This window comes from Heteronotia binoei, chromosome 5 (genome assembly GCF_032191835.1).
Source record: "Heteronotia binoei isolate CCM8104 ecotype False Entrance Well chromosome 5, APGP_CSIRO_Hbin_v1, whole genome shotgun sequence".
Classification (NCBI taxonomy): Eukaryota; Metazoa; Chordata; class Lepidosauria; order Squamata; family Gekkonidae; genus Heteronotia; species Heteronotia binoei.
This window is the reverse complement of record NC_083227.1, coordinates 91,135,970-91,280,148: the sequence shown is the minus strand read 5'-3', so window position 1 is coordinate 91,280,148 and position 144,179 is coordinate 91,135,970. Positions and strand designations below refer to the sequence as shown.

The following is a 144,179-nucleotide window of genomic DNA, read 5'->3' as shown; positions in this document are numbered from 1 at the left end:
GCAAGATATATCTTGTCTATCCATGGCTCCAATCTTCAGATCTAAATATCCATAGATGGGGGTCACACAGAGAATTAGATATTGATAGGTTTCTAGGTTAAACACATTTGTTCTGCAGTTCACTCACCGGCTTTCCATTCAGTTCAAATTTAGAGTCATGAAGGAAGGGCAACTGTAGAGCTCATTTGTGCCTTTGTCTAGCAAGCAGACTTCTTGGTGCCTGATACTCTGAAGAATGACAATTTCATTTGCAATGATAACAAAAGTCTTTATTTCTTTTTAGACTTGCTTTTAATTTTTTTATCTCACTGTTACAGATTAATGTAGTAGAAATGAAAGGTGGTCAGTTCTCATAAGAAACATCACAAGAAGTCTATCAAATTTTTAATTGCTGCTGTATTAGCTAGCCTACAGTGTCACATTAATGACCTAAGATTCTGCCAACCATTTCAAACACTGTTCAATACTGTGCCATTTTTATTATTATTTATTTATTTTATTAGATTTATATCCTGCCCTCCCTGTAACGGGCTCCAAATAAATGACTGAAATATTGAACATCCAGAGGAACTCATATTTATAAGCCATTCATAGATAGCAACACAAATTTTTCAAGTATGTTATACAGATTGTACATTTTCTGGAACTTTGGGTGTAGTGGCCAAATCTGAAGATGATACCAAATTATTCAGGATGGCAAAAACCAAAGCCAGTCGTGAAGCACTCCAGGAAGCTCTCTTCACATGTTAATGATCCTGAGAGGGAAATTAGTCACTTCATGTTCCCTTCCTTCTGCTGTTTTTGAAGGAAGATATAAGAAAATTCCATTTGATCAGAGACTTTGTCAGTGTGAGTTGCAAGAAATAGAAACAATCGAACACGTGCTTCTTAGATGACCTTGGTATAGTTTAGCCCGTGCTAAATACATTTTCTCTTGGGTTAAGGCTAAGCCAGGGCTAACAGAGTCTGCTCAGGTAGTCTATCTCCTCTCAGATGCCAATCAGAATATCACAAAATAGGTAGCTAAGTTTTGTAATGCTTGTCTTTGTATTAAATGCATATATATTGATATTGATATATATTTATTTTATTGATACTTTTATTAATTTTACTATTCTATTTTAAACATGGATAATTTTGCCATTTAGTGTGTAAATTTGTTTAATGGTTTTATGGTTCGCTTGGTGCTTTACAAATAAACTGAAACACTACGTGTTCCTCTAATCCAGTGGTACTCTCTCCTTGTCTCAAGGAGAGACATATTTAAGGCTAAGCCAGGGCTAACAGAGTCTGCTCTGAGAGACATATTTACAATTTTGATTCACCAGAAGAGCCACATGTCTACTGTATTCCTTGGGCACCACTGCAGCAAACACACACATACAATAATAGAAGTTATAACTACTACTAATAAATATATAATGATAACTTCTTTAATTTTCATAGTATCACTGTTGTCAAACCTTAGCTGGCCTTTGTGCATCTTGGGTGAGGGGAAGGGCTTTCCTCTCTGCCTCTACAGTGTTTCTCAAAGTGGGCGATATTGCCCCCTGGGGGGTGCTGGAACGATCCAGGGGGGCGGTAATAGCCTTGGGTGCAATTGGCAATGTTTGCCCTGCGAAGAAAAGCAGCGGCGTGGCAGCACTGCCTGGGACTCTTGGTTTTCCTGCTGGCTGGCGCAGTTGTGCCACAAGGGAAGGGGGAGTAATGGGGTGCCCAGCTGTGCCCCCTGGCAGGGTGGCACCCTAGGCGGTCACCTACCCACCTACTCCCATGCGCTGTCCCTACAGAAGACACTCTGACCGATTTCCCACTCATCTTACGCTGCTCTCAGGCTCCTCTTCTCTGTGGGGCTTCCCTCCGATTTCACAGTATCTGCCCTGGGGCTGCAGCTAGCATCTGCTTTTTTGCACCACAAACAGAAACTGGGTTTTAGAGGTTTCTCTTTGCAGCGCGAAAAAGCCAAAGTTAGCTGCAGCCCCAGGGCAGATACTGTGTAATCTTCCATAGACCATTTCAATAACAGTTTATAAATTCTTGATATCAATTTATCATTATAACCAAACAACATTCTTTCCAATTCTGTTTGTTCTTGTCTTATGCCTTCGTTTTTGTTGCATTTGAAACCAATTGTATTTATATTCAAATTCTTCTACCGATTTTAATTCAACCTTCCCACCATGCATCTTTAACAATTGTTTATATGATAACCACTTCACTTTGGAGGTATCTGAATATAATTTTATTACTTCCGTTGGCACAATCCAAAGCGGTTTTGTCTCATCCCCATATCTTTTGTATTTTGGCCATATGCTCAGCAAATTTCTTCTTATATAGTGATGTGAAAAAAAACCGTCCATCTTATTTTTTCCATAATACATATAAACATGCCAACCAAAAATATTTCCATGACCTTCTAGTGTCAGTAGTTTTCTATTTAATAGTGCCATCCATTCTTTGATCGACACCAAACATACTGCATCGTGTTACAACTTTAAATCAGGCAATTGGAAACCTCCCCTTTCTTTTGCATCAGTCAAAATTTTCATTTTAATTCTTGTTTATTTCCCAGCCCACACAAATTCTGAAATCTTTCTTTTCCATTTACTGAATTGTTTGTAATCCTTCACAATTGGGATTGTTTGAAACAAAAACATAATTCTTGGTAGAACATTCATTTTGATTGCAGAAATTCTACCCAGCGAAGACGTTCAATTTATTCCATTTTAACAAATCTCCATCAATCTTGCGCCAAAGCTTCTCATAGTTATTTTTATATAGATCTATATTTTTCATAGTGATTGCCACACCCAGATATTTTACTTTTGAAACAACTTCACAATCTGTTGCATTTTGTAATTCTTCCTGTTGATTCTTTGTCATATTTTTACATAAAATTTTTGATTTTTCTTGATTTATATAAAAACCTGCCAATTCTCCATACTCTTGTATCTTGCGAAGCAGCAATGGTGTTACATATACAGGATTTTTATTAATAAACATTACATCATCAGCAAACGCTCTATATTTATAGGAAAAACCTTTCAGTTTCAATCCCTCTATCTCCTTATCTTCTTGTATTTGCATAAGCAAAATCTCTAAAGTCATTATGAATATCAATGGAGATAGAGGGCAACCTTGTCTCGTACCTTTGCTGATTATCATTTTTTCCGTCAAATCTGCATTTATACAGAGTCTTGCTTGTTGTTCAGTATATATTGCCTTAACCATTCTTATAAAATTTTCTCCTAATCCTAATTTCTCCATCACTGCAAACATAAAGTCCCAATTCACATTATCAAAGGCCTTCTCTGCATCGGCAAAGAATAATGCCACTTCTTTTTCAGGGTGCTTCTCATAATATTCAACCACATCTATGACAGTTCTAATATTGTCTCTAATTTGTCTCCTGGGAAGAAAACCTGCTTGCTTGTCTTTAATAAAATTGTTTTTTTTTTTTTTTTTGTATGGCCTTAGGGCTTTTTTTTTTTTTGCCATAATAATTTTTATTTTCTTTGTATCAATGTCAATGGCATTAATACACCCACTTCATCAACTTACTGTCACATAATATATACACGTTATTTACATAAGTAGAGTTGAATAAACTTCCTTGAGGAGAATGTCCGCGGCATCTATCTTAACTTAAATACAAACAGTGTTTAACTTTAGATCGTTACATTACAATTACACGATTTTTTATCTGCTTTATAGAATTCAGAACAAATTATAAATACAACAAATCATTTTTAGATAATTTTTAGATAATAATTATTTTTAAGTTTTTTCGGTTTTATCAGTGATAAAAATATTTTCTTTTTTCTCGTACCATTCATAAAACTTGCCCCAGTTTCTAACAGCGTCATCTTTAGATTCTCCTCTTAACATATTTGAAAGTACATCCATTTCGGCGGCATCCAAGACTTTTTCGATAACTTCACTCAGGTTCGGACCCCTCTCCTGACGCCAGTACTTAGCGTACACTATCCTTGCCGCAGTTATAATATAAATCACCATGTATTCTTCTGCTTGTGGAACTGTATTCTTAATAAATGATAATAGCATCACTTCTGGTTCAAAGACAAAATCTCTAGCTAATATTTCCTTTATCATACAGTGTATCTTTTTCCAGAAAGTTTTGGCCACTTTACAGTTCCACCACATATGATAAAATGAACCAATATCTACTTTGCACTTCCAACATACAGGTGACATTGCACGGTTAAATTTAGCTATCTGTACCGGGGTAAGATACCATCTGTGAAATAGTTTAAATAAAATTGTTCAAATGCTGTTTGAGTCTTTCTGCTAGTATCCTAGCATATATTTTGTAATCATTATTAAGTAATGAAATTGGTCTATAATTTTTTACATTTGTAGTGTCTCTATCTTCTTTCAGTATCAACAAAATTACTGCCTCCTTCCATGTATTTGGCACTTTCCCATCAGTTCTTATTATATTCATCAATTTTTGAAGTTTTGGTACTGATGACTCTGCGAGGACTTTGTAAAATGTTGCTGTAAAGCCATCTGGACCCGGTGCTTTTCCCAATTTCATTGAATTTATTACTGCTTCAACTTCTATTTTTCCAATTGGTTCATTTAAGACCTTTTGCATATTTTCTGTTAAGAGATTTACTTGTATTTTCTGTAGATAAACATTTATTTTACTCTTCTCCACCTTTTTGACAGCTTGGGATAATATTTATAAAATTCCCTTTTAATTCTTGCTTGGTCCACAATATCCTTACCACCTGATATAATTTTGTTAATATATTTATCCTCCCTTTTTTTTTTTCACTTGCCAAGCCAGGTATTTTCCAGGTTTATTTGCTCCTTCAAAGGATTTCTGTTGCAATCTTTTAAGATTCCATTCTATTTCTTTATTTAACAAATGTCTCAGTTGATTCTGTAATATTGTAATCTCCCTTATAATTTTCTTTTTCCCCAGTCGCTTTCTGAGTTCTTTTTCCTTATTAGCAATCTCTTTTTGAATATCCAACATTTGTTTCTCTTTTGCTCTTTTGTCTTTATTGTTCAATGTAATTAAAATACCTCTTATAACAACTTTATACACATCCCACACCATTTGAAATTGAATGTCCTCTTTTTCTTTTATTTGGAAGAAAACTTTAGTTTCTTTTTCTAGAGACACCACTATGTCTATTTTTTGTAGTAAATCTTCATTTATCCTCCACCTCCTAGTCTTTTTGGCATACTTTACCGACCACATTAATGGACTGTGATCTGCCCCCACTTTAGGAAGAATCTCTATTTTTTTCATCAAAAGTCCGATCTTTTGTAGCCCATATCATATCAATTCTTGAGAAAGAATTATGTCTTGCTGAAAAGAAGGTATAGTCATGCACCTTAGGATTAAATTTCCTCCAAAGATCTTCCAAGATTTCTTGATTCACTAAGTCAAAGAAGGACTTTGGTAATTTCCTTCATTGTTTCTTTTTCCAGATCTGTCCAAAATATTTTAACTGTTCCATTAAAGAATCCCATCACCATTATTTGTTCATATAGCACTTGGTCTAATTGCTGTACAATTTCTTTTAAAAAAGAGTTTTTTGCCCCATTTGGGGCATACAATCCCACTAACAATGTATTTTTGTCATTTAATGACACTTCCACTGCTACATATCTTCCATCATCATCTTTAAAAAACAATTTCGGGTTAAGTTCTTGTTTTATATAAAAAAATTACACCCCTTTTTTTTCTTTAGCCAATGAAAAAAATTCCATACCCAATTGCTTATTCCATAAAAATTTATAATCCATTTGTTTAATATGCATTTCTTGTAAACAAATTATACTACATTTTTGCTTCCTGTTCCAATGAAATGTAGCCTTTTTTTTTGCGGTGAATTTAGTCCATTTACATTCCAAGATATTAATTTGTAATCCATAATGATTCTTCAGTTATTCTGTATCCCCAAAGACACTATGTTTCTCAAAAAATTTCCTCTGGTCTTAAACACTGTTAATTGTAATCCTTTTTCCTTTAAATTCAAAACTTAGACCTTCTGGTAATATCCATCTATATCTCAGTCCTTTATCCCGTAGTTTGTCAGTTAATTTCTTGTACAGTCTTCTGTCATTTATGACCTTTCTTGGCAATTCTTTCATAATTCTTACTCTGCTTCCCTCCACTTCCATTGCTTTTTCAAATTGTTTACTTAAAAGTCTTCCAACCATGTCTCTTGATACAAATCTTACTACCACATCTCTTGGTAGCTTATTTTTTTTTGGCATACATTGAATTGACCCTATATATGTAGTCATAGGAGTAACTATATTGTTCAGGGTTCATCTCCAAAAACTCAGCAATGATTCCTATTATGTATGTCTTCAAATCAGATTCTTCAATCTCAGGAACTCCTCTCAGACGTACCTTGTTCTCCATTAACTTACAGTCTTGTAGAACTACTTTCTCCTGAAGTTTAGTAATCATGGAATCTAGGTCTTTTACTTTATTTTCAACCACATGCACTTTATTCAATGTTGCTTGTGAGTCTTTTCGGAGATCCTCAATTTCTTTTTAAATTTCTGTCTTCACCGCTTCTGCACTCGATTTAATATCTTTTCTTAATTCTTTAATATTTTCAGTTATTAATTCTTTCATCACTTTGACCAACCTCGCCTCCATGGCTTCAAATTGTTAATTTACTTTGGCCATCTTTATCTCTTCCAAAGACCCGGCCCTCGGACAAAGCTTCGGTCCCCACTTATGTTCAGACATTACTGTCCTTCCATTGTAAATATAGGCTCCAAAGCTGGTCTCTACAATTCAAAATTAAAACACAGATTCTAATAGATTGGAGCACGCCCTTTACAATAAGCCCAAAATCTCCGTTCTCAGAGCTTCCTAGCTCCAGATATTAATCTTTAAAGTTTTCAATTCATTCAAAATGGTGTCTGCGGTTTTTCTGGCTCCTTTTAAAAACTTTTTTCCTTTTTCTCTTTGGGCTCACCAAAATTAATTCTAATTATATAGTCCAATGTATTTCATCTTTTTATGACAGCCTCTGCCGGCTCCACCAAATTTTAAAGTCTCATTCTTTAAAAAAAAAAAAAAAAAATTTTGACCTTCCTTTAATGGCCGCTGAAGTTTTTCTATGGTTAATTAGTCCTAGAGGAGTCCAGGAAGTAAGAAACTTCCTTCTTTCAATGGCTCCTTCCTGCTTTTCTTGCCATGAAGTCCCGTTCTCTATGACCAGGTATTCTCGTGATTTTATTTATTACGCCACTTCCTGTGATGTCTTCCAGTGCAGAAACTCTGTGAGGATGGGGGTTCTTACAGAAACCACAGGTATTCCAAACATAGTTTTTTACTTTTAACTTGACTTCGTAAATTCCAATAGTCCCAGAATTACCCCCTTCCCTTCTTCTTAACTTTAGAAAGTTGTAGTTAATTCCAGATTTTAGTCCTTAATTCCCAAATAGCTTATTTTAGTCCTGGAGTGATAGATAACAATCTTCTTACCTTGGGATCCAATATATCCTCTTTAACACCGTCCTTACTGAAGATAAATGAATAGATATTAAGATAGTCCAAAGAAGGCTTGAATCATGATGAGTTTAAGTCAATTTAATGACCATGGAAACCTCTGTAGATACTGGAATGCAATCCTTCCTGAGGATCCTTCAAAGCCTCAGAGGAGCCCCACTGGAACTCCTCATCAGCCAAAGTAAATCTCCTCAGAATTTCCAAAGCATGTCTTGGCCTTTTCCCTGTCTGAGAAAAGTAGGCAGCAGGCGTTGAAGTCACCTTCTCTGCCCAAAACAAAGGCTCCGGTCCGCTCCTCTTTTGGAGAAGCATCCTAACTCTCCATGCTCCAACCCCGGAAGTCCAATAGTCTGCATTTCTCATTGACACTAATAGGATTTTATAGGATATAAAACAATGCAATCGGACAACATAAAACAGTGCAATTGGACAGCATAAAACAACCAATGAACAGTACAATTTGACCAGGACTACAGAATTAGAGAACAATGCAAGTAATAAATTATCTAAGACTAGGTATTCTACAAACAGTACAGAAAATAAATTACAAAGTATACAAAAATGCAGTAAAAGCAGATGATACCTACAGTAATCATTGCAGTGGACTACAATCCTATTCCATTATTAGGGTTGCCAGCTCCGAGTTGGGAAATACCTGGAGATTTTGGGGGCGGGGGGCAGCCTGAGGAGGATGGGGCTTGGGGAGAGGAGGAACTAATGGGATATGCCAGCCTTCCATAGTGGCCATTTTCCAAAGTGGCCATTTTCTCCAGCTGAAATTATAACTGCCATCTGGAGATCAGTTGTAATAATGGGTGATATTCAGCAGCCACCACCTGGAAGTTAATACAAGCAAGGGTTTCAGCAAACAAGTGAAATGAACACACTACTGCAAAAATGGGAACCCAGAAAGGTCCTTATAACATGCAAATCTTATACACGTCTAGAATTTTCCAATAATAGATTTAATATAGCATCAATAGATAAAGGTCCCTGTTGGCATCCACTCTATCAGAGCTTCAGTGATGCAATGCTTTGTTGCTCCCATGGCTCAATACTCCTTAACAGCGGAATGGTCCCACAGGTACCAGTAACTTTCATTCAATAGGTAAAGTCACTTCTACATGTACATATGAAGACAGAATAAACAGAGAAACGGAAAAAATGGACATGCCCTCCAGTTATATAGGCAGTTTCGATGTTACTTCTTCAACGTTTTACATTATACAGAACCCTTATTCAGAGCCACAGGAATAAATTATACATGGATCAGTGTTTATTCTTCTTTATGTTTCTCTGTTTATTATAGAACTGTGGGAGCAACAAAGCATTGCATCACTGTCATTCACCTTTATTTCAGTTTCTCCAGGAGGAGGAAGAGGTTGGGACCATGTATGTATGGGACTGTTTTCCATTACCTTTTATATATTGATGCTATATTAAATATATTATTGGGAAATTCTAGAGTGTATAAGATTTGCATGTAGTAGGGACCTGCTTGGGTTCTCATTTTTTCAGCAGTTTGTTTGTTTGCACCACCTGGAAGTTGGCAACCCTATCCGTTATAAAGATGATTTCCTGGACTGTTCCATTCTGCTACAGTTCTAATATTTCTTTTTTTTAAAAAAATGCCCTCTTGAACATTACTATTTTGCATATTGTGTGAAATGATATGAGTGTGTGAACCTTCCTGATCTCTTCAGGCAGGCTCTTCCACATGGTGGGAGCCACTACTGAGGTGGCAGCTGCCTATATTACCTACTTGCCTCTAGAAGGTTTTACTTCAGTGAGTGAAGCTGTTGCAGTGCAGCATAGCTGGAAAGGCAAATCCTGCAGGTATGTAGGCCCAAGGCAGAAGGGGTGTGACACTCATATTTTGCATGGGGCCTGATAGTAACCAGGCAGTGATGTTGTGCACCAAATAGAGTTTCCAAGTTGTCTTCAAGAGCAGACCCTTGTAAAGCACCTTATAGTAGTTTAATTTTGAGGTTACCATAGCATGTACTCACCAATGTTCACTCTAAGCTTTACAGTGTTGTGAGCAGAAATTCTACCTCATGAGTGAAAAAAGCTGGTAGCATTAAAGTTGTGAGCAAGTCTACATTTGACTATCACATAAATTAATTTTTAGTAACAGGAGCTTGGATTGGTGTTTAGGGTTAAAATTCAGTATTTAATATTTTATTTTATTGATTTATTTCTTAGGGGCTCTCATATCTTGGGTTCTTTGTGCAACCACTTGCATGTGCGTTTTTCCACTTTTTTCCTTGTTTAATTTTATTTAGGTTTTTTGCTATTTTTTTTTTTGTTTGGATTTTTGTAAACGTTTGGTGCTTCTAGTTGTAACTCTGTTCTAGGGAGGTGATAGTTATTTGGGGGGGGGGTGTCTCTGTTTCTGTTGTTTGTGTTGGGTTGTTTGCTGGTAGAATTTTGGGGGTCCTCTTGTGAAAAGAACTGAAGGTTGCTTTGATAGACTAGATCAAAGGTTTAAGCATGATGTTTTCCTCCTAATCAACAGTGGAGTTCACTTTGGCTGAAGACATAAAAACACTCCTCATTGTTCAATCCCCTTCAAAGTGGGGTGGGATCTTTAGGAGAGAGGATGTCTTTGTTCTTAGCAAATTTGGTGGCATTTGCTCTAAAAACACCCACTACAGACTTCCAGAAAGATTCTCTATTTCCCAGAGGAAACAATGGACCCACAAATCCAGAACTTTTTTTTTGAGGGGGGGGGGGGGACTCAAGCCATATAGGATACCCCAACATTTGAGATTATGGTATTGATGTCCATCCCAATTCTGAATCTGAATTTTTCCACTGGGTTTTTCTTTTTCTTTTCAAAATGCACACCCCAGTACAGGCCCTTCCCCCCCCCTTTTTTTTTGCAACTGCATTTTTGCTTCTTCTATAATAGAAGACCCCCAGTGCTGGCCCTAGACTATCTGGCATTCTAAGCAAGGCTAACTCCTGCCCCACCCCACGCTGTTTAAATTTTAATTTTTTTAAAAAAACCCTCACTGCCTCTGATGCTGGGCACTGCAGCAGCAGAAGCTGCCTCATTCATCCATTCCAACCAGGGATCTTGGAAAGAGCAAACATTGCCTGCAGTGGAGGCCAAATCCTGCCATTCCTGCTGCAGAACAACTGGTTGCTCGTCTCCCTGGCACTAATGATCCATGCTTCCTGCAGTTGCAGCCCTTTTCCTGCTGCTTCCTGAGGAGACAGAAAGGCCTTCACCTCCGCAGGCGTTGGTGGACTGGCAGGGGGAGGGGATGATGGGAGGCTGCACAGCTTGGTGACTGGCAGCAGTCCAACAGAGCCCTGGGAGCTCTTTGAGCCACCTCTTCCGCCCAGAGCAGTGGAGCCTCCTTCAGGAGAGACCCTGAGGTTGGTGGCAGCTGAGCCCCGCCGCTCCTCTCCCCTTGAAATGGTGCTGAGGGCAACATCTGGGCCAGAGAGGGGGCAGCCCTAATTAGCTGAGCAAGACCCTGCTGTGGCCCCCCTCCCCTCCCTGCCTCTGTCCACCCAGCAGCCTGGCCAGCCACCTTCAAATTTGGTGACGGGGCCTGCACAAAGGTGGAGATGGACTGTGCAGGTGCAAGATTGCTTCTCCTTCACCAAGCACCGGAACACTAGCTGCGCCAGAAGGGTTGCTGTCACCAGATGAGACACTGCTGTGCCAGCTGGCCAGGGAGCAGGGAACCAGCTGCCCTGGAAGGAGGCCATGGAGGAAAGCTATGAGTGCCATGGGAGCCAAGGCAGGACAGGTTTTCTGGGGCAGGTGAGCTGCCTTCTGGCCAGGCCGTGGCAGGCTGGGTTGAGTGGGCTCTGTGCCCCCTCAGCTTCAAGGCAGGTTGGCTGGACCAGGCAAGCCACCTGTGCCTAATACAGTAAGTCATGTGGGGGGTATCCAATTTAGTGCCCCTCTGGAGGCCCGCACCCTAGGCAAATGCCTAATTTGCCTAGTGGCAGGGCCAGCCCTAATAACCCCTGGCTCTTAACTGAGTCAGCAAGCATCAGCTGGAACCTGTCAAGGGCCAAGAGCACAGTGTTCCTCAAGACTTAGATTTTCCTAACCAGCATTACCTCCATTTTGTCAGAATTCACTTTCAACTTGTTCACTCTTAACCATTTAAACACAATAGTAAAAGCATTGGTTAGGAGCTCTATAGCAACATCAAGTGACTTGGATAATGAAATATAGAGCTGGATATCATCAGCATATTGATAGCCTATTCCGAATCCATAAATGATTTCTCCTAAGGGCTCTACATAGAGATTGAATAGCATGGGGGACAATATTGAGCCATAAAGAATCCCACAAGATGAGGCCCACATTGATCAGATGGTCTCCAACAGCAATCCTGTGATACTTCCTCATAAGGAAACATCTAAACCAGTTCAAGACAGAACACCTAATCCTTATTTCTTCCTCAACAACATGGCATGGTCCACAACATCAAACATTGTTGAAAGATGCAGGAAGAGTAACAGAGAGGTATCTTGAAAAAAATATACTGAAGATTGTAAAACAAAGATTATGCCTTTTTCATTAACATTTCATAGCATTCTTAACAGTTTCCAATCGTTAAATTCTATCCTAAAATCTAATAAAAGGGCACTTTTTACACCAAAGAAATTATATTACTTCTGCCTACTCACAGCCATCTACTGAGCTGCATGCCAAGACCTTTTTCTTTATTATCTTCATCTTGAGCAAATTTCTTCCACCCAATTTTTGTTACATTGCTACCATTGACTAACTTGCTACCACATCCTCCTTTTCTTTAAGGGGCACATTTTAAATTGAGGGGGGGGAGGGTGATTTTTGAGTACAACTTTATTTCTAGTAATCCTGTGTGTACCTTTTGGATCTGCTTATGTACCTGGATAACACTGCAATCAGTTCTCAAAAAGCCTCTGCAGATTGTACAGATGCATGAAAGGACAGGAGCAAAACTTCAAGCATTTTATCCTATATAAGTCATTTAAAGAATGCATCTGACTGCACAGGCACAGGACAGGCTGAAGATAAGCAACTCAATGCTTTATTGAAGATGTGATTATGCAAACAGCCATGATCTCAGAGGAGGGGGCTCTACTGCTTCTTTTCCAGAAAATGAGAGGGTTTCAGTTCTTCACCTGTGTAACATCCCCTTTTAGCTGTGGGTTCCAGGCTAGGCTTGCCAATCCCCAGTTGGGGCAGGGGATCCCCTGGTTTGGAGGTCCTCATCACACTTTAGGGTTATCAGAAAGTGTGGGGGGGTTGAATGTCCCCTGGGCACTCCATTATACCCTATGGAGACCGGTCCCCATAAGGTATAATGGAGAATCAAATCACAGGTGTCTGGGGCTCGAGGGGGGGGGCTGTTTTTTTGAGATAGAGGCAACAAATTTTCAGCATAGCATCTGGTGTCTCTCAAAAAAACCTCCTAAGTTTCAAAAAGATTGGACCAGGGGTTCCAATTCTATAAGCCTCAAAAGAAGGTGCCTCCATCCTGCATTATTTCCAATGCAGGGAAGGCATTTAAAAGGAGCACAATCCTTTTAAATGTGATGGCCAGAACTCCCTTCAGAGTTCAACCGTACTTGTCACAACCTTGCTCCTGGCTCCACCTCCAAAGTCTCCTGGCTCCACCCCCAAATCCCCAGATATTTCCTAAGTCAGACCTGGCAACCCTAAATCTTAGGTTACTCACTCAGGCTCCCATTTTCAGGTACATTCAGCAGAGACAAGCTGGTTCAAAACATCAGCCATTTATTTGCAAGAAGACAAACAACCTTCAGCTTACATACAACAACCTTCAGCTAACATACAAAAACTGGAAAGTAAACAACAGCTCCATCCAATAGAACCAAACTAAATCACACAGATATTAGTGGGATGAGCAGACTGTTCCATTACATACATACGTATATACGAACAATAAATATACCACAACCTGAACAGAAGCAAATATAAAATTACAACAATCAGCTGGCTGCTGTACAAGTGTACAGCTGGCCAGCAGGGTACTGTGCTTCAGACAAACTTTGCTGTAGAAAGCTGAGGTTATCCTATAAGCAGCTTGCTTTGCACGACATTGTGAACGTTGGGGCAAGGTTATAGGCACCTTGCAATCACGTCCTCTGCAAAGTTCTTAGCATGTCTTCATTTGACAGCTCTTTGATTTCTGTAGCATCAGATTTATAGTACAATTGCACTTGCATTTTAGTTTGAGCACTGGAGCCTTTGTTACCCTCTCAATAGCCTTGCAGTTTTTACATCTACCAAAATCAGTGGTAAAATGCACACTTAACAATTATGTGGCGGGGGTCAATGCCTAGGTTTCAGTTCTCATTTCCGAACATGCATACTCACCCAATACTTTGTGTCTCACTTGTGATTTTCTGTGCTGATAAAAGCAGGACAGTCTTACTGGTGCTTGCATTCCCATGTTCATGCTGGGAATTATGTAAACGTCACACAATGTGCATGCTGTGGGAAGTAAATAAAAGTGGTCAGCTACACTGAAGAAGGCTACAATATTGGTTCTGGCTGAGCTTTATGACTGTGTTTCTGTCAAAGAGCAGATGTGCTTCTTTTTCATCTGAATGTGAAAATTACTTTATGTATCAGTTAAGTTTAGCAGCCTGAATATGATATATGGGTTGGCAGGGGTGTTTGCCTTCTCTCACTGAGAAGGCTTAATTCTCCTTTCTGGTACAATAAGCCCTTTTTCATGGTTCATATGAAAATACACTTATTGATGCCTCTAAAAACAAACAGACATGTGATATGCTGCTTGGCAAAAAAAAAAAAAAAAAAGGAGGGGAAATTATGAAACCATTGTTTTGAAATTGCAATGGCCTAGAATGCAGTCCTCAGCAAATTTACACCCTTCCAAATCTGTTGAAGTCAATAATAGCTTTGAAGAGTGTTACTCTGTTTAGGTTTGCACTGCCAGTGACCTCTGAAGCTACCCCTATGAAAATTTGCTTTCCCATTTTTGTTCATGGTTTATTAACCTTACAGGCACAAACACATTTGTAAGCAACAGAGGAGTCTGTTTTCCTCAGCTAACAAAGCACACACACAAAAGTTGTGACAAAAACATGTGCATGCAGACCACAACAGCATTGTTCACTCTCTGCAGATAACACAGCTGTCGAACAGGCTACAAAGGATTATGAAGTAGTTAGCACATTGGAGACAAAATTCATGGAACAATAGAGTAGCCCAAACAATGATAAGCTCAAACACAGGCAGCTAGAAAGATACAATGCACAAGCATGATCCTATTGCCATAAAAAGAGAACAATGAACTAGAGGATATGTAATTCTTTACCTCCCCCTACTTGCCCTCAAAGGAACTCTCACACAAGAGACTCCAAGAACCTCCATGTTAAGAGGCAGTCAACCTCTGAATACCAGTGCCAGGAGGCAATATCAGGGGAAAGTCTGAGTCTCTATGCCTTGTTGGCTCTCCAGAGGAACTGATTGGCCACTCTGTGAGATGGACCACTGGTCTGATCCAGTAGGACTCTTCTTATGTTCTTATGAAGCTGCATGGTGAAATGTAGTACAGGTTATCACCTTTAATGTGGAACGGTATCACCTGATTAGCATCATGGTAGCCCCCTGTTTTTTAAAAAATCCAGTCTATACTTCTAAAAATGAAGAGGAGGAATAAGATGCTGTCAAAACATTTCAAAACTCAGGGATCTTTACAGCTATTTTCTAATGCATTACCAGGAACTTCACTCAATAAAAAACATTGAAGTCCCAGTACAAGAACTTAAGGACTTGTTTCAATTTCTGGTCTTAGAAATTAGTGATAAATTAGGCTTATCCAATTTGCATCATTTATTTATGTTTTACCAAAGAAATTTGGGGGGGGGGGTTGATTAAACAACTGGAATTTTTCTTTTCTTTTTAAAATTTTAATATTTTAATATTTCCGTTTTAATTCCTCTAAAGATGAATCTCTGAATTTGCATTTCTAGGCCAGTATAAGGGAATCTCATGCTTTCAAAGAGAACTCTGTTTTCTGTACATTTTATTATATTTTTCAACTTATTGAGCTTCACTGCCTTAAAGCACTCATGGAATGCAGGGCTGTCTGTGCTGACCTCTTTTTTCCCCTAAGATGACAAATAGATACACCGACTCCTTGTTTCACTACCACCACAGTTTCTTGATCACAGAAGCTTTGTCAAAGTGTTATCAGGTGATCGCTCTAACAAAGCTGTTATTGTGCTTTTTGGTGTAATACATCTGAGGCCAGTGGACAATAGACCCAATGGTAGCCTTGTGTGATGCCTCTAGGTCCTCATCTTCTACCTCAAAGCTGGGTAGTAGAGCTTTGCTTTGTAACTAGATCTTTGTAGGTAAAATTCCCTGTGAATAAAAAAGTATCACATCTGGAAGAATAATTCTAGCCTATCCCATTGCATGTTATACTAGCTTTCCAGTTACAAGACATCATTGTGTGGAAAAATTGGCAACCCTCACCTTTAATGTGATGTAGTATAGTCCATTCAGCCATCTCAGCACTAGGGGTATGCATTCGGTTTGGCTGAACCGAATAGACCACCAAATAACCCCTGATTCGGAAGTATACAGCATCATATACTTCTGAATCCAATTTGCAGGCATTATACAGGAGCCGCCCCTATGCTTCTGAATCAATATTCAAAAGTATTTGGGAGTCAATGGAAAAGGTGGGAAATGAGCTTCTGCAGCCTCAGGGAAGCTGCTTGCCTCCTTTCCCGCCTTTGGAAGCCTTTTCCCGCCACTCCCATAGCCTCCCTGGGATCAGGGAGGGAGGGGTAGGGGAGAGGAGAGGAGCCCCAGCAGCCAATTCAAAGCATGGATTTGCAAAATGCATTGCGAATGCATGCTTTGCAAGGCTGTTGTGTAGCTGATGGCTGGACTAATCCCCCAGCCATCAGCAACATTGTTGTTCTTTTGTTTACTTGGGTATCCAAGAAAACACTGTTCTCTGGCCAATCACAGAGCAGTGGTATTTTTTGAAACTGCTCTGTGTAGGGCCAGAAAAGCTTTTTAAGAAGCCTGCCTGGCTGGGGTCCATTCCATTGCTGCTGTGTTGCTGTGAGAGACAGATTGTGCTGCGCTGGCCCTCAGCTGCTGCTGATCTCTCTCAGCCTTGACTGACCTGCCTGGAGAAGAGAAGACATCTAAGGTAAGACAGTCTTGGGGTTCTTATTTTTAATTTAGTTAGGATAAAAGTAAAAGGACTTTTCAAGACTCAGAGTCCCTTTACTTATCCAGATTTGGGTGGGTGGGTAGATTATGTGGGGTTAGGGGGTTCTGCTGGGGGTGGGGGCCTGGAGTGGTGGGTTGCCAATTTTCCTATATCTTATTTTAGTGAGAGGACTTTTAAAAGTGTTTTTACTTTTCCTGATTTGGGTGGCTTGAATTTCTTGGGGTTAGGGTGAAGGTTTTTTGGGGGGGAGGGGTTGATAAACTTCCTGTATTGTTAAAAGTCAAGTTTTTTACTGTTTTAAAAGGATTCTGTGTTTGATTTGTTGCTGCTGTGTTGTGCTGCTGTTGTTCCTTTTCTCTTCTGGTTCTGGTTCTTGCAGGGGATGCTGTTTGGCCTAATTTTTATTGTTAAAAAGGTCAATTTTTAACAGTTGAGTTTGTTGGCCTTTTCTCAGTGATTTGTTTGGATCTGTTGTTGTTGGTTTTGCATCCTGTCTTGTTGTCCCTTTTCCTGGTTCTGGTTTTGGGCGTGGGGGTGGGGTTTGGCCTGAGGTTTTTTATTGTTTAAAAGGTCAGTTTCTTAATCCCTTTTCGTGGTTCTGTGTTTTTTTTTGGGGGGGGGGTTAAAAGTTAAGTTTCTTTCTGTCATATTTTGGGTTTTTTTAATTACCTCTTGTTGGTGTGAGGGGGTTGGTGTGTGGGCTGTGTGGGGTGGGTCACCGTCATGTTTTTATAGTGTTATTTTTGGAGTCTGAGGGTGCCTTCGGTTTGGCTAGGGTGCCCCACTAATAAGGGTGTTTTTAGGGATTGTGTTTTTTGAAATTTAAAAAAAAAATCCAGTTTAAGGCTTTATCTTCTTTCAAAATTCAACTAGGCCAAATAGGGGCAATTTAAAAAGATTTTAAGTTTCTCATAAAAGGCAGCGTGACTACTAGGCCACATCAGGCTCCCTTTTAAAGAAACTAGGGTTGCAATGCATCTTGCTTTCAGCCACTGAAAGTCGGTGCATCCTTAGATTTCCATAGGATAAACCACAGCTTCTCTCTAGTTATAGGGGACACCTGATTTCTAGTTTGCAAGGAAATCCTGTTTGCCCCAGGATCTAGTTAGGAGAAGTTTAACTAGGAGGATATAACAAGAATTGCCTTCTTCTCAAGGTAGCCTTTTAAAAACTGTAGCCAGGTAGAGGTAGGATCATCTAGTCTCCTAAACTTTACCAGACTACTACTACCCCCAAAGAAGGACAGGTTAGGGACCAAAAAAACAAACAAACAAGTATTGGTGGGAGGGTTTTTAAAAAGAAGTCAGGGCACCTGTTGGTTCAGGGTACAGTGTAGTGAGTTAGGTTTGTAAAAAAACCCACTCTCAGTTCAGGTTCTGTGAGACTGGCCAAGGGTGACATGAGTGACAGGCAGCAGAAGAGGGGGGTACAGAGTGTTGTGCAAGAGCTGGAGGAGAAGCTGGTTGTGGAGGACCAGCCCCCTTCTTTGGTTACTTCGGGCACCAGCAGTCCTTCAGGGGATGGCCAGGAGCAGAGGCTGCATGGGGTAGAGGAGGAAGAAATGGAGACACACGAGGTGCCTCCATCTCCGCCGACTTCTCCCCAGCAGCCAGCCCCTCCTGCCACCCTGAGACACGATGTGGCTCCAGACACCCAAGCTGCTGGTCAGGTTGGGCATCCATATGCCTCCGAAGTCTGGACGCATTTTCGACTTACGGAGGATCCACGCTTTGCGCAATTCTAGCTGTGCAGGGCCCAGATTGGTCGTGGACGGAACCCTCCCCACCTGACTCCAGAGGGGATGCAGAACCACCTGTGGAAGCACCACCAGACGGTGCTTCTTAAGGGGGAGAAGCAGGCTGGTGCTGGGGGTGTCCAAGCGGCCAACACCACCCAGCCAGGAGGTCCATCCCACCTCGACTACCTCCAGAGCTCTCCAGGAGAGTTCCGCGACAGGGCAGAAATGCCAGCCATCTCTGTCCGAGATGTTTGGTGGGGGTGGCATCTGTGTGCCAAGAGGGGGAATCAGGTATGGCAGGAGGGTGATTGCCTGGAACCTTGCCAGGTAGGTCGCCCATGGGCTTCCATTTTCAGTGGTCGAGATCCTGGGGTGCTAGGGTTGCTCAAGTACCTGGCACCCTGGTACAAAGTTCCTGCTAGAACCACCATTAGCAGGACCATTGTGCCATCTGTTTTCAGGGCGACCAGATCTGTGGTGAAGGAGCATTTGTCCCATGCTGCCGGGGGGGGCTGTTCATTTCACCTCAGATATCTGGCGCTCCCAACATGCATTTGAGGGATATCTCTCCCTTACTGAGCATTGGTGGCAACCCAGTGAGCTGCAGGGTGGGGGTGGCAGTAGTAGCAGGCAGGGTCAGGGCCGCCAGGCCGGTTATCTTTGGGCCTTGCTGCATGCCGAAGCAGTCAATGCGCCACACACAGCGGACACTCTCGGAGCCATCCTCTCAAGGCAGTTAGAGGGCTGGATAGGCAGCAGGGACGTTGCCACAGGCTTTGTGGTGACTAACAGTAGCTCCAACATCAAGGCGGCTGTCCAGCGTCAGGGCCTAAAATGCCTTCCTTATATGGCCCACCTTTTCTACATTGTGGTTAAGGACACATTGGGCCAGACAAAAAGCCAGGATCATTGGTGTCTAGATGCGACCCATGAATACCAACTTCTGCTCCAGAAGTGTCGGCATGTCATGGGTCATTTCTCACACAACAATACGGACAAGTATCTGCTGCATGAGAAACAGACACTGACAGGCATGCCAGGGCACCCCCTGATCGGTGACGTCAGCACACTCTGGAACTCCACCTGTGCCATGTTGGAGCACATGGTGGAGCAGAGAGCAGCCCTGGATGCCTTTGTCTCTGAGACGAGGGTCTTTCAGGATGAGAACCGTCTCACCCAAGAGGATTGGGTGGTCATTTCTCAGAATGTGGAAGTTCTTGGGCTCTTCAAGACCCACACAGAAATGCTCTCATCTGATATGGCGAGCATCTCACTGGTCGTCCCCATGGTCCACATGGCCCGTGAGGACCTGACCTTGTTTCTAGTGCCAGCTCAAGGCCGTGCAGACATTCATCCAGCAGTGCGTGCCCTGGTTAGGCTGCAGGAAGGGCTTGAGGCCTGCTTTCAGACTTTCACCCAGGATAAGGTCTACATGATGGCAACCATGTTAGACCCGTGCTTTAAGGGCATGATCGCCAAGTGGGCCAACGAGCTCCATCACTGGTGAGACAAGCTCTCCCAGAAGGTCAAGCGCTGCAGAGTCAGAGCAGGCCCAGTGCCAGTAGCTGCGGAGGAGAGGGGTGGAAGCAGCTCATCTGCCACTTTCACTGCTGTTCATTCCCAACCTCCCCGGCTAGGCAGTGTTTCCCACCAGACTCACACCAAGAAGAGTGCCGAGATGACACTCATCGGGCGGCTCGTTGGCCCCTCTGGGAGTGGTAGGCCCCTGAGAGCAGAGACGGGTGCTGCGATGGTGAGGGACTATCTTTTGGAGCCCAACGAGTCACAGGAAACATCTCCTTTGGACTACTGGGTCACGAAGGAGGGGATCTGGCCAACCCTCTCCTCCATGGCCAAGGTGTTCCTCTCATGCCCACCGACAAGCATGCAGAGTGAGCGTGTCTTTTCGCATATGGGCGACATTGTCTGCCCACATCACAATCGCCTGCAACCCTGGACAGTTGAGCAGTTGGTCTTCCTGAAGGTCAACTTGCCTCTATTCAACTCCCCAAATGTAGACTTTGAGAGTGAATGAAGTGAGCATCTACTTGTGCCTGCATCCTCTCTTGGTCCACACTTGGAAGGTGGTTGTAAAACGCTCTCCCACTAAACATAGACTAAAGTCTAAAGACAGCCCAAAAACTCACTAACAAATTGATTGGCAGTGCACCCCCCCCCATCCATCCCCAAACCAAAAGTTAATGCTGATTTAAAATCTGCAAAACAATCCAAATTTCCCCAGTCCCCACCAACATATGCCTAATAATTCTGAAAGGGCCATTGCAGCCCCCAACTGTAACCGACAGCACCCACAGGTCCAGCCAGGATAACCCAGGGTTTTTTTTCAGGGGCAGGAGGAAGAAAGAGGGAGGTGCCAGTGATGATGACAGCCAGCCAGCAGCCATACCATTGCTGAGGTCCCTCTAATGGGACAGTGATAGCTGGTGTGTTGCTGCTGAGCTGAAAGAGAAGGAATGGTTCCCTTCCTCTCACACAATCTGAGGCCCTCCCAGTGATCTTCCTAATTTGGGGTGCAACTCTGGCTCGCCTCCTCGTGGTGCACCCTGGGTAATGCAAAAGAGCCTGGACCAGCCAACCATCCATCACTCAAGGTAAGTCTAAATGCTTCTTGCTTTGTGTCAGATACAGAATGATGTGGAGCTAGGTGTGGTCCACCGCTTCTCTTGTTTGAGAGTTGTGTTGATTGGGGCAGGCCTGGAGAGCTGGCATCTGTAGTTTGTATGTTCTGTGGCAGGGAAGCTGGCACCTGGGTGAGAGACCCAAAACCAGCATGCTTGTGCTTGGCCAGCTCTCCCTGCATTGTTTGGGACAGGGCTGGAGAGCTGGCATCTGTAGATTGCGCATTAGGTGGCAGGGAAGCTGGCAGCTGGGTGAGAGACCCAGAACCAACATGCCTGTTGTGCTTGGCCAGCTCTCCCCGTGTTGTTTGGGGCAGGACTGGAGAGCTGGCATCTGTAGATTGCGCGTTCTGTGGCAGGGAAGCTGGAATCTGGGTGAGAGACCCAGAACCAGCATGCCTGTTGTGCTTGGCCAGCTCTACCCGCATTGTTCGGGGAAGGGCTGGAGAGCTGGCATCTGGGTTTGCTGCAGCCAGGTCTGCAGAGCAGACCTTGAGCAGATTGTGTTTTGTGTGGCAGTGATGTTGGCAACTGGGTTTATACTGGTTCCAGGCCAGCAAGGTTCATAGAGTAGATAGATGAATGTAGTGCATTTGGGTCCTATAGAGATTCTCTGATGTGAAGTTAGGCTTGGCTTTGGGTGCCCCAGGAATTGGACCCCCTGGTCCAATTTTTTTTTTGGCCTTGCGGGTTTTGTGTGAGACAGTGCCCTGAAGCTGCACAGCAGTTTGGGGGGGCTCTCCTCAAAACCCCCTGCTCCCCAGAGCCACTTTTCCCACAATAATTACAGTGGGGGAAGTGGCTCTAATTGTTTTTTTCTCACCATTGAGAACAGTGTTCCTTTTGGGGTGCCCACAGATGGGTGCAGTCTTTTTGGGCCAGAGGGGTGGCATGCGGGGGAGTCCCCTGAAGCTGCCCTGCAGTTTTGGGGTCTCTCCCTCAAACCCCGCTCTGGCCAGAGCCACTTTCCCCACAGCAATTATAGTGGAGGAAGCGGCTAATTGGACTCTCCCCAGCATTGGTGACAATGGGCTTTCTGAGGAGCCCAAAGGCAGGGACCCCCTGGCCCAATATTTTTGGCACTTGGGAGTTTTGTAGGGGAGAGTCCCCTGCAGGTTCCCTGCAGTTTTGGGGGTTCTCCCTCAAACCCCCTGCCCCCCAGTAGACTCTGATTATGCCCTATGTTGCCATTGAGTTCAATGGCCCATAGGGTATAATGGTGGAATAGCGGCACCCTCTTTGGGTGCCCCTGGAATAGGAACCCCTGGCCCAATCTTTTTGAGACCTGGGAGGTTCGCAGGGGAGAGTCCCCTGCAGGTCCCTTGCAAATTTGGGGTCTCTCTCTCAAACCCCCTCCCCTCCAAGCAGCTTCCAATATACCCTATTTTGCCATTGATTTCAATGGCCCATAGGGTGTAATGGGGCTGTATATTCAGAAATAACCATATATCTCCAGTATATACGGCTATTCCGAATACCAGTATTTGGAAAGATATTGTATTCCGAATGTTTTGGCTCCGTATATTTCCAAATCTGATTAATTCCAATTTTATTTTATTTTTTTTGCACACCCCTACTCAGCACGCTATCACCCTGTTGATAGTTCCTGGTCTGATTCTAAACACAGTCTGAGAGAATCCTTGGCAAGTGGCAATACCTCTGAGACTGCTCTGCCACAGTTCTTGCATTGCATGTGCCTAAGAGGCAAGATTGTACAGTGCTTCACTGATGCGTTGAACATGTTGGCATTTGGTTGCTTGTGCAGCCCCTGCTTGAAATATCCTTCTCCTACAGTTTGCACCATTCTGTCTTTAGGTGGTTCCTGTCTCCTGATTAAGCCTGATTTAACCTACTTTGGGGCAGGTATTTATTTCTTAAAGGTTTTTATAATGTAAACTGTAAAAACTGGTCTGAAACACCTAATTAAATTACCCATACCAATCACCTTTATCAGCTGATCTTAAATCCTATCAAAAATGTTAAGTACGCCAGAGGAACATAGCATATTCTCAGATCTGCTACTTAACTTCCCAGTGGTTGAGTTCTTGTGCCTGTTCAAGTTTTGTGTTAATCTCTTCTTTATTATACTTTTAATCAATTTCACAAGTGGAGACAAAACAGGTGATTTTTGGTAAGCAGGGATTTTTAAAACTCAGACACAGGATGCTTAATGGAGCCAATGGGTTTACGAGGGTGCAGCTGCTTAGAACTGCACCATGCTTTACCAACCACACTATTTCTTAGTTTGTTTCTGGGTCCAGTTCAAAGTGCTAGACCCCCAAATGGCTTGGGTCGAAGGGCCAAATTGCACGTTACTCTTTTTAAAGAGTCAGGTTCCCCTTGAGCTATACAGCAGCTGTGGGGAATGGCTTCTTGAAAAAGAGGAAAAAAGGAGAGCCCAAAGTGGTTTGGAACAGTGCTGTTGTGGGGGGGAGAGGAAGGGCTCCTGCTTCTCCCCCAGCCACTTTCCTATGCAAAAACCATGGGGGGGGGGGAGTTATTTCTCTGATACTGGTGTTACATGTGCACAGATGCTTAACATGAATCAGCAAAGTCAGGGAAATAATTTCCCAAACACAGGGCAGGACCTCCCACTAGGCAAATTAGGCCATCACATAGGCCGCCAGCAGCCCAGGGGCACAGAATTGGACCGTGGTGGTGTGGGCCAGTGAGGCTTTCTTCCTGTTTTTGCATCCCAGAGTGCAAAAGCAGGAAAGAAATCTCTCCCCCCCCCCCTGTACCATTTGGAGGAAAGTAATCCCCCCCCCAATGCTTCTTGGAGACTCTGAGAGGTGCAGGCTGGTGGGGCAAACCCTTCTAGTCTATCAGCCCTTTGGGTAGAATGGAGAGATTGGGCTGCTGCTGTGGCACAACCCCAGAGGTCTCTAGTGTCCCTATCAGCCCATAGGATAGAATGGAAAGATCAGGCCGCCACTGCAGTGCAAGAGAAGGAGTTTAAAGTTTAAAACCCACTAGCAGTGGTGGCTACTGCAGCATGACGCCAGAGAAGGGGTTTAAAGTTTAAAACCCCTTATCTTGTGTTGTGCCAGAGTGGTGGCCTGATCTCTTCATTCCATCCTATGGGTCCATAGGATAGAATGGAGAGTTTGGGCCTCTGTTGCAATGTGACCCCAGAGAAAGGATTTTAAACTTTAAACCCCATCTCTGGTGTCACGCCACAGCGATGTCCCTATCTCTCCATTATATCATATGGGCCCATAGGTTATAAGTGGGGGGGGGGGGCGCAAGTAGTTAGCTTTGCCTAGGGTGCCAAACAGTCTAGGTCCAGCCCTGCCTGTTTAATTTTTGCATCCGAAATTCAGCTTAGAATGGATGCAGGAGCCTTTCCTCCTCCCATCACAGCAACATTTTGAGCACTTTTAGATGGGAAGGAAAGTTGGAAGCAGGAAAAGGGGAGGGGCTATAGAAGCTTTCAGGGAAGGGAAAGAGTAAATAGTTTGGGAAAGTTAAACAAGATGTTCCATACAAGTCCTTATGGGTCTCCCACATGCTTATCTATTGATCGTAAAAAACTTTATTGTTTAAGAAAAGTTTGTTATATATTCTGAGTACCAAGGCACATAAAGGAAGGCCAATACTGCAAATACATCTGTATTATAGATGTGTGTGCGTACACACACATACAGTATAATGTACTCGATCAATACATAAGGAGCTATCTTTTCATATAATCATAGATGTGCAAAAAAAAAAAAATCTAGGTCCAGATTAATAACATTGGAATCACTGATATGACTACATACTTGTAATGTCACTTCACATACAGATCAGTCCCAAATAATATCCTCATTTGTTCACTTTCTTTGGGATTACATTCAAGCAGCATTATGTGTTCTGGAGTAAACTACTCTAAAACAAGCATAATCCTGTACTGGCATTGCATTGCACTCACATTGTGTAGATTATTGAAGCTGCTGGGGTTGCTGTAAATTTTATCATCTCCCTGAACTAATCCTGCCAAAAGTGCAGTCAAGTCTCTTGTATTTGACAGGAGCTGGAAAGAAGCATTGGCACCATCATGTGAAAGACTGTGCAGGAAGTCCATCAATGCTTGTGAAGTTTTAATATAGCTCCAGGATCCCATGCTCATTAGTAGATAATAGCAACTAGATGTGCTAGAGGGCGCTATGTTCTTTACGCTAGACTGGCAGAAGACCTTTACAAAAAGGTGCTGTTAAAACAGAGTATACTCAAATGGCACATTAATTTCACATTCTAGGGGACTAATTCCAGAGTCTCAGGAATAACAAAATTTCCACAAAGACACGGGTTAATATTGAGTGTAACTATCTGGCAATAAAATTGGCACAGTCCTAGCAAAGAGTTTGAAAAAGGATAGTTCTAGACTTCTGGACTTGATTCTTCAAAAGTCTTGAAGCCCATAATGTCTGAAAAATTTAGTGATTATTGTATAGACTGATCAATGCATAATACTAGTTAAGATTCTCAACTTTGTGTTTAACTCTAATTTGTCTTAAAGAAATCTAAACCAAACCCCTGACTATGGAGGAGCAGTCATGCAGCTATAAAGAAAGCTATATTGAAACCCAATGTGGTACAGTGGATAGAGATGAAGACTAGAGACATCTGGGTTCTAATCCCCACACAGTCATAAAACTTGCTGGGTAGCCTTGGACCAGTCACTATCTCTTAGCCTAACCTACTGTCCTCTAGGGTTGCCAATTGCCAGTTGGGGGCAGGGGAGCTCCCAGTTTGGAGGCCTTCCCCCCACTTCAGGGTTATCAGAAATCAGGGAGAGGGAATGCTGGGCACTCCATTATACCCCATGGAGACCAATTTCCAGAGGGTATAATGGAGAATTGATCTGTGGGTATCTGGGGGCTGTTTTTTGGAGGTAGGAGCCCCATATTTTCAACATAGCATCTGGTGACTCTCCTTAAAATACCCCCCAAGTTTCAAAAAGATCAGACCAGGGGGTCCAATTCTATGAGCCCCAAAAGAAGGTACCACTATCCTTAATTATTTCCAAATGGAGGGAAGGCATTTAAAAGGCATGCAGTCCCTTTGAATGTGATGGCCAGAACTCCCCTCAAAGCTGAATCATGGTTGTCACACCCTTGCTCCTGGCTCCACTCCCAAAATCCCCTGATATACTTTGAATTGGACCTGGCAACCCTACTGTCTTCTGAAGACTCTTGTAAGACTACAATAAAGAGATGGAGTGCTATTTTTTTGGCTGGCTGTGATTCTTGGACAAAAGATGAAACAAAAATGTAATAGATAAATCTTAACCAGATATCCTACATGTAAAGAATGCCTTAAACACACCAAACCAGCCTTTCCTTATAAACTCTCTTATGTAGCAGGATCTTATAGCTTAGACAACCCTCCATTTCAGTGGGAGAACATACAGATGGTTGGACTTCTAATGATTAGCATCAATTTATTTTTTTTAGTTTAAATTGAATGCTTCTTATCCTATCATTTGTGGATGTGGAGAACAATTGTTCCTCTTTCTGAAAAAAAAAGGTTTTCTTTCTCTGTTCTTAATGCATGCTATATGCACTGTCTGCTGTAAAAATTTATTTGCTTCCATTGTGCTCTGCTTGTAAACAGACACATTAAAAAGACACAATATGTTTCTAGTGCTCTCTCTCATCCAAAGGAAACTAATGATGCAATCCCCTTGCAAAGTTATTCCAGTTTAAACTCAGTGGGCCTAGACTGGAGTAGCTCTGCATAAAATTTCACTGTGAATCTTGTAGATCTTTTTCACACAGCCTAAGTATTCCGGTATGGCAGCTGCTCAGTTACTGAACAGTAACGGGTTTCTGTTGGCATTTCAGACAGACCCGATTCAGTAACTGGCTGCTACCGGAATACTCTCACCTTTTCACACACTCCCGCGGCTGTCCTGGGAGTGAGGCGTGCCTGAGTCGTTAGAAACGAAGAGCAGCTTCTTCCACTTTTCAACCCCTCCTTCCGGGTTGAATTCGCTATGGGGTGCTGTGTGAAATGTCCAGCATCTAACCCGGGAGCAGTTTTCGCGCCATTTTTCGCCCGCCGGCGCGCGATCTTGGGCTGTGGTGTTTTTTTTTTGGAACGTCAGTTTAGATCGATATAGCGGTATATCGCTATATCGACCTGTCAAAACAGCACCACCATAGAGATGGCTAGGCTCCGTTGAGATGCCAGAGATCGTCGTAGCTGAAACTTGGTAACAGGTGTCCCATTGGATACACAGTTCGAGCGGGAGATCAGGGCACCAGGCATTGGTCTGTCACCTGTTGCTATCACTTCCATGCCCACACAGGAGTCACAGTGATTGGTGAAACATATGTTGCTAACCCAGCCTGATGTGCACCCATCCATGCCCACAGGCTATTGGCTGGAAAGTGACTTGTGCCAAGCTGCAGCAGGTATAAATGTCAGGGGGGGGGGGGAAGCCACAGATTTCTGTGGGTTATAGTTGGTGAGTGGATTGTCTGGTGTAATAGGTTGGTGAGTGGTTTATCAGGAATTGTGAGAAGGATGAGTGGGTCAAGAGGTGTAGCTTGGAGTGAACAGGAGGTTCTGGATCTCCTAGAAATATGGGGAGATGATGAAATCCAAGCAGCTCTGCAGACTTCCCATAGAAATTATACCTGCTTTCTGAAAGTCTCAGCAGAGATGGTGAAACGTGGCCATGACAGGACAGCAGAGGAATGCAGGAGCAAAACGAAAAGTCTGCGAGCAGAATATAGGCGGGTCATAGCTCACAATTCCAATCCTGGAAATAAAACAGTTACATGCCCCTTTTATAAGGAGCTTGACAGAATTCTGAAGGGGGAAGGAAGTGTGAAGTCCAGAAGGCTGTCTGCCATAACCTTTGTGGGTGATCAGCCATCAGACTATGGCAGAACTGCCGTGGTCGCTAATGAACTGTTGTGCCCTGAGACGCCAACAATCAACACGGAAGACATACGTGAAAATGTTAATGGTAAGTGATGCATTATAAGAGTAGGGGGGGGTGTGTGTGGAGTAAGTGCACTTGGAAATATGGTTCATGAATTAATGTGGTATGCCTGTTGATGCCTGCAACGCCCTGCACAATGGAGAGAAATCAGAAATACCTCCATCCCCACCCAGTGGCAGTGAACCCTGCTGCAAGTGTAGAAGATGTTAAAAAAAATAAGTATCCCAGTTCAAAAGGGCCTGGAGAAAACCAGCTGCCTGATCTATCTTTGAATCTTTTCAGTGCTTCAGGTCACTTCAAGAGCAGCTTTCCAGTAGAACAAGTGTCCTCGTCACTGTCTTGGTTGCTTTGCAAGACTTTAGAAATGAGGGCTTCTGAAAAGCAACCATCCTAAGAGTCCTGGTTTATGGGCACTGACTAGCTTGCAGGATTTTGTCATTAAAGTTAAAACCTGCAATGATAGGTATTGCTTGGTTCACTGCATGTCTGCAACACCAAATAAATCTACTGCTTTGTTTGATGGGAAGCAGGGCAGTGAGTGAGAATCCAGACAGGCATCTTGTCATAAGGCAGAAGTGTAGGCCAATGGTACCTTTAAGTGCACAGAAATTTCTGCATAGGCATAAGTTTTGTTGATCTTACCGGTTCCAATGAAGTCATACAGCTGCCCATCAAATCCATCGTAGCAATATGTATGTATTGAAATGCCTCATCATTGCCTCACCAATAGTTGTCGCTATTACTGTATGCAGGCAATAAGAAGAACTGTATGGTGTTGTTCATGTTATGTGTATATAGGAAAATATCTGTGGTAGATAAATGATGTGTTCAGAGGCAACCCTGGTGGTCTAACTATTTGCATTTTGTTACCTGCATAGATGAAAGAGTTGTAGAAGAGACTCAGGACCAAGATGAAACACTGGTGGAGGAATTTATTGGTGAGTGCAGCTTTTGTCTTGTTTTCCTCTTACCTGTCAGCAAGAAATTTGTACTCCCAATTGCAATCCCTACCAGTATAAGCTGAGCATGTAATGATTTATAATGGCAACCTCCAAAAGAGGGAGCATGTACGTCCTTGGTATTTTGCTGCAGAATGCTGAGGTGTTTCTCAGTCAATCAGGGGGATAATTACAAGGTGGGCAGCAAGGGATGCATCATGCAGCAATGTTTCTCCAGGCCAGTTTTGGCAGGGGTTCTGGAGGTTCTTGCAATCTTCCGGGCAAAGACCAGGGGTCATTGGGGATGTGTGTGTGTGGTGGAAGGTATTAGTGACTTTCCTGCACTGTGAAGGGGGTTGGACTAGATGACCCTGGAGGTCCCTTTCTTTATGTCTAGGATTTCTAACAGTGATGTTATATTTTTTAATTTCCCATTAGAAGAAGAGGAGGCAGGACCTTCTTCACGGAGGAACCAGGATCAGGAGGAGCAGCATGTTATTGCTCCAGGTCCTGGTCAGCTTACCGCAGCCAGGAGGAGACGTGCTTACGGGCTCTACAGTGTGGTTGAAAAAATAATGGAGCAATCGGACACCCAGCATGCCGATCATATGGCGGCAAAGAGGCAGGAGCTGGAGTTCTACAGCGAGGAGATGGAGTTGCGCGGGCAAGAAGTGAGGGAGACCAGATGGGACAGGGAGATGCTCCATGAAGCTCTACGGCACCATAATGAAGTAATGGAGAAATGTGGTAACGCTCTGACACTGCTGACGAACCTGTTAGAGAGGGAGCTGCAGAACCCTCCTCCTGTTACTCAGCAGGAATGCCACCCTGCCACCTCTGTGCCCAGAAGCCATGGAAAGCAAAAAGAGAAGAGACAAAATGCTGGGTGTCCTAGAGACAGACTGTCACCTTGAACTGATCCCCCCCACACCCCCTGCACCTTACGCTTCCTAAACTCTTGTATCCGTCCTTCCCTTTTAGGGTAAGCAGTGTTATAAATAAGGTTTTATAAAGTTTGTGCTTTGGAACCCTGTGTGCCAGTTATTTTAATACTGTAGTAAACACCAGTGGTGATACCACAGCATAATGATACCATGCATCACTTTTCAGTGTCTTCATAGGAAACATGCAGAGTTCCACCAGTCAACATCTACTGATATAAGTAGCCTTTGACTGCAGGAAATGTTCTTAGGAATTCACTGAACAGGTGCCAGTGCTGCAATTGCACAGTGGAGCCGCACACATCTCAAGGAACGGTAAGCAGTCCAGTGGCACCTTTAACACTGACAATTGTTATGGCAGCATGAGCTTTTGAGAAACACAGCTGTCTTCCTCAGATGCCTCTAAGGAATAGAGCTTTGATCCTCAAAAGTCTATGCTACAATGACAGCTGGCCGTGTTAAATATGCCACCGGACTCTTTCCTATTTGGCATCTGCAGAATAACACAATTAACCACTCTGGGTCTATCTAAAGGAATGTTACTGTAATAATGCTCTTGAAGCAATGCTTTTCTGAAATTTCTGCATTAAAGAACATTTCAAAGCAATACATATAAACAATTTAACATGAAAACTATTTACATAAATAACACATAACTATATACAAATCATTGGTCACCCCCGTCCCTCTGCAGCCGTTCCACTTTTTCTTCAAGGGCCATAATACGCCTCTCCAAAGCTTCATCTGTTAGGGAAACAGAACATAGGTAAGGTGGATGTTATAGTACTCCACTTACTGTACCCCATAAAAAGAATAAATGAAGGTTTAACTTACTGGACCTCTGGAGTTCAGCCATGTTATCCTCCATCAGTTTGATAACCTCTGGTATCCCTGGGGGCCTTTCATCTCCTGAAAAATAAACAAAGGTAATAATTAGCAACCTTAAAACAGGATGTTTCTTTGGTGCATCTGATTCACTGTCCTCTTAGAGAAAGAGGGTTCTCCTGGTGCACAGATTGGGGTTTTGCAGCATCACTCAACACCTAATCCTGTCACCTTAGCATATAAAAAATGGATTGCTGAACTTTCAGCATGCAGTGCATAGGCTTTCCTAGCCTGCCATGTCTCCTCCCTCACAATATATGTTCTGCACAGAGATGCTTACTAGGTGGTGGACCAGCCTGTGGCTCCTACTCCTGCTCCCGGTCCTGCTCCTGCTGGTGCCCTGCAGTCTGGGCTTCCTCCTGTGCACCTGCATAGTAGAGCAGTTCTGATCAGCGATTGGGTGCTGGTTATTGGTCAATATTATTTTTCCTAGGTGTCCCATCCACAAACAAGCAGCAGTGGCACTGACCATCACCTGCACCACCTCCATAATAAGTCTCAATATTGTTGTGATGGAAACCATGACTATTAGAACAATAGAACTAATAGAACAATACCCTTACACCAGACAATCCACTCACCAACTACAACCCACAGAAATCTTTGGCTTCCCCCCCTGACATTTATACCTGCTGCAGCTTGGCACAAGTCACTTTCCAGCCAATAGCCTGTGGGCATGGATGGGTGCACATCAGGCTGGGTTAGCAACATCTGTTTCACCAATCACTGTTGGTGTGCTCTCCCGCCAAAACCTGCTGCCCTATGGGCAACCCCTCTCCAGGTGGCAACAGCCCCCCCCCCATGAATGTGCCTCAGACTCACCTACAAACCAATCCCATTCCTGTGACTCCTGTGTGGGCATGAAGTGATAGCAACAAGTGACAGACCAATGCCTGGTGCCCTGATCTCCCACTCGAACTGTGTATCCAATGGGACACCTGTTACCAAGTTTTAGCGGCGGCGATCTCTGGCATCTCAACGGAGCCTAGCCATCCCTATAGTGGTGCTGTTCTGACAGGTCGATATAGCGATATACCGCTATATCGATCTAAACTGACATTCCAAAAAAAAAAAACCAGCCCGAGATCGCGCACGCCGGTGGGCGAAAAAGGGCGTGAAAACGGCTGGCACGGGTGACAGCGAGATAAGAGCGGGACAGTGTGAAATGGCTCGCTTCAATCACGGAACCCTACGGGGGGGGGGGGGAAACCTGTGTCTGAAAACTCCCGTCCCTGTCTCGGATTACTGCAAGCGGCACAATACCGACTCCCTTCCAGTTTCCACCGGTAAGTGTGAAAAGTGTGGTAGTGTTGTTCTTGAGTCTCACTGTTCAGGGAAATTGGGAGTTATTATCCATTTCTAACAATTAGTGCCAAAATTCTGTGCCATTCTGCCCACAGTCTGTCTCAACTCTTCTCAGCACTAAGAGATGGAATCCAGAGCAGGACAGCTATGGGATTACTGTAATGTGTGACATGATTTGAACAAGGTCTCTATAAACTGATTTTATTCTACCTTAGTAAAGTTTGTGTGTGTGTTTGTTATTAACTCACATGTAAGTAAATCTGCCATACATGCCTATGAGGCAAAGGACTGCATTTTAGACTGTGTTGCAGTGGGGTTGAGATCTACCTACCATGTTTGCCACCATTAACAGAGGAGGTGCAAACATCTCTGGTTTTAGCATATTCATTGTTCTTGTAGGACAACCCACAATATATGGTGCTTTTCTTGACATAATGCTGCTGGGCATTTAATTGGCTGCTGATTTGAAGCAGAAGATGTTAAGTGAAAATGTGTCCTTTCCTGGATTCTATCCCCACTGCTTTCTGACATTTTTTTCTGGCATTTTTTTTCTTCCCTCCCTTTGTCATATTTTGTTGGCATGAAGTGGCTGTTGGCAAGATTTTGAAAGGCCTTTTTGTTGAAACTAATGAAGACTTGGAAGAGCATACTCTCCCTCTGCTTTCAAAGAGAGGCTATGTTTCTGCTGACAATTTTGTTCCAAAACCTTGCCTCCCTGTGTTACAGTGGTGGAGCATCCTTAGTATTGTCGAGTGACTTCTTTTGCAAGCATTTCTTCACCTAGAAAAATAAAATGCAATCAAAAGCCTAGTGTGGAAGGATGGCTATTTTTATAGATGCTCTATCTACACAATGACCCTGACAGAAACATGTTACTGATTAAAGGAGAGCAAGCCCAGGGGAAGCAGAGAGTGGTGAGGCAAGCACTAATGTTTGCAAAGATGCAAGTTCACACAAGGACAATTTTCCTGGGGTAATGGCTGCTTCCCTCCCCGCCCCCCTCTGAGAACGCACTGCATTACAGTGTCTTGTTAAATAAATCAAAAAGAGAAGGTTGCAAAAATTGAATCTCTTTATCCACCAGCTTCATCATGCACTTCTCAGGCTGCAATCCAAAGAACACTATCCTGGGAGTAAGCCCCATTGAATTAAATGGAATTTTCTTCTGAGTAGACTTGTTTATGATTGTACTCTCAGTGTAGGGGAATTCTATAGATGGATTATATACCTTGCTAAGAAAACACATGACATTTGTTTTCTTTCTTCATAATTGCTATAGCTGGCATTCAGTCAAAGCCAGCTGAAAGTTTAATTGCTCTGTGTGTTGATGGAAAGGGAATCGGGGCGGGGGGGGGGAATAAAAGATTCTCCAGTTCTCTTTCAGCTGGAGATGGCCTTCTTGGAACATGAGCCCTGCTACATCAGACCAATAGTCCACCTAGTGCAGCATCCTGTCTCACACAGCAGCCAATCAGTTCCTCTGGACAGCCAACAACAAAGAAGATGAAGAGACTGAATTTATACGCGCCCTTCATTACCCAAAGGCACTTCAGAGTGTCTTACAATCTCCTTTCCCTTCCCCTTCTCACACCCTGTGAGGTAGGTGGAGCTGAGAGAGCTCTCCTCGGAACTGCTCTTGAGCAGAACAGCTCTGAGAGAGTTATGACTGACCCAGAGTCACATCAGCAGGTGCATGTGGAGGAATGCAAAATCAAACCCAGTTTTCTCAGATAAGAGTCCATGCACTTAACCACTACACCAAAACACTCTCAGTTTTGAAAGGCATAAAAGCATGTCCAGCACGTGAGAGTAGGCTTAAAGGTGAAAGCAGCGAGTGGGGCATCAGTCACCTTCCCACAAGGGAAGGCGGGCTTGGATGAGAACGGAAGATTGGAAGCACTTACCATGAAGCTTTCTTCTTGATGGTTCTGGAGTGGGACAATCCAGGACTTCTGGGAGCAGGCTCCTTCTCCGGAAACAGGGTTGGTTCATCAAATGATCCAGGCAGGGAGAGTGGACTCTCCCTTGGAACTCCTCAGTCCTTCAAAAGCCATGTCTCCCCCATTCCTAAAAGGCAACACTCTGAATCCAGTGAACAAATCATTTAGAGCCATGAGCGATGAACAAAAGTTTAATACTAACTTCATATACCTCCAAACCACACTGTACTAAAAAACAGGTACCTAGTGCATAACAAACATGAATACCAATAGGACTACTACCCAGCCCTCTAGAACTTCTCTCCCTGTGCTAGTCCAGAAGCCGCTAACATTACTGGGTGGGGTGGACCGTCCCTCTCCAGAACCGCCAAGAAGGAAGCTTCATGGTAAGTGCTTATAATCTTCCATTCTCCAGTGGTTTCTTGGAGTGGGACAGTCCAGGACTTCTGAGAATAAAAAAGCAATATGCTCCCAGGGAGGGCTCGGCTTCCTTTAACAGATAGCTTGCTGTTACCCTGTATGACCAAACGCCACATCAGCTGAAACCCAGTTATCCACTTTATAGTGTCTAGTGAATGAATGGACAGAACTCCAAGTGGCAGCCTTTCGTACATTTTCCAGTGACATGAAAGATCTATGCTCCACCAAAGTTGCCACACCTCTCAGGGAGTGTGCCATGATCCCCTCAAGAGGCTCTAACCCTTGCGCCACATATGCCCCTGCAATGCACTGCCACCGCCACCTACTCAAGGTGGATGGAATAACTGGCTTCCCCAAAGAGGAAGAATTAAAGGACACAAAAAGGGAATCTGACTTTCTAAAAGATTTGTTTCTGTCTATATAAAAATTCAAAGCATGTTTTACGTCCAGTGCCACTCCTTTTCCTTCTTGTGTTGGGGATTAGAACAAAAGGAAGACAAGATCTTGACCCGTGCCAGTCTGGGTTCCGACCGGGCCATGGGACGGAGACAGTGCTGGTCGCCTTGGTGGATGACCTCCAGCGGCATCTGGATCGGGGCGGCGCTGCGGTACTGATGTTATTAGACCTGTCGGCGGCATTTGACACAGTCGACCACCAGTTGCTAAAGCGCCGCCTCGCCGACATAGGGGTCGGGGGGTTGGCCTTACAATGGCTTTGATCGGGGACAAAGGGTGGCCATTGGGGGTGAGCGATCCCAGAGGCGCACACTTGATTGTGGGGTGCCTCAGGGAGCAGTTCTCTCCCCAATGTTGTTCAACATTTATATGCGCCCCCTTGCCCAGATTGTCCGGAGGTTTGGGCTGGGTTGCCATCAATATGCAGATGACATCCAGCTCTATCTACTAATGGATGGCCGGCCTGGCTCCGCCCCAGGGAACCTGGATCGGGCCTTACAGGCTGTGGCGACGTGGCTCAGATTGAGTGGGTTGAAGTTGAATCCAGCGAAGACAGAGGTCCTTTGTGTGGGTCGCGGCGCTCTGAGAGGGGAAATAGCTCTCCCAACTTTCGACGGCGCACCATTGGAACCAGCACGCCAGGTAAAAAGTCTGGGTGTTTTACTGGAGCCTTCATTATCAATGGAGGCCCAGATAGCAGCCACTGCCAAGTCAGCATTCTTCCATCTAAAGCGGACAAGGCAGTTGGCCCCCTTCCTGGAACGCCGCGACCTCGCAACAGTGATCCATGCAACGGTCACCTCAAGATTGGACTACTGTAATGCCCTCTACTTGGGGCTACCTCTGTGCCGGACCCAGAAGTTACAGCTGGTGCAGAACGCGTCAGCCAGGCTACTATTGGGACTCTCGAAATGGGAGCACATACGGCCGGGGCTGCGCGGACTGCATTGGCTACCAATTATCTACCGAGTCCAGTACAAAGTGTTCGTTATCACCTTTAAAGCCCTATATGGCCGAGGACTAGCCTACCTAAGGGACCGTCTCTCCCCATATGAACCCCAGCGGGCACTAAGGTCAGTGGGTAAAAACAAAATGACCATCCCTGGGCCGAGAGAGGTCAAACTCCAAAACACCAGAGTACGGGCCTTTTCAGTTGCGGCACCTGCACTGTGGAACCAGCTTCCGGAGGAAGTGCGGGCCCTGTGGAACCTCGACCAGTTCCGCAGGGCCTGCAAGACCGCCCTTTTTAGACAAGCCTATAATGACACTGACTGCTGAGTTGCCTGGTACAAAGAACCGCCATCTATAAGATTATCTAAACTGGCAGAACCAGCGCCATAACAGTTTTATTGCTGCCAGATATATTTATATATATATAGTGTAACGTGAATTATGTATTTTAACTTAACTGACTGGTTTTTATATGTTTAATTTTAATTGTTAAATTTAAAGTTTTATTATTTATGCTAATGTGTAAGTTGTTGTTAGCCGCCCTGAGCCGCCTAGGCGGGGAGGGCGGGATAGAAATAAAAGTTATTATTATTATTATTATTATAAGATCAGTTCCTGAGCCCTGTGAAAAACTGCATTTACTTTCAGAACAAAAGTAGGGTCCAGTCTAAAGACTACCCTATCCACATGAAAAATGCACAACTTTTTAACTACTGAAAGGTAACTCTGACACCCTCCATGCCAAGGTGATCCCCACCAAATATAACATTTTGTAAGCTGAATTTAAACTGCAGGTAGCCATGTATTCAAAAGGAGGATGATACAATGCCTTAAGCACTGTGTTCAGCCTCCATGTTGGAAATCTATGAACAGTCAGGAATTCAACAAGGAAGTCCCTCTCAAAAATCATTTAACATGTGGGTGTAGCATCAAAGAACCCCCCTTTCTTGCCCCCAAACAGCCCAAATTGCCACCACCTGTCTATGTAATGTATTAGTGAACAGCCCCTTATCCAGCCCATCCTGTAGAAAGAAGAGCAGCTTCCGAACTGGTACCTTCAAGGGATCCCAACCACTTTCTGAACACCAAGTGGAAAAAACCCACCAAGTGTTATTATAAACCCTGTTGGTGGATCCCTTCCTGGAAGCTAACATGGTGTCTATAACAGCCTTATCAAAGCCCAACTTTTCTAACTGAGCCCATTCAACCTCCAGGCACTTAATTATAACATGTACGGTTGAGGATGACACACAGTCCCCTGTCGCAACAGAGTTTCTGTCACCAGCAGATGCCAAGGCATCTCCTTTGATAGTCTCATGAGATCCTGAAACCAACCCCATCTCAGTCAATATGGAGCAATCAGCACCAGTTCTGCTTTCTGTTCCAATGATTTTTGAATTAGTCTGGGAATTAGCTGGAGTGGGGAAATGCATATAACAGTCCCCTTGGCCAATCGCAGCTGAGGGCGCTAGTTCCTTCTGCCTGATCTTCCTTTTTCTTAGCAAAGAACCTCTGTACTTGGCAGTTTGTTGATGTTGCAAATAAGTCCACTGTCATCCTACCATACTTTCATTGGAGGTTCTGGAAAACCGTCCTGTCCAGCATCCACTCCATCTGGTCTAGAGTTCTCCTGCTGAGAGTCAGCTAAAATGTTGTCCTTCCCAGCCACATGTATCGCTTTCAGAGAGGTAACATTCACTTCTGCCCACTCGAACAGACTGTTGACCTCTTGGCATAGTGTCTTTACTCTGGTTCCGCCTTGTCAACTTATATATGCCTTTGCCTTTACATTGTCCATTTTTATTAACACGTGACAGCCCTGTAATGATATCTGGAAGTGCAGTAGCCCCAGGTGGATTGCTCAAAGCTCCAATAGATTGATGCTTTGTCTGGCTTCCAGTGTGGACCACTGACCTTGAGACATCACCCCCTGTGTATGTGCCCCGCAGCCATAAAGACTGGTGTATCTCGTCATGACTATTCTCTATGGTTCCTTCATCAAAATTCGCTCCAGAAGATGCGCAGGTTCCAGCCACCACTGCAGTTGTCTCTGCAATTCTGCCAGTAGCTGCACTCTCTTGGTCATCTTGTTGACTATAAAATGTTGAAAAGGGACTAGAAACTGTTGTAATGGTTGTACATGGAAGCGGGCCCATGACAGGATATCCTGATAAGACACCAAAAGTCCTAATAGTTTTGCTAGCATCATCACCTGCACCTGGGATGAAGACAGAACTTCCTCCATCAGAGGACCTGAGTTTCAACTGTCTCTCAGTGGTCAGAAAAACTTTGTGTAACTGCATATCTATCAACATTCCTAGATGCACTAATTTCTGGGTCGGAATTAAATTGCTCTTTGCCATATTGACCACAAAACCATGGTCCTGCAATATTTTTATAGTCAGCTTGGTGGTTGCCATGCTCTGTTGATAAGACTGTGCCCTGACTAGAATATCATCTAGATACGGGTGCAGAGCCACCCCCTGAAGACGCAGATGGGCCACCAGAGCTATCAAAATTTTGGTGAACACCCTCGGGGAAGACTTTAGCCCGAAGGGGAGAGCTTGATAGTGCCTGCCATTGTATGTAAATCTGAGAAACTTTCTGTGACATTGTCGGATGAGAATGTGTAAATGCGCCTCTGATAGATTTATGGAGGTTAAGTACTCCTGTTCCTGGACTGTCAGAAGACTGGAACGTAGCATCTCCATTTGAAACTGTTTGATTCTCACAAAGTTGCTCAGTCATTTTAGATCTAATATCACCCGCACATTGCTATTCTTTTTTGGTACCAGAAACAGAATCGAGTATTCCCCATGACCTCTCTGAATAAGAGATACAGTTTCTATAGCCTGTATGTCTAGCAAGTGTTGAATGGCAGACAACATCATTTAGTGTATGTGTGGCTCTCGCTTCTTTGGAACTGGACAAAACCTCCAAGGCGGGTAAGAGTCCAATTCCAGAGCATAGCCCTTGGTCACTGTATTGATTACCCAGTGGTTGGTCACAGTTTTCACTGACTTGCAAAGAACTGCAGTCGGCCCCTGATTGGTATCGAGTCTGGGCTTCTAACATAGTCACTGCGATCCTCCCTTTTTGGAGTCACTTTTGTTTTGCTTATCTCTTCTTCCGGCAAATGGTTTGGAGTCTTGACTACAAGACTGCCGTTTCCCTTTGAAGGATTTAAAACTGGATGATCGGGAAAATTTCTTACAGTCATGAAAGGATTGGAACTGTTTTCTGTGCTTAAATTATTTTCTTTTGGATGGTAACACCTTCTTATTATCTTTCCTTTCTATCAGGAAATGCTCCAAACTGTTTCCAAACAGATTTATGCCTTTGAAGGGTACAGCTGTCACTTTGGCCTGGGCTGCCGCATCAGCTTCCCAACTCCTAAGCCACACATTCCTGTGAACTGCTACACTGCAAGCCATAGCCCTTACGGATAACTGCATATTGTCCAAGGTAGCATCCACAATGAAAGCAGTGGCTAAGGCAATTTTCTTAATTTTCTTAATCTTTAAATTTTCTTCATCTTTAAATTCTTTTGGCACACCACTGTCTACTGATGCCAAATTGGATGCCCAGCAATACACTGTCTGAGCAAGTAACAATCCAGCAGTAGAAGCCTGGACTGACCAGGCCAAGGCTTCGAAATCTTTATGTAGCACTTGTTACATTACATTACTTGTTAAAGGCATCTTTTGGCAACGCATCGGTATCCATCAGAAGCACTGAGCTAGAAAGTAAACTGTTCATAGGGTCATCAACAACTGGCAACTTTAATCATTTAATCACCTCTGGGATTAGACCATAGAGCTTGACAAACAACTGTGGATCGGATTTTGGCTTTGCCGGATGCTCCCATTCAGCTTTTACAATATTAAAAAAGGGGGCTGGAAGGGGAACTCCTGTTTGGGAGACCCCCACTTTGGGCATCATCTTCCCAGACCCTGAAGTCAGATCTGAGTCCAATTCTGCTTTTTCTTTAAGTGTAGCAGCAAAATCAAGTTCTCTAAGCACCTTAGGTAGAAGTTTAGAATAATATTCCAGGGGAAACATTCTAGATTGTACTGTGGGCATGACTTCCTTTTCCTCAGACAATTCTCCTTCCTCCTTGTCTGAGGATTCATTAGAGGAATTTACTAGAATAGTTGCACCTCTGCTTGGGCACCCTGAACTGATACTCAGTGATACAGAGATATAAGATGTTAAAGAATTGTAAGTTCATACAGATACATTAGGGTCAGATGTGCATATTAAAGAGGATCTGTATTCTACAGTGGAACCAGTTCTGGAGCTGTTGGGTTTTCCAAACTGTGCGATCATTCCATGGAATTCTGGGCAATAAGTCAGTCTTGTAAAATTGCAAGGACAAGTTACAGAAGGGATAAATGTGAGGACCAATTTGAAGAGTCAAAATGAGAGAAAAATGGTCACTAATAATAAAATCCCCCAATGTAAAATCTTTGACATAAGGTTTCAATAAAGGAGAGATTAAAATGTAATCAATTACGCTACAGCCCCTCGGGGAGACAAAGGTGAATTCTCCTGAATTTGGGTAGCCAATCAAACAGTTTAACCAAATTCTGTTGTATTGCATACAGAATTTGGTAAGACAGATGCCTGCTGAATTTAGAAGGCTATCCTTGGAGTATCTTGGATAGGAGAAAATGGGTGGAAAGGTGTCGTCTTGGTTAAAATCAAGAGCTTTAAAAATATGCTACAGTCCTTCCCTACCCTAGCATTAAAGTAACCCACTAGAATTATTTCTATAGTTGGAAATTTCCTCTCTAATTCCTCCATGAGTGTGGCCAAGTGTTCCCAATATTGCAAAAGAGTTAGCTTATCTAGAGAGGGTGGTACATATACATTCACAATAATTAAGGAGAATTTTTTGAGGAGAAGCTTGACGACCTGCACCATAGAGATGTTTGCCTGTAGAGTGATGTGTTCCAAGGCAAAGTGTGAGGAGACAAGTATAGACAATCCTGCTTGAAAAGACCCCTTGTATTACTCCTGAAGGCTGGGAGGGAATAGGACTTGTACCCTTCTAGTTGGATCTGGTGTGGAGTCCAGGTTTCTTGTAGTAGTATAACATCAAACCCCTTAAGATATCTTATAAACTCAGCATCCTGGGCCTTATTCTGCCAGCCGGCCACATTCCAGGAGACTATCTTAATATCCAGAATGGTGAAGGGTTTGGATGGCGAGAGTATGAAAGGGGTGGTGAGTCAGTCTTCTCTAGTTAGTTGTTCAAAGGTGCCATTGGTATCATGAAACACAGATCCATTACCTAAGCTGCTCAAGATGTTCTTAATTAGTTGACTTGTATTTGGCCACACGATCTCACTATTGCTGCTCAGAAGGGGGTTCTCAGCCATTACTGGAGACATATGAACTTCAGCTTGTGTTGATGACTCAAAGTTCTCCTTGAGATCCAATTTGCCTTCCAGGTGGAAATTAAATCAGTCTTCTCTTCAGGATTCACTTGTTGGAAGGGTGAGTGGTTTACTCCTGTTTTCCTTTGGTCTACCTCCATAGAAATGAGAGGAGTTAGAAGGACTGATAAAGCTGAACCATTCTCAAGAGTGTTGGTCATCATGAGCAGGTTAGATACTTGTTGCGTGTGATTACTTTTTGTTTTCAAAAGTTTGTCGCTTAACACTTTGAGTTTAGTTGTGATTGCAAGTTGTTCCGTAGATGGGAGGGCTGAGAAAGAGTTAATTAGATCCTGTTCTATGGAGTTCTCAAGAAGGAGATGCTCTGAAGCTGGGTTCAGGTAGAAAGATGAATCAGGACCCTGAGCCAAGTCACTCTGGTCTCCAGCTTTCATTATTCCTGCCTGGAAATTGATATCCTCTGTCAAAGGGCCCTCTTTTTGTCAGTGGGGTAGCAGGGGGTTTATAAGAGAACTGACAAAGACCCTAGCTGGAAAAATCCCCTTGGTAAGGAAGTCTTTCTGGGACTGCAGCAGACTGGGGATCCTGAAACTACTGAAAGTGAGCAAAATTCTTTGAGCCTGATTTGGGCTGGTAAAAGGTTGCACCATAATTAAGTCAATTGATGGTAATTTCACCCTTAGAAGGGCTTTTAGATGGTAAGTAGCCCATCAAATTGAGTTCCATAAGAACTTCTGTCCTTTGTAAGGGCAGACAGTTAAACACACTTTGGAAGGTTGCAGCTTTAATTTTAATTGAGCTCCCTCCTCACACTGCTGCTGTACCAAGTTCTTCTTTGGGCTCTTCAACTCTTCACTTGCTAATTTCCCAGGGTTTGTTTTAATTTTGGTATTTAGCAAGAATTTCTAAGTGGTCAATTTTATTTTCAATTTGTCTAAGTCTCTCAAAAATAGATTCTAGCAGTTAGCTGTATATGATCACTTGTAGCAAGTTCAAAGTCTTTGTCAACTGTTTGCATCAGGAGAGATTTATCTTCCCTCCAGTCAGTGGAGTTGGTATCTTCTATGAGATTTATGAGGGGTGTAAAGTGGTTGGAAGTTGGTATATCGCACGTTGGTGGGAGTAGACGAAGAATAGAAATTATTAATTTTAGTTTGTTTACGTGCTGGCTGAGAGAAAGAGTCATCTAGGTCACAAGTTCTTTTGCTGATGCCCATAATGAAGAACTTGGATTCAGACCTAGGTTCAGAAGGGGAGAGAAAAAAAACTCTAAAAGCCGCAAAGCCAGACACAAGGTACTGAGATTCTTTTTAAAAAAGAAAAGAAAAGCCTAGCCCATAGTTCAACTTTTTTCAGTAAAGGCTTTCCTTCTGCTGAGGTATAAATCTCAAGGCTAAAATCTCCAGCAGTCAGAGACCAAATGTTACGCAGTCAAAAAGTCCGTGGGGAGTGACTTCCAGAGTTGGAATATGGTGAGCTGACCTGTTTCTCCTTAGAGGAGCAGACCGAGACCTTTGTTTGGGGCATAAAAGGCATCTTAATGCCTGCTGCCTACATTTTCCAGTAAAGGAATCTGTCTAAGACGTGCATAAATTTTTCGAGGGGACTTACTTTGGCTGACGAGAGATCCCGGGAGGGTTTTTTTTCCGGCTTTGAAGAATCCCCGATGCGAATTTGCACTCCATTGTCTACAAAGAATCTCTGGAGTCATTCAATTGACATAAACTCGTCAAGATTCCAGCTTTCTATGGACTATAATAACACCTGAAGACAGAGTGGACGGTATAATTGATGATAAACATTGTTAAGGTAAAAGATCCTTATCTTTCACTTCAGGACTAAATTAAGACTGTTAAAAAATAAAGATTTAACATCCAGGATTATATGTTACAGCATGATATTAAAGAGAAGTGGAAGGGGGTGAAAGTGGAATTTTTGAAACTAAGAGAAAGCAGAAAAGTGCAGAAAAATACTTGCTGTTGAAAATTCCTGAGGTTTCTGAAAAAAAAACCCAGTCATAACAAAAACTGCAGTCTCCTATTACAAAGCAGGAAGTGACACGTGTTTCAACTTTCGTGAGATCTACAATCAGTGAGTACGATACTTCATTGCCAGAGAGAAAGAGGAACTTCCATACATCCGGGTATTTTCAAGAACCAGAAACCATAGAGAAACACTGGAGGCCATTATAGAAAGGTCAAAATTTTTTAATAAAATAAACTGAAATTGGACTGTAATAACACTCAAGACTAACATAAATCCTCCCCAAAAGGTGAAACAATTTGGACTGTATGTTTGAAAATGAATAATAAGCCCTAGGGAAAAAAGGAAAAGTTTTTAAAAAGAAAGGCTTGGAAATATCATGGCCGCCATCTTGGATTTTTAAAAATTTTAAAAATTAATTTATTGACCTAGGGAGCTGTGAGGATGGCGATTTTAGGCTTGCTGGAAAGGGCATGATCCAATCTATCAAATGCAACCATCAGATTGTGGACTGGTGAGACCAACTTGAGACCCATTATTTGCAATGGGCAGTCAGTAATGTCTGATCAGAAGCTGGGAGCAAGAGTTACACGGTTAAGAGCCTCTTCGTTGGGAGAGGGAAAGATGTCTAAACAAGTGGAAGATCGACTGGATGCTATGGAAGCAAGACTGTTAAAAGCAATGAAGGAATTAATAACAGGAACTGAAAAGAAACTCACCAAAGAAATAACTAAAGAAATAAATTCTAGTACTGAAGAAGTAAAGAAGGATATTAAAAAAGAGATTGATGAACTAAAAAAAGAATCTCAAGCAATAGCTAAAAAGACTGAGGAGATTGAAGTAAAACTAAAAAATCACGATGCTACCATTAAGACGATGCAGGATAAAGCAATACTACAAGACTGTAAGCTGATGGAGAACATTATTCGTCTAAGGGGAGTACCTGAGACTGACCAAGAGGATTTAAAGAACTATATTGTTACAATAATGGCTGACTTTATGGAAGATGATCCTGTGGAGATGGGACGTTTGTGTGATTATGTCTATAGGGTCAATTCAGACTTTGCCAGAAAGCATAAGCTACCTAGGGACGTGGTTGTGAAGTTTACCCCAAGGGACATGGTGGGAAGGATTTTAAGTAAGCAATTTGAAAGCCCACTAGTGGTGGAGGAAAGCAGAGTGCGAATGATGAAGGAGCTGCCGAGGAAAGTCAACACGGACAGAAAACAATTCGAGAAGCTGACAGACAAGTTAAGAGACAAAGGCATAAGATACAGATGGATTTTACCTGAAGGTCTTAGCTTTAAATACAAAAGTCTGAGAAAAACAATAGTAGACCCGCAAGGCATGAATGAATTTTTGGCGGACAATAAAGAATTTGAGGATTCAAAATAATTGAAAAATCACTATGGATTACAAATTAATTTCTTGGAGTGTAAATGGACTCAATTCACCCCAAAAAAGAAAAGCAATTTTTCATTGGATTAAAAAGCAGAAATGTAATATAGTATGTCTACAAGAAGTACACATTAAGCAATTGGATTACAAATTTTTGTGGAATAAGGCTTTGGGGGAAGAATTTTTTTCATTAGCTAAAGAAAAAAAAAGGGGGAGTGGTTTTTTATATCAAAAAAGAATTGGAGCCAAAATTGGTTTTTAAAGACAACGAAGGCAGATACATTGCTGTAGAGATGTTTATGAACAAAAAAAAGTCGCTGTTGTTGGGGCTATATGCTCCTAATGGGGCAAAAGATGCTTTTTAAAGAGACATTTTGCAACAACTGGATCCATTGACATGAGCAGGTAATGTTAATGGGAGACTTTAATGGAACAATTAAGAACTCTTTGCATAGATTGGGGAATAAAAAGAAAAAAGATGGTAAGCTGACATAGTCTTTTTTTTAAATAATAAAGCAAGAAAGTTTGGAAGACATATGGAGAAAATATAGTGAATAATTTTTAGTGGTGATTCCATGATTATGAACTTTAGGGTTAATGTTTAATAAGTATTAATTGAACTTTTAAAGTGGAAAGAAGAATGGATTATGGTTATTTGATTAAATATGCAACACTGTTGAACAAGAGTTAAGAATTAAGTTAAGAAATAGTATTAGTAGTTATACTGGAGTTAAATAATAATAAATAATAAATAAACTTTTTATTTATACCCCGCCCTCCCCGCCTAGGCAGGCTCAGGGTGGCTAACAAGACATGGTAAAACCATGATACAAATAAAACAATATATAATATAATTAATAATTTAAACAGTAAAACCAATAAAACAGTATGACAATTATAGTACAATCAAATTATGTGTAAGATGGCTCGGTGTTATTGATATTATCAAGAGTTCCGTCTTAAAATGCTAGCTGGAAGAGGGCAGTTTTGCAGGCCCTACTGAACTGGTTAAGATCCCATTAAGATAAATTTAAGTGAATGATAAATTTTAGTTAAGATTCTATATATGTGAATTTTTACTTTTAAAAGGTTTTTAATTTGTTTTCTATACGGGCGGAGGTCATAAATTGGAGGGTGGGAAGGGTGGGAAATTATGTAATGTATCGAAGAATTATATTTAAATTTTGATAGTAAAATATCTCTCAATATATTGCAAAATAAAAAAAAATTGTACAAAAAAAAGGTCCGTGGGGAGTGAGGAGCAGCAGTCTCATTACTGTTTGCTCATTAAAAGCTCTCACTCCTCCCCCACCATTATAAAAGGCTGCAGATAAGATTACTATAGGATTATAATGGAGTATAAAGGCTAAAACTGAAATAAAACCAAACAACAGTACTCCCCTTCGACAGAGCTCAGTCAGCAGCCGTCTGCTCCTTCAAAGCCAAAACCCCACTAGAGCAATGGGTTTATCCCCAGAACTATTGTCCATGCTGTCCTTCACCACTGCAGTCCAACAAATTAAAAACAGGTTGCTAGATACTGAGCACCAAGACCTATACAGTCTGGCTAAGAAAACTTGTTCCCTACTGAGTTTTGAGATCTCTCCTAGTACTGGGAAAATGGCCTCATATCTATCCGTCTTGCAGGTGCCATAGCAGCGTAGAGCTTTTTCCCTTGCCAGATGCATTCTTTATGGCAGATTAACAAGGCAGCCTTCTCAGTCAGATACTGTCTCTGTAAGCAAAAATGTGTGGAGTCTTCTCATATTCTTCTTTATTGTAATTTGTATACAGATCTTCGTCACAAGTATTTACATCCTCTTTTAGTTAGCATGGTTGATTGTTCTGATGCACTTAAGGTCTATAATCTTTTGAGCGATACTTCATCTAGTGTCACTGAGAAAGTGGCTAAGTTTCTTTATTCTGTTTTAAAGGCACGCCAGAGGATCTCATAGAAATAGTTTATGTTTATGCTTTTCCTGATGTATATGTATGCAATTGTTCCATTTTATCTTTTTTTTTTAACCAATTTGCTCATATATATATGTCTATATATCTTATGCCAATAAAGGCTAACTTGACTTGACTTGACTAGAGGAATTTGAGTCTTCCTCCTCATGAGGACTAACATCGGGAGAGTCCAGGTTAAAACCCAGTCTGGCCTGCTTTGGATCTGTAGGTGCCAAGGAAAAATCTGAGTCAGCTTTCCTCTTCCTTGCTTGTGAATGAAAGGAAGGAGTTGTGCTTTGGGAAGCTGCTAATTCCTTCGGCAGCTCTCTTTTTAACCAGTACAACAAATTATGCTTTGCATCTTCCCCAGCCAGGTCCGGAACAGTCTGTTGACTCCTGCTCTGGGTTGGGCCCTGAGAACCTGGGAAGTGCATAATCACTAGCTGAGCTTGCTTTGCTACTGGAGTGCCCCAACCCGTCAGCCATCTTGAAGGTGTCAGGGGCTGCAACAAAAATGAAAGTAAAAGAGCTAACAATAAGGAGTAAGGAATACACTTTCCCTACAGCCACCCAGCTAGCTAGACTACACCAGATTGCCAGTGCTGTGCCTTATATCATTCTCCAGACCCTTAACCGGGGAACTCCCTCCCAGATCTGCCAGAGAAAGGGAAGGGACGCTATGACTCCAAGCCCTCGGCTGCAGCCATGCAGGTCTAAAGGGGAACTATATGCAGTAGCAATGTGAGAAGGCCTCCCCCTCCCCAGAGGGGACCATCCTGATGGAGAAGGTCTGCAAACACACCTTCAACACACCAGTGCTTACCTGCATCTCCTGGACATTCTGGATCCCTGGTCTCTGCTATATGCTTCCTTGACGCTGTGTGGGACCATGGCTGGACTCAACCACTGTTCCCACCAAAACCAGGACAGAAGAAGAGGCCCTCCATCCGACCGGACTTTCTGTGGGAGTCAGAGGCCACACTGCTGTTGTTGGGGCCAACCCCTATAGCAGTGGGCTGTGGTCGTGTACTCTGCCCCCCGCCACTGCAACTCAGAAGAAATTTTTTTGCAGAGCACTCTCTTTCTCTCCTGTCTTGTAAGGTGGTTTCCTGGATTGCTGTGCTCCCAGTGTGCCAAACACATCCTGCTTTAGCAACAGGGCCGGCAAGACTGAGGAGTTCCAAGGGAGAGGCTGCTCACCCTGCCGGGATCGTTTGATGAACCAACCCTATTTCTAGAGGAGGAGCCTACTCCAAGAAGTCCTGGACCACCCCACTCTCAAAAACCACCAGAGAATGTGCCCTGCCTGGCTGCTCTTGCCTTGAAGGTGAAAGCAGCGGGGCATCAGCATGGTTTCTCCAAGCCTGCCTTCCCTTGCAAAGGAAGGGCAGTCTCAGAGTGTCTCTAAGAGTGCACTGTGCAGGTGCAGCTTGCTCAGAGCCCACTCAGCCCTCCCTTGCCACATCACCATGTCTGCCCTCCCCATGGGTGGAGGTGTGGTGGCAGGGCAGGAGCAGGTGAGGGGGCGGGGCAGGCACCAGCCCAAGGTGCCTGAGGCCCAAGCTTTGGCCTTGTATAGAGGCCAAGACCTTCCCCTGATGTTTTTTCTTAGCTCTGGGATTCAGAAGCTTAGTACTTCTGAATGTGGAGTTTCCCCTCAGTCACCTTGGCTAGTAGCCATTGACAGACATCCGCCATGAATCTATCTAATCCTCATTTAAAGCTGTTTATTCTTGTAGCCACCAATACTCTTGTATTCTTGTAGCCACTCTGGCAGTGAATTCCACATTTAATCACCCTGTGGAAAGAGGGGTCTTCTGTGTTTGTTCTTTTGATGCTATTAACAAGTTACATCTGGGTGTTGCGCGAATGGAGGGGAGGTCGATCCTTTGTATATGATCTCTGTTTTATTGGTAATGCTCTCTAGTTGACAATTATAACAGAAATAGTTGCATAATTTTAAATATTTGGAAAAACACCAGCATAACTAGTGCTCTTCCTCACAGAAATATCCTACTATTTCATGGCAACTGCAGAAGCCAGGATCATCCTTAAAAAGACACCACTGTTACTTTGAACTCTGAGGACAAGGTGACAAATATGAATGTCATTTGTAACATTCACTACCGTATAGGCAACTTTTTGATCCAGCTAAGGGATACCCAAAGGTATGCACTGCTAACCCTTTGGCTCTTAGCTGGTGTCTTCAAACAAACTGGCCATTGAGCCCAACAACTGGGCTGTTAAGACTGTGTGATGAAGAAATGGGTGTAGTCATTCTCCTTCACACAAATGACAAAGATTGTATGAGCATTCCTTCACTTATGATGGTGGTGTTGAGTGAAGGAGCATGAGGAGCATCTCACCAACTGCTTAACATCTTTGCTGGGATTCACCTTTTCCTTCCAGTTTCAGATATTTTATAATCTGGGATACCCTTTGGCTCTTACCTGGTATCTTCAAACAAACCAGCCAATGAGCCCCACAACTATATCTTGGGCAAGTCATGTTTATTTGCTTGTCTACTGGTTTATTTATATAGTTTTATTCTGTTGCAAACCACTTTGGGTTCATCCAAGGAGAAAAGTAGCATATGTACAAATAAATGAGTCTAATAAATGTTATTATAGTCTCTTATTTATTATTGTGACAGTCACTCTACAAACCTTATCCTCTCTATAATAAAAACCCTGTTTGGTGGCCAAATCCAGGCCTCCCATTGGCTGTGGAGTGCATTCCATGTGCTCCATAAACCATTGGTCCATCATGGCTCAGTCAGAGTCTCTGGCCTCCCATTGGCTGACTCCCCTGCTGCTGCATACTGCAGGCCTGGGAATGTCTTACCTCAGAGACAGTCTTACCTCAGAGACAGACACATCTCTGATACTTCTCTGTGTCCTCTGTCAACCAGTCTCAGAAAAGGCTGCCATTCTACTGCAACCTCATGAAAGGTGTCATGGCTACCACCAGCATCAGACCTCTGCTGCCCCATCAACAGCCCACACAGTTAGCCTCCCAGCACATGCAGCCTCCAAAATAGCTAGGGAGCCACTGCTACTGTAATGCAACTAGGCGGCAAGGCCTGGCTGTGCCAGGAGCATTTCCTCAGAGGCCACTGTGGCCACCTCTTTCCTGTTACTTCCTCTCTCCCTCCTCCCCTCAATTTTGCCCCTGGACAGATGAGGATTGGGTCACTGGGAAAACTGTTAGCCTGAGGCTGTTACTAGGCAGCCAAGGTTGCTTCTGTTAGTAAAGAGAGAGGCGTCAGCTAAACAGAATGCCATAGAGCCCACCCTTCAAAGCAGTTATTTTCTCCAGAGGGAGAGAGATATGTTGTCTGGAGTTCAGTTGTAATCACAAAAGATCTCCAGGCTCCCCCTGGAGATTGGCTACCCAATGCATGGCTGCTTGCTACTGCTGCTGGGAAGGAGATAGGGTTGGCAATGCCAGGTTAGAGAGGTGGAGATTAGAGGGGTGGAGCCTGGAGACGGTGGGGTTTTAGGGGGTGGGACCTTAGACAGGTACAATGCCATAGTCTCCATCCTCCAAATTAGCATTTCCTCCTGGGGAACCATTGTTGCCAAACTCAAGGTGAGGGCTGGATCACTCAGAATTACAACTGGTCTAGATGACAGAGATCACTTCCCCTGGAAGAAACAGCTGCCTTGCAGGGTGGACTCTGTGTCATTATACCCTCCTGAGGTTGCTTCCCTCTTGCTTTGGTCCCCACTGTGAAGAAATACTGTACTTTTCCTAGGTAGAGGCTGTGAGGGGGGGGGGAGGAGATGGAAAGCTGAAGTCAAATCAGTTTCCCTACAGAAAATAGCCACCTCGAGGTGCATATTCGATGGTAAACAATAACACAAACCAAGCCAGGCAACCCCCCCCCCCAGATCATGCCACAAGCTCATGCTGATGCTAAACACTGCAAGTTTGAATATGACAGGAAAAGCTGGCAAAAATGCACTGCAAACAAAAGGAATGCTGAGCTTCAGTGTCTGTGTGACTGTTGTCATGCACCCCCCCATGTTTATTCTTCCTTAGAATCATTTGGGCCCTCTTTCAGTGCTTTGAGCTACCACAGACCCTGGGACATGTGCACACACATGCAGCAGGAGCCAGCATGTTTCAGCTGCAGGGTGGGTGGGAAGACAACAAAGGGTGTGTGTGTGTGTGAATGAACACCAAGGGTTGGAGGTAGGTGGGAGGACATGGTAGGTGAGTGAATGACATGGATGGAGGGAGTAGTGGCATGCCAAGGGTGTGCTGGTAGTTGAGGGGAAGAGGTGTTTGGGGGTGGGTGGTTAGTTGGAGGGGGGTGGGGTGGGAAGTTGAGGGTGGGTGGGAAGACACCAAGTATGTGGGGGGGGAGGAATACCTTCACTTGGGTGGGTGGGAAGACAGCAAAGGTGGGGGGTACTCACCCAGAGCCTCTTTCTAGAGCCTGCTTTATTTTCCCTCACAACAGGCCTTATTCCTAGTGATGCTATAATTATGTCAGTATTGAATAAGATTCTATGGACTATGAGCACATAGCACTTGCAGAATAGGAAAATTTTCCACTTCCCCTTTGCCCTGGAGCCTGTTTGTGCTTGCTAAAATAAAGTTCTTGAGGATAGGTGGACCCATAGGCCTACTGTTTGGCATCATCAGAGAGTCTACACTGGAACGAAGAATTGATAGACACTCTCACTTGTATGAGTAGAAAAGAGTATAGTATATAACACTTTGTCATTTTGTTCAAACTAGATATTACAGGAAGCAGCAAACAAAACAAACATATCCACTATCCCTACCTATAATGTAAGGCCAAAGAACTACTAGCCTTAGCTGCTAAGATGTTCAACTAAAGACAGCTCATATATCTCAGTGTTTCAGTTTTGGTCATCAACCAGAAATCCAATAAATTCAATGAGCAAAGCACTCAAGCATTTGCTTAAACTATAAGAACAGAAGAAGTGCCATGCCATATCAGACCAATTGTTCATCTAATTCAGCATCCTGTTTCATACTGTGGACAACCAGTTACTCTGGAGGGAAAACAGGGCATTGGGGCTAAGGCCTCCTCTTGCTGCTGTCTCTCAGTACTAGTATTCAGAGGTTTGCTGCCTTTGGATATGAAGGTCCCCTTCAGTCACCATACCTAGTAACCACTGATGGACCCCTCTTCCATGAAACTATGTATGTTTGTGTTTATCATGCCCTCTCTGAAGGGAATTCCAAGGTTTAATGTCTCATTAAGTAAAGAAGTATTTCCATTTGTCTGTCCCAAAACTATTTTCCAACAATTTTATTATAGTACTGTGGGCAGAAAGCTCCCTCTATCCATCCCGTGTATAATTGTATAAACCTCTATCATGATACCCTGCCAAGTCAGGCCCATAGTGTAAGCCAAAATGCCCTCAAAATGAGGTTGGGGAATTAGTTTGATGGACACCCGGCTTTAATAGGAATCTTTTTACCAATGTATACCAGGCTCAACCATTCAGCGAGTGAATGCTCAATTAACTGGACTCTAATTTAATAAAATCAATTGTAAATTATTTGAAATAATAGTTCTTTCATACAAGATAAAAATACAAAACAATCACACATTCACACAGGTCTAAAGAAATATAGATAGATCGATAGGGGTACATATAAGGATAAACATACAGGGTGATATTACCTCTCGCAGACTCCAAGGAAGACTCCAAAGGCGACGAATGAGGGAATGGGGGAGGACCCGAAACTGATCAGGAATCGGGGATGTATCTATACAGCGGGATATGGGGGTTGCTGAATAGAGAGCACACCTGTGGGTAGCTAGTCCACAGGTTATAAAGAGTCACTTCAGTCCCGAGGGGATGGGAGGTGACTGGGAGGGGAGATGGGAGGTTCTGCTGATGACCAAGAAGGCTGGACATCGGCTGGACCAATGGTGAGTCTTTGGTGACACCTGATTGGGTGCATGCTTTAGCCAATGAACTTCACCTTCATCCTGGGCATCCTGGAAACTTCCAAGTTGCGACAGGGCCTGGGGCGGCTCCAGTGATATCAGTATGGAAATGGCCGGGTGCTTGGGATGAGATGGGATTATCTGGGAATGTGACAATAGGGAATCAGATATGGACCTAGGTATCCCCGGTGTAGACAAAAGGCTTGGATGTGACAGGAGAGATCCTTCCTCTTTTCTCATCGTCTCTTAGACCAGAGCTACTGTTCAGGATATTACTGAGCAATTAGGATCAACCGTTGAGCTATTAATCCATTCATAAAACGGATGGGTCGGTAAAGAGGGGTCATTTCCTCACAATAGCTACGAGGGGGCCTGTGGGGGAACAGCCCCTCGACTTCTGGGCGAGGCCCCCTGACTGGAAGCCCCAAGCAGCCTCTGGGGCCTCTGTCATGGTTCTGGGGGCTGCCGCTGGCCCCGTGAGCATTTGGCAGGTGAGGGCAGAAGCAGTTCCAGCCTCCCGCTGGAGTTAAAGGGCCCCCAATCAGCTGTTTCGCAGGCCCTTTAACTAGCACAGGGGCTGGGGCTGTTTCTGCCTCCAGCCCTGCGCACTATTAAAATTTCTTCAATAAAGATTTCTTCAAATATATTAGAAGCAGGAAACCAGCCAGGGAGGCAGTGGGGCCCTTGGATGACCATGGGGTAAAAGGATTACTGAAGGAGGATAGGAAAATGGCTGAGAAGCTGAATGCATTTTTTGCCTCCGTCTTCACTGTGGAAGATGAGAATTTTTTGCCCGCCCCAGAACCACTAATTTTGGAAGGGGTGTTGAAAGACCTGAGTCAGATTGAAATGACAAGAGAGGAGGTCCTACAACTGATAGACAAATTAAAAACTAATAAGTCACCGGGTCCGGATGGCATACATCCGAGAGTTCTGAAAGAACTCAAAGTTGAACTTGTGGATCTTCTAACAAAAATCTGTAACCTTTCATTGAAATCTGCCTCCGTTCCTGAGGACTGGAAGGTAGCAAATGTCACCCCCATCTTCAAAAGGGTTTCAGAGGAGATCCAGGAAATTACAGGCCAGTCAGTCTGCCTTCAATACCGGGAAAGTTGGTAGAAAGCATTATCAAGGACAGAATGAGTAGGCACATTGATGAACACGGGTTATTGAGGAAGACTCAGCATGGGTTCTGTAAGGGAAGATCTTGCCTCACTAACCTGTTACATTTCTTTGAGGGGGTGAACAAACATGTGGACAAAGGAGACCCAATAGATATTGTTTACCTTGTTTGGAGTACTGTGTGCAGTTCTGGTCGCCGCACCTCAAAAAGGATATTATAGCATTGGAGAAAGTCCAGAGAAGGGCAACTAGAATGATTAAAGGGCTGAAACACTTTCCCTATGAAGAAAGGTTGAAACGCTTGGGACTCTTTAGCTTGGAGAAACATCGACTGCGGGGTGACATGATAGAGGTTTACAAGATAATGCATGGGATGGAGAAAGTAGAGAAAGAAGTACTTTTCTCCCTTTCTCACAATACAAGAACTCGTGGGCATTCGATGAAATTACTGAGCAGACAGGTTAAAACGGATAAAAGGAAGTACTTCTTCACCCAAAGGGTGATTAACATGTGGAATTCACTGCCACAGGAGGTGGTGGTGGCCACAAGCATAGCCACCTTCAAGAGGGGTTTAGATAAAAATATGGAGCAGAGGTCCATCAGTGGCTATTAGCCACAGTGTGTGTGTGTGTGTGTGTGTGTATATATATACATATAATTTTTTTTTTGGCCACTGTGTGACACAGAGTGTTGGACTGGATGGGCCATTGGCCTGATCTAACATGGCTTCTCTTATGTTCTTATTTTAATGGTGGGGAAGAGAGGGACAGTGGTGGCCAGGAAAGCAGCAGGGAGAGGAAAGGAGGGAAGGGAAGCTCTTCCTTGCCTGCCCCTCGCCACTGCCCTCCCTTCCCCGCCATTAAAATAGCACTGCGGGGCTGGAGGCAGAAGCAGCCCCAGCCCTCGTGCTAGTTAAAGGGCCCGTGAAACAGCTGATTATCAGGTCCTTTAACTGGCGGGGAGGTGAGGGGCAGTTTCTGCCTGGATCGCCAGCTTCTCCTGGCCTCTTTCCCAGTTTCCCTCTCTCCCTTTCAAGCCCCAAACGCCACCTTCTCCCGGCCTCCTTCTCTTCCCTCCCAGTCCCAGCCCCAGCACCAATCGCCAGCTTCTCCTGGCCTCTTTCCCTCCCTCCCTTCCAAGCCCTGATTACAGCCTTCTTCCATTTATTTATTTATTATTTATTTATTACGTTAAGCTTATATCCCGCCCTCTCCACAAGTGGACTCAGGGCGGCTCACAACATCACATCACTTCCATTAAAAACCAATAAAACATATAAAACATAATTACATATTTAAATTATTTAAAACATTTCATGGTGCTGTATTAATACAGTACAGTATAGCGGTTCTGAAAGTTCGATGGTGACCATCAGTACTCTGCATGGTGCTCTATATGATGTTCAGTGGCAGCTCTCTCTCGGTTAAATGTCGAAGGCCTGTTGGAACAATTCGGTCTTACAGGCCCTGCGGAATGTAGACAAATCCTGCAGGGCCCTTATGGCCTCCGGGAGAGCGTTCCGGAGTTCTGGTGCTGCCACCAAGAAGGCCCTGGCTCGTGTCATACGCAACCTGGCTTCTTTTGGTCCAGGGATAGACAATAGATTTTTCATCCCTGAACACAGTGCTCTCTGGGGAATATGCGGAGAAAGGCGGTCCCACAGATAGACAGGTCCCTGACCATAAAGGGCTTTAAAAGTCAACACCACCACCTTGAAACAAACTCGGAACACAACAGGAAGCCAGTGCAGCTCTTTCAGCACTGGCTGAATGTGCTCCCATCGAGGGAGTCTCATTAACAGCCGTGCCGCAGCGTTCTGCACTAGCTGTAATCTCCAGGTTAGCGTCAAGGGTAGCCCCATGTAGAGAGCATTACAGTGATCTATTCTTGAGGTGACCATAGCATGGATCACCATTGCTAAGTCGCTGTGCTCCAGGAATGGGGCCAGCTGCTATGCCCGCCGAAGGTGAAAAAAGGCGGATCTAACTGTGGCCGCTACCTGGGCCTCCATTGTAAGGGAGGACTCAAGGAGCATGCCCAAGCTCCTGACTTTAGGGGCTGGTATTAATGACACCCCGTCAAGAGCCGGCAGATGAACCCCTCCCCCCGGACGACCCTGGCTTAGCTAGAGAACCTCTGTCTTCGTCGGATTCAATTTCAGTTGGCTCAACCTGAGCCATGAAGACACGGCTTGAAGGGCCAGGTCTAGATTTTCTGGGGTACATTCGGACTGGCCGCCCATCAATAGATAGAGCTGGGTGCCACCTGCATATTGATGACAACCCAGTCCATACCTCCTGACAATCTGGGCAAGGGGGCGCATATAGATATTAAATAGCATCGGGGATAGGACTGCTCCCTGTGGCATCCCACAAATGAGAGAGTGCCTCTGGGATGCTTCCTCCCCTATCACCACCCTTTGTCCCCGATCTTGGAGAAAGGAGGTCAACCACTGTAAGGCGGACCCCTGAATCCCCACATCAGCAAGGCGGCTAGTCAGTAGCTGATGGTCAACCGTATCAAAAGCAGCTGACAGATCTAATAACAACAGCACCGCTGAGCCGCCCCGATCCAGATGTCACATGAGGTCATCTATGAGAGTGACCAGAACCATCTCCATCCCGTGACCTGGTCAAAAGCCAGACTGGAATGGATCCAGTGCGGAAGTGTCCTCCAGGAATCCCTGTAGCTGAGTTGCCACCGCCCGCTCTATAACCTTACCCAAAAAGGGAAGTTTTGATACTGGCCGATAATTTTCCAATATGGCCGGATCTGCAGATGGTTTTTTTAAGAGGGGACAGACCACTGCCTCTTTAAGAGTTCTGGGAAAGATCCCTTCTACCAGGGATCTGTTGACAATACCTTGTAGTGGGTCACGTAGCCATGTCTGGCTAGCTTTTATAAGCCAGGATGGGCATGGATCCAACCTACAAGTCGTAGGCCGTACAGCCAAAAGGATCCTGTCAACTTCTTCCAGGCTGAGTGGGCTGAAAGAATCCAAAATTGGACCAAAAGACGCGCTCGGTGCCCCAAGTTCTTTTACTGTATCAACTATGGCGGGAAGGTCACGTTGGAGCGATGAGACCTTATCTGCGAAAAAACTCGCAAAAGCCTCACAGCCTATTTCCAATTCTCTAATATTTTGTTTACCCTGTGATAGAGTTGTTAGTGACCGAATTATACTAAACAATTGTGCTGGGCGCGAGGTTGCAGATGCAATTTTGGATGCAAAATAGGTCTTTTTTGCAGCCTGAACTGCCATCTCATAGGTTCGCATAAATGACCTATAGGATGTTCTCGTAGCTTCATCGCGAGTATGCTGCCATCGTCTCTCTAGTCGTCTTAATCGCTGTTTCATTGATCACAACTCCATGGTATACCATGGAGCAGAACGTGACCGAGGATGAAGAGGATGTCGGGGAGCGATCTCGTTGATGGCCGTGGAGAGTTGGTTATTCCAAATCTCCAATAGCTCATCTAGCGAGTCACCAGAGGGTGAGGGATCCCGCATGGCCATTTGAAGCCGCAAAGGGTCCATCTGGCTACGCCAGCGAGCTAAAACTTGCTCACCGCCTAAACGGGAAAGGGGTGGTATGTCCACATGAGCCTTCAAGGCCTGGTGGTCAGACCATGGCACTGCCTTGGCAGAAATCTGATCCACTACAACTCCCGCCGCAAAGATCAGGTCTAGTGTGTGCCCAGCCCGGTGCATGGGCGCTGTTATATATTGGGAGAGTCCTAGTGCTGCCATGGAAAGCACTAGGTCCGTCACTCGAGTGGAAGCTGCATCCTCGGCATGGACATTGAAGTCACCCAGGACTATAAGTCGAGGATGCTCCAATGCCCAGCCTGCTACAGCCTCCATCAGGGAAGGTAAGGCACTGGCCAGCGTGTTAGGTGGACGGTACACCAGACAGATTGCCAAACTCTCCCCAATGTCCCACACCAGGCCCACACACTCCACACCCTTGATCTTTGGCGGCGGAAGCACCCTGAAGGAGCAATCCTCTCGTATGAAAAAGGCCACCCCTCCCCCTGCCCACTAGTCCGAGCCTGGTGAAGGACAGAGAACCCAGGCGGAGCCACTTGGGAGAGAGCAACTGTCTCCCCGTCCCGCACCCAGGTCTCCGTCATGCAAGCCAGGTCCATATCCTGCCTGATAAAGAAATCCTGCAGGACTGAGGTTTTATTGTTTATGGACCTGGCATTGCACAATACCAGGGACAGAGGCGAGTGTTTCCACTTGGCCCTCCTACCTGCTATCCTTGAGATGGGACACAGGCTGGAAGGAGAGCGAGCCCTCTTGTGTCTCAGTCTCCTTCCGTTCCAACTTTGCCTGCTCCCACCGCTATACTTTCCCCTCCCCAGGAGCACTGGAATCCCCTGACATCAGCTACCAACGATCTTACAGAGTACCAGGTCACCTATCTCAATCAACAACAACATATACAATCACGTATTCTGTTCCTCCCACCCACTCAACCTAATACTCTAATTACTGATTACTAATCCGTCTTGTGACCTAGCTAAAAACTTATTCTAACCACTACTAACTATCCCAGTAAATTAAAAAAAAAATTCTTATTAAACCAACCCCCTCCCCCCACCTTCAATTAATTGGCCAAATTTATATCTCAACTCAAGTTAGTGGGTAAACAGTCAATTAGGTCCAAATATAATCAATCAATTTACAATCAGTATTAAACCTCAAATAATAATAATAAGTGGGTGGGATCCTCAGTTTTTAGCGCTGTAATCCACAGCTGCAGATAATTTATTAGTTGGAGAGCAGATTTTAAAGTGCTAGCGCGCTCAAAGTTCTTAAAGTGCTAGACAGAGTTAGCATGCAGGATATTCTCAATCTCTTTAAAGCGCCAGTGCAGAGCAGAAAGTGCAGAGGTGTTGCAGAGGTAGCAGAATGTAAAATCACAGTCCATCAAAGTGCTTCAAAATGCTGGTGTGCAGTGTTAAAAGAGTTCTTAAGGCACCACAATGATCGTCTTTTATAAGGTGCCAATGCAAATACTAAGATGTAATTTCTTAGATATTACGTTTCTGTCCGTGTCACACTCGCCACAGGGTTAGGCCAGCCCCGTCCCCCTCCAGGGCCAGGGCGCCCCAACCCCCTGGTTCTTGCATGGACTTTCCTAACATTGAGTTCTTCACCAGCTCATCGTTCTGAAGCGCCAGTCTTCGCTCCTCTGCACCCCCCTCACTCCCGGTCACTTTGTTCTTGTAACTCGCCACTCCCACCTCTCTCGCGACTTGGGCTCCGATTACAATGGCAGCCTCTCGCACGGCTTCTCACTCGCTCACTCCCTTGGCTCTTCGTCCTCACTACCCGGCCAAACCGCTCACCCTGGGCCGCAACCACAGCCTCCGGCAGCCTCTAGCAGCCTCACGTCTTAGTCGCAGAGCAGCGTCCTTCGCCAGCATCCTTCGCCGCACGCTCTGCTCGGTTCAGCTGGTTCCATCCTCAGCCGATTTCTGGGGCCCCTCTCCAGCTGTTTCCTTCACCCCGTCGCACCTCCAGGCAAGCTCTCTACTTTCCTCTCCCCCAGCTAACAAGCAAGTTCAAACCAACAGACTTTACGCTTTTGTTTTATGTTGTTATGTTGTTGTTTTATGTTGCTTCCTCAGAGCCTCAGCATCTAGGCTCTTACACGTGCCGCCATCAGCCTCCTTCCCCTCCCTCCCAGCCCTGATCGGTGCCCATTCTCCTGCCGGTCACTCTCATCGCCACCCTCCCTTCCTTGGGGGGGAGGAAGGGGGAGGGGAGGGTGTCAGAGAGGGAGAACAACTAGAGGGAAGGTCATGTGGGGTGCTGGGGGGCATCAGTGCCCCCCAAAAAATGTAAATGCCCCCGGATCTTCCAAATCCTGGCTACGGCCCTACGCCAAGTGTTCCCTCTAAGCTGAATTAGTGTGAGCTAGCTCACATATTTTTAGCCCCCAGCTTACACATTTTTATCTTATTTCAGGAAAATTGACCCCAGAGCATAATAATTTATGCAGTCGCTCACAACTTTAATACCTTTAATACCTCACAAAGTAGAATTTTTGCTCACAAGACTCTGCAGCTTAGAGGGAACATTGCCACCCCTGTAGTAAACTTTTCTCTAAACTGGAACACTGAGCTTTTTTGATCCATTTTTTTTTTTTGCTCCAGCCTGGCTTTTTAACTGCATCTTTTCCTCTTCCCTTAATCATTTGCCTCAAAGGTAGTTTCCTGGAGAGCAACTATCTATTGGGTTATATGTAAATATATATATAATTGCCTTAGAAGCACAGAAGCTTTATGCTTTATGCAGTATCCCTGATCCTCCACATTTCCCAGTTAAGAGGAAAATGCTGTTCAAACAAATTACAAAGATAATATGACTCCAACGGTATGAGAAGGAAATTTTAGTGACAAAAATAGAAGCATGTTTTACATGACATATTCATTTAGGTACATTTACCTTATTGTGAACAGATTTACTTAAAAAAGGTTAACTTGCTACAGCTCCAAGCCCAGCTGAGCAACAGGAAGCAGAAAGTAGGAGTTCAAATGGCTCAGAGCCATTTAACCTCCCTGCTTTCTGCTCTTCCTGAGCTACCAAAAACTGCCTTAAAATTCATGGAAGTTCATGGTGGATCTTCCATTCACATACTTTGGTTCACAAACCATTAAATGGCCAAAATTCATCATGAACTTACATACATGAGTTGGTTCATCCCTGTCCCTAGAGCCAACTGCCAAGTGTACCTGAGTGAGAGAATTCACTTAACCCTTTCCCACTCAGATCCTCTTGCATGCAGAGTTACAATATCCAACACCACCATACTCTGTATATAGGAGGAGGAAAGAAAATGTAGTTAAGACGCCAAGCTGGAACAGAGAAACCTGGTGTGGGAAAGCCATTAAGTAGCGTTTTGCTGCTTACTGTGACCACTGTTGCAACTTCCATATTTTGTTTAGCAGGTAGCTGCAGTATGCCCTTGTTTACACAGGATGTTAACTTCATCTTCTAAGAAAATCTCATCATACATGGATGGGGGCAGGACTTTCAGACTTACAGAAGGGTGTATTAATCAACAACAGAAAACCATATCAGCAAAAAAAAAAAAATTAAAAGGAAAGAAAAGTGTGTTAAGCAAGACAGCTTGTCCTTTGCCGAAAAGTGTGCTGGAGCAGTGTTTCCCAACCTGTGATGGTGTTTTTATAGAAATTAATAGCTTTAATAAGTAAGGAAAGGAGGTCAAAGCCCTGAAAAAACAGCACCTATTACTGACACCAAGCATTTGGTTTATCACCTTTGTTCCCATGTGAATCAGTACGCTTCTCTGCTTTCTCTGTGTATCTTTTCCCTTCCTTCTCTTTTGCATGAATGGAGGACATCCATTTTTTCTAGTGAGAGACAGAATGCTGTAGCACATTGAGTTTGTCTAAACTAAAGTAATGTGTGCACTTGCTTGGAACTGCCAGCTTGCATAACATGCTTTTGTAATAGCCACCTATGCCATCTTTCAACAACACCCTTTTTATTTTGGGACTCTCACTTCCAGCCACACATAATGCTGCTTTTATTTATTATTAAAAATCAATTACTAGATAAAAAGAAATATGTGACTTAGATAATTAAAGCATTTATTTTGCACAGTGCAGAAATTATTTTTAATCCCGTCCCACTAAGCTCTTTCATAATTATTGTTCATTTAATTGAGGGCTTTTTTCCTATCCCCAACCAGTTTTTGTCATAATACAGGACAATAAGATGCATTACAAAATAACTGCTAGCACAAGTTTTACTATTCTGAATCCATACAAAACATATGAAAAATAAGCACAAATCATCATCTGTGATGATCACGCATGCACCTTCTTCATATATGGCACCTTTTTTTATTCAGTTACTGGTTTTGAATTGCCAATTCTTGCTTCTCACACTATCAAATAAAAAAAAAAGACCATGTGCAATCTCCACATGCAATGATCATGTTTGGCCTACATGGAGGTGCTTTGCAAGCAGGAAAACTGTAATGTGTGAAGCAGCTTATTAGCCAATCTGTTACCACAAGAAAGACCAGACTCCAAACATCTGTACATATGCTCCCAAGGTTCTATGCACTTCATTTAGACTTACATCATTTCCTCTTCCAACAATAAGTCCTGGTGCTGAGTCATGTGGTACTCTGCCCACTAAAGACAGCTTTGTGGACAGCACAGGAAAAGGAGTTTTGAAAACTCCCATGCAGAAAGTGTCCAGACAGCCCTGTAGCATTTTAACACTGTTTATGGCATAAGTAGCCTAGTTCATCAGATGCATTAAATGAATTAGAACAACAATGTATTTGTACAGTAGGAACAAAACCACACTTACAAGTGCTAGTGCTGATTACATTTAAATCACGTACTGTTTTCTTGCCTCAAGATGTGTTCAAGATGTTTCTGTTTATTCTTAGCAAGCCTACTTACCTTGGTTTTCTTTCTCTTTACATCAGCCTATATACAACTATACCTGCCTCAGCTCCAGACCACTTACCGAATATCAAAAAGCATGTAAACAAAAGAAAACAGTGTGCAACTAGTCAGCAGCCCTAAAATGGTTTATCTATTCTTTACCACAACATCCTTTTACTCTCTCACACTTGGATTAGTGACAATGCTGGCCTCACTTACGGAAACTAAATAATATGTGATAAGCTTACACACAGTTCTCATTATGTTATCAAGACTATACCTTTTCCCTAAGCAAAGCAATGTATAATAATATATTCCTTATCACTTCATTGCAGCTTTTCCCAATGAACTGTGTCACTATTTCCATCCTTGACTGTTCCAACAAGTGGTTTGTACATATTTTATTACACAGAATACAGGGGCCCTTCATTATTCCTAGATATTAAGTATCAAATGATAGGAATCATTTTACTTACTCAAAGTTACTTTAAGACATTCTTGACTGGGTAAAGAGGTACATTGTAAAGAATGATCCAAAATGCTAATATCGTGGGAATGCACTTTGCCTCATGTTATGCTGAACTACTAAATAACCCATTCTCTCTTTATATTTTATATTCAAGCACTCATACCTCAGTATAAAATTCATGTAAGAATGCAGGGGATATGCATATAGAATTCTTTTGTCTAAAATATTTATAGCCACCTCCAGTTCAGACTAGGACCACAGTACAGAAGGGGGGGGGGGTTAAAATGCATCTAACTCTACATGTACACATCCTCAGCACTTTATTATGCACTACAAATATTTTACGCTAGTCCCTACCAATGTTCCCTCTAAGCTGCAGTCTTGTGAGCAAAAATTCCACATTGTGAGCTACTGGCATTAAAGTTGTGAGCTACTGCGTAAATTAGTGTGCTCTGGGGTCATCCTTCCTGAGCTAAGACAAAAATGTGTGAGCTGGAGGCTAAATATCTGTGAGCTAGCTCATGCTAACTCAGCTTAGAAGGAACACTGGTCCCTACTCGTACTTGATTATAAAAATTAAGTGAAAATTGGTCCTCTAATTATTTGGAATAATAGCTCCCTGAGCCCTTAAAAAAAAAAAGCCACTGGACCAAAGCTGCAGACTTGTTTCATATACGAGTACAAAATCCCTGGTTGCCTAAGAAAACTCCAAAATAAAATAGAAGTCAAGTGGCACCTTAAAAAGACATTTGACTTATGTTTTGTTTATCTGTAACAAACAAACTTTGCTACTCTTCTGGAAATATTATCATGGAAGGAAAGTTCCAGTGAACTACAAGATACAAGTTCTGCTCCTGAATTCCCTTCCCTTCTCAATATAAGGACCCACAGCTGGCCTTACTAATGCCATTAGAGTTATCATTCCTAGTGTTGCCAACTCAGATTGGGAAGTTCCTGGAGGTTTGCAGGTGGAGCCTGGGGGGAGCTCAGCAAAGTATAATCCATAGCAGCCATTTCCTCTAGGAAAATTCATCTCTGTCATCTGGAGTGATCATTTGTAATACTGTGAGCCAGACTCCACTTGGAGGCTGGCAACCCTAATTTCCACAGACCTTAAAGTGAGCAGCAACATCCCAAGACCAGTTCAACGGCATAACTGACATATCTTGCCACCCTCGTGTTGAAGCTGGGCTTTACTGATTTTAATGTTCACTTCTAAGTCAAATGGGAAGTTGCCAGATAAAACAAGTAGGTCCCTCACCCAGGGAACGCTGCCAGCAAGACAGCATTCCTGCCTTACTTTCTGGATCCCTGCATGGGGCTGAGTGAACAGCCACTGAAGAAAAAGCTGCCCCCCCCCCACGGCCTCACTTCTAATCACCCTAAATGCAACTCCTTCTGAGACCAAGTCTGCTCTCTGCTGGCTGAGAACCTCCACTGAGCAGCAGACCTTTCCTCTTGCCTGGCTTTTGCCTTAGCATGCTGTAGATTAAGCAGGGGAGGAGAAGCTAACCCACCTGGGCCCCCAAGGCTGACTTCCCACTTACAGGGGTTGTTCTGGCCTGCCTAGTGATGAAGATGTCCTGAGGCTCAAGCTGTCTAATCAATCTCGGATGAATTGAAAAACAATACAACATTACAGCTCATTTCTCCTAGAGCAGCAGTTCCCAAACTTTTCAGTATGACAATGCATATCCAAATTTACTTGGTATGGTGACCCATCCAAGGCTGGCCCAAGGTTCTTTGGTACCCTTGGCAAACTATGATCTTGGCACTCTATTTTCTGCAGTGGCTAACCATTTGTTTTTAAGAAACGAACAGTGCAGCTGCCTCTATGAACCCCAAGCAAGTGGCATTCTGATATGCACAGCCTTTGCATACAGTGGTCGCATTCCAGCCTTTGACCACCCTCTTTTTCTCTGCTACTCCTTCTAATCCCCACTAACAGTCTACAAAACATATTGTAGTTACCATCAGGATGTGTTTTACTAGAGCAACATGTTTGCACCAACTAATGTATGATAACACAAGTGTGTAAAATGCCATCAAGTCACAGCTTATGTTGCCAGAAAGGGACCTCAAGGCAAGTGAGAAGCAAAGGTGGTTTGCCATTGCATTCATCTGCAGAGTCTTCTGTGGGGGTCTTCTTACCAAGTACATATCCTGCTTAGCTTCCAAGATCTGGTGAGATTGGGCTATCATCCCATGCTGCCTTCCCTCCCAATGTATGAGAGGAAGAGCTGGCTGAAACTTAATCCAACAAAGATGGAGGTGAGGTCCTGTACCTGAGTTGGGGGAGAGTTGAGTCGGAAATCAGGCTGCTTATCTTGGATGGTGCATTGCTTGTGCCAGCCCAGCAGGTGAGGAGTATGGGGGTGTTCCTGGGTGCCTCACTTTTCATGGAGGCCCAGGTCACCACAGCTGCCAGTTTCATGGAGGCCCAGGTCACCACCTATTGCACTTTACTGATTGTTGAAGTTGATTTTATTATTTTATTGTGATCTTAATTTAAACTGTTGCACTCCGCTCTGAGCCCCCCAAAAGGGGGAAGGGGCAGAATAGAAATAAACTAATAAATAATAATCAAAAGGTCTGCCTTTTATCATCTTCAGCAGGACAGGCAACTAGCCCCATACCTCTTCCCCCAGGACTTGGCTACAGTGACCCATGCAGTGGTCGCTTCCAGGCTTGATTACTGTAACTCACTCTACATGGGCTTGCCCTTGCAGTTGATCTAGAAACTCCAGCTATCCCAATCCACAGCATGGGAAACATTGTCCTAGAGTAGCCTAAAGAATCACACGGCACTCCCACCCAGTCACCAGTTCTTGTAGAGAAAGAGTTAGGAAAGCTAATGCTCAGTATGAGCTTAGGCTAGCAAGGTGTTAAAAACAACAAAAAAAGATTATTTCCTTATGTTCAGAGTAAAAAAAAAATACCAAGGGCATGGTAGGTCCATTGCGAGGGCAGGAAAGTGAAATTGTAATAGGCAATGAAGAGAGGGCAGAAGTGTTCAATTCCTACTTTTCCTCAGTCTTCTCTTCTGAGGGAAACAGTGCTCAACATGGCAAAAACAGAACATATAATGAGGGTACGGCGTTCCAACCTAGGATTAGCATAGGGGTAGTACATAAACACCTAGTTTCTTTAAATGAAACTAAGTCCTCAGGGTCAGATGAACTACACCCAAGAGTACTAAATGAGCTTGCAGCCTCTGGCCATTATTTCTGAGCCTCTGGCCATTATTTTTGAGAATTCTTGGAGAACAGGTGAGGTGCCAGAAGATTGGGGGTGGGCAAATGTCCTCATCTTCAAGAAGGGGAAAAAGCAGGATCCGGGTAACTACTGACATGTCAGTTTGACGTCTATACCTGGACAAGTTTTAGAACAAATCATCAAACAGTCAGTCCTGGAACATTTAGAAAGGATGGCTTTGATTACTAAGAGCCAACATGGGTTTCTCAAGAATAAGTCATGTCAGACTAACCTGATCTCTTTTTTTGAGAAAGCGACTACCTTGCTGGATCAGGGGAATGCTGTAGATAATATCTTGATTTCAGTAAGGCTTTTGATAAGGTTTCATATACTATCCTTGTTAACAAGTTGGTGAAAAGTGGTTTGGATCCTGTTACCATTAGGTGGATCTGTAACTGGTTGACAGATCACACCCATAGAGTACTTGTGAATGGTTCCCCACCTTCTAGGAAAGGAGTGACAAGTGGAGTGCCTTAAGGATCTGTCCTGGGGCCTGTTTTGTTCAACATCTTTATAAATGATTTGTGTGAAGGAATAGAGGGAATGCTTTTAAATTTGCAAATGATACTAAATTGGGAGGGGTTGCAAATACAGTAGAAGACAGAAACAGGATACAGTAGGGGTGGCCAGTGGTAGCTCTCCAGATGTTTTTTGCTTACAACTCCCATCAGCCCCAGCCATTGGCCATGCTGGCTGGGGCTGATGGGACTTGTAGGCAAAGAACATCTGGAGAGCTTACGTTGGCCACCCCTGGGATACAAGATGATCTTGACAGGCTGGAAAACGGGGCTGAAACCAATAAAATGAATGTTAACAGTGATAAATGTAAAGCTCTGAATTTAGGTAAGAAAAATCCCATGCATGCTTACAGGATAGGGGAGACTTGTCTTAGCAGCAGTATGTGCAAAAAGGATCTCGGGGATCTTAGTGGACCATGCTACAGTGACCTCTGCAATTTTGCATGCATGACCCTGCAGAGAGGTCTATTCTACATGATTATTACCTTTAAAGCCCTATATGGCCGAGGACCTGCCTACCTAAGGGACCGCCTCTCCCCATATGTTCCCCGGAGAGCACTGAGATCTAGCTCGCAAAATCTCCTAATAATCCCTGGGCCAAGAGAGGCTCGATTAAAGGCAACCAGGGAGCAAGCCTTCTCCGCAATGGCCCCTCGATGGTGGAATCATCTACCAGAGATGGTGCGAGCCCTGCGGGACTTGAATCAATTCCGCAGGGCTTGTAAAACATTTCTTTTTCAGCTGGCTTTCGAAACAGAACCTGGCTAAACTGATGAAATTGATGTGTAGCCATCCAGCCATCTTGTGGATATTATGACCCATAGTAATGTAGCACCTTTTATCTATTTTAACTAACTTATTTATTATGTTATTGATTTAAAATTGCTGTTGTATTGTATTGTTTTATTGAACCATGGATTTCCATGCTTGTGAGCCGCCCTGAGCCCGCCTTTGGCGGGGGAGGGCGAGATATAAGAATAAATTTATTATTATTATTATTATTATTATGATACACTCATGAGAATATTTATGTTTGGCATTTACTCAATTATATTTACCTTGCACCCTCAAGTAACTTCAAGACTAGGCCACTGTAACACACTCTACATAGTTCTCTCCTTGAGGTCATTTAAAATTTGAAGAGAGCGCCACAGCTTGGCTATGATTGGGTGTTAGGTGTAGCATTCATATTAAAATAAATAAATAAATGGAGTGGTACATTAGTTAATTTTAAAAAAAAAAAATTAAAAATTTAAAAAAAATTAAAAAATTTCAAGGTTGTTACCATTTAACCTGAGCTTAATTATTCTCTGTCAAAGCACCCTGGTAATACAGTACTCAGATTAACTTTATTTGAAACAGTAACTAGTTATAACAAAAACAAGCTGATTGTGCAGAACAGAAAAACAAACAAAAAATGTGTACAGCTCCCCTTATATAGCAGCTTATACTAGACTTTGTTATTCAGGCAACACTGTCTGCTTTCTGTGCTCAATCAACCAACCTGTTATCTCCTCATGAACTCCACTAGTCCCCTCGCCATATCAGTTATATCCTTCATATAAACTAATCCATTAATCCATTACCAAGCCTAAGGGAATTCCATAACCACCTCAGCCAAGAGGAATATTCAGGTGTTTCTCCTCCCTCCCCCCAAATGTCATTCCATCCACACAGTTTTACTCAAATAAAAACTCTTTGACATTGACCCATATACAGTGCCATGCCTTCCTAAATACACTTTTATGATAGTAAACCCCATTGAGTAGACATCAACAGGATTCTGAGTAGACCTGCATAGTAAAATTGCACTGATAATAACTAAACAATTAAATACAATTAATGTATAGGAAAACAAGCAGTAACAAATTACAGCTTATTTTGTTGCAGCATGGGCCTCTAGCCACACACACATAACATTTCAGGATGGGAAAGGTGCTTGCCAGTCAGGGAAAAGACTTTATCATCCTCCTTTTGGCACAGCCAGAGATTCTTAGGAGCAAAAGTGCTCAAGAGGCACCAGGCAAAAAGAAATCTGCAGAATACATGTCTCACATTTGAGTGGGAATAAGAGATGACCTTTTATTTGCTACTAGGAAAGAAGAGGAACCTTGCAACGTGAGTGTAGCAATAGAAGAAGTGGAGAAAACCAGGAAAATGATAGAAAAGACTGGACATTTGTTTTCTTCCCTTGTTATATTGTATTTCTGTCTGGCCACTAATAAAGTAACTAGATTGCTGGAGACTGGAAATTTCCAAATGAGGGCAGGGCATAGTCCACCTCATCTTCATTTGAAGGCTTTACTACACACATCAGCAAAGTAATGAAGCATCAAGAAGTGGAAAATATAGTTCTTCCAAAAGTAGGAAGGTTGGGAATATATTTAGCCCACATTTACGAGTATGTATGTCTCTGAGTAACCTGAGAACTTAGTGTATGTCAAGATCCTAACATTATAAGGCATTTTATTATTATTAGTTCATGGCAGGGTTTTACATTTTATTCTCACAACAACCCTGTAAGATTGGGTAGGCTGAGAGATTGTGACTTACACAGCAAATTTCATCTTGAGTAGGAGTTCATGCCTTGGCCCTACTTCACAATAACTTTCCTAAACATGCTTACTGAAATAATTGCATCAGACTGCAATTTTTCCCCAAGTAATCTTATAATAAACCAGGTAGTAAATATATATATAGGTGCAAGCCTCCCAATCTAAGCAGACTGCTTAACCCTTTTGTTTCCTGCTGCCTGCATGCCCCAAATTACTCCAAACTGCTGTGGGTTAGAAAGCAGCTGAAGGAGACTGGGGCAGCTTCAAGTGAACTAAAGCAGCACTGGTGAGAAAAGTGGGGTGAAATCAATCAGTCATTGCCTTCCATAGTATTATTTGATCTCTCAATTAAAATAAAAAGTTGGGGGATCATGAAAGTATATGAGGAGCTGGTTTTACACCCTGCTCTTCACTACCTGAAGGAGTCTCAGAGTGGCTTCACCTTCCCTTCCCCTGCTAGGAAGGTAGGGCTGAAACTTTCCTGAAAGAGCTCTTTTTAGAACTGTGACTGGCCCAAGGTCACCAGCTGGCTGCATGGGGGAGAGGAGCAGATAATCAAACCCAGTTCTCCAGATTAGAGTCTGCCACTTTTAACCACTACACTAAAGCTGGCTCTTTAACCACTATACCACTGCTGGGTGTACAGTTTGGTCCTAAATGGAAATTCTTAGAAAAGGATGAGCAGAGCTTAACGCTATGTTCTGGTCAAGAAATATCAATCTCTTCCTATTTAAAGAACACACAGTCTGAGGACAGCTGGCATGGTGTGGCAGTTAGTGTCAGACTGGAATCTGGGCAAATCACCTTTAAATCCACATTCTGGCATGGAAGTTCTCTGGGGAGACCTTTGGATAGTCACTTTGTCAGCCTAACCTATCAATATGGCCAGCTGGATCCAGTAGCACCCATAGAAACTAACAAGACTTTCAAGGCATAAGCCTTCAAGAGTCAAAGTTCCCCTGGTCAGATAAACTTTGACTCTGGAAAACTGCCCACACATACTGTTGGTCTCCAAGGTGCTCCTGGACTACAGTCTGTCTGTTCTACTGTAGACCAACCTGGCTACCCCCTGAAACTACCAATATGGTGGTTGTTTTGAGGATAAAACGGATGAGTGAAGAATGATGTAGGCTGCTTTGAGTCCTCATCACGGAAAAAAAATCATAATATAATTATGAAAAGGGTTCTGTATAATCCCAAAATTTGCACAGGGCGTTGTGCACTCTGCTTGGTCATAAAAGGGTGTACAGGGTTTGCACTGGGGAAAATACAGATCTAGCCGTCGCTTTCCACTCCCTGCCCCCGGTCCTACTGGAGCAAGCCTCCTTCGCAGTGCCTGCTTCAAGGCTTCGCCAACATTAGCAGACGAAAGGCGCAGACGTTTGATGTGGGATAATCGCCACCTCCCGAAAAAGGTGTCCCGCCCCCTAGAGTCACCGGCGGCGATGCTTTCCGCGTGGCGGGATCCGGACGACCCAGGATCCCCAAACTCAAGACAGGTCCGCCGTCAGCTAAAACGCCGCAGCAGCTCACTTCGAGGCGCGTCGGAGTTTCCCCAGCTAAGCGTGTGCTTGGTGCCGCCGCCCTTGCGTGTTTTGCTGAGGGGCTGGGAGGGAAAACTCACGCGCATTTCTCTCGCCCTTCCCTCCCTCCCTCCCTCCCACTTCCCAAACAGCCGCCAGCGCCAGGGAGAGGCGGCCTCCCGGACAGCCCCCGCCAAAGTCATAGCGGATCTGGTGTAGTCTGTGTGTCGTCGCCGCCGCTCTCTCGCCGGGCAGCCAAGAGTGGACCCCTGCTGCAGCGCCATGGATTCCGGCGAAGAAACCCACGAGATGAACGGACTGGCGAGAGGGAACGGCGGCAGCGACAACACGCCTCCCGCGGAGGAAGGAAAGGTGGGTATTTGCTGCCCGGCAGCCTCATCTCTTCTGGCCATTCCGTGAGAAGCCGTGTCGTTTGCTGCCCAAGAAGTCCGGGGCTAGTAGGGATTCAGCGCGCTTGCCGCGGGGCGGGTAGGAGGAGGAGCCTCCGCGCGCCCAGGGCCTAGTCTCTCCGGCAGCAGCGCAGCCGGGCACGGGCGGAGGTCGCTTTCACTGCTGCATGGGGCAGGCCAGAGGGGCTCCCGGTGGCGGACGGGACCATTCCTTTTTGCCTTCTGAAGTGCCTAGAAAGGCGGCGCAGCTTCCTGGCAGCCGGGGAGGGGATTTCCAGAAAATCTCGGCTTCTCTTTCGCGTCCCTCCAGTGCTGGCCGGACGGTAAACAGTAAAGGCGATTATCTCAGTGGAAAAGGGCTCCTCTAACGCCGCGCCAGGTTGGGATGGAGTTACCAAACGATGGAACTTGGTAACGAGATTTGACAACAGTGCGGTACCTTGGGTGGGAACCCAGCAAAAAAAGTGCTCTATATACAGCAATGCAGTTGGCTTACAAATGCCTTATTGTCATTCGAAAAACAAACGAGGATCATAGTGTAAAACTTAATAACCAAGCAATTGCTATAATTTCTGGCTACTGTGTTTTATAGTTCATAAAAATACAAATAATGACATTACTATGCTGACAATTTTATTTCTAGTTCCTTTCCTAATGATTCCCTAGGATGGAATTTTTTTTAAAATCAGTGCTATGCACTGACCTGACATTTTCAGTAAACTACCCACCTCAAATTCTTGTTTTTATTTTCTTTTGGTTAGTCATTGCCAGCTTCAACTCTATCAGCATATATGTGAAATTAGAATTTTTTGCCTTGATTTGCCAACTGTGTCACAAGCATAGAGTAAGAGGTAGCAGTGCATAACTGAGAACAGGTGAGCCAGGCTGCAGGCCAAACAGCGCCTCTATGGCAGAGGAATCAAAGCCCCTACATAATAAAGAACCAGGTGGAATAGCCATGTTGGTCTGAAGCAGCAGCACAAAGGTTGAGTCCAGTGGCATCTTTAAGACCAACAAAGTTTTATTCTTGGTATAAGCTTTCATGTGCGCACTTTTTTTTTTGTTTTAAAGGTGCCACTGGACTCAAACTTTATAATAAAAAACGTTCCATCTTCTGCAGAGATGCTGGCAGCACCCCATTCTGTCACTCATACATGCCTTTACTGACACAGACATCCTACTGTCATGGATACCACAGGTGTCCTATCCCATGTATATTCAGGATTAGAACAGAAGAGATTGTAGGGGATCTAATTATGGATCTCTCAGCGTTTCTCTTTTAGTCGAAAGCATCTGCATATGAGTTACAAATTGAAGTATGATAAAATGCTGGAAGATCTATGGATTAGATTAGATTAGATAATTTTATTTGTATCCCGCCCTCCCCGCCGGAACAGGCTCAGGGCGGCTAACAGCATTATATAAAAACAAAGTTATATCCAGCATTCAAAATTCTGACAAGTTTAAAATCATGGCATTTTGATTGCAAAGGAGCCATAGAGAAGGGCTCCATTTGGATTGGGGGAGTTGTGGAGTGTGGAGAGGTGCTGCTCCCTTACGGTCTGAAAAGCTGCTTTGTGTTTTGTTCAGAAAAACATAAGACAGCACACAGGAAACCTTATTCTTTATTTGTCCCAACAGGGCCTTGGGTCAGCCATAGTTCTGGCAGAGGTTGTCCTTGAAACGGCAGCTTCTGTGAGAGCCCTCTCAGCCCCACCCACCTCACAGAGTGTCTGTTGTGGGGGGAGAAGATATGGGAGATTGTAAGCCGCTCTGAGTCTCTGATTCAGAGAGAAGGGCGGGGTATAAATCTGCAATTCTTCTTCAAATAGCAACTCTAAGGAGGGGGACATCTGAGGTCTGGAAAGGTTGCAAGGGGAAGGTGTCCCTTCATGTCATGCCTCAATCTAAATTGCCTCTCCCAGGCTGCTGTTCAGTGATGTGTTTACAGATTTTCCAGAGTTCTGTCTAGTTTGTCTCAGACTTTAAAGTGTCTGCTGTAGGGCTGTAAGTCAATAGCTGAAATTGCCTGGTGAAATCTCTATTAATGGATCTTTCAACATCTTATCAAGTTTGACCCTGAGGGCCAAAGACTCATACTTGGCATCCCTTTGCCCCTATTGTACAACCTTAATGAGAAGCCTTTTTCTCATGATATGTGGGAGTGGCGGTATTTTCCTCTGGTGCTGAACTAGTTTGGATTAACACCAATGCAATGAATATTGTTAAAATATGAACTGGGAGGGCAGGAGTCACTATTAGCCTTGTAAGCCATTGACCAAGTGACACACTGAATGCAGGATGAACAGGAGATGATTCAGAAAAGGATCACCAAGTAGAGATCACTTGCCCAAATCAGGACTCCACATACCCACTATCAACCTTTGGCCATATTTCCTGTTAGCTGATATCCATTCCTGATGCTGACATGTTGCTAGACTGGGAGCCAACATCACATAATCATCACACTTATATGTCCTTCCTAGCTGAAGAAGCTCAATTGGGATAAATTGAGATTAGGCTTAATTTTGTGGTTGGATATGATGTTTTCTTTCACTCTTAGGGCTCAACAGTAATTGAGCCAATGTACATATTACATGTCTAACAAACAAAATTGAACTAATAGATTTCATATTGATGCTTAAATCAAAAATAGATTTTACTACCAATTTATATCCAAGTAAAAATAAAGGTTTATGCAAAACGAGTAAACCAGTATTATTATTATTGCATTTATAATTAATTTTCTGCAAACGTCCCCCATAGTTCAAAAGACAAAGGTTGTGGATCCAAATCAGCATCAGTGAAACCAGGCTTACTGAGGAGGCATCTCTGCCTCTTGCTGAAGCCCACTGAACCCTTCCACTTGAAATTCTGCTCATGGAGAGCCACTGGAATATTGTTAGGCATCTGGATACTTGCAGTGTTAATGTGAAAAGAAAATTAGATGCAGCTTGATCCAGAAAGTCTTGCATAAACATACCTGCAAAGAGCTATGATGAAACATACTTTCCACAGACCCAAGGAAGGGTGGAGAAACACCTTCACTGCAGAGGTGAAACTGATAAACGGTTTTCTGTTTTCTCCTAGTGCTTCAGAGGTAAAGGGAAAACATTTCACTTTTGCTCTTTGCATTTGTGCAAATTTCTGTGCTTAAGGAAGATACTGCATATTATGTAGTCCTGCAAAGTTTGCAGAGAGTGGAGAAATGTGAAGGTCTGCTAATTAGCCTTTCAAACACTTTGCAAGGCTAAAATATTTTTAAAAATCAGGAGTCATAGTATTGATTGTATGACTCAAATTCTTGTTTGTCCAACAAATAAGGACAGTAGTCCTGGCTCAGTGCTAGACCATCTGCTTTGCATGCATCTGCTCCTAGCATTGGAAGGATCAGGTAACAGAAAATGTGAAAGACTTCCATCTGAGGTCCTGGAGAGCTGCTGCCAGTCAGACAAGATCGTTGTTATTAAACCAAGGGTTTAACTCAATCTAAGCTTCATGTGTTCAGATATAGTTTAACGTATAGCCAGGAATATGTTTACAATTTAATAAATTGTTGAAATCTTTACAATGAAATACAAAGCAGAAGATCACAGTGAAACAAGTCAAAATCAATGAAAATAAACTGATCACAAAGCACTAACAAAGTACAATAGCATTTACTTGTAAATAACAGATAAAGCAGTCTTGGGTCGAGGTCAGACGTACATAAACTGACGAGATGGGCATGGATGAAAGCCAGATGCATGCCGGATTTTATGTGATTGTCCAAACATCAGCATCTGGCAATGGTCATTGGCTCATTCGTGTCCCGAACTGCCACGACTGAGACGCAGACTTTTTTGATAGTACATTAAATCCGGAATAAAAATGCTTCCAAAGATGACTGCACGTACTTTCTATGTTTGAACGCTCCATTGTAGCCTACTCGCTTCCCTGCGAGAGCCCACTCCAAATGATATCATTGCACCAGCAATTGTTGACTCAGCCTTACAACCTTCCAAGGTTGGTAAAATATGTACCCAGCTTGCTGGGGGGGGGGGGGGCGGGGGGAGTGCAATGACCGGGGAAGGCAATGGCAAACCATTGAATGAATGAATGTTATGCTTTTAAATACTGAAACAGGTTTAGGGTTGACAAGAAACTAATTCATACAGGTTTAGGGTTGACAAGAAACTAATTCATACATACATTTAAGTTTTCACTGAAGTTTAAAGGGGGGAACCCCTTCCCCCATCATGGCTTCAGTATTTCCAGAAATGTGACACCTCTACTGCTGATGGCATGGAAGCAGGTGGAAGAATAATCAGATAGCAGTATATATTCGCATTGGTGTGAACAGTTCACTGCATGCTATCATTGCTAGTTTCTGCTTTGTAATGAAGGTAACATCTATAGACCTTCAAGCTAGGGTTGGTATGATTTCAAAGCTGCTAGTTCTGTCACACATGTAATTCCAAAGGTTCTGCTGATATCCTTTTATGGGAAACTTATGAACTTAGAACACCATATCATGAAGTAATGCCTCTCTGATGCTAATTCCTAAAAGCCGGGGTGGCCAACGGTAGCTCTCCAGATGGTTTTTGCCTACAACTCCCATCAGCCCCAGCAAGCATGGCCAATGGCTGGGGCTGATGGGAGTTGTAGGCAAAAAAACATCTGGAGAGCTACCTTTGGCCACCCCTTCTAAAAGGATTATCGCAGAAGTATGTAAAATATCTAAATGTCACAAGGACATTAAAAGATTTCTACTCTAGGAAGCAGTTTGTTGGAGTAATTGACTTATATTTAGTCCTTATATTTAGATTATTGGTTTGCATTATATTTGCTTTGGGGGTTTGAAATGAAGGACTCATATCATTGTCTAATTGCCTTCTTGGCCTTGTTCACTTCAGCAAAAGGACACTTTGGCATATAAACCTCTGAACAGGCAAAAAGACACTGCTGCTAATATTTAGTAGGGTGTTATACAAAGATCTTGTGTGTGCATTTGCTTCAGTTTCAGCCTAAGCTTCTTTGATAGATAGCCAGTGTTCCACAGTGTTTATTTAGTAACACGCAAGCCTCTTCATTTTAAGGAGTGATGTCATTAATTCATATCCAAACAGCATAGACCTGCCTTTGAGTAACCAAAGTCTAGGGAAAAGCTCATGATGCTCGTTAGTGACAGTAATAAAAGATGTACTCGTGACTTGCTAAATGAACAAGTGTGGTGGAGCTGTATGGGTTCCACCTTATGAGGAACATAAAATATAACAAGTTCCTAACCACTTGCATTATCTATATTTCAAGAATTTTCCTGGCATAAATATTGAGAAAAAAGATGGATGGAATTTTGGAAACTCCAGGAAGTAGTGGAATTTGGGAGAAGAGTAAGAAGAAATTCCCCCACACAAAATCCTATACACATCCTCCAGTCCAGAGCCAGTTGTTTAGATGTTTATTTTTAAATGATTATTAAAAGCAGGAAAGTAACTCAGCAAAAAAAGTTATCGAGAATATCAACAATCCTTGTTCAGATTTGCACTAATTCCTGTTAGTAATGCCAATAAATCCATTAGGACACTACTTTAGATTATTTTAATTCTGTTCTTATAGAAAACATATCTGATGAGAAGAGAACATGAAAGCAATACCCTCTTGAAATGTGACAAAATTGAAAGGCAGTGTATTAACATAATCCCATAGCCATTTCTTTTCACGAGTAGAGCTGCTCTTGTGGGGAGATATGCTCAGAGGGCAGGGCTGCCAGGCAGCACCTGGCTACGGGTGGCAGAGTTGGATGGCAGAGTAGGGAAGAGAAGGCTCATCTTAACATGAGGTACTGACTTTGTGCAAGCAAACAAACATAAAAGAATGTTAAATGCTGGAGACAGATTATTTTTTTCTCCAGATATTTGAGAGAGGTACAGAAAAGGCACTGTTGTATGCAGTCTGCACATTCACTTCAAAATCTTCTTTTTTTCTCTGGTTTTACACCTTTTTTATAATAGTGGAAGCATGCAAAATTGACTAGAGATGGTCTATATGGGGTAAGAGATAATTTGCAACATTTCGGTATCTCTTGGTTCTCAAATTATCATCATCTGGTAGGGGAAGAAATGGGAACATGCTGCTAGCTGGCTGCATAAGACCAGCTGAGTTTGTTCTACTCTGATCACAGGTTGTCAAGGCCTATGTGTAGCCAAAGAGCAACATCCAATATAGGGCTCTTGTCCTTCCACTCTCCACCTAGAGCTGGGTAAGAACTCTGGAAGAGATCACTCAGGAGTCTTACTTCCTTCTCTTGTTTTTGTTAAAAAAAATTTTTTTAAAAAAATATGGTAAACTGCTTAAGTTCTCATTGGGTAGAAAAGTGAGTTGTAGATATTTATATAAAATAGACTTTTCTTAAAGTAACAGTTACTTCAAAACTGTAGACAGCATGAAGCAACAAAAGAAAGCAAACAAGCAAATAGCAGTTAAAAGCTATTGCACAGAACTCTAAAACTGTTAGTTTACATCTAAGTTCCCATTCTTTGAGGTGGTGTGGAGGAGCCTTTATGTCTGGCTCAATATCTCCTCTTGGCTGCAGGCAAGCCAGTTGCTAGTATGCTAAGGGGACAGGCTACTTGGGTTCATAAATCAAGTCCAGCAAGGTGATACTCCTCCATCCTATAATACTGTACAGTATTTCCAGAAAGAACCTCAAGAAGAAATATTAAAAGGAAGACATGATAGAAATACATCCCTGAGAACTGAAACCTTTCAACTTCTCAGTATTCAGAACAGAATAATGTGGTTCAGTCTGTAGGGTGTGGCAACTGCCATCTTGTAAAATTGGAATATGAACGTAGGCAACATTTCTGTTACTTCTGAGTTCTCAGAACTTAGCCTTCATACTATGTGATGGGCATCTCCCTCCTACATAAGAAGTCTTTGGTCTCTGATTGCAAATAAAAGTATTTTCTACTATGTGAGCTCTTGTATTTATTCAGAATTCAACAAAAGTAATAGTGCTTCCCCTCAGAAACTTTTGAGCCTTTTTATAATTATGTTGCAAGACTTATTTTCAGGTTTTATACACATGTTCCAAAATTAATGGCATTTCTCCTTTTGCATCATTAATGCATGAGACACAGACTGACTGTTTTGTAACAGATTGAACAACATCTTTCTGTGAAAAGGGAAGTTTCTGTGAACTGAACAGTGTGTGTCATGGTGTATCAACTCAGTAACTCCTTACCTGCTACCAGAGTACTGTCACACTACTAAAATTGCATGTTTTTCATGCTTTCATTGGTTCAGAGTTGCAAATAAGTGTGAAAAGAAAGAAGGAGAACATATTAACTGAGTGAGCTTGTGGAGATGAAAGAAAATGAGTCCAGCAAAATTAATCCCTAAAATTTGGTAAAAGTTTTTTACTTACCATGATTATTCCAATCAACAGTCATCCAGATAAATGCATCCATGTATAACAAAATGATTTCATGGCACTGTTTTGGAAACTCGGTGTAGGTTTCAGAGTTTTTCTTTTTTGGTATGTATATTTCAAATGAATATTTAAGTTCTGTTAAATGGTTATACAGGAGTTTGTGGGTTAGGAAAGAACTGATATACAAAGGGTTAAGTACAACCACATAGGAGACCCCTTTTAGAATTTTTGGGGAGACAGTGACATAAAGAAATGAGAGAGGATGCTTCTAAATGGTGCAAAAACATGTCTCACTGTGGCAGCAGTAGCAAGCAGCAGAGGATGCATTGGAATAGTGTCCATAACAAAGACATCCATTCTTAAGCCATTTACTGCTGCTGCCACCTCTCACCCCACTCACATCAATACATGAGGCTGCCAACTGCCCCTGTAAGTACAACCTCTCCATTCATTAACTAACTCATGGAGAGGTAAAGTGGGCATGAGGACCCCACAGAGGCAGTGTCCATACATACTGACCAATTTCACACTAGGCTTGTTCTGGGCAGAGAGCCCTTTTGCTCCTGGTGCTTCTCTTAGTTTTCACACAAGCTGCCCTGGAGCTGCGAGTTGGCATGCCGCTTTTCCGCAGCAAGCGAGATCCTCTTACAAGCGGTTTGTACTTGCTACGGAAAAGCGGCACACCAACTCGCAGCTCCGAGGCAGCTTGTGTGAAAACCGAGAGAAGCTCCGGGAGCAAAAGGGCTCTCCACCGGGAACAAGCCCTAGTGCGAAATCAGTGACTGTCTCCTTGTGATGCTCTATCACTAAGCCACAGGCCCTCCCATGGCCCAACCCCTCATTTCCCTCACTAACCCCCACATAGCTGTGTTGTGGTAGTACAGAACAGCAAAGCAAAAAAAAAAGTAAATTCCTTTTAAAATGTTAAAAGGGAGATGAATGGTTCATGGTCAATATTCAAAAAGCACCATTAGTTCTGCCCCTCCATGTAGTGGCTACAGTGTCCACCCAGACACTTGGGGGACCAAATTTGGATTAAGAACATGATTCACAAGGAGAAACTGATTAAGCCTCCTTGCACCATTTCTCTATCCAAAACAATTCAAATGGGGTTAATTAGCCCTCTTCCAGACTCCATTTGTAGCAGTGGGCTACACATAGTTGTTCCCAATGGGACATATGGCATCCTTGGGGCCATTTCAGATGGGGAAATGGCAGAAGACCTAAGCACTCTTTCCCGTATGCAAATTGTGCCTCATCTGGGAACTGACTTTCTTGATGGAAACTTGCAGCACAAATCTGATAGAAAGTCCTTATGGTAGACTAGGGTTGCCAAATTCAAGAAATATCTGGGGACTTTGGAGGTGGAGCCAGGAGCAAGGTTGTGACAAGCATGATTGAACTCCAAAGGGAGCATGCACCTTTTAAATGCTTTCCCTCCATTGAAAATAATGAAAGAATGATCACCTTTGGGGGCTGACAGAATTGGACCCCGGTCCAATCTTTTTGAAACTTGGAGGGTTTTTGAGGAGAGGCACCAGATGCAATGCTGAAAGTCTGGTGCCTCTACCTCAAAAAACAGTCCCCTCAGAGCCCCAGAAACCCACAGATCAATTCTCCATTATACCCTATGGGGAATTGGTCTCCACAGGGAATACTGGAGTACCCAGCAGATTTTTCACCCCCTGCTTTCTGATTATCCTGAAGTGGGGAAAGGGCCTCCAAACCGGGGGATTCCCTGACCCTCCTGGGGATTGGCAACCCTATGGTAGACCCAGGCTTGATGTGAATTCTGTGTAACATGGTATTTGTAACTTGTGACCCTTTAAGACAAGTCAGTCACATGACCCGTTCCCCATGAGCATCTGATTACCTCCAGCTGGGTGGTCTAATGCAATAGCATCTGGTGCTCATGAGACCCAAAATCCCTTTCAAAGAAGTTGTCATGTACCAGTACTTTCTCTAAGAAACATAGATAAATTAAGTTTTCCTCCTCCCTCCAATTAATTAAAGAAGCTTTAAAAACGGATCCCAAGCTCTAAAACAACATGATGCCTACAGTGGAGAACAATGTAGTGCCTAAATTGGGGGAGTACTGGAAGCGAGGAAGTGACGGGACGAGTGGTGGCCCTCTGGTGAGCGAGGCCGAAGGTGTATAGGCCTGAAGAGCTCCACGGCGGGCCTCCAGTGTAACTGTGGGAAGGGTGGGGCGAAGTACCAGGGTAGCTGGGCTACCAGTGGGATGACGCCCCCCCCCCTCCCCTGACGACTGGAGACCAGAGGCAGGAGAACAAGAGCTGGGAGCAGGCTGAGACCGCCGCCGAGGCGAGGTGTGAGTGGAGGTTGTTTGGTGGAGAGGGTGAGACTGATTACAAATCCAACTTGCAGTTCTGGGTCCCTGGGGCGGTGGCTGCGAGGCGGCAGAGACACGGTGGGGGGGGCTAGTACCTCCCTGGGCCCCTGGTGCTGAGCGGAAGCTGTCTCGGGTTCTCAGACTGCATGATCCCCTTCCCTTGCTACCCCACCACCACCCTCCAACAATAAGAGCTATGCTTTCACACTGCTTAAGAATAAGAACTGAACTCTCTGCTTTTTGCTTGCCTTGCACCTTCTGGACATGACCGCACTTTAACAACATAAGAGAAGAACTCTGTATTTCATTGCACCGTCACTTTGTAAATAACTGCACTTTTGCCCTTTAATTCTATTGTTCTTAACTACCAATTTTGTAAAACTAGATAATTAATTATTTATTGGTCTTTTAACTAGTTTTTTGATTAGCTACGTTGTTATATTGCTGGCAAATTAATAAGAGATGAGGATTAGGGGTAGAGGTTTTAATTAAGGAGCCAAGGGATTTATTGGTTTATTAATCTTAGCTAAGGAGTTAGTGGGGGTTGATTGAAGGACTTAAATTTGAGAATTAATGGATTGGTAGTTGGCATTATTGATTGATCAGAACATAAGAACTAAAAGAGGTCAGAGGTATTTTTACTACCAGCTGCTGAGCTGGTGCCCACCAGGAATTGATGACTGGCCTGGGGATTCCGGTACTCCTGGGAAGGGGAAGGTATGACGGTGGGAACAGGCAGATTTATAGGCGAAGGGGGCCGAGACGTAGTGGTGCTCAGCCACCTTCCAGCCTGTGTCCCATCCCGATGGTGACAGGTAGTGTGGCCAGACAAATATACTCGCCTCCGTCACTGGTGTTATGTAATGCCAGGTCCATTAATAACAAGACCATGATCCTTCGGGATTTCCTGCTGGAGCAGGATGCGGACCTGGCTTGCGTGACCGAGACCTGGGTGCGGGATGGGGAGACTGTGGCTCTCTCCCAGATGACCCCCCCAGGATACTCGGTCTTTCACCAGTCCCGGACTAGCGGGCGGGGGGGAGGAGTGGCATTGCTCATACGAGAGGCTTACTCCTTCAGGGCTCTCCCGGCCCCAGAGATTCCGGGCGTGGAATGTGCCGGCCTGATGTGGGATGTTGGGGAGGGGTTGGCTGGTGTACCGACCGCCTAACGCACCGGCTAGCGCCTTACCATCCCTGATGGAGGCTGCGGCGGGCTGGGCGTTGGAGTATCCTAGGCTATTGGTCTTGGGAGACTTCAACGTCCATGCTGACGACACGGCTTCCAGTCAGGCGTTGGACCTAGTGTCCTCCATGGCGACACTGGGACTCTCCCAGGTTGTTACAATGCCCACTCATCAGGCGGGACACGTTAGACCTGGTCTTCGTGGCGGGAGTTTTAGTGGACGATATTGCTACTATAGCAGTGCCATGGTCGGATCACTATGCCCTCAAGGCTCGTGTGGATGTGTCACCCCAAGCCTGTTTAGGCGGAGAGCGTATTTTAGCTTGCCCGCGGAGCCTGATGGACCTGGAATGGTTCCTAACAGCTCTACGGGATTCCTGGCCCACTGGCGACTCCCTGGATGACCTGGTAGATTCCTGGAATGATGGACTCTCTAGGGCGATTGAGGAGGTCGCACCTAGGCGCCCTCTGCGTCCTCGTTTGAAGCCGTCACCTTGGTTTAACCAGGGGTTGCGGCAACAAAAACGTGGACTCAGACGACTAGAGAGACAATGGCGGCGTACTCGAGACAAAGCGATTCGAACATCCTATAGAGAGAGTTTGAAATCCTATGAGGTGGCAATCAAAGCCGGAAAGAAAACATACTTTGCGACTAAGATTGCGTCCGCAACTTCACGCCCAGCACAATTGTTTGATATAATTCGGAATCTTACGACACTGCCACAAGGCAGACCAAATTCTATTGAATTGGAGATTGGCTGTGAGGCTTTTGCGAAATTTTTTGCGGACAAGATCGCGTCACTTCGCCCCGACCCCCTGGCCATATTTGAGGCAGTTAGTGAAACCGAGGCTCCGGGCCTGTCTTCGGATCATGTTCTGGATGGCTTCGGTCCTCTCAGCCTGGAGGAAGTTGACAGGATTCTCTTATCTGCACGCCCAACAACCTGTAATTTGGACCCTTGCCCCTCCTGTCTTATTAAATCTTGCCAGAGGGAGCTTAGATATCCTGTACGGGATATCATAAATAGATCCCTGATGGAAGGGCATTTCCCAACGCCGCTCAAAGAGGCAGTGGTCCGCCCCCTCTTGAAAAAAACAACCCATACCCGGCCCAATTGGCGCATTACCGGCCGGTCTCAAACTTGCCCTTTTTGGGCAAGCTTATCGAGAGGGCAGTGGCGATGCAGTTACAGACTTTCCTGGAGGACGCTTCCGTCCTCAACCCACTCCAGTCCGGCTTTCGCCCGGGTCATGGGACGGAGACGGTGTTGGTCGCCCTGGTGGATGACCTTCAACAGCATCTGGATCGGGGCGGCTCGGTGGTGCTGATGTTGTTGGACCTGTCGGCTGCGTTCGACATGGTCGACCATCGGTTACTGACCTGCCGCCTCGCTGACGTGGGGATTCAGGGGTTAGCTTTACAGTGGCTTTCCTCTTTCCTCGAAGGTCAGGGACAAAGGGTCGCGATTGGGGGTGAGCTATCCCGAAGGCGCACGCTTGATTGCGGAGTGCCTCAGGGGGCGGTTCTCTCCCCAATGTTATTTAACATCTATATGCGTCCTCTTGCCCAGATTGCCCGAAGGTATGGGCTGGGCTGTTACCAGTATGCTGATGACACCCAGCTCTATCTACTTATGGACGGCCGACCGGTCTCCACCCAAGAAAATCTAGACCGGGCACTACAGGAAGTGGCTGGGTGGCTCAGACTGAGCGGGCTGAAGCTAAATCTGGCGAAGACAGAGGTCCTTTGCTTGGGTCGTTGGGGTCCGGGGAGGGAAATCCCCCTACCAGCTTTTGAAGGTGCGCCGCAGATAGCAGCGGACAGGGTCAAAAGCCTGGGGGTACTATTGGAGTCCTCCTTGATGATGGAGGCTCAGATAGCAGCCACTGCCAAGTCCGCATTTTTTCATCTTAAGCGGGCAAGGCAGTTGGCCCCCTTCCTGGAGCGCGACGATCTAGCAACAGTGATCCATGCCACGGTCACCTCGAGGTTGGACTATTGCAATGCTCTCTACATGGGGCTGCCTTTGTGCCGAACCCGAAAGCTGCAGCTAGTGCAGAATGCCGCGGCCCGGCTGCTGTTAGGACTCCCAAGAAGGGAGCACATCCGGCCAGGGCTCCGGGATCTACACTGGCTGCCAATAGCTTACCGAGTCTGGTACAAGGTGCTGGTTATTACCTTTAAAGCCCTATATGGCCTAGGACCTGCCTACCTGAAGGACCGTCTCTCCCCACATGTTCCCCAGAGAGTACTGATATCGGGAACTCGAAATCTCCTAGTTATCCCCGGGCCAAAAGAAGCCTGCTTAAAATCTACCAGGGACCGGGCCTTTTCTGTTACGGCTCTCTCCTGGTGGAACCAGCTGCCGGAAGAGGTGAGGGCCCTGCGGGACCTTGCCCAGTACCGCAGGGCCTGTAAGACAACCCTCTTCCGGCTGGCTTATGGCTAGCTGGTACAAGAAACCAAGTGTAGTTATACTAGATGTCTGCTGTCCCTAATGTTTTAAATGGTTTAAATGTCTTAAAATTTTAAATGTATTAATTATTTTAACTGTTTTTATGCTTAAATTCTATTTATGTGAAACTTTGTGTTGTGAGCCGCCCTGAGCCACTTGTTGGGAAGGGCGGGATATAAATCATAAAATAAATAAATAAGCTAGTCACAGCTGTTCTATATGAAACTTAATGGGAAATATTAATGACTTTTGAAAAGAAGCATCTGGTCCACCTTTTTCATTTGGCACTGATTATTTTGAAGGAAGCTTTGTTTCATTTAACCTTTTTTTAAATCTTTCTTGTTTTATGAATACATCTACCATGTTAATCAAAATCATACCTTGGAAATCCCAACAAAGACAAGCTTGGAAGGGCAGCTAAGATGGCAAACTCCAGAAGAAAGCAAGATGGGTGCAGGTGACCTACTTAAAAGGTCTGGAAAAGCAGGATAAACATTCTATACCTTGCTTTCTACTTTTCTCAGACAAAATGTCCTTTAGTTGGACCTTCCTGGCTTAATGGGCAAACTGATTATTTTGTGGGAGGGGTCCCAGTGGTCCCCAAATACAGATCCTTAGCAGATTTGTTTATGTATTTGCATTATTTATGGTTCACCTTTCTCACTGAAACTCAAGGTGGATTACACAGCATGAGACAGATAAGTCAATAGGATCCAGTAAACAATACTGTAGAGATTTGGTTTGCAGCAATCCACAAACTAATAGAAATCTGATAACAGAGCTGAAAGCAAGTTGAACAAATTCATAACTAGTAACATGACACATTAAACAGTGCAGGAATTGCATAGTGGAATTATAGCGACAGACAGTACATACTGGACACTGCAGTACAGGCCAGTGTCCCTATCCATTTACCAGTTCATTTTTCTGGAAAATATCTCATGACAGTAAAGTCAATACCTGTGTAAAGAAGTCCCCCTGAATAACTCAATTTTGCATAGTTTGCGGAAAGCCAGGAGGGTGGTAGCTTTCCTGACTTTATCAGGCAGTATTTTCACTAATAATTTAGTGGGAATGAACTGAAGCCAAATTGGAGGGATATTTTTGGCCCTGGAACTAGACATTCAAACCCTAACTATGTTACTCTTTCAAATCAAGTTCTTTTCCATCAGGGATAAAGTTTAAACAAGCCCTCCTACATAAGGTTGGAACCAGATGGTTTGATTTTCAGTCCAGAAAAAATCTGCTGCTGCCTCATGATATTTTTCCCCCTCTAAAATATTTGAAATATGGTTTGAGTTGAAAAGATTCTAGAGGAAATTAGGTCAGGTTTTGTAAACTTGCTATCCTGGGAAGTTATTTATCATAGCAGAAGCCATTTACTAGGCTGAAATTGGGTTTAAAAGAAACTCCATAGACATGAGCTGTCTAGTGGTTAGCAGCAAATATGTGAAATCAGGCTGTTTTGATCCATGCCATTGCAGAGTATTATTAGAGAGTGTGTTCTGCTTGTAGACAAAAAGAAACTCTTTAAGAGATGGGCATACTTTTTTCACAATGATACAGTAAGCCATAGGGTTGCCAAGTCCAATGCAAGAAATCTCTGGGGACTTTGGGGGTGGAGCCAGGAGACTTTGGGGGTTGGCTTTGGGAGACACTGGGGTGGAGCTAGGAGCAAGGGTGTGACAAGCATTACTGAACCCCAACGGAAGTTTTGACCATCGCATTTCAAGGGACGGCACACCTTTTTAAATGTCTTCCTTCCCTCCACCCTTCCCTTCTCTGATTTCACCTCAGAGGTGGAGCGGGCGACGCCGCTGTGCTGCCACCTCTTCTCCGCTTCACCGTAACTGCTCCTCCGAGATGGGCTCAGGCTGAGGAGTCCGGGTCCTAGAAGGACCCAGATTCGCGGCTCGCCACGCTCCTGGCCTGCCTCCACCCTCCCCTTCTCTGATTTTACCTCAGAGGCGGAGCGGGCAATGCCGCTGCGCTGCTGCCACCTCTTCTCCCGTTCACCTTAGCTACTCCTCCAAAATGGGGCGGCTCGCCACACTCCTTGGCGCCATTTCCCCCCCTCCCCCCGCTTCCATTTTTTTGGAGAGCGGGGGAAGAGGCTGTAAATCCTGGGGTCCCCCGCCAGGACGGGAGGGTTGGGAAGCCTAGTAAGCCAAAGAAAGTATTTCTGATGTAAAAAAAATGCTCACAAAGCATGTGAGTTGAATTACTTTTCCTGCACTTTCTTAATTAACAGGATTACCAGATTTTAAAAAAGGAAGACATATTTCCCAACTGGCTACTTCAAACAACTGATCACTATGATAGATCTCATTTTAAATACCGCTACTATTTAAGTTGAGGCTTGCCTCCACTGGGGGACTATAGGGCAAAAGAGGCTCAGCCTCCCAACCCAAAAGAGAACATTTTCATCATTTTTTTTTAAAAAAAAGAGCCCAAAAGATGACAGACACATAAAAGGGAACATCTAGTCACCCTATAATTAATGCTGTATTGATTCCCATATGGCAAGCATGAGAAATGTAGTAACATTATAATACTTAAAAAGCATATGCTGGATATATACTTAACCCTTAACATGCGTAAATGTAATGAAAAATGCAGTGCGGTTTTTGCCTATGTTATCTGGTCATAGTATATTCCATATCAGAGTCTTTTGTGGGGAAGATTTTTTAAATGCATAGAATCTGTATTATATGATTTGTTCTTGTAGCCCAACATGAATTTGCTCCTACCCAATATCCAAATTTTGTGCTATACATTGTTTTGCACCACAGAAATCTCAGCTCTTGTAACATTATGGAAGTTTTCTTCAGAGGTTTACCACTGGAAGTTATTCCAGAAGCTTGTGGAATTTAATACAAGCCACATCTCTGTAGTAAAGTTTCATATAACTTCTCAAAATAAGATTTATGATTGTGACTGTAATGTTGCATGCTTGATGTATTTGAAAAAATAGCCCTGGGCAGGGATTGTTTTGTAGAAAAATAGGTGGTGGAGCTAATTAGCATAACTCATTAGCATATGTCACCCCTCACCAGCCAAAAGCAACCCAAAGCAAGAAAGGAGAGCCCTGGGTGAGTGAGGCCTTTTTGGCCAGTTAGAGATCCAGTCAGCCCAAGCAGGCCTTGCTCTCCTGGGCTGCCTCCCCCTCCACCGTCAAAAGGCCAGCAAGCCACCCGCTGCCCATAATCTATAAGAAGGAGAGAAAGGGTGGTGTGGGCATCTCCAGGGGTTAATGAGGGCTGCTGGGGATGTGGCAAAACTGGTGGCTGCCCGCTCTCCTAATCCAGGGATTGTCATGCAGCTGCACCTACTATTCAATGGACAAGGTAGATGGGGAGGAAGAGGGGGAACCCTCAGAAAGGTTCAGCTGTGCTCCTGTGAGCTCCTGCTGAATCTGAGGCCTGGCCCTGGGCAATAAAGAATTTACATATATCCATGATTTAAAAATAAATGCTCTGTAAATTATTTTTTCTGACTCCCTTTTCTTTTTTTCTTTTTTTTTGCATTTTCTTACTTTATTAAAGGAAGAATTTAAAAATTAATAACTCAAACAAAATCTTTTACACTATACAAACTTAATATCACATAAACATTATATCTTCATGTTTTCTTCATCTTCATCTCCATCTTCTTCCTTCATTCTTCTCTCAAAGGTTAAATAATAAGATTTATAAAATTCACTAGTTAATCTTAGTTCATTATATTAGCTTTACATTATATATTTCAAATCAAGTTTGAGCTAAGTTATTCTACAAATAACATAATATAGCCCAGCCCTGGGAGACCTTAAAAATTAAGGACTGGAAGAGAACAAAACTCCACCCATGGGCTGATTATACCTTGGGGGAACATGCCCAGACACTTACAACAGTGTGTTACGGAGAGGCGCTGCCTGATAAAAATGGAGCACCCAAGTGCAAATAAAGAGAGAGGATCTCCTACTTCTGTTAAAAAAAATGGAGTCCGACCAAAGACAGGCCAAGAAAACACTCCATCTAAACAGGTGGAGTGGACCCAGTAGAGAGCTTGCTTTGGTTGATGCCTGAAGTCTGTGTCTCAGTGTAGGTTCACCCATTGCCCCCCTCCAGCACCTCTGCCCAAACGGGATGCATAATGACATGGGAACTGCGGGTAAGTACTACTCTCACTCTGATCTTCTGCTGCTTGCCAGTTGTCTCTTCCTCCAGCCTATCACCTCTACCTTGCTAACTCCAATCAGATGCATAATTTGATTGATCCTACCCTTGAAGGTCTTTGATCCCTTTCCAAGTGTCAGCCAAAATCCGGTAACAAATTATTCAGTCGCTCCAAGCTTATCATCCTAGCAAAAGGTGCGAAGTTTCCCAACATAGCGATTCAAGATAGCCATCATGGAACATCAAAGCCCTTGGTAACTAATGACCCCCATCCGTCGAACCCCTATATAATGTGGGTCAAAAACCCACCTTGATGTGCATTCTGTAGGGTGCCATTTGCAGTCTGTACCACCTGTTACTCCTGTAACTGAGTCTATAGGGAGCATTACGCTGGTCTTTTGCGTTCCTCTCCGTGTACTTTCCTTTGAACGGACATCTCCTCTTCTGGATCAGGTGAATATTACCTGCTTCAACAACCCTTGAATTCCTATATCAATAACCTCTATTTTCTTAGTCTCTTGATTGCTTGTACATGGATCTGTGTGTGTATGTGTAAATCCTCTTGCTACATATCCTAAGTAAACATTATAAAAGTACAATTGCTTGGACTATTCTTGGCTGAAACGCGAACTCCGTATCATTGAAAGAAAAGATCTTTGCTCCTAAATTTGCTCTACCAAGTGTCTTAGCTAATTTCCCCATCAAAATTAAGAGACTTAAAGCATTGCCTGTAACAAATTGGTGTAGAACGTGGGCATTTCCTGAACATCTGGATTACACGAGTGCTCCAGAATTTGGCCATTAAGACTGATATTAAAACAGTGTGAATGTGTGTGAGTGGCTCCAGTTGAGCAAATCTGTCTTGTGGGTTGGCTTCCCCTTTCACTTCTTGCAAGGATCTTTAGCAAGATGCCCCGACTATTCCACAAGGATTGCAGTTTGCCCCAATCCATGAGTATAGTTTGAACGCAAGTGGCTGAAGGTCCCCAAATTCCCTGGCCGCCCTGAGGCCTTCTGAATGGTGCTATTTTGGGGGTGGAACCCAGGCTAGGATCTCTAGTTAGGAAAACCTGCACCAACACATGTAGGCATATATAAAGACTGTAAAAGAAGCACTGTAGCCTCCTTCCCCTGCCCACGGTTTTAAAAGGCAAGAGAAGAGGAAAATCTTGCAAGAAGTATAGCATTAAGTCCTCCTAGGGTTGCTCCCACAGAGGCAAGAGGCCAGAGTGAGTGGCTCACCCTCTTTTTGGTGTTGTTAGGGTTAGACATTTTTTCCTGGACTGTGGAGACTGGTACCCCTCCCAGCCGAAAAACCTTCCAAGCTCTCTGAGTAGTGATTAGAAATTGCATAGCACGTACCTGAGCTGGCGCAAGTCGGAAAGGTGTGATGGTAGTTCAAGATAAAGATAAATTGTTGCTAGACTGCTCCCTGGGATTTTTCCTCCCCTTCCCTTCCCAGCGCCCAAGCTGACGCACAAGTTGAAAAGGTGTAGTTTTAAGATTGAGAGTTGTTTCCAGATCCCCCCCCCTCGCTCCCCCCCTTGGAGCTGACATGAGGTTGGAAAAAGGTGGACCCTCCCTTAGAAGTAAGAAGGAGAGTATTGTTTAGAGCAAAATTGGAAGCTTTGTGAAACCCCTGCTGAAAGTTAGCATGTAAAGTGGAAAAACAGTGGAAAGTTCTGTTTGAACTGTCTCCTTCGCACTAGAGCTGGCACGGGGCCAGAAAAGAGCAGAGAGTGAGACTTTGTAGAGTAGTTTACTGGATTACTTTTGAACTAAATTATAGGGATAGAACTGAAGGCCGTGGGTTTTGGAAGTAAATTGGGTAGAGTAGATTGGAACATAGTGATCGTGATTGAAGTGTGGAGAGATGAGTCAGAAACCAGAGCTAGATAAGTTTGGAAAGTGGATGGCAAAGCAAGGAAAGAACACCTGAGAGGCCATGTCCTTTGAGAGTCCCGACCCCCTCCAGACTTTTAGGGAAGCTTTCCAGAAGTCTTGTGAGGAAAGAAAAATTGGACAGTCAAAGAGACAGGAATTGGCCACCTGGGGAATGTTTATTGCACTCCAGGACACCACTTCCTTTATCGCAGACATGCTTACACAAAATGAGGAATTAAGTTCCAAGCTTACCAAGATAGAGCAGGAGATGACTATGATAAAGGAGGAAAAGGATAGAGAGATGACCATAAAGGGAGGAGAAACACACAGCCGAAATAGAAAGGAGAGACAAGGAATTAACTATAAGGAATTTAGAAATGGAGTTGCTCAGGTCCAGCTGTAACACTCAACTTGAGGCTGCGCAATGCCAGATACAGGATCTGAATGTGGAGCTAGGGGCACAGCTAGACGCTACCTAGAGGGATATGGAAGCAGATTTTAATGATCAAAGATGATGAAGTTCCTCATCAAAGGCTCCTTAGAAAGCTTGAGAGTCATGGAGTAAAAGGACAGGTCCTCTTGTGGATCAAAAACTGGCTGAATAATAGGAAGCAGAGAGTGAGTATAAATGGGCAGTCTTCGCAGTGGAGGACGGTAAGCAATGGGGTGCCGCAGGGCTCGGTACTGGGTCCCATGCTCTTTAACTTGTTCATAAATGATTTAGAGTTGGGAGTGAGCAGTGAAGTGGCCAAGTTTGCGGATGACACTAAATTGTTCAGGGTGGTGAGAGCCAGAGAGGATTGTGAGGAACTCCAAAGGGATCTGTTGAGGCTGGGTGAGTGGGCGTCAACATGGCAGATGCGGTTCAATGTGGCCAAGTGCAAAGTAATGCACATTGGGGCCAAGAATCCCAGCTACAAATACAAGTTGATGGGGTGTGAACTGGCAGAGATTGACCAAGAGAGAGATCTTGGGCTCGTGGTAGATAACTCACTGAAAATGTCAAGACAGTGTGCATTTGCAATAAAAAAGGCTGGGAATTATTAGGAAGGGAATTGAAAACAAATCAGCCAGTATCATAATGCCCCTGTATAAATCGATGGTGCGGTCTCATTTGGAGTACTGTGTGCAGTTCTGGTCGTTGCACCTCAAAAAGGATATTATAGCATTGAAGATAGTCCAGAAAAGGGCAACTAGAATGATTAAAGGGCTGGAGCACTTTCCCTATGAAGAAAGGTTGAAACGCTTGGGACTCTTTAGCTTGGAGAAACGTCGACTGTGGGGTGACATGATAGAGGTTTACAAGATAATGCATGGGATGGAGAAAGTAGAGAAAGAAGTACTTTTCTCCCTTTCTCACAATACAAGAACTCGTGGGCATTCGATGAAATTGCTGAGCAGACAGGTTAAAACGGATAAAAGGAAGTACTTCTTCATCCAGAGGGTGATTAACATGTGGAATTCATTGCCACAGGAGGTGGTGGCGGCCACAAGTATAGCCACTTTCAAGAGGGGTTTAGATAAAAATATGGAGCACAGGTCCATCAGTGGCTATTACCCACAGTGTGTATGTATATATAAAAAATTTTGCCACTGTGTGGCACAGAGTGTTGGACTGGATGGGCCGTTGGCCTGATCTAACATGGCTTCTCTTATGTTCTTAAAGGGCAGCCCTAATACAGGAGCTGGAGCAACTCAGAGGTGCTGAAATTAATAACCAGATGGAGCGGAGAGTCCTTAACTCGACCCTCCTGGCTCACCAACAGAAGTATGAAGAGCTGTTTATGCAGCATAGCAAGGCTAAGGAGCGCATAGAAGAGTTGCAGAGGGAATTGGAGGATGCAGAGAGGCTGGCAAAGCACATAGCTCAGAAAAAGATCAATGTCTACGACGAGGTCAATCACGATAAGTGCAAAGCCGAGAAGGAGGAATTGGAGGGAAAGCTTAAAAGGCAAATGGCTTTCATTTCAGTTATCAAACCTAAACATATGTCATCTAAGGGTATAATGGAACTAATGTCAGAAGATGTGATCCCCCAGGACGCCCAGGAGATCTTCCCTTTCAATCCCGATTGGAAACCCAGGAGTTATGAGGCCCCCCAATCTGTCTCCGTGTAAAGTGGAGAGTAAGCAGGAGAGCCCTTGAGGCCAATTCATATGAAGATAGTGAAGGGGGACAGGGGAGAGTCACCACTCAGGAAATCACTGAATATGCCTCTTGGAAACCACATGAAGCTAAGGCTATAGCCAACTCCGTGGGCTCCTTTAATAGACAGAATGATTTAGACTGGATGACAAAAGTATCTATGGCTTACCCTACGGCTACAGGGGCAGACCTAACACAACTAGCACGCATCTGTATAAACGGGGCTGATGCTACTACCCTGAGCCTGCCCTGGTGGGGAGGGCGGGATACAAATAATAATAAAAAAGTATTATTATTTTGATGCGGGGGTCAATGCCTGTAATTTAACTACACAAGACCAAGTGGGATGGATGCAGGCTGACATCCCCCTAATGAGGCCTGGAATGGACGCCATGGCAATGTATTTTGAAGACAAGCAACGCCCCGGGGAGAGTCCAGAGAGCTACCTAGGCAGGGAAAAAACGCTAGCCATCCTAGCTGATAGAATCCCAGCTATAAATGGAGTGTATAATTTTGATCAGCCAGACTTTAAGGCAGCAATATATAGGGGAATAGCTCAGGAAACCAGAGCAGCTATGGGGCAGATCCAGCACAATTTAATGAGGTGGCTGGACCTTAATGAGAAAATCTGATATGTGTCAGACTTAATGAGGGAACATGCACCCAAAACCGGCTGTAAACCCTCCTGTAGAATACAAGACACTAAGCAGGCTGAGCTCATACAGGCTGAGCTCATACATATGCCAACAATGGGCCACATTCTAAGCCAAGGTATGAAAGAAATAGAGTTCATCCAGCCCGAGCAGAATGGAACAAGGACCAAGGAGAAGATAGAGGCTACTAGGACTTTAGATGAAACCACAAAGTAGGACCATCGTCCCCACATATGCCAGCTCTCCCTCCCCTTCAAGCAAACCAGTACAGCCACCCCAGCCAGAAGGGAGGATATGGGCCACCTCCAATCCAGGGTCAATACATGCAGCAGCTGAACCCATATAATCCTCATGTTCCTTTGGCCCTGGCAGCTCCTCCCCAAGGAATGTATGTACCTCAGCAACCCTCAGCAGTTTCAGCGGTGCCCTTGCCCCCTCTCCTCCCTTCGTGCCTCAACCAGGTGGAAGTAAAGGCTTCCAGGAGAAGGAGCACACCCCGGACACCTCTAGCATAAGGAAGGATGCATGGAGATGATTCAAGGATATGGGAGAGGACATGAGCCTATATGATAAGAAGGCCACCCACGTTCTCCTGGCAGCTGTGCAGGAATGGGAAAAGAAGCTCTGTATGCAGTAGGCTCCCGTGGCCGCCATTACCACTTCCTCCCCTCCTCAGCAGCTGTACCCTGATCTAAGTCAGTATAACTGGGGTGCCCCAGGTCCCATCCTCTTCCCACCAAAGTCGTGGCACATTTTAAGCCTGACGACTGGGGAATACCAATGGTACGAGTGGGCATATGGACTCTGGGGAATATTCAAACCGCAGATCTCCTAATAGACACCGGTGCTGCCTTAAATGTACTTCACTCAGATCTTGTTGTAGCTGGAAACCCTGCCCATGTGCCTGTGACCCTTTCAGGCTTTGCTGGAGGTTCCCATGCATCCAAGCTCTGGGAGAACATTCCCATTAGTGTCGAGGTACTGCATACAAGAAAACAAGCTTGTGAGGACAAGGAAGAGCCCGGTATTCTGGGAATGCCTTTTCTGAGGATAAACAAGCTCACCATAGATTTAGCTAACGTACTACTGTGGCAGCTGGAAGATGGTCCTCCTCTCATTAATGCCATGCATAGATGCGCCACCCTTAAGGCACCTCTCCCATTGGCGCCTCTCACCTCAGACCCATGGACTATCGAGTTTCCCAATGTTTGGACTAAGGACAAAGCGGAGTGTGGCTTGGTTAAAAATGCTTGTGTACTGATTGAAGGAAGGGATCCCCCATCACAAAAACAGTATAAATACCCGACCAAGACCGAAGTCGGGATTGCGAAAACAATAGAGGGTCTTTTGAAGTGGGATGTAATTCTCCCCATGAAGTCCATATGTAACTCGCCTCTGTTGCCAGTACTGAAGGCAGATGGGGTAACATGGAGGATGACAATAGACTACAGAGCGCTAAATGCCGTCACTCCCGCAGTGGCCTCGGTAGTGGCAAAATACAATGAGGTCCTGGCAGCCATAGCAGCAGGGTCAAGGTATTATACCGTTTTGGACTTGGCCAATGCGTTTCATTCAATTAGGCTCCATGAATCTTGCTGGTACAAATTTGCCTTTACATTTCGTGGACAACAGTATTCCTTCAAACGGACGCTGCAGGGTTTCCATTCCAGTGTTAGCATCTGTCATGCGCATGTAGTACAGATGTGGGAGAAGATAAGCCCTTCCTCACACGAGCACATGATCAGTTACATGGATGATATCCTGATCCATTCAAACAAACAGGAAGACGTGAAATCACGCAGGAAGTACTGAGCTTATTGCAGGACACCGGCTTCAAGGCTAGCCGAGAGAAAGCGCAACTGGTAAAAACAAAAGTGAAATACCTAGGACTGAAACTAGGAGCCAAAGGCAGAACCCCAGACGCACAAAGGGTAGACGTGATCTCAAAGCTCCCTGCCCCCACCGATTCGCATTCACTAAGAGCTCTGCTAGGAACGTTTAACTTCTTGCGTGCCTTTATAGAGAATTTTGCCGATAAGGCCCGTCGTCTCTATGGACTACTTAAGAAAAGGGCACAATGGGAATGGAGGAAGGAACAGCAGGTAGCTTTTGCCAACCTCAAGAAAAGCCTTCTACAAGCTCCCGCGCTAGCGCACCCTGACATGACTAAACCATTTTACATTCAACTGGCCGCCTCTGAGCAAAGTATCGCAGCCACCCTGACCCAAAACCAAAATGGGGCTATGAGAGTTGTGGCTTATGCATCCCGCAACTTATCACAGCCAGAGAAACGCTTCACCCCTTGCGAGAAGGTATGCTTAGCCTTACTATGGAGTCTGGAACACTGAGAATTCGTTATAGGGGGAGCAAAAGTTATAGTATAGACCACACACACCCCTTTGAAGTATATTCTGTCTGGAAAAATTCAGAACAGGCAGGTCACTAACAGCAGAATTGCACAGTGGATGATAGCCTTGGTAAGCAAAGGCGTCGACTTTCAAAAGGAGTCATAGGAGCTGCCCTCTCCTTATGGCCTGATGATTGTAGGAACAGAACATGAGTGCCCTATACCTGAACTTAAAAGGAATACATGTCCTGCAGTGTGGGGAGGATCCTTAGAGGAAGCACTGCTGCAGGGTTTCACATGTTGGTTTTGTGACAGGTCCTCATTACATGTAGGAGGGAGAGTTGTGACTGGATTTGGAACAATTAGCTACTTTTGTCATCCAGTCACTCCAGCCAAGCAGCGGAACTAGAGATTCTCCGGCAGGTCCTTTTCTTTGAGCCCTTAGAGATCTCCTTAGCAGTATATACAGACGCAGAGTGGGTGGCCAAAGCCGCCACCATGTGGTTCCCCGGATGGCTTGAGAACGGCAGGGTGAATTCAGGAGGGAAAACCAATACCACACCCAGACAAATGGCATAGTGTGGCCGGGTGTGTTCTAGCCAGGACCCACCAAACCTGGTTGCCCATGTCAAGGGACATCAGAGGGACTTATCCCCGACCAGCCAGTGGAACAACAAGGTAGATGAGTTAGCAAAGGCAGCCACTTATGCAGACCTGGACACAGAGGTAGTGGAAGAATTCTTCCCGGTTTGTGCAGTTACCACTAGTAGGCAAGCTTCCTGATTTTTCCCGTACCTGGACCTGGCCATCCTTCAGGACGGAGACCCCATGATAACGCAGCTAGCTGATGCAGGGAAGGATCCCACTGGCCGGTATGTGATAGAGAAAAAGGAAGGAGTGTATTAGGCCATAGATAGTGAAGAGAACCCTCATTGGATAGTCCTTACTGAAACGCAGGGAGATCTTATCCAATTAGTCCATGAACAAGGCCACAAGGGCAAAGATGCCACCCTAGAAAGAGTAAGAGAAACTGGATGGTGGCCGGGCATGCGCAAGGACGTAGAACAATGAGTTAATAATTGCCTCTCCTGTGCTATGGTATGTGCAGAGCTGACTGGCACAAAAGCCCCCATTCAGCATCAAAGGATCAAAGGACCGTGGGCTCGGATCCAAATTGATTTCATTGGCCTTCTTCCTAGCACTCCACGAGGATACAAATACTGCCTTACTGTAATGAAGATGCCCCCATTTAGCAAATGGGTCGAGGCATTTCCCTGCCACAACAACACAGCAGTGACCATGGCCAAAGTTTTGTTTAAGAACATCTTTAGCAGATTCAGCATCATGCATGTAATTAACTCAAATTTGGGCTCACACTTCTCTGGGGAAGTTACCAGAGAACTATGTAAGGCTCTGGGAATAAACAGATTTCACATAGCTGTACACCTGCAGTCATCTGGAACCATAGAGAGAACAAATTGCACCTTAAACATAAGAACATAAGAGAAGCCATGTTGGATCAGGCCAGTGGCCCATCCAGTCCAACACTCTGTGTCACACAGTGGCCAATATATGCGTGTGTGTGTGTGTGTGTATATATATACATAGACACACACACACACACACACACACATATATATATATATATATATATATATATATTTTTCCCCTATGGCTAATAGCCACTGATGGACCTCTGCTCCATATTTTTATCCAATCCCCTCTTAAAGCTGGCTATGCTTGTAGTCGCCACCGCCTCCTGTGACAATGAATTCCACATGTTAATCACCCTTTGGGTGAAGAAGTACTTCCTTTTATCCGTTTTAACCTGATTACTCAGCAATTTTGTTGAATGCCCACGAGTTCTTGTATTGTGAGAAAGGGATAAAAGTACTTGTTTCTCTACTTTCTCCATCCCATGCATAATCTTGTAAACCTCTGTCATGTCAGTTCACAGTTGACGTTTCTCCAAGCTAAAGAGCCTTAAGCATTTTAACCTTTCTTCATAGGGAAAGTGTTCCAAACCTTTAATCATTCTAGTTGCCCTTTTCTGCACTTTTTCCAATGCTATAATATCCTTTTTGAGGTGCGGTGACCAGCATTGTACACAGTATTCCAAATTAAAGGAAGCTCTCATGAAAATGGTGTGATCCACTTGGAAGAACTGGACGAGAAGTTGTCCATCATCCTCATGGTCCTTAGAGGGACAAAGGCCGTGCATGGTTTCTCTCCACCCCTGGTTATGATGGGGTGGAAAATGCTGCTTCCAGAAGCATTCTGGATAAACACACGTCCCTTCTGAACTAGAGCCTGCCTTGGTCATGGATCAATGGGTGAGTACATTGATCAGTGAGCTAAGCAAGGTCCACCGTCAAGTAGCCCACCAACTAGGAGTTGCCCAACAGAGTGGATAAGAGATTGGGTTGGGTTTGAAATCCCCAGCAATGGGAAGTGGGACAACTGGTTATGTATCGCAAACTGTTTCAACAAGAACACTCTCTAGCTTCTAAATGGCAGGGGCCAGTAAAAATCACACAGAAGGTAATCCCTGCCATCCATCAAGTAGACATCCCTAGAAGGGGAGTGGAGCCAGGGTTCAAGTATTTCCTTTGTTCCCAGTTGAAGGAGTGGAAAGGGAAGACACCGGAGGAAACCGCTCCTAGCGATCCTGCTCCCCCTATAGCCACGAAATAAATGTAAAATAGATCTCCTTAAGCGCACAAGCACAGTCCAATCAAGTTTGCCTAGCCGACACCTTCATGACCCTTTCGGAAGACACCCCCACCTTCCCAAGCCAGCCAAGGGGGAGGAGGATGCAGTCACATAAATAAAAGCTGTGGAAAAAACGTGTCTGGAAAAACATAATAATTCCTTTCGCAGGTTGTGCCCCAGTTTATCAGATCGCTGAATATGATAAGTACCATATTTTTCATTCCATAAGACACCCCCCCCAAAAAAAAGTGAGGGAGAGTGTGTGCGTCTTATGGAGCGAATACTGCAAAAAAGGGGCGTGACCAAGGGCGAGCGTGTGACGGGCGGGTCCAATCTGCACCCACGCGTGACGGCGGGCGGGTCCAATTCGCACGCCCCTCCCCTCCGCAAGGTGGGGCCAAGAGGCTGACACGGGGCTCCTGGAACCCTGCGCTTCCTCGGGAGTAGGAGCCCTGGGGCTGGGGGGGGAGACTTGGGGGCTGGAAAGAAGCCGACGCATGTTGGAGGAAGGAGCTGCAGGGCGGCGCAGGGCGGGACCCCTCGGGGAAGCAGCCTTTGGTCAGCCAGGAGGGCTTTGCAGTCCTGCATGGAGTTCCTCCTGCCCTGGTAAGTATTCCAAACCTTTAATCATTCTAGTTGCCCTTTTCTGCACTTTTTCCAATGCTATAATATCCTTTTTGAGGTGCGGTGACCAGAATGTACACAGTATTCCAAATTAAAGGAAGCTCTCATGAGTAATTCCTTGGATGGAGCCCTATGGCCGGGGGCATTCTTAATGTTATGCTGCACCCCACTGTCATAATCTTACATTTTCAAATCGTGGTATTGGGAGTGTTCATAGCCGTGGTCTGCTGGGTTTGTAAGCAAATCAAACGCATTGAATCAGTTTCTGAATTTTCCGTCGGATGTTCATCATGTCCTAATCAACGCAAAAAAACCTGCCACCAGAAAATCTTATTCTTTAAAATGGAAACGTTTTTCGACTTACACTGTTCTACACAACTTCAAGCCTGAACTCTCCACTATAGCTCAGATCCTGACCTACACTCTGTCCCTCTCTAACTCAGGACTGTCCTACTCTTCTCTGAGGGTCCACTTAGCGGCCATCTCTGCATTCCATCCACACATCGAAGGGTGCACTGTTTTCTCCCACTACGCTACTAAAGCCTTCCTGAAGGGGATCCTTCACCTTCATGCCCTAATCTGCCAGTTTCATCCCACCTGGAGCTTGTCTCATGCTGAGCCAACTAATGAAGCCACCCTTTGAGCCCATGGCATCCATTCCTAAGCATCTACAAATAGATTCAAGGGCAGCTTCTATCCAAGTGCCGTGGTTAAGCTAAATGCAGGGTTATGAATGGTTATGTGTTTTTAGATGCATTTAAATGGTCTATGTATATGTCCTTTGTGGGTGTTGATGTGTTGGTATGTTTGTGGAAGAGCACCCCATTTCGTTGCTCTCATTTTCTTGAGAACAATGACAATAAATCTATCTATCATCTATCTATCTATCATCTATCTATCTATCATCTATCTATCTCCTGTCCTGGAAGACAGCTTTCCTGGTAGTGCTTACTTCTGGCAGAAGAGCCAGCGACATATGCGCTTTCAGAGCAGACCCTCCATACACTATTTTCCATCATGATAGAGTTGTTTTATGGCCTGACCCTTCTTTTCTACCCAAGGTAGTCTCACCATTTCGTCTAGGAAAGCCGTCTACATTACCTGCCTTTTTTCAACGCCCTGTCAACGCTGGTCAACAGACCCTACACAACCTGGACGTACGTAGGGCCCTTGCTTTTTATATTGAGCGGACACATCCATTTCGAAATGACACTAGACTCTTTGTAGCATATGCAACCCACAACCAAGGCAATAAAATCTCAACACAGAGATTTTCAAAATGGATTGTGGCTGCTGTTACATTATGCTATCGACTGTCTAAACAGCCTATACCTCAACATTTACGAGCTCATTCCACTAGAGCCGTTGCCACTTCATCAGCCTTCTGTAAGGGCGTTCCGATGGAAGACATCCGTGCTGCTGCGGTCTGGTTATCTCCATCTACGTTTGCCTCGCACTACGCTTTAGACGTCCGTGCTTGGCGTGACGCGTCCTTCGGGCAGGCTGTACTATGGTCCATTTTTGACTGATGTCTCCAGTCGTCTGCGCTATAAGTACACTATTGCTTATCATATGCATAACTAACCTTTGTCCTTTGGGTACCCATCCAGCACCCGCCTCCGGACAGATTAGCTTGCCAGTCACCCATGTGTGGGACTGCACAGAGACCACGATGAAGATAAACAGGTTTCTTACCTGTAACTGATGATCTTCAAGTGGTCATCTGTGCAGTCAAACACACCCACCCAACCTTCCCCGCTGCTGGTTTCTTGTTCTTGATTCAAAATTTTTCCTCCTATACAGCAGCTGGAAGAAACTGGGTGGGTGGAGTGCCTCCCTCTCGTTCTAGGCATGCGCAGTGGATGCCTCCTCCCCAGGACAACGCTCTAAGATTGCTTTGAATTTTCCGAGGTTGGGTTCGATCCTGGCGGATAACTCATGTGTGTGACTGCACAGATGACCTCTCAAAGATCATCAGTTACAGGTAAGAAACCTGTTTATATCTTATTCCTAAGGCCCGCAGTTTAGCTGTCGTGCCTTTAAGATCTCTTCTGATCTTTAAGAACTCAGGAAGAAGATGAGGATACACCTGGATCTTTAACCCCTGATAATCCAAACCGCCCCTCTCTCTGGCCTCTGCAAGAATCCTGCGTCGTGTTCGAAAATCCTTGAATTCTGCCAATATATCTCTGATATATGATAATGAAGTGAATTCCTCACATACCTTGCCAATGCGATAAGCTCGCTACAGGAAGGTGCAATTCCAGCTTCAAGACCCAGCGTAGCTGCAAGCCAGTTTGCCATAAATATAGTCAGCTCTGTTCCAGCAACAGAGTTTGATGTGAACCCTCTGAACTTTAGGCACAACTCACAGCTTCGATAGTCCAAAGTAAGAGTATGTTGCTTCGCCCAAGTATCTGAAGTTGTCTTAGATTTTTTTTCTCAAACTCAGTAACTTTTTGAAAAGCTGTCTCTGCTTTTTGGCATGTCTGTTTATGAAGCTCTTCTAATTCATCCAGGCATTGGGTCGCAGGTTGTAGCATTTCTATTATATCATTTCTCAGTTCTTGCCTCTGTTTGGTTAGTGCCTGCATTAAAAAATTTGCAGTGAAACGAGTCTCTTCAGCCGTTGACTCACCTCTCTCCAGTGTTGTGGAGGAGGTGGATGGTATGTCTGGAGATGGAAAAAAGTCTGTTAAACACTGCATCTTTTCTTTTTTGTTTTTGCCTTTCTTTCCTCCCTTAGCCATCTTTTAAACTTTAAATTTTGATGTTATAGGGGATAAAAATATTTATTTTTTAAGCAGGCTGAGTAAGAGCTGGGTAATGGCTTCCAATTCAGAAATGGGTCAAAGCCACTTCCCCCTGACTCTCTTTTCTAAACAATATTAAATATGTATTTCTTACAGGTTAAACAGAATTATTTTTTTTGCAAACACATATTTTACTGCTTTTATCCTACACTACAGTTTCTCAGTACCTGTACCACAAACATGCTTGTGTCTTGCAACAAAATGATTTGCCTTCTGATACGCTGATGGACATATTCTGAATTCTAAGCATAGCAAATAGATGATTCTTCTTCACTGTGGACTGTCTTTTAAAAATGATCTAAAGAAAGAAATATGGCAAATGCATTACCCCAAGGTCCCACTAGAATGCTACATTCATCCAAGTTGTTTAAGGTGGCTTACCTTTGGCTCCCAGGTGATTCCCATCCATGCACTGCCAAAAGCCAGACCCTCAGCTGTGATTGAACTATTGCATGATTCTTCACACCATCACCAGGGAATTTTGCTTTCCATTTGAGCTTATAAAAGTACCCTGTGATTTCAGCTGACAATTAGCTATCCTGTTCTGATTCTCTAGACCAAACAGCTTGAAGTATTTTTAAAAAAATTTTAAAACATATCTGACATATTTTGTCTTGCAGCCTCAAAGACAGTGGCTACGGCGAAATGGACCAATTAACATTAACCATTATGCCAATAAGAAGAGTGCAGCTGAAAGTATGTTGGACATTGCTTTGCTCATGGCCAATGCATCCCAGCTCAAAGCAGTGATGGAACAAGGGCCTTCCTTTGCATTCTATGTTCCTCTTATTATCCTCATCAGCATCTCACTCACACTGCAGATTGGAGTTGGCGTGCTTCTGATATTCCTCGGTAAGTATGGGGACTAGAATTATTTATTTTTTCCCAACCTTAATGCCTCTATGGTATTGCTTTTTCCAAGTTTTAAAAAGGCATGTCAGTTGTTTTTTAATTACGGTATTCTATTTTTTGCAGCTAATTTCCTTTCTAAAGCACTGGTTCTTTCTGGAGATAACTATTTTTGAATGTCTTCTAAAAATAGTGAAAAACAAATGGAAATGTATTCAGATGCCTGGTGATAAGCTATATACCAATACAAATGTAAAAGCAAGATGGACACTCCAGTTTTTGATAGCAGCATCTTATTTTACTAATCTTAAGACAAAAACAATGCAGGGTATGAAAGTTATTCTAAAGCATACTATATGCTTTGTGTGTCATTTTGTTGTCTGGATGTTATTTTGTTGGACCAAACTGGCTCCTTATGTTTTTGTTAAGTTTACTACTAGGATCACCAGTGCCTAATTATGACACCATAAAACGAGGGCTACCCTTAGGGGAGAACAGAGAGGGCTGTCACTTTCTCTTGGTATAATCGTTCATCAATCTCTCTGATGTAATCATTGGATTTTACTGAGAGTTCTGAAATGCAGCAAGTTCCTCTCATGCATAAAACTAGCTTTCTCTGGCACCTCCAGTAACCCTTAGTATGAAAAGAGAATGATTAGCACATTTGCAGTAATCCAGTTTTTTTTTTTAATTCTAAGACGTTGAATCATTTAGCCATTATAGAACAGACTATTCTAACAAGGAAATTTTGAACTATGAACCATGCAGTGAACTCTGGCTCTGAAGTGCTTATCTATTTAACAGTAGCCGTATTTGTTGCTTTACAAGGTGCATATGAAGCTTTGTAAACTATTAAAAGCATTTGTGGAACAGCACAGAGCTCTTTGAAACAGCAATAAGAAACAGATCATCCAGTGCTTGAAGGGGCCCTAGAATGGTGGCTGTATTCTAGGACTTTTGATAACAGTAATGGCTTGTAGCAATTCCATAGAGTTGGGATGAGATCCTACTCCTACCCTACCAGTCTGGTGAGCAATGTTTATTTTCTTTTTAAAATATTTATATTACCCCAGTTTTTGCTCATATAGTAAATTACTTCCATTTGAACATACATAGATGTCATATTGAGTCAGCTTACTCACCTCAGTACTGTTTGCCTCAACAGGCAGCATCTCTGTGGGGCTCAGAGATATACCTTTTTTAAAAATGGAACTAGAGTGTATCAAAAGTACAAGATCTTCTTCGTGGTCTCTGTGCTTCACACTCATGGGATAGAGCGCCTGCACCGATCCCCGAATCAGTACCTAAAAAGCCTGGGATTTTTTCGTGCTCGGCGCCAGCGGGCATGCGCAGGCGTCCCAATGCGCATGCTCACCAGTGCCAGAGCGAGGATCCCACCAGTTCCTTTCTGACTGCTGCGCTAAGAGGATTTCCTTTCATGTCCCCAGTCGGTAAGGTAGTCGTTGGATTGCCTTTATCGTTCTTGCATACAGCCCTTTCGTTGTTTTCTTAGTGTAGTTAGTAGTTAGTTGTTAGTAAAAAAAAAAAAAAAGAGTTGTTGGACTTGCCCTTCGGGGCTTAGTTTCCCCCCCATTTTTCTCCTCAAAGGCTTTCCTGAGCGGGTTTTTTCCTTGCGTCTATGGAAAGACGGGGTTTTTTTAAGAGGTGCCGATCCTGCGGGAAGAAGATTGCCCCCCCTGACGGCCATTCCCTCTGTCTACTCTGCTTGGGCGAGGGGCATTGTGTGGATTCTTGTTCGCATTGTTTGAGCTTCTCAAAGCAAACGCGCAAGAATCAAGCAGCGAGGCTTTCGGCTGCATCGGTCGAATCAGCACTTCGGCCACTGAAGATAGCATCGGGCTCGTCGGTACCAATGGGAGAGACCACAGCCCCCATGGTCGCATCGGCTGATACATCGCCAATCAGGACCGAGATGCCTATCGAGCGCGGGCGTTCCGCAAAGCGTCCCTCTGAAGGGTTGGTGGACACCCCAGCAAAAAAGCGTCAGGATGATTCGGGGACCCGATCATCCACACCGAAGAAGGCGAAGTCTAAGGAGAAGTGGAAGAAGAGATCGTCCCGCACTCCTTTGCCCTCTCATGATGCTTCGGCATCGATGGCTGCTCCACCGAGAAAGATCTTGGTGTCCCCACATCACATCCATTCGGTGGCAAGAGGCAGCGCTTCACAGCAACTCTGTCTCTTGGCATCGGAGCATGAGATCGATCTCACCCAGCGATCCCATTCCTCCGGATCGCGGCGCAGTGAGAGTGACTCAGTTTCAGAAATTGAGGGGTCGGCACCGATACAGCTGTCGGAGCCAATGGACCAGGTGAGGGGTCGAAGGGAATTGGAACCATCGATGGCAGTTTGTCGCTTCCCACCACTACCACCTTGGGATCAGCGCCGCTGGCCTTCTTCATATTTGTACCCCTATCCACCGTACCAATGGTACCCACCTCGGGACTTTGCAGAGTGGGACCGGCAATCTGAGGCATCCCAGATGTTGAGACTCTCCCAGCATTCCAGATGCCGCCCTTCGGCATCGATCTCCGTCCCGCCTGAGAGGTGCGCTGTAGTGGTGGAGGAGGTTCATTCATGCTCATCGGTAGCAGTTCGATCGCCCATCAGAGAGTCGACACCGATACACTCAGAACATTCGTTGCGAAGAGAGTCTTCATCGTCGGACTCCGAGGTAGGTACCGACGATCCGGACAGGGCCCTGTAGCCTTTGCCAGTGTCGCATATGGCTGAGGATCTTCCTATCTCACCAACGGAGGATCTAAAGTCATATGGGGACCTGGTAAAGTGGATGGCGACCTCTCTTTCCCTTCCAGTGACACAGCCGCAACCCATCGTGGATGATACGATCTTTGACATCATGCAACGGGACACGTCTACGGCGGTTGCATTACCTGTGATGAAGGTGATCCTTCAGGCAGTAAAGGAGCCCTGGGCGAAGCCTGCCTCCACTCTGGTGTCATCGAGGAGATTGGACCATATGTACCGTGTCCAAGAGGCTGGGGCAAAATTCCTCTTCTCATATCCGAAGCCGAATTCTGTGGTTGTGTTATCATCCTCAAAGGCTCGCAAGATTCATTCTTCCTCACCAGATAAGGAAGGGAAGAAGCTGGATAATGTGGGGAGGAAATTTTACTTTGCAGGGGCTCTGCTGCGTGCATGGCTAGATACCAATACTTGGTATGGGATCAACTCACCCCCCTTCTGTCCTCCCTGAGCGAGGAGAAAATAGCAGCGGCAAAGAAGCTGCAGAAGGAGGGCTTTGCTGTAGCCAAGCAACAATTGGCTGCAGAAAAGCACATGGTGGACGTCTCTGCAAAAACAATTACGTCGGCCGTCTGCCTTCGACACCACTCCTAGCTGAGGTCAACAACCCTCCAGCAAGACACCAGGGCCTTCGTGGAGGATCTGCCTTTTGATGGAGAAGGCCTCTTCAGCACTACTACTAACACTGCTCTGCAAGAAATTGATAAGAGCATAAAGACCTCCAGGAACCTGGGTGTCCCTGCTCCTTCCAGAGTTCCCAAATCGAAACAGTGGCACAAGCCCTGTGTTAAGAAACCTTACCAGAAGTTCTCCCCGGAACAACAGTGGCAACCTCGCTCTGCTCAACCGGAAAGCAGGTCCCCATACAGGGGGAACAATAGGAACCGATATGCTTCTCAAACCACCAGCAAGTCCAAGGGCACTCGCCCCCAAAAGCAGGGCCTTTGACTTTCTCGTAGCACGTGTCACCGTCCCCACCCTCTCTTCATCCATCCACCTCCGCCCTTTCCTACAGGCCTGGGAGTCTATCTCAATGGACAGGTGGGCGCTTTCCATTGTAGCGGAAGGCTACAGAATAGACTTTGCTCAGATTCTGACCCAATCCGTGGTAATCACCACACCCCCTTCCCCACCTCTGCTGGCAGAGGTGAGCAACCTGCTACAGAAACAAGCCATAAAACGGGTCCCGATGGAGGCCAGGACGGGAGGCTTCTACTCTTGTTATTTCCTGGTTCCCAAACGGGATGTGGGTTTGAGACCAATCATGGACCTTCGGAATCTCAACAAGTTTATTCTGTACCAGAAGTTCAGAATGTCCACTCTGCAAACAATCCTGCCCCTCATCAACCAAGGGGACTGGATGGCAACGCTGGACCTCAAGGATGCCTACTTTCACATCAGCATCCATCCTGCATTCAGACCTTTCCTTCGGTTTGCAGTAGGTTCTCAACACTTCCAGTTCAAAGCCCTTCCATTCGGTCTGTCCACTGCACCTCAGGTGTTTACGAAAATGATGAGCATTATGGCTGCTCACCTCTGGCTTCAAGGGATAGTCGTCTTCCCATACATCAACGACTGGCTCCTTGTGGCGGAATCGAAAGAGAGCTTGTCAGAGCATATTGCCACCACTCTTCGTCTCCTCACCCTGGGGTTGCAAGTCAATTTGGAGAAATCACATCTTACTCCATCATGGACAGTTCAGTTCATAGGGGCTTTGCTGTATACAAACCTGCATCGAGCCTTTCTGCCTCAGCAGAGAGCGATGGACATCATCAACCTTGTAGAACTTCTACAAAGTCGGAAGTGGGGCACGGCGCAACAGTTGCAGCGGATGCTGGGGCTGATGGCGGCAACTACAAGTGTGCTTCTTTTTGCCAAGTTGAGGATGAGAGGCTTACAACTCTGGTTTCTTCATCATTTTCGACCATTGAGAGACTCTCCTCGGAAGAGGTTTGTGATTCCACTTCTGACACTCCAAACGCTGCAGTGGTGGAAATCAAAGGACAATATTTGTCAGGGCGCTCCATTCCATTTACCTGCACCAACAGTGACAATCACAACAGATGCGTCTTTGTGGGGTTGGGGGGCTCACATGGATGTTCTGTGTGTAGGGGGCCCTTGGCCTTCCCAATTGACTCACTGTCACATAAACTACCTGGAACTGATGGCAGTTCACTTTGCTCTGCGATCTTTCCGCCCCATGGTGGTGGGGAAGGTGGTTGCCCTGCTGATAGACAATACCACTGCCCTGTGCTACATCAACAGGCAGGGAGGGATGGTCTCTCGACGACTCTGTATGCTGGCTCTGGAACTGTGGTCGGAGTGCCTGGCCCACAGCATTTTCGTGAAGGCTGCACATCTCCCAGGGGTGCTCAATCTGCAAGCAGACTCTCTCAGCAGGGGTGCTGCCTCGCCGCACGAGTGGGAGATACCGTGGCACTTCCTGCAACCGTTTTTTCAACTCTGGGGGTATCCCCAGGTGGACATTTTTGCTATGGCCGAGAACTGGAAGTGTCCTCTGTTTTGCTCCAGAGGGGGTTCAGATCCAGAGTTGCTGGGAGATGGTCTGTGTCACGAGCTGGGGCCAGGCCAGGCGAAGTCCAGGGGCAGTCCAAGGTCTGTAACCGGTGAGCAAGAGTGTCCAAGGTGCCAAAGCCAAATCGTTGTCCAGGTATCGTAGGTCAGAGGTTCAGAAGCTGTAGTCAGGGGGTCCAGAAGTCAAGCCAAGGTCAGGAGGTCCAAAGTCAAAAGCCGAAGTGGATGCTAGGACGTCAGGTAGATGACTAGTTGCTTCCACAAAGCCTCCTCCCAAAGCCTACAGCTATATAGCCCTCTGCTGGCTGTTGCCCATTTGGGCTTATTGCTGGCTCAGAGAGGCAGCCAGGATCCTGTTGCAACTCAAGCATCCTTGCTCTTAGAAGGGCCAGAATCCTCTCAAAACTCAGGGCTCAGGGAGCGTCTTGCTTGTGAGCGTGCCGCCCTCCTCCGATCCCTGAGGTCCTGACGGAGGCGGTCACGTACACGCGCCACCCGAGAGGGCGAGGCAGGGGGGCTGGGATCTTCTCCAGCAGGAGGCAGGGGCACTGGTGCAGGTGGCAGGGGCACAGTTTCTGCTGCAGGCTCAACTTCCTCTACAGGGTCCCCAGCACCCATGACACTATCCCCCCCCCCAGGGCCCCCCTCCGTCGAGGGGCCTGGGAGGTCGGGGTGGTCGTTGTGGAACCGTTGCACCAAGTCCGGGGCATGAAGATTGTCCACGGGCTCCCAAGACCGGTCTTCTGGGCCGTATCCCTCCCAGTCCACAAGGTACTGGAGGCCTCCACGATGGTACCGGGAGTCCAGGATCTGGCGCACCTCGTATTCTTCTTCATCATCCACCAACACTGGTGGTGGTGGCGGTGGAGAAGGAGGCCGAGCTGGGTCAGGGCGTGCAGCTGGAACAAGGAGGGAGCGATGGAACACGGGGTGAATGCGGAGGTGGGGTGGCAACTGGAGCCTGAAGGCGACGGGGTTTATTTGTTCTAAGACAGGGTAGGGTCCAATGAACCGCGCATCCAGCTTGTGAGACCGACCAGGCCGGCGCAGGTAGCGAGTTGAGAGCCACACCTGATCCCCCGGCTGGATTGGGGGGCCTTCCTGCCTCTTCCGGTCCGCAGCTAGTTTATAGGCTTCCTTGGCCCGCTGTAGCTGCTCTCGGAGCAAGTCTTGGCTGGCGCGGAGTTCTTGCAGGTAGGCCTCAACGGCGGGGACATTCGTGGGTGGCAGGATCGCCGGGAAGAACCGAGGGTGGTACCCGTAGGTTGCAGCAAACGGGGTCATTTGGGTGGAGGAATGGACCGCGTTGTTGTATGCAAATTCCGCTAGAGGCAACAGAGTGGTCCAGTCGTCCTGCTGGTAGCAGGTGTAACAGCGGAGATATTGCTCTAGCGTGGCATTGGTGCGCTCTGTCTGACCATCTGTCTGTGGGTGGTAAGCTGAGGACAGGTGCACTCGAGTCCCCAGGCTGGAATGGAGGGCTTGCCAGAACCGAGAGGAGAACTGGGGGCCCCGGTCTGAGATCAGGTGGGCTGGGAGTCCGTGCAGACGAAAGATGTGTTGCAGGTAGAGCTGGGCTGTCTCCTGAGCTGTGGGAAGTTTCGGGCACGGAATGAAGTGGGCCATCTTGGTAAATAGGTCGACGACCACCAAGATGCACGTCTGACCCTTGGATCGTGGAAGTTCCGTGATGAAGTCCATCGAGATGGTATCCCAGGGTCCTGAGGGTGTGGGCAAGGGCTGTAACAACCCCGAGGGTTTGGCTGGGACGTCTTTGGCCCGTCGGCAGACGTCACAGGAGCTGACATAACGGGCAACATCGGAGCGAACTCGTGGCCACCAGAATTCCCGTGTCAGCAAGTGGGTGGTCTTATGTTGTCCAAAGTGCCCAGCGGGTAACGCGTCGTGGGTCATGCGTAGTACTTCTGCCCGCAAGGGCCCGGGCGGCACATAGAGGCGTTCGTGGTGTAGCAAGAGGCCGCCTCGAGTCGTGAACTCGCCTGTTGAGCCATCTTGGAGTGCCTGGAGGTGTTGCTGGACCCAGGGATCATTGGCCTGGCTAGCACGAATGTCCTCCACGAGTGCTGGTGAAGTGGAGGTGGCTGCAAACACTGAGGGTGGCAGGATGGGAGCAGCAGGCACGGTCTCAGTCGAAGCAGGAGCGTATTCCGGTTTCCGCGAGAGCGCATCGGCTTTCCGGTTCTGGGTATGGGGGATGTAGGTGATCTTGAAGTCAAAGCGGGAGAAGAATAGGGACCACCGGATCTGGCGCTGGTTGAGACGGCGGGTGGTCTGGAGATGCTCCAAGTTCCGGTGGTCGGTGAGCACTTGGACAGGGTGGCGAGCCCCTTCAAGGTAATGTCTCCAAACCTCAAAAGCCACCTTGATCGCGAGCAACTCCCTCTCCCAGATGGTGTAGTTCCTCTCTGCCGCAGTGAGCTGGCGTGAGTAATAGGCGCAGGGCTGGAGTGGCAGGGACGGCTCCTCGCGCTGGGACAGCACTGCTCCCAGGGCCACGTTGGAGGCATCAGCTTCCACCGTAAAGGGAAGCTGGGGGTCGGGGTATCTCAGGAGTGGCCTGGTGGCGAAGCGGGTCTTCAGGGTGGAGAAAGCGTTATCGGCCTCTGGGGACCAGTGGAAAGGTTCTTTGGGGCGTAGTAGTTGAGTCAGGGGTGTTGTCAGAGATGCATAGGCTGGGATGAATTGCCGATAGTAGTTGGCAAAACCAAGGAACCGCTGCAGGTCTTTGCGATTCTGAGGGGCCTGCCAGGTCAGGACCGCTTCCACCTTCTTCAGGTCCATGAGGATTCCCTGTGGTGACACAATGTGACCAAGGAACTCGACGGAGCGCAGGTCAAAGTCGCACTTCTCCAGCTTGGCGTAGAGGCCATGGGTTCGTAGGCGCTGTAGGACCTGGCGGACGTGCTCGGCGTGCTGGGCAGGATTGCGGGAGTAAATTAGAATGTCATCCAGGTATATGATCGCGAAGCAGTCGAGCAGGTCCCGGAATACCGCATTCATGAACCTCTGGAAGACAGCGGGGGCGTTGGTCAATCCGAAGGGCATCACCAGGTGCTCGTACTGCCCGTATCGGGTCCCAAACGCGGTCTTCCATTCGTCTCCGGGCCGTATGCGCACCAAATTGTACACTCCGCGGAGGTCCAGCTTGGTGTAGATTTGGGCCCCCTTTAAACGATCCAAGAGTTCAGGGATCAGTGGTAGAGGGTACCGGTCGCGGATGGTGATCTTGTTCAGGGCCCGGTAGTCATTGCACAGCCGGAGCTCCCCGCTTTTCTTCTTCACGAAGAGGACTGGAGCAGACAGGGGAGAAGTTGAGGGTCGGATGAATCCGCGCTTCAGGTTCTTGTCCAGGTAGTCTCGCAAAGCTGCCAACTCAGGCTCCGACATTGGGTACAGACGCCCCACCGGGAGTGGTGCCCCAGGTACCAAATCAATGGCACAGTCATAGGGTCGGTGAGGGGGAAGCTGATCTGCTCCTGTCTCTTCAAAGACATCGGCGAAATCTGCATACTTCTGAGGGAGCTGAGGACCACCACTCGGGATGCCGGCTGCTAGAGTGGTGGGAGGAGTCAGATGGGGGCATGGGTCTCGGAAGCGTAGTTCTTGCTGAGCCCAGTCCACGATGGGGTTGTGCAGCTTCAGCCAGGAAAGGCCTAGAATCAGCGGGAAGCGAGGCATGCGGGCGACATCAAACTGCAGCTGTTCTTGGTGCTGCTGGACGTGGAAGGTGATGGGACAGGTCTCCTGGGTGACGGGGCCAGAACGGAGGAGGCGCCCGTCAATAGCCTCCACCAGCGTCGGAATCTCTTTTGGCTGCACTGGGATCTGGTGCTGCTTTACAAAGGCGGCATCTACGAAACAGTGGGCCGCTCCCGAGTCCAGCATGGCATACACGAACAGCCAGCGTCCATCGGGCAGATGGAGTTTGACTGGTAGCAGGAACGGGCCCGGGGTATCAGCCTGTTGTTCGGAGGACCCAGCTAGTCGCCCCAGGCTGGAGGGTCCACTTACGCCTGGGGCTGGCCTTTTGGCGGCGGTGGCAATGTAGGTCTGGGTATTCGATGTTTAGCAGGGCAGCCAGAGGCATAGTGGCCTGCCGTGCCGCAGTAGAGGCACAGGTTCTGCGTGCGGCGTCTGGCCTTTTCTTCTGGAGTCAGGCGGGGTCGAGCAGCTCCAAGCTGCATAGGCTCACCCTCGTCTCTGGTACTAGCTGGGGATGGGAGAGGAGCCAAGTGGCATGGCGCAGGGAGCTGGCGCCCTCGGGTCTTGGCTTGGCGGCGACTTTCCAGGCGGCCATCGATGCGGAGGCAGAGGGTGATAAGTTCCTGGAGCGTGGGGGGCCGCTCCACCCTGGCCAGTTCGTCCAGGACTTCCTCTGCCAACCCCTCGGTAAACTGGTCCATCTGAGCAGCCTCATTCCACGCCAAGTCTTGGGCCAGGAGCTTGAATTCGGTGGCATACTGAGCCACCGAGGACTGGCCTTGTTTCAGGGCCCTGATTTTCCGGTTGGCTGTGGCTGCTTGGACTGGGTTGGAGAAGGCAGCAGACAGGTGGGCCTCAAACCCCTGGTAATCAGTCAGTAGGGGAGAGGACCCAACCAGTAGGGGTGTGGCCCACTTGGCCGCCTGCTCCTTTAACAGACTAATGATAAAACACACCTTCGTCTTGTCATTGGGGAAGTCCCGTGCTCTTAGTTCAAAGTACAGCTGACACTGTGCCAGGAACGCAGGAAATTCTTCCACAGCACCCCCAAATCTGTCAGGTGGGGGAACTGGGCACTTGGCTGGAGCACTGGCTGCAGGCTGTTGCTGCAAGTGCACTACTGCCTGTGTCAGCTGCTGTACCTGGGCTTGGAGGGCAGCCAGTAGTCCTGCGGTTCCACTTGCTTCAGCATCCATCCTGTGGAATGGGTGTTTGTGTGGGTGGAAGCAATCTGTCACGAGCTGGGGCCAGGCCAGGCGAAGTCCAGGGGCAGTCCAAGGTCTGTAACCGGTGAGCAAGAGTGTCCAAGGTGCCAAAGCCAAATCGTTGTCCAGGTATCGTAGGTCAGAGGTTCAGAAGCCGTAGTCAGGGGGTCCAGAAGTCAAGCCAAGGTCAGGAGGTCCAAAGTCAAAAGCCGAAGTGGATGCTAGGACGTCAGGTAGATGACTAGTTGCTTCCACAAAGCCTCCTCCCAAAGCCTACAGCTATATAGCCCTCTGCTGGCTGTTGCCCATTTGGGCTTATTGCTGGCTCAGAGAGGCAGCCAGGATCCTGTTGCAACTCAAGCATCCTTGCTCTTAGAAGGGCCAGAATCCTCTCAAAACTCAGGGCTCAGGGAGCGTCTTGCTTGTGAGCGTGCCGCCCTCCTCCGATCCCTGAGGTCCTGACGGAGGCGGTCACGTACACGCGCCACCCGAGAGGGCGAGGCAGGGGGGCTGGGATCTTCTCCAGCAGGAGGCAGGGGCACTGGTGCAGGTGGCAGGGGCACAGTTTCTGCTGCAGGCTCAACTTCCTCTACAGGGTCCCCAGCACCCATGACAGTCTGTTGTTCCCGTGGGAAGACCGGTTCCTATATTTGTTCCCACCCCTGCCACTTTTGACAAGGGTGGTCAACAAGATCGCAAGAGAGAGGCCATGCTGCATCCTGGTGGCTCCATGGTGGCCTCGACAGAACTGGTTCCCGATCCTGCTCCAGCTGGCGAGGGGGATCTTCTACCAGTTTCCGGCGGAGCCAGATCTTCTGTCAGCTCAGGGCGGTCACGTACTCCATCACAATGTGACCCACCTGAAGCTGACGGCGTGGTTCATCAACCCTGCGAGTTCTCCAGCAGGGTCCAACATGTTTTTCTGAATAGTAGGAAGATATCTACCCTCACTTCTTATGATAGGAAGTGGCGGAAGTTTCTCCAGTTTGTAGTTGATCATACAGTTACGCCCCAGAGGGTGGGACTGTCGGTTGTTTTTGAGTTTTTGCTATTGTTGGTGGATGCTGACCTTGTTTTTTCTTCCATCAAAGTTTACCTGGCTGCTGTATCTGCATTTCATGAGCCAGTGGAAGGGTATTTAGTTTTTTCACACCCTCATTCTAAGAGGTTTTTGAAAGGTTTGCTTAGGCTTCATCCTCCTTCGAGATCACCCCCACAGTTGTGGGATTTGACTTTGGTGTTGGACATGCTGACTAGACGCCCTTTTGAGCCCATGGCCACATGTTTGTTACAGCTTCTCTCTTGGAAGACTGCTTTTTTGGTAGCCATCACATCAGCACGCCATGCAGGGGAGCTCACGGCTATGCGGTGTGACTACCCGTATTTAGTTTTTCAGGAATCTGGAGTGTCGTTGGCTCCTGATATTTCTTTCCTCCCCAAGGTGGTTTCTCAGTTCCACCTCAACTTAGAAGTATGGTTACCTACCTTTTTTCCTACACCTTCCTCGGAGGAGGAACATAGGCTGCATGCTTTAGATGTGAAGCATGCTTTATTGTTTTATTTAAGTCGCTCTAAGAGTTTTTGTAAGGACCAGCATCTTTTTGTTTCATATGCTGCTGCTAAGTTGGGTTCCAGGATCTCGTCTCAGTGGCTCTCCAACTGGCTCACTGAGACTATTAAACTGTGTTATTTGTTGGCTAAGAAGCCGTTGCCTGGGCCTATTCGCAGACATTCTACGGGAGTGATGGCGACGTCGGTGGCATTCCTGAAAGGCGTGTCTCTGACAGATGTTTGCAAGGCTGCCACCTGGTCCTCTCTGCATGCCTTTATGAAGCGCTATGCGCTGGATGTGCATGCTCAACAGAGGACTCGTTTGGGAACTGCGGTGCTGCAAGCTGTTTCTTCCGGTTGACCGTCTTCCCACCTCCAGGTATGTTTTGCTTGCTAATCTCCGATGAGCGTGAAGCACAGAGACCACGAAGAAGATAGACAGGTTGCTTACCTGTAACTGTAGATCTTCGAGTGGTCATCTGTGCATTCACACTACTCACCCTCTTTCCCCACTGCTGATGGTCTCCCTCCAGTAGGGGCTTCCAGTGGTCAGGAAGGAACTGGTGGGATCCTCGCTCTGGTGCTGGTGAGCATGTGCATTGGGATGCCTGCGCATGCCCACTGGCGCTGAGCGCGAAAAAATCCCGGGCTTTTTAGGTACCGATTTGGCGATCAGCGCAGGCGCTCTATCCCATGAGTGTGAATGCACAGGTGACCACTCGAAGATCTACAGTTACAGGTAAGCAACCTGTCTTTTCTGTGTGCAAAGCATATGGTCTTCTAGTCTCCTATGATCATTCCATCCATAGCAGTAATAATGGTAAACTATGAGGAAAGCTTCTTGGATCTGAGAGCTATCTTAATGTTCATGTGGTCAGATTAACAATTCTAACTAGGCTAAAACAAATAAAATGGATTTTAATATGGATAAGTGTAAAGTTCTACATTTAGGTAGGAAAAATCAAATGTATAATTATAGGATGGGGGAGACTTGTCTTAGCAGTAGTATGAATGAAAAGGATCTAGGGGTCTTAGTGGACCATACACTGAACATGAGTCAGCAGTGTGATATGGTAGCTAAAAAGGCAAATTCAATTTTGGCTGTATCAACAAAAGTATAGTATCCAAATCATGTGAAGTGATGGTATTGCTTTCCTTTGTTCTGGTTAGACATCTTCTAGCATATTGTGTTCAGTTTTGAGCACCGCAATTTAAGAAGGATATAGACAAGCTAGAATATGTCTAGAGGAGGGTAGTAAAGATGGTGATGGGTCTGGAGACCAAGTCCTATGAGGAAAGGTTGAAGGAGGTGGGTATGTTTAGCCTGGAGAAGAGACAACTGAAGAGTGATATGATCACCATCTTCAAGTACTTGAAGGACTCTCATATAAAGGATGGTGTGGAAATCAGATCAGAATTAATGGGTTGAAATTAAATCAAAAGTGTTTGCCTAAACAATAGAAAGAACTTCCTGACAGAGTGGTTCCTTAGTGGAACAGGCTTCCTTGGGAGGTCGTGGGCTCTCCTTTATTGGAGATTTTTAAACAGAGGCTAGATAGTCATCTGACAGCTATGCTGATTCTGTGGATTTAGGCAGATCATGAGAAGGCATGCAGGAAGGATTGTATCAGTGCTTAATTCTTGTGGTCCTTTCTTACATGCCCAGGGAAATGCTGTTTGCCACTTCAGGGTCAGGCAGCAATTTTTCTACAGGCCAGTTTTGCCTGGGATACTGGAGGGTTTGGGGTTTTTTTTAATAATCTAGGCATGGAGGAGGTGTCACTGGGTGGGCGGGGGAAGGTATTTGTGAATTTCCTGCATTGTGCAGGGTGTTGGACTAGATGATGCTGGAGATCTCTTCCAACTCTGATTGCGCATGTCAGTAGCTACTTCTGTGGTCATCTGAGAATTGCACTCAGCTGACTGAACAAGTGAGGCATATGGACTGAAATATTTTTGTTTTCTATTTAAGCCACCAATGATTGGCATGATTGTATGTCAGCAGGAAGACTGGTTTTTTAAAAAAACCTGTAGGCTAGACTAACTTTTATTGGCTAACTAGCAAGGCTGCTTAACCCTTCCGAGCATGCATAAAATACCTACTTGTAACAGAAATTAATTTTTCCTAAAGATGTGCATTTCTATGATTTATGTTTTGACAAAGAGTTACTCAAATATTGTAAATTTGTGTCTTGTTTCTAAGCAGCATTGTGTAACTCAGGAAAAATACTGAAACTGTCCTTTTTAATCACAGAGTATATAGTCTGAAATATAGTTTTTGATTACACTGAGGTAAACATGCTGAGTACTTTAACTACTATGCCATTTTCTAAATATATAGTTTTCTTCTAAGTTACAGCACAAATAGCACTTCCTGGGAAAGTGAAATAAGCAGTTCTAAAACCTGTCCTCTGAGTTTTATAAAAAGATAGCTATAAACCAGAGACCTGCAACAGATAACTCCAGGGTGTGCATACCATGTGCCCAGAATACCCTGATATAAAAAAGGATTAATTAAAAATATACTAAGTTATCTCCCCCAGCTTGTCACCACATTTTGTTCTGCCCTAGAAACAGAACATGGATGAGAAAGAACACCAAAGATGGGGCTGTCAGCTAAGCAGCACAGAGAAGAATCCTATGGAATGTGTTTTTGGTTTTTTTTGCAGTCTTTTCCTAGGCCTTTGCCATCTTTTCCTTCTCTCTACAGCTTGTCCACTTCTAAGCACAATGTTTAAAATGTTGCCTCTCTCTTAATTAAATTATCCACTGACAGGAAGGCAATAAGTGTTTATCCATTCAGACTTACTGAGGAACTTCATGCAAACAGCAATAGATAGAATTAGGATTTGGTCTCAAAAACCAGGAAAAGGCACTGCAATTGTATCTTTAGAGGCACCAAACTGTCACAAGCACCCCTTCATCTAGCTATAGAATTGCAGTAATCCTACCCCATTATTATACTCCTATATAACAGAGTTAGAATTTGAAACCATTCTTAAGTACAGGTATAGTTAAGCATTCTTTTATACTATCTCAGCCCTACTGTCATTTTGTGTAGCCTAATCTATTTCAATTTTTCCCTCTTAAAAAAGAAAAGGAAAGGAAAAGGTTATATTAGCATAGGTCTTCGATGACTAATGACTAAGAGGTAGTGTTGCCCACAAGGGGTTGAAGAAGGCCAGTCAAGTGTTTGGCTATGGCATAGGTAGGTGAGCCGAATCATCAAGAATCTTACAACACGCTAAACCTCCAAAAAGCAACCTCATCCTTGCAGAAAGATCAGCTCTGAAAACCCTCAACACTGATAAGGACGTACTGGTTCTTGCAGCGGATAAGGGGAACGCCACAGTTATTCTCAATACAGAAGACTACCATAACAAAATTCAGGACCTTCTCAAGCCAGATACATACAGGAGATTTCGCTGCAACCCCACCACAAGAATACTTCGGAAAACAAATCTGTTCATCAAAGGCTCTTCAATACCGATTGAGGATCAACGCCTGCTCAGAAAGTCTGAAGCTCTGCCCCCAAGACTGTATGGCCTCCCTAAGATCCACAAACCCAATGTTCCTCTTCGACCGATAGTCACCGCCATCTGCTCACCTACCTACGCCATAGCCAAACACTTGACCCCTTGTGGGCAACACTACCTCTTACATCAGGGACTCATCACATTTTTTGGAAAAAATCAAACCCCTAAAACTTCAACCCAGCGATCTTTTAGTAAGCTTCGATGTCGTCTCATTGTTCACTATGGTTCCCGTCAAAGAAACCCTTGTTCAACTACAACACATCTTTCCTGATGACATCACTGCCCTATTCCACCATGTGCTCACCACTACCTACTTCCAATGGAACAATAACTTTTATGAACAGATCGATGGAGTTGCCATGGGAAGCCCCCTTAGCCCTGTCATCGCTAACTTTTACATGGAAACCTTCAAAGATACAGCACTAAGATCTGCCCTCCTAAAACCACGTTGCTGGCTCCGATATGTGGATGATGTTTTTGCCATCTGGAGTCATGGAGAGGCTGCTTTGAATAACTTTCTCCTTCATCTGAATTCAGTCCATCCTCGTATCCAGTTTACCGTGGAGAAAGAAAACAATGGTCAACTTGCCTTTCTTGACGTCCTCATTACCAGGAAAGATGACGGAAAACTCGGCCACACTGTATTCAGGAAACCCACACACACTGACCGCTATCTAAATAAGAATTCCAATCATCATCCTCACCAAAAACGTACAGTTGTAAAAACCCTCATCCACCGCGCATCATGCATCTGTGAACCAAGCCAACTCCAGCAGGAACTACACCACCTCAACCAGTCACTGCAGGCCAATGGATACTCCCTACAAGAAATTAGAAGAGCCCTCCATCCCAAGAGACCATCCACACCAAATCCCGAGCCACACACAAATGTAGGTACAGCCTTCCTGCCCGACATAAAATCTGTCACTGACCGCATTGGCAAAATTCTCAAACGCCACAATGTTGACACAGTCTTCAAACCCACACAACAGATCCGCCACATGCTGTGCTCGGCCAAAGATATGAGAGATCCACTTTCAACCCCTGGAGTCTACAAAATACCCTGCTCCTGTGGTGCAGTCTACATTGGCACTACCCAACGCAGTATCAACACCCGCCTCACCGAGCACAAGACACACTGTCGCTTGTTTCAGCCAGAAAAATCAGCTGTAGCTGAACATGCACTTCAAGAAGGAGACCACGTCATCCACTTTGAAAGAACTGAAGTCCTTTCTACAGCCTCACATTATCATACCCGCCTGAACAGAGAAGGTATTGAGATTTACAAACACCAGCACAACTTTAACAGAAAGGAAGAAGGCATTTCCATCCACCAATCTTGGTATCCAGCTCTGCAAAACACCCTACAGACTATAAATTGCAGAAATTCACAGAACAACCAGCACATTCCACAGAACAATCAGCACAGTCAACAACCATCTTCCTTATCTTCACACCCCTTCCAACACTCCCAGCAATTAACACAGAACAATGGTCACATTCAACAGCCAGTTTCCTTATCACTACCCTTCCAGGAAGCCCCACCAAACAATGGGCACATCCACAAACCTATTGCCCTTTCACCACACCCCCTCCAGCCTAGAAATAGCAGTTCTCCAGCAGCCCTGGCCTCACTCAATGCACAGCAGCCAAGAAGGTCAGAGCGCCTGCTCCGGCTGCAAGCCACTGAGGATGTTCTCTGTAGCCGAGAACGAAATGTCTGGAAGAAAAACTTTCTCCAGTAGAACACGGCACTTGAGCCTGAAAGATTCTACAAACCCTAATGATGTTACCAGCCGTGAAAACCCGAAATCTTTGATAATTTTAATTGAATTAGGGTCTCACATGTCCACGTGATCAGACACTGTTCCTCTTACACTGTGATACTGAAAATCTTTTGCAAGAAGGCAATTGTTAGAGGGTCTGCCTGTAAATCTTAGTCCAGAATAGAAAGGAAGGAAGTGGTCAGAACAGCTGCTTGCATCCTTTTTTTGTCTTAGCTTCCTGTTATCCAGATGCCAAGCACATATTTCCCCTTCAGTTTTGTTAATTTGTAAAGGACAAGAGGAGGTTAAATCCTTCTGCCCTTTGTCCTCTGTTTCTGTGCTGAGGTGGCAGTTTATTCAGATCCTCATTGACTTCCTTTGTTCCCTTCCAAACTGAGAAATAAGCTAAACGAACTATTAGCGTGTCTTAAAGCTTAGGGCTTCCAGCCCAAATTACATTTTTTTAAGAACAAAAATACAATTTCTTTTTTTAAAAGGCTCCCATTCAGGTTGCATGTCTGGAAGGTAATAGGGTTTCTCTTTGGTGAAATTAGTCGTCGAAGACCTATGTTAATACAGCCTTTTCCTTTTCTTTTCTTTTTTAAGAGGGAAAAATTGAAATAGATTAGGCTACACAAAATGACAGTAGGGCTGAGATAGTATAAAATACTTAACTATACCTGTACTTAAGAATGGTTTCAAATTCTAACTCTGTTATATAGGAGTATAATAATGGGGTAGGATTACTGCAATTCCATGTGAAATCTACAAACCTGACTGTCAGTAGACCACCTTCCACGCCTCCAGTCTTGATGAATCATCACATGTCAGCCCTACAACTAGGGCACTTTTGAATACATAAATAGGAGTTACACACTATGCCTTTTACTGGATTCTTCCCTACCAGCAGCCTGCCTTGTGGAGAAATAAAGACTAATGCTCTAATCTAATAGCTGTGCCAGGTCTTGCAAATTGTTGTGTGTCATACTATTTCCATTTCTTGGAAATATGCTTTCGTTTTCTAGTTGATGTGGCTTCAGAGGAAAGAGGAATGGTATGCTGGTGGCCAGAATCCAAACCATGTGCCTGTTTTCCACACACTCAAATGAACTTTGAAGACATTACCAGAGATCAGCTCTCTACATCACATAGCAAACTGCTGTTGAAACTCAGTAGAGTTTCCCAAAGCAGTAAGTGACATGGCACGGTACTAGTCTAAAGGACCAGGATAAAAAATCCCATTGGGCTCTTCCCAAACCTGCCTAGTACTGTTCTCTGTATTCTCACCCATGTTTACTTCAGACATTTATTTTAAAAGCCTAATTGCTAATATTCAACCTTTTAACATTTTTTCAAACCCTTTATATTATGTATCATATTACTGTCTGAACAAATTTTAAAAACAGTATTTTTGAAGCTTACTGGATCTATGCAGCAGTAGTAGACAGTTTTGGGTCTCTACTGATATGGACTATATCTTTGCCACTGCAGCCCCCCCCCCCCCTCCCCAAAATGCATATTTAATGTAAGATTTCACAAAATCACCTGGTGTGGCCTCCAGCTCTTTTCATCCTTCTCCCTTTGGCAATTCAGGCAAAGAGAACATGCAAGCTGACAAACAGGAATGGTGTTTACACACCTGACGCTCTCAATAATACTGAGCATCTTGAAAGCCTTTGATAAATCATGTCTCATTGAGCAGATGTTACACTCCCTCTTTGTAAAACTAAAGCAATAGGAATGACCATCAGTGAGCAGACTTAGGTGAGCAGTCCTGTTAGTCTGAAGCAGCAAAACAATGTTTGATCCCAGTGGCACCTTTAAGACTAACAAAATTCAAGGTATAAGCTTTTGTAATGCATGCACACGTCTTCAGATACAGACTTGAAATCGGAGCAGACTTGTAATTGGAAGAAACGTAATTGGATAAAGTAATGAAATGACAAAATAGCAATTACAAATATGAAAACCCTGTAAATGTTAGATGTTATAGCATCATTTGAATTGTTTTCTCATTTTTTAAAAAAATTTCTGAAGAACATTTCTGCCTTGTTTAATAAAACTAGTAATGTTATGGGTTTGTTAAGGAAGCCAATGGGGGAAAAAATCCAATATGATGTTGAAAATCTAGAAATACATTGCACATTCTGAAATGTTAATTTCTGACACTGACATTCTATCCTTTTCCTGAAATGATTGTAACATGAATTTAATAATAAACGTTTCCTATGTGGATTAATGTTCTCCAGTGGTTAATGTTCTCTCACTCTTTTTCATTTGCAGTAAAATACGACCTTAATAACCCTGCAAAACATGCCAAGCTGGACTTCCTCAATAACCTTGCAACTGGACTGGTGTTCATTATAGTGGTTGTGAATATTTTTATTACAGCTTTTGGAGTGCAGAAGCCCTCGTCCTCAAAAGCATAGTAGTGCAAAGGTAAGTTACGATCCATCAAATAACCCTCAAGCACAGGGCCATTTCCCACATGGGAAAATTATAAAATCATTAACAGCAGAGATATACAGTAGCAATGGAAATTTAGAAAATCCAGAAATTCCAAATATCTGGAACATCATTAAAATCAATAGGAATAGCCACTTTCCACTTTCAAAAATAACACAAAGGCAAACCACTTTTTTACAAGGTCTCCTTCAGCCCTCTGACCCTTTCCTAGTACCTATGCCACCCATTGATATTTGAGAATATGTGACAGGTACACACAGCAACAACCACTGTTGCCAAGCAGTAGTGCCAGGCATTAAGAAAATGACTGCAACCTGGATATGAACCATTAACGTTGCAAATACCAGCAGCACAGCACTGGGCATGGCTCAGTAGAACAGAGGATAGGTGGTACTGGGGAGAGGGCAAATACCCTGGGTAACATTGACATGCAGACTGCAGCAGCAGACAGACAGAGTTGGCCAGGTAGTAGCTAAACAACAGCACTGGCCACAGCACAGTCAAATGAGCGAGCCAACAAAGTTCTGGAGGAGCAGCTAGAAGAAGGGAAAGGATAACAGGCAGCATGGCATACTGTGGACTGGAGTGTGCCATTTTCTTATTCAGCAGTCTTTCAGGGAAGCCCAGCAATATTCCTTCAGTTTTCCCTATATTGCAGCTTTCTTTACCATGCCCATGTTTCATACTGCTGGCATTTCCCCCCTCTAAAAACAACAGTATTTGGTTCTGGTGGAACAGAATGCAGATACTTCCTTTTAAAAAAAGAAGTAAAAATCACACATACATAGACAAAATCTATTATCTAAATCTCTCTATCCATATTTATTTAACAAACCATATATTTATGTCTGATATATCCTAAAAGAAGCCTAAATATTATATAACATTTCCCTATTATTCTACAAATGTGTTTATGTTCAACGTATGTATGTTCATCTATTTTATGTCTAACTAGAAATAAGGCCTGTTGTGGAGAAAAATACAACAGGCTCTAGAAAAGAGGCTCAGGGTGAGTGCCCCTTCTTGCTGTCTTTCCACCCACTCAAGGCAGTCGTTTTCTATAGGGGAATTTATTTGACTTCAGCCTTCCATCTCCTCTCTATTCCCTGCAGCCTCTTTCTAGGAAAAGTACAGTCTTTCTCCACAGTGGGGACCAAAGCAGCTAATATCATTCTCCTTTCCCCCTTTTGATCTGCACAACAACTCTGTGAGGTAGGGTAGGTTGAAACTCTGTGACTGGTCTGAAATCACAGTGTGGACCAAAGCAGGAGGGAAGCGTCCTCACAACAGATCTCTCTCCCCCTGGAGAAAATAACAGCTTTGGAAGGTGGACTTTATGACATTATATTCAGCTGAGACCTCTCTTCTCCCCAAACCACAAAATCTCCTCTCCCCTCCGCAAACCACAGCTAATGCCAGTGGCCCAATCTTCGTCTGTCCTGGAGCTGGCAGTGGATGAGAGAGAGGAGCAGAATCAGCTAATGCTACCACCCTAGAGCTAAACAGAGTAACATAAAAAGGTAGAGCAGGAGGAGAAAGCCACACAGGCGTTCACGTTAAATCAACCTCAAATACTTAGAAATTCAATTATTTATATAGCAAATTATTCATAGAAAATACAGTGTATCACAAAGTGCAAAGAAAAACTACTCCCGAAACAACCATTCCTATACTGATATCCAACGATCTGTTTCTTGAAATTGGAGTCGGGAAGTAGTGTGCAATGCCGTGGAAACACATTCCAATGCTCCAGTTCTTCTCTGTTAGCCAATATCTGGATGGAATGCAGCAAGGCAATAAGATGCAACAGGGATGCGCTAAATGCCCTGTTTTACGCGAGGCTTCAACGAGCTTCGGAAATGACTAAAACAATTCATATTGGAGACCAACGCTCCTACATTCGACGGACAAATGACGGCCAGAATGTAATTAGCTCAAAGTCACCCAGTAAGTTTTATGACAAAGCAGCTATTTGAACCTGAATTTTTCAGGTCCTGCTCCTAAATACTACACCAGACTGACTCTTTTAATTTTCTGCTTGTTTTTCATCCTCTCTTTCTTTTCTCTCTGAAAAAAGAAACCTCTTAAACAACAGTAGTCAAGTAAATGGCTTGGTCACTGTTAGGAGGCCTAGGGGCAGATGGGGTATGTGTGACAGCATCACATCACTTGTGAAACCATAGAGCTTTTGGTGATCCCTAGAATGGACTGAAGTAACTTCTGGGTTTTCCCTGGAAGTGACATCATACCATTTTCAGCCCAGCAGCCATTTAAATTTTTTTCTCCCAGTGCCTGTCTGTGTGGTGATGGGAATTGGGGGGGGGGGGGGGGGGGTTGTCAGTCCCAAACCCATCTGAGGTCAGCACATGACCAGTTAGTTTAATGCCACTGTTGTCCTACTATTTTACACGCAGCATAGAATGACATTTTCTGGGACTTCATAGAAATGATATTTAACACAGTCTTTTAAATGTTCCTCCATTCACCTTCTGATACATTGAAATTTTGACCTCTGCAGGTAATTGCTGTACATGGACTGTTTTCTCTCGGATGCAACGTATGAAGAAACTGAAGCTATCCAGACATGCATTTTTATGTAACTTTCCCTTGAGCTGTTTTGCTGGAAAGATTCTGTTAAGTCTCTTAGCTATATATAAGATGATAATTAGTTGTCATTGAGAAAACTAAGTTAAAAACCATAGTACAAGGATTTGTATTCAGGCTACTAGCATCAACATTTCTACTTTACCTTGTTAGCACTGCATCAGAGAGCAGTGCTCTCCAGATCCTGTTATTCTCAAAAGTCCACAAGCGCTCCTCACTCTTTGTGTCTTCTTCAAAGATTCTGAGCAGGGAGAGAAGTAACTTTCATGCACAAAATAACAACACAGTAGAAGGAAATTGTCTTCATACAGGCATGGAAGGGCCTGCCTGTACCTTTAGAGAGAACATTTGTCTAGCAAGCATCTCAGATGTCTGTATGTCTGTGATCCCAGTGTTTTGTGTAATTTAAGTAAATTATGTACATACATTTTCTTTATTTTCTCTACGGTTGCCAGTGCATTATATGCCTCATCATAGAATTTGAAGAGCTCTTATTTTGCAAAGGCTAATGCTATTAATGATAGGACATTTTGGAGGTCATTTATTCATAGGGTTGCCATAAGTCAGAAGCAACTTGACAGCCCATAAGACACACAAGGTACTTACAAGCTATGTGATGGGAGTTTTTAGGACAGTAAAATTCCTGTTCTGAAAAATCCACTTATGCTTCTTGTTAAGGATTAGTTAACTCTCAAAATTCAAGAGGACTAAAGAGACCAGGGGCCATTCCTTTTGGGGTCTTGGAATCTTTCTTTCTTTCTCAATATCAGTACATATGATATGTATACCAGTGAAGGAAATATTCCACTCTGATCTGTGAGTCTCAGTGTAGCTAACAGCCCTTTTAATAGCTAATGTTCCTGAAAGGACTCACAATAAAAACAGATTGGGTAAGTATAGAAGATGAGCAAAAAAGAATAACAGGAAGAAAAACTGAATAAAACATTGTTCTTAAAACATTGCTGAGCAGACAATTGCTGAGCAGACAGGTTAAAACGGATAAAAGGAAGTACTTCTTCACCCAAAGGGTGATTAACATGTGGAATTCACTGCCACAGGAGGTGGTGGCGGCCACAAGCATAGCCAGCTTCAAGAGGGGTTTAGATAAAAATATGGAGCAGAGGTCCATCAGTGGCTATTAGCCACAGTGTGTGTGTATATATAAAAAATTTTTGCCACTGTGTGACACAGAGTGTTGGACTGGATGGGCCATTGGCCTGATCTAACATGGCTACTCTTATGTTCATACACACGCATTGTGTGTACTCAATCTATCTCATATAATATTTTATATAATCCTTCCTTCTATGGGTCAGTTACTATAGGAATGGACTTCTAACTCGCAAAGAGGGTGCAGCCTCACGAACAAGATGTGGCCTCCACTTTTAGTCTACCATAATCCAGATTAGAACAGTATTCAACAGGCACAAAACATAGGGTTGCCAGCTCTGGCTTGGGAAATATATGGGGAGTTTGAGGGTGGAGCCTGGGGAGGGCAGAGTTTGGGTAGGGGAGGGACTTCAGCTGGATATAATGCCATAAAGTTCACTTTCCAAGGCAGCCATTTTCTCTAGGGGAACTGATCTGGGTCACCTGGAGATCAGTTGTAATTCCGGGAGATCTGTAGCCACCTCATGGAGGATGACAATCTTAACAAAACAGTATGTGCAGAACTAAAAACTTTTTAGTAGTGTTTATATGTGTACGTATGAGTGAGATAGATATAGGTTGAAATAGATCTATAATTTTTTGAATAAGTATATTTTCTGTTAACCTAACTCAAGCAGAACATTAAAAAAGAGTTCAGGATAGTAATAATTAAGGGTTTGAGCCTGCTCTGAATTCCATCCCTGGGAAAGTTTCTCCTTTAGTTGGCATTATTTCTTCTTTGCAATATCTGTACCCTCAATTGAAAGAGTTTTGTTGCTTTCATAGAGAGCTTTACAGGTTTGTTTAGTAAAGAGATCTTCCATTTCCAGGGTTAAATGGGATGCTCTTCTCAGATTCCTAATAAGGAAGAGTTAACTCAGGCTTCTGTTTGATTTCTCAGTGATTTCCTTATGTCTCTGTTTAGATGGCTAGCATCCATCATTGCTCTACAGATTTCATGGAGCATTTGCTGTAGGCCCCAAAGGTAATAAAGCAATAGAGAATCCAGGAATGCACTTTTTGGAGCTTTTATAACTTATAAGACATTGTGCCTTCATTCTGACATAGAGCATCTGCTGTGCATGTTGAAGATCTCAGGTTCAGTTCCTGCGTCTCCTACATAAAAAGATCAGGTATTAAATGATGTGAAAGATCACTACCTGATACGTCGGGAGAGTTGCTGTCAGTCAATGTAGACAGTACTGATCCCAACACATCAAGGGTTTGACTCAGGATATGGCAGCCTTATTTCATATGTATATATCTATTTAGCTGCAAATGTGCATTAATAAACCCACAATGTCTGTGTACTACTATGTAGTTTGATGCTGCTTCCCCTAACAACCAACCAAGGAAGCAACTCATGATCACTGAAGCTGTACTTAACTTTCAAACTTTTAGCAAGGACCTTCAAACAGAAAAGAAAAAGGCTACAGCTAGAGATGTAAAATTTCAAGTTGGAAGCAGTGAGGGGGAAAAGGTTTTTTCATGGCTTTTTTCAGGGAAAAAAATCAAGACATTTTGGGAAAACAAATATATGCAATACTTAGATCCCTATCAAAATGACCTGCATATCCCAGGCTAGCCCTATCTCATCAGACTTGGAAGCTAGCAGGGTTGACCCACCACACCATCACAAAATACCAGGGTCTAAACAGAGGCCAGCAATGGCAAGCCACCTCTGAACATCCCTTGCCTTGAAAAACCTACAGGGTTGCCTCAAGTCAGATGCAATTTCACAATACTTTCCACCACCACCACTGAACTCAAACATATTTTACTGGTTTAATAACTTAAAATGCTTTATTTACAACAGTATATAAAAGTGTACAATTTGGCATATTTGTGAAAGTTAAAAGTGTAAATGTGTTGGTTTTCAATAAGAACAATTGCACATGTACCCAGTACTTGAGAAAGAGTTGCAAACTATTGTACTGTATGCTACATTGGCACATGTCATAATTGTTGCCATCTGAGAGGTAGACAAAAATGTTGATTTATTAGATAACAAATTCTGTAGTATACAACAAAAAGTGTGTTATTTGAACAAAAATGCTCTCAGACAGTTGCAATAGGTGGGAGTATTTGTATATCAAGTTGAATTTGATAACACTGAAAATACTAATAATGTAATTAAACACATTATAGCATAATTGTTGCCAAAATTATTTAGATTTAAACAATAAAAATGTTCTTGAAAATGCATTTTTTAAAATTTTGTAGACATACTCTATATGTCAATAGTATACAGAATTATCATTATCTCATGTTATATGTCTTAAAAAGCATTTCACTCATTCAAAACGGGGGGAAATCATAGGAGTTTTTTCCCATGTTCTCTGAAAGTTCAATCAGAAAAACTGAAAAAGTCCTAAGAAATTTTCATGTCATACATTTTGAGTAAAAAAGCTTGTCCTAAGAAGCATATAATTCATTCCAAAAAGAGAAAATATTTCGTAGGAGGGGTTTTTAGCGCTCCATTAAATTTCCAGGGTTTTTTCCATAGAAGAAACTGGAGAAAGTCCTCAAAAATATTTTCCCCAGTTCTTCACATCTCTAGTTACAATCCACAGCGCAGTTACACATAGGTTCATTGACATAAAATGGGTTTAATGGGCATTTAAAGCTGTTTTGGATTACAGCCACTTTTCTAGTGTGATTTCTTTGCATTTGTGTTAAATGGGTAACTTGGCATGGAAAACTCCTTTTTAAGAGGAGAATGTTTAAATGAACACTCTTGCTTCAAGAGGTATGGATTGTCACTGGTAAATGTATACATCAAAAATACTGCCTTTAAGATAAATTTTCAGACATTTTATTTCTAATTTATCCTATTTAAACTCATTTATAACTTTATAAGTAATATATTTCATTTTCTATTTTCATTTACAATTTGTGTTGTTAAATTCTCTCACTGCTCATAAGGATAGCAAATTTGTAAGGACAAAATAGAACTTCTGTTTTGTTAAAAATAGAGATGGCACAGAAGGATGTGTTATTTCAGTGGGAAATTGTTGAATATTTTTGGAACTCGATTTTATACTTGTAAAATAGTATTCTTCAAGATTGTGGGGGGAAAGTGTCTTGTAATCTTGAACATATGTAAATACTGCTCAAAGGGCTGAAGAATTTAGGACTACTTTGGTTTATAGTGATTGTACTTTCTCATTAATTACAACTGCTGAAAGAATAGACTATTCAACTGTGTAATGTCACAGTGGACTTTTTGATAAAACCATGTTTCTTTTCTGATTTTTTTTATTATTATAAATTGAGATAAGGGTACAGAAAAGAAAATGTTTCTGATCTGCAGGTTGGAGTAAGAATTTCCAAAAATAAAACTATGAAATTCACTACACATTTTAAAACGATTTTTTAAAATCATGATGTAACATTTTATGAGATTAACAGTATCATGAATAGAGTTACCCCTTTCTAAATCAATTGAAGTCCATGGGTTTAGAAGTGTATAACTCAGCTTAGAATGACTCTGTATGGCAGCAGCACTAACAACGCTTATTAGGAAGGGTAATTTCTGTAAATGTGGTTAGGACTGGGCTGTATTATCAGGTTTCACAATTGCTATAAATGTTGAACATCCAACACGTTAACAAAAATGTAGCCCTGTGGGTTTAAGTATGCTTAACTCTGTTGGATTAAATCAGGGAATACACATACTTGAATCCTGGAGTTTTGGTCAATGCAGTGATCTTAAACTCATAGCCTGAGTCCCTCAGGTTGGTTACAGAACCCCCACCATCTGGGTCATAGTTGCCTATGCAGCCACCCCCTTTTTTGCTGCCTTTTGGAAGAATCTGCTATTAGTAAGCATGCTTAGAGGAAACAAATTATATCCATTCTGGAAAAAAATACAGTAGTTGGTTTTATACACCACATTTCTCTGCCTTGTGTCTCATAGTGTCTTATAATCACCTTCCCTCCTTCTCTCCGCAACAGTCATCTTGTGAGGTAGGTGGGGCTGAGAAAATTCTAATTGAACTGTGACTGATTCAAGGTCACCCAGTAGGTTACTTGTGGAGGAGTGGGGAATCAAACCCAGTTCTCCAGATTAGAGGTCACCACTCTTAACTACTACACCATGCTGGTGTGCATGTGAATCTTTGCATGCCAAAGAATACTGTTTTCTTTGCACTGATTTGTATTTGACAAAGGGTTAGCTTTGAGTCTAAAATCTTGTTGGTGCTGCTGGAGTAGACTCTAGTTTAGCTCTAAGAAATTGCTGACAAAATGGTATTTATTTGACAAAAAGCATTTTCTTCAGGAAAGGGGTCTGGTTCCTTCATATCCAAGTAACAACTATATATTTGAGTGCTGTAAACCAGTGGTCTGAAGAGAACTCCTAGCTCTTTGAGGAAAAGACCCATATGTTTGAGTGTATCCTCATAAAAGTCCTACTCGTTCTCAGTTGCTGAAGACTATGTCTGAAATGGTTCTGATCTTTCTGCTCAGGACAGAATTCTTATTTTTATGTACATTGTATTGTATTGTTATTATGAAAATGAAATGCCCTTCCTTTTATAAATAAAGCTTCTTCTGTTATTTGTCCTTTCCTTTTTTGAGCTACTCATAACAATAGATCTTAAGCAGTGTGTAAAAGAGTACTCAGTTTCTAAAGGAAAGTATAATGAACAGGTATTTAGCAACCAGTAAGGTTATATTCAGATCACTGTGTAGCATCAGATAGGGAATAACAACCCTAACCAGAATTACTGAAGATAAGGTAAAATCCATCAATTCCTAAAAGCAGTACAAAAGGAACATTCCAGAATTTTATGAGATAAAGTATAAATTTTACCCACAAAAACAATCTGAACACAGAACAAAACCTCCCATGCAATACTTCAGAACAATTTGCATTAAGATGAGCTAGTGTAAAGGCCCTAGCATAATGAGGAACTATTAAATAACTTGTATAGGACAGCAAGGTCTCAGGTGGGTAAAATGGCAAAGAACTGGGCTGAACAAACTCTATAAGCATGAATTATCGTGCTATCATAATCTTGGTGAGATGAATAAATAAAGTTAACATTTTTATTTAAGAAAGCATGTGTCATCCCCAGGTTGCTTGGGTAGACACACACTGAGTTATGTTCAGGCCACCTGTCTAGTGAGCATGGCGGTTTGCCTTGATGTATGTGTGTGTACATGTGGTAAAGAGGCAGAATTTAGCCTGGTCAGATTATGCCTAACACTTTAAAGTGGACAGTCTGGTGGTAGCAAAGGGTCTGTTGTTTCATGGGCAAACAATAGCTAAACTGGTGCAACACAGAAGTCATATAATTGCAGGGGTGCTGCTCGAGCCCTCTGATTTTTTCCCCAGAATTCCCCCCCCCCCCATGGCCTGGCTGAGCAATGGTTAGAAGAGCTGGTGAGGGGCAGGAAGTCTTCAGCTGCAGCTGGATACCTCTCCTCCCTACAGGCACCTCAGGACCTTTGCAACAAGACTGAAGAAGAGCAGTGTAAAGTCTGCAAATATGGTGAATTCTGGGTGGTAAGGATTATTTTAGCACCTCATTCCATCCCTTCAGGAGAATATGACACTCCACCTATTAACATTGTTTGGAAATCACTGGAAAGTGATGCAATACTTTTTACTAGGACCCACTGAATTAACACAAAATAGTGTGATGGCTTTCACGTCCCTCAGAACCCTTCATCAGGCTAGATGTAAAAAAAAAAAAAAAAGCCTCAGTGGCCTCAAGCATTATAAAAAGCAAGATGGATCACACAATCCCTGAAGTTTAAAATTTTAGCTATTTTGTTGTGGATACATTGATAATGAGAACTCTGTTAAACTCTTCACTCAGAATTTATGTTCTGCACATGAGCCTTTAAAAGCCCAAGAGGAGAGCTGCTGCATTGCATTATATTAGGACTGGGGACATCACAATCCAACTTGTTACCTTTGTTTACCAGCTGTGAACCTTGTAGGCTTATACTAGCTTAAAAAAATATAGAACTATGTAATGCTTTTTTCCATACGGCTATAATGTATATTTCCCCTCTTATAAACCATAGTGGGAGAAAATTAATGTATGCCATGTTAGTATTTACTGTTTGTGATTCAAGCCTGTCGCTGTTCTTTGTACTCTTTTCAGATAAATTAGTTTTTTACACTACTTTCTGCTTGCAAAGATATCTTCAGCGATGACTTCTAGTGCTGGTAATCCTGTTTACAAAAGTATGCCTCTTAAAATTGAGCATAGTGCTAACATTCCATATGCATTCTAAATAGAAGCATAGCTGAGCATCTAGATGTCAATCTTTTTATTGCTATCCAGTTGTTTTGATATGTTTGACTTTACTTTCACTGTTAATTCAAATAAATTATTGCTAAATTTCTTGTTTTCTAATTTAAAACAAAAAAGAGGGAAGGGGGGGGGATGTTACAGCAGTAGTAAGCACCCTGTATAGAATGCCAGGCAGATTTGAATCCAGCCTTGACCTGGATGCCCAATCTTGTCAGATCTCAGAAGCTAAGAAGGGTCAGCCCTGGTTAGTATTTGGATGGGGGACCATCAAGGAAGTGCAGAGTTGCTATGCAGAGGCAGGCAATGGCAAACCACCTCCAAACATTTCTTGCCATGAAAACCTTATGCGGTCACCATAAATTGACTGCAACTTGATTGCAGTTCCCACCACCACCAGTACTAGGTGAAACTGTCTTACAGGAACTATTTTCACCAACACCATGAGCCTCTTGACACATTAATATTTTTCATAATTTGTGTTACTGAGTTCTCTGTGTTATCTATAGTTCCATTTGTGCTCCAGTTTTCTTCCTCTGGCCTATCATATTCATTTTCCCCATATCTGAAGTAGTTTAACTCCTTCCATTTTCTTTGTATAAGTGAAGAAAATGTTCTTTCTGTAAACATCAGTAAAGTAATATTAGGATTAGTGAGCAACTTTCTGAGTTTTCCAGAACATTCAGTCAATCTGAAGGTAAAGCAAATTAAATTGAAGAGGAGGATAGACATGGGATCAACATGGATGTGTACAGATGTCATCTTTAGTTCCTGTGGTAGATTTTCACAGAAAATGGCTCATTTGTCCCACCGGGAAGGGGGCATGTCCCACCTTTCCTCTCCCTTAACTAGATCCCCAAAAGTCCAAGTGCTGTGAAGAGTTCAATTTAGGGAGGTCACTCTTGGGCCAATCACTGTCTCTCCATCTGTCCTGCCAAAGAGGCTTGTTATTAGGCTAAATTGGTGTGGGGACAACCATATATGTTACTTTAGAGCAGGGTTAGCCAAACTTGCTTAATGTAAGAGCCACATAGAATAAACATCAAATGTTTGAGAGCTGCAAGTCATGAAGGGAGGGAGGGAGGAAAGCAAATAGATAGGGGGGGAGGGGGAAAGAAAGCAAGTTTAAATGCATTGTCCAAGCCATCAGTTGGCTTGGCTTGGAGAAAGGATTTAAAGAGATGTCTTTTCCAAGCTGGCTTACATGGTGGTGGGGGCTTCAAGAACCACACAATATGTGTGAAAAAGCCACATGTGGCTCCTGAGCCACAGTTGGCCACCCCTGCCTTAGAGCAAGGGTGGGATAAAAATTCACAGCCAGGCAAAGTAGTGATGGTCATGAAAATAGATACCTTTAAAAGAGCATTAAACATGTTCATAGGACCATCAATGGCTACTAGCCATGGTGACTGAATGGAACTTCCATATCCAGAGCTCGAGTCAAGTCTGGTAGCACCTCAGAGACAAACAAAATTTTTCAGGGTATACGTTATCAAAAGTAAAAACTCACTTTGTCAGATACCATCTCCAGAGGCAGCAAACCTGAATTCTAGTGCTGGGAGACAGCAACAGGGGAAGGCCTCAGCTTCCATGCCCTGTTTGCCCTCCAGGGCAGATTGGTGGCCACAGTGTGAAACAGGATGCTAGACTAGATGGACCACTGGTCTGATCCAGCAGGCCGTTATTATGTTCTTTACATTAGCAAAAATGTGATGATACAAACACCAATTCCTCACTAGCAGTTGCTCCACCCCCAGGCTTCTGCCTTCTGTGGCTCAAGTGATCGATTCCCCACTAGTTGTTGAGTGGGTGCATTTTGATCCGCGGCTCCCTCCGATTTTCCCTGAGGCTTCTTGATCTTGTTTTTTGGAGCCGTGGGTCAAAATGCACCTGCACAGCAACTGGTGGGGAATAAATCACTTGATCCGTGGAAAGCAGAAACCCAGTGGCAGAGCAACTGCTAGTGAAGAATTGGTATAAATTATTTTCAAATGGCAAGGGCTAAATTAACAAATAATGTTTAAATGAGTGCTAACTTGAGTCTAGTGCTCTTATTCATGTTTTGTCAAATGTGCAGATTGTTGAAATCTAACTAAAATTACAGACAATATTTGGGATACAATTACTACAGTCATTTTGAATATGAATATTTCAGCTCTGCACTCACATGGTAAAAGTGGAATCCAATGAAGAAATCAAGTATTTAATTTAATTTAATTTTGGGATTCATATCCCACCCATCCTGCCAAGGCAGGCTCAGGGTGGGTAACAGCTTAAGAACATATACATCAACATTAAAATCTTAGAAAATGCCCCATCCAAGGTTGGGAGCTGGATTTCCCCACCCAAGTCTTCACAACTCAGGAGCAGGACCTCTGTTCTCAATGGATTTAATTTCAGCTGGCTCTGCTTCAACCAACCAGCTGCAGTCCCTAATGCTTGGTCCAAGATATCTGGTCCAAGACACTCTCCCCTAGAGCCAGTCTTTGTCCCCAACCTTGGAGAAAGGAAGAAAACTATTTCAAAGCAGTCCCCCGGATCCCCATGTCAGTGAGGCGGTGGGCTAAGAGGTCATGATCAACCATTATGAACCCCACTATAAGACCCAGAAGTAACAGTAGCACCCGCCCTCCTCCATCCAGCTGCCTCCAGAGGTCTTCTGTAAGGGTGACCAAGACCATCTCAGTTCCATGACCAAGTCAGAACTCTGACTGGAAAGGATCTAGGATAGATGCATGTCCAGGAAAGCCTGCAGCTGTTTGGCCACCACTGTCTCAACTACCTTACCCAGGAATGGAAAGTTCAATACTGGATGGTAGTTAGCCAGGACCATTGGGTCCAAAGATGACTTCTTTAAGAGCAGATGCACCACTGCCTCCTTCAGCCTCCCTGGGAAGACAAGGATTGATTGATAATCTCACACAGGGGTGAGCAGCTTTAATGAGGGGCATGAGGTCTTTATAACACTTGACCATGAACAAATACAAACATGTCAGCCTGATGTGTTTTCTGTTGTAGAGTCTACCCAGCTTTTTCACAGCATTGCTTGTTGATGCTCACGCTGTGTGTAGTGAGTGCAGTGACTGAAGACGAAGAGATTAAGTCAAGCACACAGTAGCTGTTAAACTAACTATGTACATTTATTTACAGAATATATCTCAGACTGACAAAACGCTCCACACACCTTCACCATCCAAACTCCCAACACATATGAAGGTACTTCTGTACATTTATACAATTCACAAGTCTGTCTGACCAATCAGGCCAGTGCTGAGTCATGCTGACTCTACCTTGGCTGATGCAACCTGGCACTCTGCCACGTTGCCCCCTCCAGCCAGATGATCTACTGTCACTTCAGCTGTCTGCAGTAATCTGGATACTGTCACATATATCAACATTGCTCACACAAGATTGGGAAGAGAGGGTTCTGGGAAACTGAAGGAAACAAAAGAGAGAAGCCACTGCTGCAATGAATGTGTCTTTAAAAGTAAACCAGAGGAAGTGGTGAGGGAAGAAAGAAACGGGAAGAGAGCATTTTATGAACTGGCAGAGAGAGAATGAGAGAAAGAGAGAAAATAGGAACACTCTGACCATTGTTTTCTTACAGTGTGCTAAATGTTCAGGATCAGTCTCTGAAGCTTGTAATCCAACTTTAATGTTCTTGATTAAGTATTGCTCAGCACACTATGCAGCAGTGGGCAAAAGTTTCAGTTGAAAAACAATCATGAATAATGAAACAACTGGAACATTTATAGCTCAGAGGCCAACATTGTTCCGTTCTGTGGAAGGGGGTGAATTAAGAACAAGAGAGGAATATTTATTAGCACTAAGGCCCAAGTACTGTTTTATGGTGGCAATCTCTCCGTGAGCTGGTTTTAATTCTCTTAAGTATATGACATGCTACATTTTACTGGAATGAAAAGCCTTTTTAAGAAGAAAAAAATCTTTAAACTGCTATAAAGCTTGGGGCTGAATGCCATATAAAAGAGACTGATTTGAGATATCTGTTTCTGGTTAGAAATTTTAATCCAGTTATTTTATCTGGAAGAGTAAATAACTAAAAAGAAAAAGCTTCTATAACTGACTGTACACTTAATGACTTGTTTGAGTAGGCTTTTATGGGCTGCTGTGTCCCTGGTACTAGTGGCCAATTTGCTGTAACATCAGCAACATATTTTTACAGTGCAATCCTGGAGCGGGGGTGGGGGTGGGGAAGCATTTCGGTAGCTGGCTAGCTGCTATGCTGAAGGTATGATCACATGAACAGAAGTTATGCTGGTGTATGCAGGAGTTGTTCTTGCTCAGTGCTCCAGCCCAGCACTATCACACTAATCCCAGCTACCGTTGTTGCCCCATTGCGGCATACAGAAGCCCCATGGTCTGCAGAGTGGTAAGCTGCTGTACTGCAGTCCAAGCTCTAATCATGAACTGAGTTGATCTCAGTGGAAGCTGGGTTCAGGTAGCCAGCTCAGGGTTGAGTCAGCTTTCCATCCTTCCAAGGTCAGTGAATGAGTACCCAGCTTGCTGGGGGTAAAGTATAGATGACTGGGAAAGGCAATGGCGAACCACCCCATAAAAAAAAGTCTGCCAAGAAAACATTTTGATGTGATGTCACTCCATGGTTCAGTAATGACTCAGTGCTTGCCTTTACCCTACTGGCATAAACTCCTGAGTCTTCCCATTTCCCTCACCTGAGGTCAGGTGCTGCCCTCACAATAAAGAAAGAAAAAAGAGGGAGGTGGACTTAACCCAAAAGAACTGAGTCAAGAACTAAAAAGCTGTGAACCAATGTAGGGCCAATAATGAAAAAAAATATGTAAAACCTAAATATCAGAAATACATGTCTTTATTATCAAATGGCTAAAAGCATTTATAGGTCCAACTTTAGACCCATTACTGCATAAAAATACAATGCATACAAAAGGGAACTATTGTGACCCAATGCATTTCAGCCCCAATCGGCCTTCTTTACTGGTCAACAATTTCTGTACATAGAGACTCATGATACAATAGTAAAAACAATATAAAAAACAATATACAAGTTGATATAGGGCCAAAAAAGGAGTTTAAAAATCAAAAATAGATTACACAAAGCAAAAGAACTTTTGAAAGGCCTCCTAGAATCTGGCCTTTTATTTTAGTCAATTGCATACATGTAGAGTGATGTTTCTTATTGTATGCTTTCCAGTCTCAGTCCAAAGAGTACAAGCACTGACTACTGATCAGAGCCAATGTACCAGATATTGTGTTGTCTTCATGCTAGCACACATGATGATGATGGATACTTGGCCAGACACAGAATAATTAGTGAGAGACACTGTACTCTTTGTCGGTAATCTTGGAATTATATACAGGCCTGATTTTCACATGGAGCTCACCCTCATATTGAAATATTACGAATTTGCCTGGCCCTTAATCTTTACAATTTGTTTTAAGTGTGTGCTATTTGGTCTTAGGCCACTGAAGAAGGCTCTCATGGCAGATGACACAGGTTGCTATGTAGTTAAAGGCCAACTAGACGGTCAAATGGTCACTATTGCATAAATATATGCACCTAATGAAGGACAGACTCAGTTTTCAACAGATATGTTTACTCTGCTCTGGTAAGACCTCACCTGGAGTATTGTGTTCAGTTTTGGGCACCACATTTTAAGAAGGATATAAACAAGCTGGAACGGGTCCAGAGGAGGGCAATGAAGATGGTGAGGGGTCTGGAGACCAAGAAAGGTTGAAGGAGCTGGGGATGTTTAGCCTAAAGAGGAGGCAGCTGAGAGGTGATATGATCACCAGCTTCAAGTACTTGAAGGGCTGTCATATAAAGGATGGTGTAGAATTGTTTTCTGTGGCCCCAGGGTGTACAATCAGAACCAATGGGTCGAAATTAAATCAAAAGAGTTTCTGGCTCAACATTAGGAAGAACCTCCTGACCGTTGGAGCGATTCCTCAGTGAACAGGCTTCCTCGGGATGTGGTGGGCTCTCCTTCCTTGGAGGTTTTTAAACAGAGGCTGGATGGCCATCTGACAGCAATGAAGATCCTGTGAATTTAGGGGGAGGTATTTGTGAGTTTCCTGCATTGTGCAGGGGGATGGACAAGATGACCCTGGAGGTCCCTTCCAACTCTATGATTCTATGTTTACATTAATCAGATCCTTTCAAGAAGGAGCACTAATTACTGGTGGTGATTTAAATATTATTGCAGAGAATTCATTGGATAGGTCAAATTTTAAATAATATTTATCTAACAACTCTTCTCATAAAAGGGAAATAAAATCATTACTGAAAAACTTCAGCCTGGTAGATAGCTGGAGGCTTAAAACACACTCAAGAGAAAGACTATTCCTTCTACTCAGCATGTCATTTTTCTTATTCCAAATTAGACTACATTTTATTATCAAAATAATTAGCAGAAAATATAATAGAAAAAGACATTGAACTATACAGGTGGTCAGATCACTCTCCAGTGAATTGTTTGATTCAGAGGATCGACTCTCCAACTAAAGACAGACACTGGGTGTTAATAATTCAATTTTATTGTGATAATCCACGAAACAAGAGTTGCTAAAACATATAACAGACTATTTTGAACTGAATGGTGACACAGAGGCAAATCCCATAATTATATGAGACGCTTTTTAAGGCAGTCCTGAGAGGAAGGATTATAGCAATAGTGGTGCACCTGAAAAGACAGAAACAAAAAGAAATTAATCTATTAATGAATAACATTGCAATTTTGGAACAACACAAAGCTACAGAAACAAAATTATCTTTAAAAATTAACAGAATGAAAGTTTATAGAAACAACCTCAGTTCAAAAACAATTATTACAGGAGAAACATCAACATTGGCAAAAATCTGCTAAGACACTAAAGCAGGTCTATCAAACTCATTTGTTATGAGGGCTAGATCTGACATAAATTAGACCTTGTGGGGCCAGGCCATATAAGACTGGGCCATTTGTGTATCTATTTAAGATTAGGTAGCAGAGATATAAACTTTGTAAATGACACAGACAAATACAATTAAAGAATTTTTTTTAAAAAAACAACACCATGGGATCCAGGAAATGGGGCAAAAAAAGCTGTGGCTCTTTCTTTCCTCCCCCAGGGGATGGGGGGAGGAGCCTTAGCCAATAGAAGAAAGAGAGGCTTGGCTCAGTAGCTCCACTGTGCAAACGAGAGAGATTGGAAAAATAAGCTCTGCCTTCTCCCCTCTTCCTCCCCAAGGGAGGAGCCTCAGCCAATGGAGAAAACAGAGCCTTTGCTCTGTACTTCCTGTGCAATTGAGCAAGCCTCGCAAAGCAAGCTGTTATACAGAAGTAAGCAAGAGATAGCAAGCAGATGACAGCCAATTGTTCGGGGGCCTGATAGGAGCCCTCTGGGGGCCTAATTCAGCCCCCGGGCCGCATGCTTGACAGCCCTGGTTTAGTCACAGTTTTATCATCTTTTAACTTTCGCAAGGATACGGGACTCCATTTATAGACCACTAATGGAATTTGAAATGCTTTTGCAAACGTTTACTGGTAGTAGAATAGGTTTATTATGTAAATTATATAAGATTCTATTAGCTATACATACACAAAGTCAATACCAAAAGAAATGGAAAATGGATAGTGATAGAGAACTATTGGGAGAACAAAATATGGCAATCTCCTACTAATACTTTGGGGGGGGGGAATTAACATCCATTTTCACACATTTAAATTATTAGCCAGATGGTACAGGACACCTGCAAACTTACATAGAACAAATCCTACAATAAATCCTTATTGCTGGAAAGGATGTGATTCAATTGCTGATTATAAGCATTGTTGGTGGAAATGTCCCTATATAAAAGAATTTTGGAAATGTATTTTAGATGAAATCAAAGAGATTAGTGGGCAGACGTTACCTCGTAATATGGAGACCGTTCTATTGAATTTTTAGGAAGATAATAATTTCTGTAAAAGGACAAAACAATATGTTATCAGTAATGTTATCAGTAGTAAGAACTTTAATAGCATATAATTGGAAGGATCGTAGAATGTCCACTATAAAAAACTGGAGGAAAAAACTTTGGGATCATTTCATTTTCGGGAAAATAGCTGCAAATCTCTACTTAAATCAAACTGAACATCAAGAAGAAATTTTTATGGATACATGGCATCTGATGACAGAATATTCAAAGAAACACCAAGTTATACCTAACAACAATTTATATGATGCCTTGATAAATATATATTTTAAACAAATCTTTTTTTCTTTGTATTCCACATTGTAATTTATCTGTTTGGTCTGCAATTGTATTGTAATTATATACAAGGAAGTGGAATTACCTGTAAGAGAAAACTAACAGAATTAGGATTAAATAGAATCATATTAGGTTAGGATATTAGACTGTTTAGCCTATAAGTAATAAAAGATAATGTTTGCTCATTTATTATTTGCTGCCTGAAAGATATATTGCTTATTCTCCATTCTTTAAAAAGAAAAAAGGGGGAGGGGAGAGTTTGTTATACTCAGCCTTCTGAGTATCCATATTCTTTCTCCACTGATCAGTGATTAGCAATCAGCTTTTCATATTGCTAGACTCAAAGATCTTGTTTAAAACAATGAAATTAGAAAGATGGGAAACCTCACAATACTGGAGCCAAAGTAAGGAGGAAAGCAGAATGTGAAGAGCAGGAGGAACAACAAACCTCAGCCTCAGTAGTGGGGTTGACAGAAAAGAGGGACAGGAAATGGGCAGAGTTGAAAGATCTGAAGAAATGTGTTTGCTTCTGAATTATCTTCAGCTTGGAAGCGAAGCAAGTGAAAAGTCTGCTGCAAAACAACTTTCAGAAAAGCCAAGAATACAACAGAAGGAAAGCAAACTGAGGGCTAAATGGGCAAAAAGGAATGCAGAAGGAAGAAGAAAACTTAGTGGAAATGCAAGGTGAAAGTGGGAGGAAATGCAGAACTAAATTTAAAAGATCATGGAAATGCGCAGAGAAAGTGAGGGAAACAACCAGTGCAGAAAGGGTCTATGTAAATGTGGGCTAGTCAGACACTCTTCACCTAATCTACCTCATAGGGTAGTCATGAGGAAAAGAGAGAGGGGGGATGAAGTATTTCCTTTCAAATACAAATGAAATATTTCCTCTAATTTTCCTCTAATTGTTTAACTGAAGGGATTCATGACATCTCTCCTCCCTTCTAACACAATCCTCCTTCTTTGACTGAGATTCAGACAATTTTGAGTGAAAATAAATTGGGTTTTTTTAACCACATGATTAATTGTTGATGGTATACAATTTTGAGAATTATAAACAATTTCATATTGAAATAATTTAATATAGATTACTTAGCAGGGCTTTTTTTTCCAGAAAAAGAGATGCTGGAACTCTCAAGAGGGAAATGAAGGAGAAACACATGGGTGCCCCTTATAAACTTCTGAACATTTTAAAAATAATTTTGTTTCCATGAAGAGGTTCTGGATCTCTGTTCTGCCACATTCATCCAGAAAAAAGCCCCATTACTAAGTATGGGCCTGCACCCTGTCCATCCGAGGAAACTGAAAGTCTATACCCCTGCTTTGGCTCAGGGATGTGTGAGGAAAAGCCCCCTACTTTTCATACACATGGACATCATGATCACCAGTATGGTTGCCAGGGTGCCTGGAGTTTTGACTCTCACACATCTGCTCTAAGAAGTGGACTTTGATTGCAGTTTCTAAGGCTTATGTGGCAGCTTTGCATTCTACATCTCTGAAGGGTGTGAGCCAGAACTACAGACATGCTCCAGCTGCTCCTTGCGTGCCCAGTCTTGGCCACTGCAGTGGAAGAAGCCAGGCCACCATGTTTCCAGCCTGCCTCCATGGACCTAAAGCTAACAACAGCAGAATCCATCTTGCTTTCCTGACCCAAGCATACCCCACCAGGCTGAACTCATTCCTTCTTAGTGGGAAAGTCACACGTACACACCCTAGCCTGCAAGCAACTCATTTACCTCATGAATGGATTAATAGCTCCACTGTTGATCCTAATTGCTCAGCAATACCAGAACAATAAATCTTGCCCAGCAGAAGATGAGATAAGAGGAAGGACATCTCCTGTCTTCATCAAGTCTTTTGTCTAACCCGGGTGGTACCTAGGCCAGTATTTGATTACCTATTGTCACCTTCCCAGCTAATCCCATTTAACCTTAAGTATCCAGCCATTCCCATTCTCACCCCAGTCTAATACCTTGGAGCCGCCCCAGGCAGCATTGCAGCTTGGAAATTTCCAGGTTCACCGGACTAAGGTGAAGTTCATTGGTCAAAACTGGCATCCAATTAGGTGTCAGCAAGGGATGTCCAGCCTTCTTGGTCATCGCAGAGCCTCCCCCTGCTCCTCCCCAAGACCTCCCAGCCCCTGAAGGGTCTGAGGGAGCCTATTTAACCTCTGACCCAACTCCACTCATGTGTGCATCTAACAGTATCCCAGTTCCACTGTCTAGATCCATCCCCAATTCTGGCCACAGTTTTGGGTCCATTTCCCCTGTCCTCTTATGTCGCCATTGGAAACCTTCCCTGAAGACGACGATGGTAAATATGACCCTGTTTGTCTACCCATATATGTTACCCCTATCAATCTATCTGTATTTCCTTAGACCTGTGTGAATGTGTGAGTGTTTTGTATTTTTACCTTGTATGAAAGAACTATTATTCTAAATAAATTACAATTGGTTTTATTAAATTAGAGTCCATTTTATTGAGCATCACTCTCTGAATGGTTGAGCCTGGTATACATAGATAAAAAGATTCCTATTAAAGCCAAGTGTCCATTAAACTAATTCCCCAACCTCGTTTTGAGGGCATTTTGGCTAACAGATGTCCATGCTGGAATGGTTGTTATTGACCTTTCAGGTGCCTCTGGCCTTTTATTTTGTTCAGATGCCAAACAAAGCAGGGGTTCAGTGGCACCTTGAAGGCTGACTCCACATTAGGTCCCCACCCCCAGAGGCAGACCTGCCACTAGGCAAATTAGGCATTTGCTTAGGGCGCCGGGCCAGGGGGCACCAAATTGGGCCCTCCCCCCCACTCTCAACCCGGCACCCTACACAAATGCCCTTCATGCCATCCTCTGCCCTCCTCCACGGTGCACACACTGCACTGCCGCCCGCACTCTTCTACCCCCCCCCCTGTGGTCCATGGATAAAGTTGGAGGAGGGTGGGGAGGGTGCCAGGCCAGTGTGTGGCCTCTGTGCACTGACCAGCCAGCATCGCTCTGCCTCCCTTCTGGAGGGCAGGGGGGCAGTAGGGCAGATATTTTGCCTAGGGTGCCATGTGCCCTAGTGCCACTCCTGCCCACCCACCCCTCCTCACACACATTTTGTGGCTGCTGTGTACAGTGTTCATGAGAAATAGGCTAGTGTGTGGTGTAGGGGAATGAGTAACTGCTCTGGGAAGGGAGGGGGTCTCTGGGCCTTTCACACTCCAACAGCTACCCAGCTAGTCAGGGCAGAGGCAGAGAACACACGGTGGATGTAAGGGAGCCTCTGCCATGGATGCAATGTGTGTGGGGGGGGGGGTGGAGCTAGGTCCTGACCAAACTGATGGACAGCTGTGGTGGCTGATTGGCTAGGCCATCATGTTTCCCCTTTTGCCATTTGTAGGAACAAAACACAGAACCTTTGCTTGTCTTTCCCTTTTCCCCATGTAGGGGGGAAGAAGAAGAAGAAGAAGAAGAAGAAGAAGAAGAAGAAGAAGAAGAAGAAGAAGAAGAAGAAGAAGAAGAAGAAGAAGAAGAAGAAGAAGATGATGATATTGGATTTATATCCCGCCCTCCACTCCGAAGAGTCTCAGAGCGGCTCACAATCTCCTTTACCTTCCTCCCCCACAACAAACTGAACCAGGGGCTCTAGTCATGCTATTTCAGTGCCTTTCTACTAAGCTGTACCTGCCTGTGCATTATGCTTTGCCTGGCCTCATGTGAGGCAGAATTTGCCATTTTAGTACCTATTGTTACTCTGCAATTTAGATTTTATATATTTTAATTTTTTTTTACTGTTGATTGTTTTTATGATGTATCCTGCCCTGAGCCTGTTCTACGGAATCTTAATAAATAAATAAATGTGGCTGGAGGTGGTGCTGGGGTTGCTGTGGAGTGCCTAGTGCCTGAAGACATGCCTCCTTTGGACCTACCCTCTCAGCCCAGTGGTTAT

At 44.2% G+C, this 144,179-nt stretch overlaps 1 protein-coding gene across 1 annotated transcript; it reads left to right on the top strand.

Moving 5' to 3' along the window:
* Positions 1 to 70,667: 70,667 nt before the first annotated feature.
* On the top strand, positions 70,668 to 125,047 carry NINJ1 (ninjurin 1). The gene is made up of 4 exons (XM_060239812.1): positions 70,668 to 70,799; positions 102,201 to 102,432; positions 121,816 to 121,971; positions 124,517 to 125,047. The coding sequence occupies exons 1-3, from the start codon at positions 70,710 to 70,712 to the stop codon at positions 121,959 to 121,961; spliced, it is 468 nt and encodes a 155-aa protein (XP_060095795.1). The 5' UTR covers positions 70,668 to 70,709; the 3' UTR covers positions 121,962 to 121,971; positions 124,517 to 125,047.
* The last annotated feature ends 19,132 nt before the right edge of the window (positions 125,048 to 144,179 follow it).

Bases quoted from the DNA above. Each gene is read 5' to 3' on its own strand.
- NINJ1 (XM_060239812.1), top strand. From the start codon at position 70,710: ATGGATTCCGGCGAAGAAACCCACGAGATGAACGGACTGGCGAGAGGG. The intron at 70,800-102,200 runs GTGGGTATTTGC...TTTGTCTTGCAG, and splicing joins CTCCCGCGGAGGAAGGAAAG to CCTCAAAGACAGTGGCTACG. The intron at 102,433-121,815 runs GTAAGTATGGGG...TTTCATTTGCAG, and splicing joins CGTGCTTCTGATATTCCTCG to TAAAATACGACCTTAATAAC.